Raw genomic sequence first — 144179 nt, forward strand, 5'->3', positions numbered from 1 at the left:
ATCCTGGCTAACTCGGTGAAACCCCGTGTCTACTAAAAAAACCACAAAAAACTAGCCGGGCAAGGTGGCGGGCGCCTGTAGTCCCAGCTATTCGGGAGCCTGAGGCAGGAGAATGGCGTAAACCCGGGAGGCGGAGCTTGCAGTGAGCTGAGATCCGGCCACTGCACTAAAGCCTGGGCAACAGAGCGGGACTCCGTCTCAAAAAAAAAAAAAAAAAAAAAGAAGTAAAATTCATTTTCCTCTGCCACCCTCATGTTCTCCATTTCAAGGGTCTAATTCTAGGAGCTATTTTATTTTTGTATTTTTTTCCTACCCATTTGACATCTTTGGTATTTAGGTTTCCTTCTTCTTCAACTTTTTTTTTAAAAAATAATTTTAAATTTATAGAAAAGTCACAAAAGAGTACAGACTGTTCTTATATACCTTTTTGTCCAGCATCCGCTAATCATCCTACCTAATGATAGTACCAGTATCAAAACAAGAACTTCATATGGTACAATTTTATTAATTAAACTAGAGACCTAATTTGAATTTTACTAATTGAGCCACTAATGTTCTTTTCCAAATTCAGGATCCAATCCAGAATTTCACACTGCATTTAGTCATCCTGTCTCCCTAGTTCTGTCTAGTCTTAGTCTTTCCTTGAAAATTATATTATAAAATGTCTCTCAAGTTGGGTTTGTCTGCTGTTATCTCCTAATTAAATTCAGTTTATACACTTTTTGGCAAAAACAAAACAAAACAAAAACTTACCCCAAATGCCATCCTTATCAATGCATTATATCAGGGGTTCTTGATGTTGATATGTCTCATTAGTGACGATGCCAACCTTAAAAAGTTTTTTTATTTCAATAGCTTTTGGGGTACAAGTAGATTTTGGTTACACGGATGAATTGCATAGTGCTAAAGTCTGAGATATTACTGTACCTACTGTACCCATTGTATTGATCCATTTTCACACTACTATAAAGAACTACCCAAGATTGAGTGATTAATGAAGAAAACAGGCTTAATTGACCGACAGTTCTGTAGACTTAACAGGAAGCATGACGGGGGCCTCAGGAAACTTACAATCATGGCATAAAGTGAAGGGGAAGCAAGGACCTTCTTCACATGGTGGCAGCAGAGAAAGAGAGAGTGAGGGGGGAAGTGCCACACAATTTTAAACCATCAGATCTCGTGAGAAATCACTCGCTATTATGAGAACAGCCAGGGGGGATATTTGCTCCTGTGATCCAATCACCTCCTACCAGGTCCCTCCCCAACATTGGGAATTACAATTTAACATGAGATTTGGGTGGGGACACAGAGCTAAAACTTATCATTCCACCCCTGGTTCCTCCCAAATCTCAATTCCCTCTCACATTTCAAAACACAATCATGCTTTCCCAATAGTCCTTCAAAGTCTTAACTCATTCCAGAATTAACCCAAAAGTCCAAGTCCATAGTCTCATCTGAGACAAGGCAAGTCTCTTTCACCTATGAGTCTGTAAAATAAAAAACTAGTTATTATTTCCAAGATACAATGAGGGTAAAGGCATTGGGTAAGTGATCCTATTCCCAATGGGAGAAATTGGCCAAAATAAAGGGGCTACAGGTCCCATGCTAGTCAAAAACCCAGCAGGACAGCCATTAAATCTTAAAGCTCCAAAATAATCTCCTTTGACTCCCTGTCTCACAACCAGAGCACGCCGATGCAAGGGGTAGGCTCCTAAGGCCTTGGGCAGCTGTGCCTTTATGGCTCTAGAGGGCACAGCCCCTGCAGCTGCTTTCACAGGCTGACATTGAGTGCCTATAGCCTTTCCATGCACACAGTGCAAGCTGTTGGTGGATCTACCATCCTGGGGTCTGAAGGACAGTGGCCCTTTTCTCACAGCTCCACCATGCAATGTCCCAGGGGGGACTCCGTGTGGGGGTTCCAAACCCACACTTCAACTCCACACTAGGCTAATAAGAAGTTTCTCCCTGAGGGCTCTGCCTGTGCAGTGGACTTCTGCCTGGACATCCAGGTATTTCCATATATCCTTTGAAATTTAGGCTGAGGTTCCCAAACCTGAACTCTTGTCTTCTGTGCACCCATAGGCACAATACCACCCTTCAGAAGGTAAAAGCCACCATGGCTTGGGGTTTGCACCCTCTGAAGACATAACCTGAACTGTACGTTGGCCTCTTTTAGCCATGGCTGGGGCTGGAGCAGCTGGGATGCAAGGCACCATGTTCCAAGGCTGCATAGAGCAGCGGAGTCCTGGGTCCAGCCCACAAAACCATTTTTCCTTGCTAGACACTCACCCCTGGAATGGGAGGGGCTGCTGTGAAGGTCTCTGAAATGCCCTGGAGACATTTTCCCCATTGTCTTGGCTATTAACATTCAGCTTCTTGTTAGTTATGCAAATTTCTGCAGCTGGCTTCAATTTCTCTCCAGAAAATGGGCTTATCTATTCCAACACACAGTTAGGCTGCAAATTTTCCAAACTTTTACTCTCTGCTTCCCTTTTAAATATAAGTTCAAATTTCAGCCCACCTCTTTGTTCATGAATGAATGTATGCTTTTAGAAACAGCAAAGTCACATCTTGAATGCTTTGCTGCTTATTCATTTCTTCTGCCAGATACTCCAAATCATCTCTCTCAAGTTCAAAATTTCACAAATCTCTAGAGTGTAGGAAAAATATTGCCAGCCTCTTTTCTAGAGCATAGCAAGGGTGACCTACTTCAGTTCCTAATAAGTTCCTCATCTCCATCTGAGACCACCTCAGCCTAGACTTCATTGTCCATATCCCTATCAGCATTTTGGTCAAAACAATTCAACAAGTATCTAGGAAGTTCCAAACTTTCCCACATCTTCCTGTCTTCTGAGCCCTCCAAACTGTTCCAACCTCTGCCCATTACCCAGTTCCAAAGTTGCTTCCACATTTTGGGGTATCTTTATAGCAATGCTCCATTTTCCTGATAACCAATTTTCTGTATTAGTCTGTTTTCACATTGCTAAAAGAACTACCTGAGACTAGGTAATTTATGAATAAAAGAGGTTTAATTGACTCACACAGGAAGCATTACTGGAAGGCCTCAGGGAACTTACAATCATGGCGGAAGGCAAAGGGGCAACTAGGACCTTCTTCACATGGTGGCAGGAAAGACAGAGAATGAGGAGGGAAGTGCCACACACTTTTAAACCATCAAATCTCATGAGAGCTCAATCACTATCATGAGAACAGCATGGGAGAAATCTGCCCCCATAATCCAATCACCTCCAACTAGCTCCCTCTCCCAACATTGGGAATTAGAATTCCACATGAGATTTGAGTGGGGACAGAGAGCCAAACCATATCACCCATCATCAAAACATCACGAAAGTATGATACATCATATGCAATATGTAATTTTTTATCCCTTACCCCCATTCCCATCCTCTCCCGAGTCTCCATAGTCCATTATATCATTCTGTATGCCTTTGCATACCCACAGCTTAGCTCCCACTTTATAAGCGGGAATATAGGGTATTAGGCTTTCTATTCCTGAGTTACTTCACTTAAAATAATGGTTTCCAGCTCCATCCAAGTTGCTGCAAAAGACATTATTTAATTCTTTTTTACGGCTATGTGGAATGCCATAGTGTATATATACCTCATGTCTTTATCCACTCATTAGTTGGTGGGCACATAGCTTGGTTCCATATCCTTGCAATTGTTAATTGTGCTCTAATAGATATACACATGCAGGTATCTTTTTTACATAATGACTTATTCTCCTTTGGGTCAATACCACTAGTGGAACTGCTAGATCAAATGGTAGATCTGTTTATAGTTCTTTCGGAAATCTCCATACTATTTTTCATAGAGGTTGTACTAATTTACATTACCACCAGAAGTGTACAAGCATTACCTTTTCACCATAACCACACCAACATCTGTTGTTTTTTGACTTTTTAATAATGGTTATGCTTGCAGGAGTAAGGTGGCATTTCACTGTGGTTTTAATTTGCATTTCCCTGATGATTAGTGACATTGAGTATTCTTTTCATAAGTTTTTTGGCCATTTGTCTATCTTTCTTTTTGAGAAATGTCTGTTCATCTCAACTGCCCACTTTTTGATGGGATTATTTATCTTTTTCCTGCTTATTTGAGTTCCTTGTAGATTTCAGATGTTAGTCCTTTGTCAGATACATAATTTGCATATATTTTCTCCTATTCTATGTGTTGTCTGCTTTCTCTGCTGATTATTTATTTGGCCATACAGAAGGTTGTTAATTCAATTAGGTACTATTTATTTATTTTTGTTTTTGTTGCATTTTCTTTTGGGGTCTTAGTCATGAATTCTTTGCCTGGGCCAACGTCCGGAACAGTTTTTCCTAAGTTATCTTCTTGAATTTTTAGGGTTTCAGGTTTTAGATTTAAGTTTTTGATCAACTTGAGTTGATTTTTATATAAGGTGAAAGATGGGTATCCAGTTTCATTCTACTACATGTGGCTATCCAACTTTCCTAGCACTGCTTATTAAATACGTTTTCCTTTTCAGTTTTTTTTTTTTTTTTTTTTTTTTTTTGTATGCTTTGTCAAAATCAGTTGGTTGTAAGTATTTGGCTTTATTTCTAAGTTCTCTGTTCTGTTCCATTGGTCTATATGTCTGCTTTTATACTAGTACCATGCTGTTTTGGTAACTATAGCCTTGTATTATAATTTGAAGTCAGGTAATGTGATACATCAAGAAATAATCAGGTAATGTGATGCCTCATTTGTTCTTTATGCTTAGGATTGCTTTGGCTATTTGGCCTCTTTTTTGGTTCCATATGAATTTTAGGATTTTTTTTCTAATTCTGTGAAAAATGATGTCAGTATTTTAATAGGAATTGCATTGAAATATCGATTCTTTCAGGCTATCAGCATGGGATGTGTTTCCATTTGTGTCATCCATGATTTGTTTCAGCAGTGTTTTGTAGTTCTCTTTGTAGAGATCTTTCACCTTTGTTAAGTATATTCCTAGGTATTTTATTTTTGCAGCTATTATAAAAGGAATTGAGTTCTTGATTTGATTCTTAGCTTGGTCATTGTTGATGTATAGCAGTGCTACTAACTTACAGTACATTGATTTTGTAAGCTGAGAGTTTACTGAATTTGTTTATCAAATCTAGGAGTCTTTTGTAGGAGTCATTAGGGATTTCTAGGTATATGAGTGATAGTGATAACTTTGGTGGCTTGGTTATGTTGGTGTCTGCTTAGTTTCTCTATTGTAAAGTTATAATTTTTTGCTGTATTTAACAAATGTCTTGGTGGAGATTTGAGAGCATGCGAAGGTCCTGTTCCTCTTGAAATTTTTGCCTACTGATGTTGCATCTACCAATGGATCTTGCCTATAACAGTTATTACTGCAGTGTTTTCCTAATAGTGATTTTGTATTTCCCTGATTCTACTTACATGTATTAATTGGAATTCTTCTGTAGGGAAGAACTGTGTCTTCTCTCCATTTATTTACACAATTACTTCAGTATATCAATGTAGATTCTTATATACTTGTTATATTCTATTTTTATAATCCAGTACCATCATTATTTATTTGTTCATTTATTTATTTAATATTTTGCTCATATTGTTCCAGGTTTGTCCATTGGGAGCTCCTTCAGGTTGGCCCCTTTGTTTCTCTGACATACTTTCATTCAATTGCGGGCACTTCTTTACTTTCTGTTACCAATGTCTATTCCAGGATTACGTTTTACTTTCTCAGTTTAGCCCAAGAATCATCCACTAGGTTCTCTTTATTGAAGAATAGTGTTTAGAAACCACGATGTGGGTGTTAGGTGTGCTCACTGGCAATGCAGAGTCACTGTTTCTAGGTTTATTCACGAACAGAATTAAGAAATACATGCAATATATGTACTTCTGTTTCTACGTCCTCTTAGGTGATAGAACTAGAAAGTATATGTATGCCAACCCATGCATGACACGCATATTTATTTCTATATCTAGCTGTGTATATATAGTAAAATCCCATGAGTTTATACTGATATCTTTGATTTAAATCTAATACCACAGGGTTTATTCTTTATTTCCCATATCCTTATTTGTAACTTCTTTCTTCACCTGTGAGAAACCTAGCCTTCTACAAAATATTTACTTATTTGTTTATTTCTAGCATATATGTGAGGTATTTTTAGAATTGCTAAGCCATATCTCTGTAAGAAACACATTTACTAATTCAAGTACAGTGTCTGTGTACAGCTCTTTTGGTCTTTAGCCTTAGAGCACCCAGAAAAGATACTGTTGCCTCAGTTACGTAGATTAGTTTTTTCCTTTTCTTTCCTGTTCTCAGTATGGTTATATTTTTCACTTGAAATACAATTATACAATTAGGTTTATTTGCTATATCTTGTATTCTTTTGGGGGTTATCTCTGCATCCTAATTGGTTTTAATTATTTATCATTTTGGAATGTGAAGTAATATTATGATTCTAAAAGTCAGAGCTGTACAAAATGGTATACTCACAGAAGTGTCACTCAGTCTCCATCCAGCTTATTCCATTCCCTCTTTTTTCCTACCACTTTCTCATTTACTCTTTGTAGAGAAAAAATCTCTTTAGCTTCCGGTTCATCCTTCCAGCATTTCTTTTGCAAAAATGAACAGGTATGTGTTCTTACATCCCCTTTTATCTTGCCATTTCTCATATTATTGATCTATCTTTGATATAGGTCCTTCTTCTATAAGGTTTGGAAATTCTCTAGAAGTTTTGTGTATTTAATTCCACATTATTATCATCAGAACTTCAAGTAGCCAATGACTCTGCCAGATATTCTTTCTCATTATTTTAGAATTACAAAATGTTATTTTTATTATTATTTCTTTTATGAGAGCTTTACATCTATTATTTGCATTAGACTTCATTTTCAGAGACCATTTATCACTCCTGAGACAAGTCACAAAAAGATTTTTCTTATTGAAAACAATTAGAAATACCAGGCTTCATTTAGCTTCAGAAATTATCTGTTTGGAAGTGGGTGGGGAGAACATGCGTTTTCTGACCTTCACCAGGTCTAATCTGGTCCTTGACTTCCATGGCATTCAGCCTCTCCAGTTTTACATGGCTATGGGAACAGAATCCCCACAAAGAAAACAGCAGGCACAACATCAAATGACATTTCATTCTTTCTTTAATGATCTGTTTCTTTGCTCTTGGAACAAGTCTGTAAAGATTACAAGTGTGTCTCAGGGGAAAAAAATAAAAGTATAGTAGAGCCAAAACTTCAGCAAGTTCACAAAGAATCATAAGGGGGTGGACGAGGTATTAGAATATAAATAGAAAGTACAGTATTAGTTCCAAACAAATGCTTTCAAAGTCTTTGTGTGCACTGACAGCTTCAGATATTTGATGTAAATGAATTTTTCTCTAGAAACAATGGAATCTGTAGCTTGTGGTGGCACTGTTTCTTTTCTAAACCTTGCTTTTCTTTTTTGTTTTGTTCCGGAGGTGAAAGCAAAGCTAACTTAGGTATGTATTTGCATCAGAAAGACTTCCCAGCAGCATCTATACCAGTCAGTGATCATTTTTCATTATTTTAGGTACCTACTTGTTTGCAATTTTCCTTTTTAAGCCTCCTCTCCACAAAGCACGAACACAGTCACGGTCACACACAGACACACTAAAATGATGATGGCAACCAGCATGCGATTTTCTTTGACTATTAGAAAGTGAAGCCTATATCCACACTGTGTGCATTTTATGCTTGTTGAAATCCCATCAGCTCATGAGAAAGTACTTATCTCCATTAATGTTACCTCCATTTGTCTAGGTGCTGTGTCAGAAATGTGATAGTGATGACTGACACCTCCTGTGTCCCACAGAATGCTTGGCCCAATCAACCCATCCTTAAGGTTTTCAGAATATCCTTATAAAATATATCTTGAATCTTCTTTACTTTTTCGTCACCACTGTGGTCCCAGCTCCCTCTCTTGCTTGTCTCTCTGAACTCCCTGCCCATGCTATAATTCCATCTCCACAAGAACCAGAATGAGTTTTTAAAGTCTAAATATCATGCCATTCCCCTCATTAAATGAGTCTGCCCATTCCCACTGCCCACAGCTGTCTCTTGTACTTTGAGAGACACCACAGTTCTTTACAGATCTACAGGAAGCTGTGTGATGTGCTCTCTGCTTACTCCTCTAGGTCTCCTCACTCTGCTTTTCCCCTGCTCTTGACTGGCTACAGCCACACTGTCCTTTATCAGTTCCTAGCCAAATAACTAGGCCTTTCTATATTTTAGCACCCAGAAAGTTCTTGCCTCCCGCTTTTCACCCAATTTCTGTTTGTCCCTCAGGACATAAGCTTAAAGAGTCCCTTCCTAACTTCCAGTTCAAATAGCATGTCCCTGTTATTATCTAACCAAATTATTTATTTGGATGCTTAGATTTGTGTCTTCTTGTTCACTGTAAGTTCCAGACCTGGCAGTGTGCCCAGCATATGGTAAATGCTTAATAAATAGGTGTCAAATAAATTAATATCATGGTAATTGTATGCACAATTTCCAATCATTAACTGCATTTATTTAGAAAAATCATAAAAACTGGTGAATAATATATCATTTTCTCCCAAAGTGTTTTGCATATACGTTGGTTTTCAAAGGAACCACTACTGCTCCCATTTTTATCACCATCATTACCAAGCACCCCCAACTGGAACTGACCCAGCTACACCCTGTGTAACGCTTTGTGTGTACAACGGAGGTGGTACACACCTTGACAGGATGATTTGAAGGATGCCTGGAAACATGGACAGAGTTTCACTTCCAATAGCTACACGATGAGATACTCACTCTTCTGACTGATGACATTAAAAATCTCCCATAGCAAAATTGTTATTTAGGAGAAATAACATTTCAGTCACTATTGACCACTATTGTCACACCCGAAGACAGAATGGTCAGCTAGTCAGAGACCAGATGTCCAAGGGAAGGAGACATGATATACATTTTAATTGGGTTGAGGAAGAATGTTAAGAGACATTAAGATATTCTCTTGAGGTGGGTGTCTTGAGAAAGTTCGGCAGCACGACTCCCCAGAGAACCCTGCGAGTGGGTTGCTTTGCCTCCCTCAGGAAGCTTTAATATCTGGGGAATGCTGACAACAGTGGAAGTGGACCTCTGTAGGGTTAGAGTTTAGAAGACATATTAGGAAAGTATACTGCTTTCTTTATTCCCTAGGGTTAGCTTTGCGGGGCAAATTTCATTCTCATGCTTGAAAGTTCAACTTTTTTCTTTCTTTTTAAAATTTTACCTAAGAAAAACAGACAGGCTAGACTATAAAGACATAAAGTAGGGAACAGGCAATTCAGGCTCCCCAGGCTGCCTGCCCTATATGGTAAGTCGAATCTTTTACAGCTCCCTGCTTCAATCCTCATTGTTGGATCTTGGTACTTCCACAGTGGCCCTCGTCTCCTGGGTTCCAGAACTGATATGACTTCAGTTGACCTGAGCAGAGGCCTAAGTTTCTGATCCCAACCCGCTTTCCTGCCTCTAATTTCTCCTGACTGAACACTTTTCTTTGAGGGCTTCCCTTTGGCATTCCTGTCGTAGGGCTCTATGTTGACTTGGAGTCTCTCAGTATAGTGAATTGAACTCTTCCTATTTCCTTGTCTTTGTAGATTTTATAAAGTGCTTTAAAAATATGTTCTCATATGATCATTATAGCAATGTTTTGAAATAGTAATAACTTTCATAGATGAGGAAATTGCGTCTCTTTTCAGAAGTAGGTTGACTTGCTCCTTTCTGTTTGCCTGGACTTAATTTTTGCTAGTAGATTACTAATTGATTCTGATAAGGCAGGTAATGGCCTCTTGGGCCAGCTGCCAATTTAAAAATGACTCAAATGGAAAATAATTAAAATAATAATGCAGTGTTCTAGAAGACCCCAAACCACAAACCTATAGTCTTCAAGGCCACATAAAGGTGGGCACTGTTGAGATGGGTTTAACAAGGCACCATGATTATAGAATAAAAGATGGTTGGTAGTAGGCACTCGACTGAGTCTTCAGAGCCCAAGGGTTCTTCTTTTGAGTGTTAAAAAATGAAGGATGTGGCTTGAACTGGGCTTCTGGTCAAAGAGAGTCTGGATTTAGTGAGCTGTCATCTAAAGCTGAAATTAGCTTCTGTTATTTGCCAGGGTTTTAAACTCAGCCCAGCAATTGTCTCTAGGCTGTTTTGGCAAATATTACAAATTTGCTACTCTTCTCCCATTGGGCTCAGGGCATGAAGCATGTGTGAAGACTGCCAACATCCTTCTATTTGCTGGTTTCATCATAAAAGGGTATTGATGCAATGACATGGAAAAAGGCCAGTAATATAAGCCCGGAGCAAAATCAGTACACTTGAAAAGCTTAATGGGTATTTCTTTGGTAATTTCATCATTGAGTCTAATTAAGTTCTCCATAGGCTTTTAGACAAACAGAACATTTTTGAAATCCCTGCCCTCCCCACCACCAAACTGACTTATCATTTTTCTCAAACTAAATTGCATGTATAGAAGAACATACACACACAATTATTTCATATAGTGAAAGAAAATCCATGTACAAACGTGTTTTCTGGTAAAGATTATCTATATGGGCATTTTCTTTCGAGAATCTTCATTTTTACATATGCAATGTCTTCTTTTTAATATTTGCTTACAATTATGGAAGCTTTTCATTTATTTTCAGAAAACATGATGACAGGGTTTCACTGTACTTATGCATTTTTTTGCATCTGAGGAACACAATATATTTCAGATTGTAATATATTTACATCATCCTTGGCATTGTCATCAACTTGCTGGTTTGAGATACAGAGGTCAAGCTTACCTGAGTTCCTTTGCTATAAAAAGGGACAATAGAGATTCAGAAAAAAATAAGTGCTCTGAAGTATTGTAAGTAAGCAGCAGAGGATAGAAGAAGAGAATTCTTTATTTGAGGCCTGCCAATGTGGTAGGTATGAGGGCTTTCCATACACTGTCTTACTTAGTCCTTAATTAAGGGTCACTTAGTCCTTAACCCTGTGAGGTAGGTGTTTTTACTCCTGCTTAACAGACAAGGGAACCGAGGCTCAAAGGGATTAAGTGACTTGCCTAAGATCACACAGTTGAATGGCGAAGCTGAATTTAAAACTTAATCGATCCATTTGAGAGTCCGTATTTGTTCCACTATGTACACAGCCCCTTAAATCTGAGCCAGGACTCTACCAAGATCAAGTAATTCTTTCCATCTATCCATTGAAATACTCAATCTTTTAAGGCAACTCTCAGAATTAATGTTCAATAGAAAACATGCTGTTGTCTATTCCCTGGTAGTGTGTATTGTCTAATTTGAAACTGTTTTTCTAAGTTGTATTCTAATTTCTCTAGATTTACTCCAGAAGTTGCATATAGTGAGAGGGCTATGGGGGCTGTGATTTGCTAAGTCATGACTATCAAATCAGCGAGAAGGACTTCAATTTGCAGCAGGTGTACTGAGTGGTCTCTCGGAAGTGCATGGCATTAGACTCCAGGACCAACAGTGGTCAGTCTAGTGGTGTTGGAGACCGAGGCTTCCTGTTTCCTAACGCTTTCCTTGTGATTCTATTTAAAGAGCCAACAAACCCAGAGAGAAACTTTGGATTTCTGAGTAATGCAATTTGGGTAGGAATATAAGGAAGACTAGCGAACCAGAAGTTTGTTTTCTTCACTTAGAACTGAACAGAACAGAATTATCCAAAAATGGTTGTATTAGACCATTCTCGTATTGCTATAAATAAATACCTGAGACTGGGTAATTTAAAAGGAAAAGAGGTTTAATTCGCTCAAGGTTCTGTGGCTTCCACTTTTGGGGAACCTTCCCATCATGGCAGAAGGCAAAGGGGTACAAACGTCTTATATGACAGGAGCAGGAACAAGAGATGGGGGAGGTGCCACACACTTTTAAACAATCAGATCTTGCAAGAACTCACATCACAAGGACAGCAGCATCAAGGGGATAGTGCTAAATGATTCGTGAGAAACTGACACCCTGATCCAATCACCTTCCACCAGGCTCCGCCTCCAATATTGTGGATTACAATTTAACATGAGATTTGGGTAGGGACACAGATCCAAATCATATCAATGGCCAGCACAGTATCTCACATCCCACATAATTCATATTATCATGTGACTCTGCCATTCCTCCCATTGAGAGGTGAGGTCTGTGATCCCTTCCTTGAATCTGGGCTGACTTGCGACTATGGCAAGAAGGAGGCTCTGTGACTTCCAAGCTTAGGCATAAAATGTGATACATCTTCTACCTGTTTTCTTGGAATCCTCACACTTGGAAATCAGATATTGTACTCTGGGAAAGCCCAAGCAACTCACGGAGAGGTCCACGCAGAGAGATCCATGAGAAGAAGAATTAAGCCTCTGGTCCTGACGTCTCAGCAGACAGCCACCATCACCTTGTCAATTGGGTGAGTGAGCTATCTTAGAAGTACTATAGGTTGTACAATCCTCAGTTGAGTCACATCAGCTGATAAGTGGAGCAAGGGCAAGTCTTCCCCATAATACCCTTCCCAAAATGCCTATATGTCAGCTACATAAATAATTGTTTTTATTCTAAGACACTAGATTTTGAGGTAGTTTACAACTGGAACAAAAGTAAGGCATAGTCATAAAAAAAGGTAGAAAAATCATTAAAAGTAGCTTATGCATGATAAATTTTTATAATTAAACACAGAAGTAATTTTCTGTTAGGAATGTTCAGTTAGTTCCTTGATTCTAAAGATAGAATTTATAAGATGTGTATTGGGTACAAAATGTCAAATGAGCATATCTAGTCACAGAACTTATTTTTGCTCATTTCTTTGGGAAAAAAAAAAAAAGTGACGCACACTGAATTAGGCCATAGATTTCAGACAGAATTCTGTGAAGACAGAAGAAAAGGAAATGGGTTGACAATATGGCATAAAATTTGCATTAAACATAAAAGTAATGGTAATGCCATTTAGGTATATAATTCTGTCTTTTTAAAAATTTGAAGAAATTAAAACAGCATTTTTAGTACAGTAACATTATAGAGTGGACCAAAACAGTTTCTCTTTCTCTCTCATTGTATCTCTCTGTCTCTTTTCCTCCCCCTCATCCTCAACAAAAAGCTGAACACACAAAATATCATGATTTGTTCACATGCCAGAAACAGACCAGTCTTACACTAATCTTCACTAGTTTTCCTATAAAAGAGTGATGAGTGTCATCATTGTTTTGGTTATTAAATCAGTACCTTGCAGTAATTTTTCACAACTAGGCAATTGTTTCTCCAAAGCATTGTTCCATTTTTCTCTATCCCTTTTTGCCCTGCCTCTACTAGGGCTTTACACTTCTATTTGTGTTACTGTCCTTGGTTTACCAGACTCTAGCCAATTTCTACCTTAAAACATTACAGCTAAAATAACTCCCAAGTCATTCCAACCATTATGTTGATGTTACATATTCATTGTTGTTATGTGAATATATACATATTCATTGTCTTTATGTCTTTACATATCCATTGCTCACATTAAAAAACAAACAACCCCATCAAAAAGTGGGCAAAGGATATGAACAGACACTTCTCAAAAGAAGACATTCATACAGCCAACAGACACATGAAAAAATGCTCATCATCACTCGCCATCAGAGAAACGCAAATCAAAACCACAATGAGATACCATCTCACAGCAGTTAGAATGGCAATCATTAAAAAATCAGGAAACAACAGGTGCTGGAGAGGATGTGGAGAAATAGGAACACTTTTACACTGTTGGTGGGACTGTAAATTAGTTTAACCATTGTGGAAAACAGTGTGGCAATTCCTCAAGGATCTAGAACTGGAGATACCATTTGACCCAGCCATTCCATTACTGGGGATATACCCAAAGGATTATAAGTCATGCTGCTATAAAGACACATGCACACGTATGTTTATTGCAGCACTGTTCACAATAGCAAAGACTTGGAATCAACCCAAATGTCCATCAGTGACAGACTGGATTAAGAAAATGCGGCACATATACACATGGAATACTATGCAGTCATAAAAAAGGATGAGTTCGTGTCCTTTGTAGGGACATGGATGCAGCTGGAAACCATCATTCTCAGTAAAGTATCGCAAGAACAGAAAACCAAATACCGCATGTTCTCACTCATAGGTGGGAACTGAACAATGAGATCACTTAGACACAGGAAGGGGAGCATCACACACCGGGTCCTACTGTGGGGAGGGGGGAGGGGAAAGGGATAGCATTAGGAGATATACCTAATTTAAATGACGAGTTAATGGGTGCAGCACACCAACATGGCACACGTATACATATGTAACAAACCTGCACGTTGTGCACATGTATCCTAGAACTTAAAGTATATATATATATAAAAAAAAACACTGCATGTTCTCGACTCATAAGTGGGAATTGAAAAAATAATAATAATAATAAACATTTATTTTTATTGCTTGCTATGTCCCAGGTTGTTTTCATGGTTCCCATTTCTCTATGTCTTTCTGGTTTTCATTTCTCTATGTCTTTCTGTCTTCAGCATCTAAAATTCAATGCCTTGTCTTGTAACCTACATTCAGTGCAATCCCCTCTTCATGTCACCCAGTGGTTTTCCTTTAACATTTTTTTTTATTAAACATTTTTTTGTTTTTTTATTGAGCCATACTTTGCTAGGCTTAAAACTCTCCAGGTGGCTATCTCAGATTTATTATCCCCCTTTCTTCAATCAATTAGCACGGTTTTTCTGTTTGCTTCTCTTCTACTTACTTTGGCAATTACTGGAGTCATGCAGTAATTTATCTTGTTTGTCTGGTCTCCCCAAGAAAGAATTTAAATCATGTATGTTTTCAAGGGAGGTACTGTGCCTATTGTTTTAAATTCTTCTCATTTGTTCTATAATATGGTCAGTGACAACAGCATGTGACAAAAAGTTAACAAAATGGAAAAACAAATGTCTTTATGATTAATATGTTAAATTTCAAATGACTGCTACTCTATGTAGAAGAAAATAGATTATGGATATTAGAAACGGGTGTGATGTAAATGTATTCATTTTAATACATTTTATTTCTTATTAACATATTTAAGTGTAGGTTGTACTGAACTCTTTAATATTATAGAAATATGTCAAAAGGAGCTTATAAAAACACAATATTTCAAAAAGGCAGATCAGGGGTGTGGCTGGCAAGATGGCCGAATAGGAACAGCTCCAGTCTGCTGCTCCCAGCGAGATCAACGCAGAAGGCAGGTGATTTCTGCATTTCCAGCTGAGGTACCCAGCTCATCTCATTGGGACTGGTTAGATAGTAGGTGCAGCCCAAGGAGGGTAAGCCAAAGCGGGGGGGGGAGGGGGGCCATCGCCTTACCAGGGCATCACAAGGGGTCAGGGAACTCCCTCCCCTAGCTAAGGGAAGCCATTAGGGACTGTGCCATGAGGAATGGTGCATTCTAGCCCAGATAGTATGCTTTTCCCATGGTCTTCACAACCTTTAGACCAGGAGATTCCCTCAAGTGCCTACACCACCAGGGCCCTGGGTTTCAAGCACAAAACTGGGCAGCCATTTGGGCAGACACTGAGCTAGCTGGAATTTTTTTTCACCACCAAGTGGCACCTGGAACACCAGTGAGACAGAACCATCCACTATTCACTCCCCTGGAAAGGGGGCTGAAGCCAGGGAGCCAAGTGGTCTAGCTCATCAGATCCCATCCCCATGGAGCCCAGGAAGCTAAGATCCAATTGGCTTGAAATTCTCAGAGCCAGCAAAGCAGTCTGAAGTTGACCTGGGACACTCGAGCTTGGTAGGGGGAGGGGCATGCACCATTACTGAGGCTTGAGTAGGTGGTTTTCCCCTCACAGTGTAAACAAAGCCGCTGGGAAGTTCAAACTGGGTGGAGCCCACTGCAGCTTGGCAAAGTGGCTGTAGCTAGACTGCCTCTCTAGATTCCTCCTCTCTGGGCAGGGTATCTCTGAAAGAAAGGCAGCAGCCAGCCACAGTCTGGGGCTTATAGACAAAACTCCCATATTCCTGGGACAGAGCACCTGGGGAAAGCGGCGGCTGTGGGCACAATTTCAGCAGATTTAAATGTTCCTGCCTGTCGGCTCTGAAGACAGCAGTGGATCTCCCAGCACAGCTGTGCTAAGGGACAGACTACCTCCTCAAGTGGGTTCCTGACCCCTGTGCCTCCTGACTGGGAGACACCTCCCAGCAGGCGTTGACAGAGACCTCATATAAGAGAGCACCGGTGGGAATCTGGCGGATGCCCCTGTGGGACAAAGCTTCCAGAGGAAGGAACAGGAAGCAATCTTTGCTGCTCTGCAGCCCCTGCTGGTGATACCCAGGCAAACAGGGTCTGGAGTGGACCTCCAGCAAACTCCAGCAGACCTGCAGCAGAGGGGCCTGAGTGTTATAAGGAAAACTAACAAACAGAAATGAATAGCATCAAGATCAGCAAAAAGGCTGTCCACACAAAAACCCCATCTGAAGGTCACCAACATCAAAAACCAAAGGTAGATAAATCCACGAAGATGAGGAAAAACCAGCACAAAAAGACTGAAAATTCCAAAAACCAGAACACTCTTCTCATCCAAAGGATCACAACTACTCGCCAGCAAGGGAACAAAACTAGATGGAGAATGAGTTTGATGAACTGACAGAAGTAGGCTTCAGAAGGTGGGTAATAACAAACTTACCTGAGCTAAAGGAGCATGTTCTAACTAACCCAAAGCAAGGAAGTTAAGAACTTTGATAAAAGGTTAGTGGAATTGCTAACTAGAATAATCAGTTTAGAGAAGAACGTAAATGACCTGATGGAGCTGAAAAACACAGCATCAGAACTTCCTGAAGCATACACAAGTATCCATAGCTGAATTGTTCAAGTGGAAGAAAAGACATCAAAGACTGAAGATCAACTTACTGAAATAAAGCAAGAAGACAAGATGAGAGAAAAAAGAATGAAAAGAAATGAACAAAGGCTCCAAGAAATATGGGACTGTGTGAAAAGACCAAATCTACGCTTGATTGGTGTACCTGAAAGTGACAGGGACAATGGAACCAAGTTGGAAAACAATCTTAAGAATATTATCCAGGAGAACTTTCCCAACCTAGCAAGACAGGCCAACATTCAAATTCTGGAAATACAGAGAATACCACAAAGATACTTCTTGAGATGAGCAACCCCAAAACACATAATTGTCAGATTCACCAAGGTTGAAATGAAGGAAACTACGTTAAGGGCAGCCAGAGAGAAAGGTCAAGTTACCCACAAAGGGAAGCCCATCAAACTAATAGCAGATCTCTCTGCAGAAACCCTACAAGCCAGAAGAGAGTGGGGGCCAATATTCAACATTCTTAAAGAAAAGAATTTTCAACCCAGAATCTCATATCCAGCCAAACTAAGCTTCATCAGTGAAGGAGAAATAAAATCCTTTACAGACAAGCAAATGCTGAGAGATTTTGTCACCACCAGGCCTGCCTTACAAGAGCTCCTGAAGGAAGCACTAAATATGGAAAGGAAAAACTGGTACCAGCCACTGCAAAAGCATACCAAATTGTAACGACCATCAATACTATGAAAAAAGTGCATCAACTAATGGGCAAAATAACCAGCCAATATCATAATGACAGGATCAAATTCACACATAACAATGTTAAATTAACCTTAAATGTAAATGGACTAAATGCCCGAATTAAAAGACACAGACTGGCAAACTGGATAAAGAGTCAAGACCCATTGGTGTGCTGTATTCAGGAGATCCATCTCACATGCAAGGACACACATAAGCTCAAAATAAAGAGATGGAGGAATATTTACCACATAAATGGAAAGCAAAAAAAAGCAGGGGTTGCAATCCTAGTCTCTGATAAAACAGACTTTAAACCAACAAAGATAAAAAAAGACAAAGAAGGACATTATATAATGTAAAGGGATCAATGCAACAAGAAGAGCTAACTATCTTAAATACATATGCACCCAATACAGGAGCACCCAGATTCATAAAGCAAGTTCTTAGAGACCTACAAAGAGACTTCGACTCCCACACAATAATAGTGGGAGACTTTAACACCCCACTGGCAATATTAGACAGGTCAACGAGACGTAAAATTAACTCAGCTCTGGACCAAGCAGATCTAATAGATATCTACAGAACTCTCTACCCCAAATCAACAGAATATATAGATTCTTCTTAGCACCACATCACACTTATTCTAAAATTGACCACATAATTGGAAGTAAAACGCTCCTCAGCAAATGCAAAAGAATGGAAATCATAATACAGAGTCTCTCAGACCACAGTGCAATCAAATTAGAACTCAGGATTAAGCAACTCACTCAAAACTGCACAACTACATGGAAACTAAACAACGTGCTCCTGAATGACTACTGGGTTAATAACAAAATGAAGGCAGCAGGAATAAGTAAGTTCTTTCAAAGCAATGAGAACAACGACATACGTTGTGTCTTTGTCCCAGAATCTCTAGGACACAGCTGAAAGTGTTTAGAGGGAAATCTGTCACCCTAAATAACCTCAGGAGAAAGTGGAAAGATCTGAAATAGACACCCTCACATCACAATTAAAGGAACTAGAGAAGCAAGAGCAAACAAATTCAAAAGCTACCAGAAGACAAGAAATAACTAAGATCAGGGCAGAACTGAAGGACAAAGAGACACAAAAAGCCCTTCAAAATACCAATGAATACAGGAGCTGGCTTTTTGATAAGATTTTTTTTTTTTGGAAAAAAAAAAAAAAAAAAAAAAGACTGCTAGCCAGAGTAATAAAAAAGAAAACAGAGAATAATGAAATAGACACAATAAAAAAAAAATGATAAGGGGGATATCACCACTGATCCCACAGAAATACAAACTACTGTCAGAGAATACTATAAACACGTCTATGCAAACAAACTACAAAATCTAGAAGAAATGGATACATTCCTGGACACATATACCTGCCTAAGACTAAACCAGGAAGAAGTCGAATCCCTGAATAGACCAATAACAAGTTCTGAAATTGGGGCAGTAATTAATAGTCTGCCAAGCAAAAAAAACCTGGGACAAGACAGATTCACAGCTGAATTCTACCAGAGGCACAAAGATGAGCTGCTACCATTCCTTCTGAAACTATTCCAAACAATAGAAAAAGAGGGACTCCTCTCCAACTCATGTTATGAGGCCAGCATCATCCTGATACCAAAACCCGGCAGAGACACAACAAGAAAAGAAAATTTCAGGCCAATATCCCTGATAAACATCGATGCAAAAATCCTCAGTAAAATACTGGCAAACAGAATCCAGCAGCACATCAAAAAGATTATTCACCACAATCAACTCTGCCTCATCCCAGAGATGCAAGGCTGGTTCAGCATATGCAAATCGATAAATGTAATCCATCACATAAACAAAACCAATCACAAAAACCACGATTATCTCAATAGATGCAGAAAAGGCCTTTGACAAAGTTCAACACCACTTCATGCTAAAAACTCTCAATAAACTAGGTATTAATGGAATGTATCTCAAAATAATAAGAGCTATTTATGACAAACCCACAGCCAATTATCATACTGAATGAGCAAAGGCTGGAAGCATTCCCTTTGAAAATCTGCACAAGACAAGGATGCCCTCTCTCACCTCTCCTATTCAACGTAGCATTGGAAGTTTTGGCCAGGGCAATTAGGCAGAAGAAAGAAATAAAGGTATTCAATTAGGAAGAGAGGAAGTCAAATTGTCTTTGTTTGCAGACGACATGATTGTATATTTAGAAAACCCCATCATCTCAGCCCAAAATCTCCATAAGCTGATACGTAACTTCCGTAAAGTCTCAGGATACAAAATCAATGTGCAAAAATCACAAGCATTCCTATACACCAATAATAGACAAAGAGAGAGCCAAATCGTGAGTGAACTCCCATTCACAATTGCTACAAAGAGAATAAAATACCTAGGAAACCAACTTACAAGGGATGTGAAAAATCTCTTCAAAGAGAACTACAAACCACTGCTCAACAAAATAAAAGAGTACACAAACAAATGGAAAAACATTCCATGCTCGTGTATAGGAAGAGTCAATATCATGAAAATGGCCATACTGCCAAAAGTAGTTTATAGATTTAATACTATCCCCATTAAGCTACCATTGACGTTCTTCACAGAATTAGAAAAAATCTACTATAAATTCCATGTGGAACCAAAAAAGAGCCCACATAGCCAAGACAATTCTAAGCAAAAAGAACAAAGCTGGAGGCATCACACTACCTGACTTCAAAGTATACTACAAGGCTACAGTAACCAAAACAGCATGGTACTGGTACCAAAACAGATACATAGACCAATGGAACAGAACAGAGGTCTCAGAAATAACGCCACACATCTAAAACAGTCTGATCTTTGACAAACCTGACAAAGTGGTCTTGCTGCCTCCCCCCTCTGCCTGCCTCAACATACCCGAGTCCCTGCGGCCCACCCAGGCCACCCTGCGGCCACATTTTTGCTTGTGGGGGTCTTCTGTTAGATACCCAGGCAACCTGCTAAAAAAGCCTGAGGCATCACAGTCCATCTGGGACAGCCCTGGGGGCTTCTGGTATGGGAGAGGCACTCTTGGGAGTCTCCCAGCATTCCCTGCACTCTCGTCGCTTTTCCCTTCTGCCTGTCTCAACATCTATTTAATAAATGGTGTTGGGAAAACTGGCTAGCCATATGCAGAAAACTGAAACTGGACCCCTTCTTTACACCTTATACAAAAATTAACTGAAGATGGATTAACGACTTAAACGTAAGACCTAAAACCATAAAAACCCTAGAAGAAAACCTAGGCAATACCATTCAGGAAATGGGCATGGGCAAAGACTTCATGACTAAAACACCAAAAGCAATGGCAATAAAGGCCAAAATTGACAAATGGGATCTAATTAAACTAAAAAGCTTCTTCTGCACAGCAAAAGAAACTACCATCAGAGTGAACAGGCAACCTACATAATGGGAGAAAATTTTTGCAATCTATCCATCTGATAAAGGGCTAATATCCAAAATCTACAAGAAACTTAAATTTACAAGAAAAAAAACCTCATCCAAAAGTAGGTGGAGGATATGAACAGAGACTTCTCAAAAGAAGACATTTATGTGGCCAACAAACAAGAAAAAAAGCTCATCATCACTGATCATTAGAGAAATGCAAATCAAAACCATAATGAGATAGCATCTCATTCCAGTTAGAAAGGTGATCATTCAAAAGCTGGGAAACAACAGATGCTGGAGAGGATGTTGAGAAATAGGAATGGTTTTACACTGTTGGTGAGAATGTAAATTAGTTCAACCATTGTGGAATACAGTGCGGCGATCCCATTACTGGGTATATACCCAAAGGATTATAAATCATTCTACTATAAAGACACATGCACACATATGTTTACTGCAGCACTATTCAGAATAGTAAAGACTTGGAACCCACCCAAATGCCCATCGATAGACTGGATACGGAAAATGTGGCACATAGACACCATGGGGTACTATGCAACCACAAAAAGATGAGTTCATGTCCTTTTCAGGGACATGGATGAAGCTGGAAACCATCATTTTCAGCAAACTAACACAGGAACAGGAAACCAAGCATCGCATATTCTCACTCATAAGTGGGAGTTGAACAATGAGAACACAAGGACACAGGGAGGGCAACATCACACACAGGGGACTGTCGGGGGGTGAGGGTCTAGGAGAGGAATAGCATTAGGAGAAATACCTAATGTAGGTGATGGGTGGATGGGTGCAGCAAACCACCATGGCACGTGTATACCTATGTAACAAACTTGCATGTTCTACACATGTATCCCAGAACTTAACGTATAATAATAACAAAAAAGGCAGATCAATGGCAGATACTGTACTTCATTCTTAAATGTGGGAATTTTAGAACAGTTCCTGGTCTCTTTAGCCTTTCTTGTCATTAAAACACAGTACTTAGATTTACATGAATAAATTACAGGTTTTGGAAAGTAATAGGAATTAGATAATGCAGAAATATGAGCTCATGGAGTTTATGAAATAGTTATTTTTCATTACTTACAGATTTGGCTCACAAAATTATCTTTCCTCACTTTGTACCTTATATATTCTCATTTATTAGTGGGCTTCCCAACAATCTTCCTGTTTCTTCTCATTATGTCTATGGCTTCCCAGTGTTGCAAATGGTGTTGAATGAGAACAAGCATTGTCAGCTGGTGATGTTAACTGTTGTCCAAAGTTTGAGAAATGAGGTAGAGATGGATGCTCAACATAAGCTTAATGCCGAGACCCTCCCCCTTCATCTAAATGGGTTGCAACATTCTTCCAAAGTTGGAAAACGATCCGAGTCAAAACACATCTACTGCTTGTTATCTGGTAAAAGGGGCACTTTGAGAGCAGAGCCAGCAGAATTAAGGTACGTAAAAACTACCTGTATTTTTGAATTTCTTGATACCGAACTGGTTCCTTTGATATGGCACTTACTTCATAGAGGCTTTTCTTGGGATGGGGTTCTCTGCTGTGAGGACAGAGAATGTCTGAGCCTTAGGTCAAGTTTTTGTTTTTGTTTTTTCCTGGTGGCCTTTCATTGTACATACAGTAACAATGAAAGTAGTTCATTGGGAGACGCAGGCAAGCGATCACAGATTAGTGTGATCTGCCTTGGACCAGGCAGTGCAATATTGAATGTGATATCCAGGCGAGAGCTAAATACAACAAAATAAAGTCTGATTGATAATTTGTCCTGAAGTTGCATCAACATTCATGTAGTTAAACTAGTGTTGATGGACAACCGAACATAAGCATCTGGAGTTACACTGTCCAATATGGTAGCTACTAACCAGATCTGCCTACTGAACACTTGAAATGTGGTTTGTTTAAATTGAGATGTAACATAAGCAAACGGTTCAAAGAAAAGAATGTGATATAATAATTTTTTATATTTATTGTATGCTGAAATAATATCTTAGACATTGGATTAAATGGAATGTATTATTAAAATGAAATTTTCACTTGTGTCTTTTTTTTACTTTTTAAAATATGCTTAAAACAAAATATTTTAAAAATCACATATGTAGCTCACATTTTATGTTATTTGGGCATGCTTGTGGAGAGCTTTCTATTAAGACAGACCTGGCTTTGAGTCCTGGCTCTGATCCATGGAAGTCATTTAATTTCAATAAGTCTCAGGTTCCTTCTTGAATAATAATAGTACTTACCATAGTGTTTTTATGAGGATTAATGGAGATAATGTTGGTAAGGTACTTGGTAAATTACCTGGCACAAAGGAAATAAACATTTAAATAAAAGCCTAAGACTAATATTCTGGAGATCTAGATTCTTTTGCCTTCTAATCACTCAGGCAGCATTGAAGGAGTCACTTATTCTCTCTGGCTTACCCATGTATAAAATTATGTCACTTTAACCATGTATAAAATTATGGGTTTGTGTGAAATATGTAAAGTATTTACAGTATGTACTTGGGTAATTTGCGTCACTTCTTTGTGAATCCGTCTCCTCGTTCGGGGAATGATGAGGGGGATTACATCGCCTCTGTGGTCCTTTTCAGTTTGAAAGTCTCTGCAATTTTATAACTTACACCAAATACGAAAACTTTCTCATTGCTGACAAAGCATTTCTAGTAGGTTTGACCATGGCAGTGATTTAATTTACATATGTTTCCCTTCCTGTCAAAACAGTGTGATATGATATATGCCACATCAAGGCGGCTTCTCCCAAAGACTTATTTCATAAAATAGGGAATTATAAAAGTGAATTTCAGTAACTAGTATCACCTCTGAGCCTGACCTAGTTACAGTCTTTCAATGTTTTATTGCCTACATCTGTGCAATGGGCCCAAAGAATTTGTCAGATATCCGATTATTGCAAAGACAATAAATGGTTGTGCTCTGTGGAGGAAAAAATAATTCTCATTTGAATATGAAAAACAAAGAGTATTTCTCATGAGAGTGTCTCTAAGAATGACTTCATAAAAAATGTAGCTATTTAAAAATATAGAGATGGTAACAGAAACAGATTTGTGAAATATCTCATGCTTCCAAGTACTTTGTATTTTTTTATGTACATCTTTTATATTTCCTACTGCCTGCCTCTGGATATCAGAAAGGAGAATTCTTATTTTTCACTACACACTTGATCTTTCGGTAACGGTTCATGGGATTTTTCTGTTTGTAAAAAATGTTGCATGGGAACAAGTGACGCAGAATGTTGTTTACTGAGCATATCTGTTACTAGGCATGGGTGAACACTGCGGAGTAGAATGGATTCTCAGCCTACAGAGTGGGGATTATACATATAGGTGAGGTTGAATGATGAAATTAAAAAAAATACAATCACACCAAGAGTAAGAGAATGAGTAGAAAAGAGGCAGCAAATTCTTTGGGTCTACAATATATCTAGCTTTATGTTCACTGTGTTCTTATGAGACGTCTTTCAAAAACATCAATGTTGAAACTTTGGTTTCACTACTGGGCACTTGCTATTTTTCTAAATTACTGTAACCAAGAAATTGACTAACACACTAAGAGTTATAGTAAAATTGTCTGGGAGACAAAATCCCACTTTTACGAGTAGTGTCCCTTTCTAAGGAAATTTATCCACATAAATTGGTTGGTCTTCAAATAATTGAAATTTAAATTATACTTCAATGTCCCTTCTCTACCATGCCAGTTAAGTTGTAGTGTGAAACTTTGTAATCTATTACACTTTAAAATTTTTCAATGTGTTTGTATGTCTTACTCTATTTTATTATTTTTATCAGGATTAGAACTCAAAATCTTGGTTATCGTTAGTAGCAGATTTGATCTTTAACAGTATGACTAGCTTTGACAGTATGGATAAATCCTTATAATAGAACTCGAAGGCACTTGATGATTTGACACTAAAGTAAAAGTATGAAATTCAGACCAAATAAATGTAAGTATGACAAATCAATAGATGGAAAACTTTATACATGTGGTTTCTAGCCACTATCAAAGTCTGGAAAGATGCAAACTTTTAAAAAAATGTTTACATAAACAGTGGGTAATGTTCATAGGAAGGGACAAAATCTAAGTGACAAGCCTGTGACTAGGAAAGAAGGAAATCGATCATGTGTCAAACACTACACTACACATTTTCATATATATTAGCTCATTATGCGCTGATAGTGTAAGTGGCCAAACTCTTCATCAGTAAGCGATGGGATAATAATTCTAAAATCAGCCCCAGCTGATGTTTCTTACATTTGAGAGCAGAAGGGAATTAACATGAAAGGGCCTCTGTGAATCTATTATCTCTAGTGACTATTATATCATGATGAACTTATTTGTAAAACATCTGCCTTTTAATGTTGGGGATTTATACGTTTAGGAATTCCTAAAACCCTGCTGCTGCATGACAATGGCATGCAGACAATACAAAGAGCAGACAGCAGAACTAGGACACTGAGTGAGCTCAGTGCAAGGAAAAACTTGAAAAAGCAAACAAGATCTTCACTTGAGATAATCTGCTGTTCTCATGGAAAAAGAAACTAAGTGATAAGTCCTCAGGAAAACTGTAAACGGGTGGCCAGCGGCATCTAAGATTGCTAACTCAGTGGATTAGGGAAGGAAATTAATAGCTATGAGGAAATACAGTAGCACATATAGCTCATAATTTTGAGCTTCTTTTTTCCATATTGCTCCCATCTGTCATGCTGTTGCCCACTCAATGTCCAAAGCTGGTGTAACCACTGGGCAGCTGTGCTCTTAAGACAGGAGAGGTCTGCAGATCACAGGTCACTGCTGATTTTTTCTTTGTATCAAAAACAATGTCTAACAAGTTACACAAACTTTAGTAAGAGTAACCGTGATGCCCCAAGCATTGAGACAAATGCTGGGTGAAATTTTAAAATGTGCCTCACAGGGTTCATGGTCATGTGAAGGAGACAGACATGAATAACCAATGGAAAAGTAACATGCTTCCATAGGGCTAAAACTTAGGAAGCACTAAAATATGAATTCCCATATTGTCTTTATAAAACTGCTTAACTCCTGGAATGTCAGTAGTGTTAGGCCTCATTGCTTTTCTCTATGAAATGGACATGATGGTAATGACTTCCTTTGCAGAATTTCTGTGTTGTGTAAATGTACTGATATAATTCAATATATATCCACTCTCTATTGTCTTTATCAAGAGGAAAAAAATTTGGTTGGGGGTAAAAAATGGAAGACAAAGAAATCTATCAAATATATTTTTATAAATAATCATTCAAACATTTCCTGAATAATTTTACATTACTTAATTTAAAATTTAAGGTCCTTATCAATAATTTTAGCACATAAGTATACTTTTAAATCACCTTTTTGCACAGATTATAACACGAAGAACCAGAAAAATCAAGAGAATTTCTAAAGATTACTCAGCTAATAAGTGGCGGGGTCAGGCTTGGGTTCAGACCTTCTGACTCCTGCCTTGGTGCTCACATGCCTAGTTTTATATCTCAGAGTACCGGACTTGGCTAGTGTCTTAGTCCATTCTCATGTTGCTATAAATAAATACCTGAGACTAAGTAATTTAAGAAAAACACAGATTTAACTGACTCACGGTTCCACAGGCTTAACAGGAAGCATGACTGAGAGGCCTCAGGAAACTTACAATCATGGTGGAAGGTGAAGAGGAAACAAGGACCTTCTTCACATGGTGGCAGGGGAGAGAGAGAAAGAGAGCAGGGGGAAGCTCCGCACAGTTTTAAACCATCAGTTGTCGTGAGAACTTACTCACATTCACGAGAACAGCAAGGAGGAAATTCACCCCCATGATCCAATCACCTCCCACCAGACTCCTTCTCCAATACATTCGACATGAGATTTGGGTGGGGACACTGAGCCAAACCATAGTGCTAGATTTGCCAGTTTCTAAGTAGAAAAAGGACTATAACAGCAAATGTTTACATCACTTTTTTTGTCTGCTTAGCTTCTTTATCAATTTATTTTTATTAACATAAAATACTGTCATCTGAGTGAAGTATGATATACCTAAAAATTGTCATTAAGTACTTCTGTATTTAAGCACATCTATAGAAAATTTTGTTACTGAAAATGTAATCATGTACTTCCTACGAGTTAGCAAAAAAAAAACAAAAACAAAAAACACCAAGATTAATATAATCTTATACAATATATTATTCCCTTTTATGTTATCCAGATTTATTCCCATCAATATAAATGTATTCCTATACATTACCGTGTATTCGTGAATTGGATTTCTTAGGAGCATGTGAGGTCAGACAGATAATTTTCTATTTATACCAGAAAAGTCTTAGTCTTTGCAGTCATGGTCAATAAAGCAGTAATTTGAAATGTGAATCATAACATTTCTAAACAATATAATGAATAAATATAAACATAATATAACCTACCTTTATTCAATTTAATTGGTTTGTTCTTGATTGTACCTGAATGAGTTTGCTGGTTCCCCAAGTCCAAGTAGAAAATGTCTTACTCCGGTTCGATTTTCCTTGAGTCACTGTGGTAAACCTTTTTTCTGATGCAGAAAACACATAAAATAAAACAAACGTTATTGATGGACTCTTGATAAGCAAATTCCCTAAAGGTTAGCTGAAACTCAACCCCTTTCTTCACATTAAAAAAGCATATCGACATGAAAGTTCTATTTTTAAGTAATAAACTAAACTATCTCTCTATATCTATCCTATCTATCTGTCTGTCTGTCTATCCATCCATCCGTCCATCCGTCCATCCATCCATCCGTCCGTCCGTCCATCCATCCATCCATCCATCCATCCATCCATCCATCCATCCATCCATCCAATCTGTCTATCTTTCTGGCTAGCTGTTTTCAAGCATCAGTATGTTAGGTATTATTGGTAACTCAATGTATAACTGATGGGCTCTATCAAGGTATCAAGATTCCACTGGGATCACTCCAGCCTTAGAAGGGAGTAACATGGATTTGCATGGAGCGCAGTGGATTAGTCACTGAGGCAAACACATCATCTTCTGATGGCCAGATCTACAGAATACCTGTATTATTTTGCAGTGCCTGGATTAGAAGTTATAGAACATGTGAAGACATTTAATGAAGTATCATTTTGGGGGTGTATGTCAAAATTTTCATGTGTAGATCGATGTTCAGAACTTTTGGGGTCCTGTTTCTATTGATTAATCTAAAGAGTGTATATGTGTGTGCGTAGAGAGGCCTAATGACAAATCTTCATCATCACTTAATTTTATTGTTTTGTTGATTCAGAGAGTCTTGAGTTCCTGGGATTGCTGCAGATTAAAATATGTCACGCTTGTGTAGAGTTAGTTAGGTCTCCAGCATCAGATAGACCAAGTGGGGGTTCTGGCGTGGCCAGTGGAACCCTGATCTGTGACATTTACTCTCTGTCTGCTTCCTCATCAGGAAGATGAGAAAGATGATTGTAAGGATCAAATGAGATAATGCATATGAAGTTTTGTTTTCCAAATTCTTGGTACGTAATGTGCACTTAACAATAATAAAAGTAATGATTCCATAATTTACACCAGGATTTAATCAGCAAGGCAGCAAACACTGATTTTATATTTGCCCTGTTTTGTTCTCCACAAAAGGTGAGATGTTCAAAGTGTATGATACTGCCAGCAGGTGCCTGTGCTTCCTGCCTCACTAAAGAGAGTTTCATGTGAATTTCAAAAGAAATTCCAAATGATATTCTTCTAAAAGAGAAATAGCTTCTGTGGGTCACAACTGAGGAAGCCACTGGTACACAAAATTCTACTTGCTATAATACTGCTTTGGTATATTGATCGGTTTAACCAGCTTAACCTTTTTGAGTCTGTTACTCTTTCATAAATGTTGTTAGTGTTTGGTGTACTAGATGTTAAATGGATAGTACAGCGTATTGATTCTGAATCTAATTTTGGTTTCCAGGGTATTGAGGATAACTACATCTGGCATTTAAAGCATTCCAATACTGCATGATAATTCTTTAAAATATTTTTTTCCGAAAAAAGACATTGTAAGCACATTTAAAGAGTTCCTAGTAAAAATTAAGTCTATGCAAATTTTTGTTATTGAAGATATCATTAGGCAGCATTGAAGAACTAAATTTATTCCAATAATCATTACAATAATGAAAAAATTCCTTGCTTCAATAATTGATTTATGCTTCATTTAAATGTACAGAGTAGTTCCAATATAATTTCTTATTAGCTCTAATGACGAATTTTAAAGTAGCATGACTCTGAAATAAAGATGAAAATTCTCCATACAACTTATTGCATTTAAATGGAATTAATATTTAATATTTTAAAAATCATTTGATGTAAATAGCCATCATGAATCACTGCAAATATACTAAGATGTAATTAAACGCTTTTTTCTTTTCAAATGCATCTACTTGTTTCATAATAAATTATTTTTGTACTCTTTCTTCTTTTAAGCTGTGCTATTACTTTTGAAATTATTTTTAATTGTGAAATAGCATCAACTCTAAAAAATTAGCAAATCAAAATATCTCCTCCTAGGCAAATTGAAAATAGCTGAATTATTGTTTAACATTTGCTTTTATCTTGCAATTGTTTAAACCATGATGGTAAACACTCATTTTTCTAAAACAGAATGAAAATGGGCAAAACTTGGGGCAAAGGCAAGATCCTGTGATTATAAAGCTTTCACTGCATAAGACTGTACACATAGAGAAACTACTCTGTTACCTAATTCTGTACTTGACATTTTTGGGGGTGACAATATGTGTCATAAACTTGGTGGGGCAGGATTAGTATAGTTCCTATTGCCTAGATCCAGGAATCAGGCACCTAGGGGTATAGTGTTCAGAACAGCTGCCAGTACATCTGGGAGTTCTTGGTTCTCTTTTGTGGCACTGTGAAATTCAGAAGGCTGGCAGTGTGGGCTGTTATCAGATTCTCTTTGGCCATAAGGATCTGACCAATCTCTCTCTCTCTCTCTCTCTCTCTCACACTCACTCACTCTCTCTCTCTCTCTCTCTCTCTCTCTCTCACACACACACACACACACACACACACACACACACACACCCCAAATAAGAATTCGGGGGCAATCTCTATAGTCTATGGAGAATAAACTTATTTTAAGTATACTACAAGACATCAGGACAGCAGCTCTTCTGCCTGAGTGGTAGTTCCTGAAGCACTCTCGACCCAGCTCTGTACACTTAGTATGTTGAGAGGAAAAAGTCATGAAAAATGAGCCAAAAGTCCTAGTTCAGGTTCAATAACTCTCTCAAGGCCTCAGTTTTCTCATCTGTTATATAAAATCCATGTCATTTTTCTGGTAGATCCTTGGGGTTCATAGATTGACCATGTGAATGAATGCTTGTTAAGTTAGTGTGACTAAATTTTATCATCTAAACCAGGACAAGTTTGAGACTACAGGAGGGAGATACTGTTAATTATACTGGTACAATATCCATAAACCAGGACTACCTGGGGCAAACAGGGTCATATGTTTACTCTAGGTATAGTGCTTTTAAAATTAGGAAGGTCTCTTTGACTATAAGATGTGATAGTGGCAGTGGTGATAGTATTTGACTATAAAGTGTGACAGTGGCAGAGGTGACAGTATCTAAAGCCTGGCTACCAAACCCGATTTGACAAGGTATAGTGAGTCTTTCTGTGACATCAGAGGAGGCAATATGAACAGCACAACCTGTGAAGCTGCCAATGTTCTGATAATGAGGAGAACATACAGATAGCGATTTTATACCTTCTTCCCATAGTAAACCATGGATGAAAAATTCTTGACTCCATCATCACATTCCAGCCATGACCATGTTGATATTTGTGTTATTCCCATCCGCCCTGAACTTCCCCTCTAATCCATTCAGGAAACTAGTCTTTTTGGATGTCGAATATTTTCATTTCAGAAAGCTGGCTGTGGTGGCTCATGCCTGTAATCTCAACACTTTGTGAGGCTGAACGGGGAGGATCGCTTGAAGCCAGGAGTTCGAGACTAGCTTGGACAACAAAGACCCCATCTCTAAAGAGAGAGAGAGAGAGAGAGAGAGGGAGAGAGAGGGAGAGAGAGAGAGAGAGAGAGAGAGAGACAGAGAGAGACAGAGAGAGAGAGAGAAAGCTGACTTCCCTGATAAAAGTTCACAGTGCCCTAGAGGTCAGTTGCTTGAAAAACACAGATTAGTCCATAGTCCAATTCCTTTTAGCATTATGGATTTGTGTAATGGCCTACACTCGATACCGTCAGGTATGGTTTGCAATAGGGTACAATATTAAAATGAAATGGGTATTTTGAGAAAAGAATTCTTAATAAAGTTTTTTGAAAATCTGAAATATCTTTATGCTTCAAAGCCTTATAGAATGACTTTTTAAAAGATTTATCTATACTGTTTGCAAAGCAATAATAAGCGAAGTTCTTTTCTACAATTTTCCCTTCTATAAACCAGGCTTTCAAATAATGTAATCGGAAATGATGGATGTGAATATATTTGTATTTTCCCAGTTTAATAGAGCTCATAGAGAAGAAAGGTTGTATGCTATTCTTCAAGGTTATTATCAGTTATCACTATTAATTTTGGCCAGGAAAATGAGTCTATTGAGTTAAATAATCTTGATGTTTACTTAGAGAAAATAATTTTTTATTGCTAAACTATCTTTCTTCTTTCTATCATGCTTGGAGATTAGAGAATAAGGAAAACTAAAATACTATATTTTTGCAGCTGCTTGATTTAATAATAGAGACAAAAATCTGTTGACATTTATATTATTTAATCAACATTGTACAATCTGAAAAAAAATCGTATCAGCTACATTAAGGTTCCTTTTTTTCAAACAACTCTTTTTAAAGAAAATTTATTCTTTTATATTTTATGTTAAGCTAATTGCTAGAATCAGTGAAATCAGGAAATTTTACTAAATAATGATCTGATTACAGAACCTTTATTTCTTTTTTTAAAAATTTTTATTTTTCATTTCAACAGGTTTTGGGGGAACAGGTGGTGTTTGATTACATGGATAAGTTTTTCAGCGATGATTTCTGAGATTATGGTGCACCCATCACCTGAGCAGTGTACACTGTACTCAATGTGTAGTCTTTTATCCCTCACCCCTCTACCACCCTTTCCCCTGAGTCTCCAAAGTCCAATGTATTATTCTTATGCCTTTGCATCCTCATAGCTTAGCTCCCACTTATGAGTGAGAATACATGTTTAGTTTTCCATTCCTGAGTTACCTCACTTAGAATAATGGTCTTCAATTCCATCCAGGTTGCTGCTAATGCCATTATTTCACTTCTTTTTATGGCTAAGTAGTATTCCATGGTGCGTGTGTGTGTGTGTGTGTGTGTATATATATATACATATATATATATCATATTTTCTTTATCCACTCGTTGATTAATCGGCATCGGCATTTGGGCTGGTTCCATATTTTTGCAATTGCAAATTGTGCCATTATAAACGTGTGTGTGCAAGTATCTTTTTCATTAATAATTTCTTTTCCTCTGGGTAGACATCCAGGAGTGGGATTGGTGGATCAAATGATAGATCTACTTTTAGTTCTTTAAGGAATCTCCACACTGTTTTTCATAGCGGTTGTACTAGTTCACATCCTTTATTCCTAAGAATATACAGGTGGTCTAAATTTAGGATTATCTGGTTCCACATAAGGAATATACGATTTTTCTATTGCATATAGCAGGTGGTATCAACAAGAATAATTGCCTTAGCATACACTGAGTAAAGACTAATAAGAAGAAATTACATTACCAAACAGACAGATGACGTTCATTTCCTTGATGCCAAACTGCACAGACTTAATAGCATTTTTTCACTAAAAAATTTAAAATCATTTTAAGTAATATATGGTAGAAACGGTAAGTTTAAAATACAAAAGACTCTTCCTGGTAATTTGTAGGACTCAATTTTTCCTTTGATGTATATGCATAAAAATTATTCTTCAGCCATAGCTAAAAACAAGGCTGGAAGTATTTAGAGTTGTTACCGAAGTCATGCAAACACTGTTGGCCAATCTGGAAAGAGGCAACATTTCACTGACATTTGAAATTGAATTGGAAATTCCATGATTGTTTTTAATAAAGAGTATTTGTTTAGAGACAGTGTCTCACTGAAACGGGGTGGCACAATCACAGCTCCCTGAAGCCTGGAACGCCTTGGCTCAAATATTCTTCCTGCCTCAGCCCCAAAGTGCTGGGACTACAAGCATGAGTCGCCATGCCTGGCCAACACTCTTTTTTTGCTTTTTTTTTTTTTTGTAAAGGGGGCGATTATAGTGAACCATACATTTTATAAATGAGTACCATTTCAAATATGCATACACTGGGTGCCTACAGTATTTCCTATCCTTTTTGAAATTTTTTTTTAAAAAGTCATAGTGTATAACTTAAGGGCTTATCATCTCTTACTGTTTCTGAAAGGAAAAAAAAAACGTGGACATAAATGGGTTTAAAATGTTTGTTTTAAGTAAAAAAGAATGATTTAACATACAAGCAGACAACAAACATGAAAAATGCTCAACATAATTAATGTTCAGAAAAATGCAAATCAAAACCACAATGAAATAACATCTCACATGGGTCAGAATGGCTATTATTAAAAAGTCAAAAAATAACAGATGTTAGTGAGGATGCAGAGAAAAGGGAATGCTTGTACATTGTTGGTGACAATGTAAATTAGTTCAACCTTTATAAAAAACCATATGGAGAGTTCTCAAAAAACTAAAAATAGTACCACCATTCAACCAAACAATCCCATTATTGTGTATCTATGCAAAGGAAAATAAATCATTTATTTTAAATTATTAAATCATCTATTTACATCATTATATCAAAAAGACACCCACACTTGTATGTTAATTGCAGCACTAGCCACATTAGCAAAGATATGGAATCAACCTCAGTGTCCATCAATGGATGACTGGATAAAGAAAATGTGGAATATATACACCACAGAATACTATGCATCCATGAAAATGAATACAATCATGCCTTTTTCAGCAGCATAGATCAAGCTGGAGGCCATTATGCTGAAGGAAATAACTCAGGAACAGAAAACCAAACACTGTATGTTCTCACTTATAAGTGGGAGCTAAACAATGGGTAAACATGAACACATAGAGAGAAATAATAGACACTGGAGACTCCAAAAGCAGGGAGAGAGAGATGAAAAATTACCTCTTGGGTACAATGTTCATCATTTGGGTGATGGGTACACTAAAAGTCCAGACTTTATCAATATGCAATGTAACCAAACTGTACATGTACCCGTTGAATCTATCATTTTTCAAAAAGAAAATGATTTAGTGAACAGTTTTGTGACTTCAGTAATCCTCAAAATTTTGTTTACATTAAAGAGAGTCATAATAAAACTGGATTTTACTTCCTAATTTCAGCTGTATTATGCCATTAATCTATACACATAATCAGAGGGCATACCTTAGAATTTTTTTCACATATTATGAATTATGAAAAGAAATGTGGCATACATTTAGAATGTGCTTCATAGAGAGTATTTTTATATTTTCTATTCTTAGTTTTTAAAGTGTGAAGGTTCAACATGTCATAGTCTCAATACTAATAATAAAATTATATTAAACTTAGTCACTTTTCATATGTAGTCCTTTATTTTTTAAAAAACAACTCGGATTTTTGATGGAAAAAAATGCAAATTGCTGGAGAGCAATGAATGCAGATTCACAGTGTTCTCCACATATCCTTACAGATAGGCTTACATTTATTGAGAACTTACTGGTTGCTGGGCACAGAGCTCTGTGAGGATCCAACTGATCCTCAAGAACATTTGTAAAAGAATATAAGTAAATTGTTATTCTAGGTTCTTACAAATCTTGGTTCTAATGTTCTATAGTTGTCTCATGCACACCTCAATGTACAGTGATTACTTCCTCTAGAAAGCAATTTGTCTTCATTTACACATTCATAATTTCAATTTTTTAGAAACTGAAACTTTCTTTACATACTTGTACTTATTTATTTTATATATTTATAGATTTAATTGTATATATTTATATATTTAAGTTATGGAATTGCAGTAACTATTACTGGCATAAATAGGATTGGAAATGACAATGCTGTCAGAAGTACGCAACTCAATTGGCATTCAACATTGCTGAGGACAGCAGTCTGTATGTTTTAAAGGGGAAATGAAGAATCTCCAATCTCTTCCCGGCTATAAGCTGTACAACTTTCTAGTTCTTTGTGTATTTATTCTTAGAATATGTCTGAATGAAAGAAGTTGTATAAATGCAAAGTAGACAAAAGGCAATGACAAGATTACAGGCTGCTGGGTGTGATGACAGATAATCTAAGTGTTGTGATCATGAATAACATGTGCTCATTAAAATTTTTATACATATGTGAATATCCTAATGTGTTAATCTTTAAATATTTTGAGCAATTGTTATGTGTTTTTATACTTTTCTAAGAGTTTTCTACTGAAGTATCAAAAACGTTGCAAATGTGTTAATGGCCACAATATATAACCAAATAAATTATGTTTCTTCATTCTAATATAATATTCTTAATGGTAAAAATGCTTAGCAGCTTACTCCAAAGCAATCTTTTATGTCATATACCACATTTAAATGACATGACAATTAAAATATATTTCAACCAAGGTATATATTTTTGATTTGATAAAATAATTTGAAAGATGTCAACTCAAAACATATAATGCCAATTATTTTAGTAAAATAAAATAGAGTCAGTTTTTTTCCAATAAGAATATGCCTGGCCTAAAGTCACACTTTCTTACGCATCTAACAGTATTCTCATTTTATCATATTTTTAAAATCCACACCACCTCATATTTTCTGTTACCTTATATGGATAGTGCTAATGATACATGTAGTAAACCTTCTATTTAGCTCTGTAGTTGAACGGATTTGTTTAATTTCAGTTGTCAAATAATGTGAAAAAAAATTCCAGTAACCCTGTGAGTTAAAATATGTTAGAACCATGAAAGCAAATGTTTCACAAACAGCAATAATTTATTGACCACATTCTCTGCCAGTATAAAATTAAAAGTTCAGAATATGTCTGTCCATTTGGGAAGGCTGATGACTTACTTTTCTGAGTGACTTAAAAGAAACTTTGAACAAGTTTCTTTTTAAAGCAGATAAAATGAATCAAAGGTTAGGAATGTTGTTTCTTCCTTATATGTCACAAAGAATAATTCACTATGGTTCACAAAGCAGTTTCTCAGTGACTTAAATTACAAAAGAAATAACCTCTAAGTTTAATAAACAATAAAGGGATAAATAAACAATAAAGGGATAAATAAAATATTCTCAGTTGCCCTTCTGCACCAGTCCTTCACCCTTATTTATCTACTATAAATGACTTCCTGTGTATCTTTTTTTGGTGCTTTCTCCTCTGCATTTATTAACCTGTGCAGACACATGGGTTGTTTTCAGTTGAGCCCTCAAAAAACAGACTCTGAGACAGGCTGTTGCATGTAGCAGGGTCTTTTCAGTGAGCACTTTGGAATACACTTCTAAGATATCCACTGAAGGAAGGCAGGAAGGCAGCATTGGACAGGAGAACAAGCTGATCTTGGATGAATTTGAACTGATGCCTTGGTCAAACTTACAGAGAAACTCGACAGGGAAGGGTGCTAGGATTTTGTATCCCCACATCAGTTATTGGCCAACCTTTGGAAGTAATTCCCAGAGAAGTATAAAACGCAGAGCCACCATTAGCTGATAATCTGAGCAACTGCAGAATGGCCTTGAACAGGGAATCTGAGTGGAGGACTCCACAATATCCTTTATGTCTACATACGCAGTTAAGATTTCCATTGATTTAATAAAAAATAAAATCACATATGCATGACTTTCAACTATTTGCATTTTTATTTAACTATGTAATGTACACATCCTTCTAAGTGAAAGTATATAGTTCTGTCTCATTCATTTTAGTGGTTACATAATAATCATACATTTAATTTGTTTTTGTTTTCTTTGTTGCTAATGCAAACAATGCTACAATATCTTTTTAGATATGTTTCTCTGAATTTATACTTTATTAAAAATTTCATTTTACCCAATATGGATTTAAAAACTTTAATGAATGTAAAATTAACAATTTTTTACTAAGTAAATTAATTAATTAAATTAATAATATTAATTGCTAGATAATAATTTTAAAATTCCAATAATTGTTTTATTATACAAATAATTTAATTAACTTATTAAATAAATTTCCAGAAGTTCAAGTATACATGTTTAAATAAACCATAGACTTTGCTAAATTGTTATAGTAACACAAACTACCACAAAGTTTATAGAAATATCTGTTTAAAAGTTTTCAACATATATATATTTATATATATTCAACATATATATATTCAACATAAAAATATATGTATATATTTTGCCAATAAGGACCAGAAAATGTTTTATTATTATTACATTTTAAGTTCTAGGGTACATGTGCACAATGTGCAGGTTTGTTACATATGTATTACATGTGCCATGTTGGTGTGCTGCACCCATTAACTCGTCATTTACATTAGGTATATCTCCTAATGCTATCCCTCCCCCCTCTCCCCTCCCCACAATAGGCCCAGGTGTGTGATGTTCTTCTTAAGGACCAGAAAAATATTATCTGTAATTTTAATTTGTATTTTCTTGACCTTTGGCACATTTGTATATTTTTTAATGTTTGTCATCTATTTGTTTTGCCGACTTTTCCTTTTCCTCTTTTTTGGCGGCAGATTTTGTTTATCTTCTTCTCATTAATATATCCTATGTGCTTTAATATTTCCACCTAATGAATTGCTTAAATGATTTTGCTTTTGCATCTTTTAGATACAGAAGATCTACGGTTGTGTCTTTTATCTTAGTTAAGAAATCCTCTCACTGCAAGGTCCACAAATATTCTGCTATAATTCTTCTAAACTCATCCTAATTTTATTCTTGTACATATATATATATATTTAGATGTCTAGATCATACTTAGGAAGTGAAAAAACAAATTTCAGAAAAAAAAGTATAGTATAATCATATTTTGGAAAATAAAATAAATATTTTTTAAAACCCTAACATAGTTACGTGTACAGAAGCAGAGAAATCTCTTCTAGTAAAAGTAAAGTCTGCAATAGCATGTGCATCACACTGCAGATGACAGCACCTCTGGGGCATGGAGTTGGACCAAGGAAAGGGGAAGAATTTCATTCTTTATGACTCTTGAAAAACAGAAAAAGTAATGATAAAATAGGGGAAAATTTTTATATTCTATTTTGGGCTTTACTTTTTTTGGTCAAGTTTCCAATTTTATATATATATCCTCTCTCTCTCTCTCTCTCTCTCTCTCTATATATATATATATAAAATATATATACTCATTAATTGTATTTTAATTGTGTTTCATTACCAGAATATAAAATTTAAGACTCTGAGGAATCCACCACTAAGTGGAATAGTTTTGAATATTTCTTTAAACTGAAGATGAATTATTTCTTACATTTGTAGATTGTTAAAGCCTTGCCTAGGCCTTATAAAACATTCCTCATAATTATTCATTGCCTTGGGGAAGTGAGACTGGAGCAAGTTGCAGAAGGATTGATTAAAGCTCAGCCCTATCTGAGACTTGGTTTGCAGAAAATGTAGGTCCTGGCAACAAATTTGTTTTCATTCCTGAGTCAGGTTCTCCCTTTAGGTCTTCCTGCCTACATTTTTAGTCTACCTAAAATTTTTTCAGTTTATGGTTTGAGGTAGGGATTCCTTTTTTTCAACTTAAGTTTATATATAATTTATATACAGTAAAATGTTGAGTTTAACAAATTTATGCAGTCATAACTTTCATCAAAATAAAAACATATAATATTTTCACCATTTCTAAAAGCTTCTTCATGATCCCTTGTGGTTAATACCTTCCCTATACTCCCAGTCCCTGGCAACAACTGATATGTCTCCTCTATAGTTTTGCCTTTCCCAGGAGGTCATACAAATGGAAAAATATAGTATGCTGCCTCTTGAGTCTGGCTTCTTTCACTTAGCATAATTCTTTTGAGACTGATCCATATTGTTGTGTGTATATCAGTAATTTGTTCATTTGAATTGCTGAATAGTAGTATTCCATTGTACGGATGTACTACAATCTGCTTAACCATTTTCAGTTGAAGGACACTTGAGCTGTTTCCAGTTTCTGGCAATTATGAAAATAATACATTGTTATAAACATTTACATACAAAGCTTTGTATGGATATGTTTTCATTCTCTTGGGTAAATATCTAGGACTAGATTTTTTTTTCATGGATAGTCAGGTATCCATTGATTGGATAATCTATTTTTTCACTACTGGTTAGAATATGGTTTTAATAAAATACTAACTACCCCTCTTATTATTCTTTCACAAGGTTTTCTTGGCAAATCTTACACATTTTTCTTCCATTTTAACTTTTGTGCAATTTGTGTTTCAAAAAGCAAAGTAACAAAAAATCCTGCCCTGCCTGGATTTTGATGTTAATAAACATATGCAACATATATAAATACATAAACATATGTTATATCTATTAATTCAAGAAGGATCTGTATTATTATGATACAACAGTCTTTCCATCTAAGAGCATATCATGTCTCTCCATTCATTCAGGTTTTATATGTATTTTTTTTTTTTTAAGATGGAGTCTTGCTCTGTCCCCCAGGGTGGAGTGCAGTGGTGCGATCTGGGTACACTGGAAGCTCCGCCTCCTGGGTTCACGCCATTCTCCTGCCTCAGCCTCCCGAGTAGCTGGGGCTACAGGCCCCCACCACCACGCCTGGCTAAATTTTTGTATTTTTTAGTAGAGACGGGGTTTCACCGTGTTAGCCAGGATGGTCTCCATCTCCTGACCTTGTGATCTGCCCACCTCAGCCTCCCAAAGTGCTGGGATTACAGGCGTGAGCCACCACGCCTAGCGCATCCCTGTCTTATTACTAAAGATATTAGAAGGCTTTTAACATTTCTTTGACTTGCTGCTTGTTTTGGCTTTTGGTAAATACTAACTAATGTACATAGAAATGTTTCTTCAAATTCTTTCTTAACTATAGACTTTAAAAATCAGTTATAGCAAATGGAATTATGTCAAACATTTTGTCTGCATCTATTAATATTTTTCTCCTTTTAAATGACTCATGTTGACAGACTTTCTACTATTAAACCATTCTTGCATTTCTAGACTAAATCTGATTGGTAGCAAATGATTAAAGTTATATTCTTGTATTTGTTTTGTTAATAATTTAAACATTGTGCTTTTAGATGCTGGATCTGGCTTACTTTGTAATCATATTAATATTTCTACAGAAAAGTGTTTGAATTAGACTTAGGAAGTCAGGTTTTTCTACCAAATCAATTTTTGAAAAGCACCTTTTGGTTTCGGATATAAGAACTGGGGGAGATACTGTGTAAGAATTTTATGCTTCTTAAAGTTCTATCTGTATCTGATCGTCTACCTTTTTCAATGGTAAAATGTTAACAACTTCTATAATTATTGGTATGCTCAAAATTTCTATTGTTGGATCAATATTTAACATTTATATTTTGTTGAGAATGTATCCATTTTCCTCTTTTTACATTTATTGCTTTGGTGTAGAGATGAGAAATCAATCAAGCATTGGAGTTTGGAACGTATCTAGGGTCTTGGATGACAAAGAACATCAGTAAAGAAATCAAAAAAGAAACAGACAAAAAGCTGCAAGAAAAGGTTTGTTAGAGTAGGATTACATGAGTTAAAGGAAAGAAACTTGCAGATGAATTAACCTTGCTCTAGGTCCCAATTTACATAAATATTTGTACCCATTTTATCTGGACTTTAAGTTTGAATTGGGCTGTCCGTATTACTGGTGTCTTCTAGGTAGTATCTCCTATAAAGGGAGAGGCTTCTAATACCAAATTAATCTTACCAGTGTCCTTGAATCTGCAGTCACTTAAAATCAGTATATACTCCTAAAAAGATACTGTGAAAAAGAACCTAGGGAGAGTTCAAGAGTGGCTTGGGATAACCTCTGATTTAGGAGAAATCAAACAAACCTTACAGCGCTTCTTCTATTCCCACCCCCCACCCGCCGCCCCCCACCCCAGGGACAGGTTCTCATTCTGTCACCCAGGCGGGAGTATAGTCGTGAAATCATGGTTCACTGCAGCCTCACCTCCTGGGTTCAGTTGATCCTCCCACCTTCCTGTGTTGTTGGGACTACAGGCACGTGGACCACGCTTGGCTCATTTATTTTTATTTTTATTTTTGTAGAGAGGCGGGGGTCTCAATATGTTTCCCAGGCTGGTCATGAACTTCTGGGCTCAAGCAGTCCTCTGGCCTTGGCCTCCTAAACTGCTGGGTTTACAGGTGTGAACCACTATGCCTAGCCTATTTCAGTTTTTTTTATGCCTCCATTGATCCTCTTGAGGCAACACTCTTCACGGCACTGAATCCAGAATCTGTATTCAGATGCAATCTGTCCACTACATTATTGATATTTCACTTTCAAGATTAAGATGGGAAAATTTTGAGTTTTTAAGTCTTTCTTAAGAATAACAATCTTGAGAAATTCAGTCAATAATGTTCAGAGATCCTTTTGAACTATAAAGCAGAATTAACTACAGTTGAAATTTGTAATAGTTTCCTTCACATTAATATTAAATTCATATTCTTATTTTTTTGAGACCAAAGTTACTTACTGAGAGAAATCAATTACAGGATGAAAAACATCTAATAACTTAAATCCCTCAGTGATCAACTAGTTTATGTATTGTTTTGGTTAATAATTCTGAGGCTTTTAGATTTAGAATTTATCAGGAAGGATTAAAAGATGTTGCATGTTGTAATCTTCATTATGAGGGTTGTATTTGGATTTACATGTTTCTACCAGTTCTTGTAAGTCACCGTACAGTATTTCAGACAAAATACATTTCTACAACCCTTGGTTTAATGTTCCTACAGTCATTTAAAAATCTATTTTTAAAAAACTTTAAGTTCTGGGATACATGTGCTGACCATGCAGGTTTGTTACATAGTTATACGTGTGCCCTCATGGTTTGCTGCACCTATCAACCTGTCATCTAAGTTTTAAGCCCCACATGCACTGGGGAAAGGGGAGGGAGATCATTAGGACAAATACCTAATTTGTTTTAATTTACTCTTGATTTGAATAGCTTCTACTTCCCAAAACTCCCATTTTAGAGTTTGAATTGTTTTAGCTGTTAATTTTTCTTTTCTTGCTGACCATGGACTAGACAAATAAATATTGACTTTCAGTAGCTGACAGTAGTTGACATAAAATTCTGGTTCCAGAAGAACAAAGGGGTCTTCGTAACTGAAATAAAGACATGTTTACATTTCATCCTGTTAATCTGTCTATCGAAATAGATTAACAATACAGATGTTTCTAGGTAAAAAGCATCAGTTAGTGGTATTTACCACTTTATTCAAAGGCTTCACAAAAGGAGCATTTTTCAATCAAAAATTGCTCTTTTCCTTGGCAATCACATCCAGCCAAGGTTTAAAGAGTGTGTTAGAAGATCACACAGTGATTTTTAATTTGTAATTAATTATTAATATATAGTTCTTTCTTGGTTTCTGTTTCTTTTTTTTTAATTATACTTTAAGTTCTAGGGTACATGTGCACAATGTGCAGGTTACATATGTATACATGTGCCATGTTGGTACGCTGCACCCATTAACTCATCATTTACATTAGGTATATCTCCTAATGCTATCCCTCCCCCCTCCCTCCACCCCAGGACAGGCCCCGGTGTGTGATGTTCCCTGCCTTGTGTCCAAGTGTTCTCATTGTTCAATTCCCACCTATGAGTGAGAACATGCAGCATCTGTTTTTCTGTCCTTGCAATAGTTGGCTCAGAATGATGGTTTCCAGCTGCATCCATGTCCCTACAAAGGACATGAACTCATCCTTTTTAATGGCTGCATAATATTCCACGGTGTATATGTGCCACATTTTCTTAATCTAATCCATCATTGATGGACATTTGGGTTGGTTCCAAGTCTTTGCTATTGTGAATAGTGCCACAATAAACATATGTATACATGTGTCTTTATAGCAGCATGATTTACACTCCTGAGTATATACCCAGTAATGGGATGACTGGGACAAATGTATTTCTAGTTCTAGATCCTTGAGGAATTGCCACACTGTCTTCCACAATGGGTGAACTAGTTTACAGTCCCACCAACAGTGTAAAAGTGTTCCTATTTCTCCACATCCTCTCCAGCACCTGTTGTTTCCTGACTTTTTAATGATCACCATTCTAACTGGTGTGAGATGGTATCTCATTGTGGTTTTGATTTGCATTTCTCTGATGGCCACTGATGATGAGAATTTTTTCAAGTGTCTGTTGGCTGCACAAATGTCTTCTTTTGAGAAGTGTCTGTTCATATCCTTTGCCCGCTTTTTGATGGGTTTTTTTTTCTTGTAAATGTGTTTAAGTTCTTTGTAGGTTCTGGATATTAGTCCTTTGTCAGATGAGTACATTGCAAAAAAAATTTTTTTAAATTATACTTTATGTTTTAGGGTACATGTGCACAACGTGCAAGTTACATATGTATACATGGGCAATTTTGGTGTGCTGCACTCATTAACTCATCATTTACATTAGGTATATCTCCTAATGCTATCCCTCCCCCCACCCCACAACACGCCCCGGTGTGTGATGTTCCCTGCCTTGTGTCCAAGTGTTCTCATTGTTCAATTCCCACCTATGAGTGAGAACATGCAGCATCTGCTTTTCTGTCCTTGCAATAGTTGGCTCAGAATGATGGTTTCCAGCTGCATCCATGTCCCTACAAAGGACATGAACTCATCCTTTTTTATGGCTGCATAGTGTTCCATGGTGTATATGTGCCACATTTTCTTAATCCAGTCTGTCATTGATGGACATTTGGGTTGGTTCCAAGTCTTTGCTATTGTGAATAGTGCCACAATAAACATACGTGTGCATGTGTCTTTATAGCAGCATGATTTATAATCCTTTGGGTATATACCCAGTAATGGGATGGCTGGGACAAATGGTATTTCTAGTTCTAGATCCTTGAGGAATGGCCACACTGTCTTCCACAATGGTTGAACTAGTTTACAGTCCCACCAACAGTGTAAAAGTGTTCCTATTTCTCCACATCCTCTCCAGCACCTGTTGTTTCCCGACTTTTTAATGATCACCATTCTAACTGGTATGAGATAGTACCTCATTGTGGTTTTTATTTGCATTTCTCTGATGGCCAGTGATGATGAGCATTTTTTCATGTGTGTGTTGGCTGTATAAATGTCTTCTTTTGAGAAGTGTCTGTTCATATCCTTTACCCACTTTTTGATGGAGTTGTTTTTCTCTTGTAAATTTGTTTGAGTTCTTTGTAGGTTCTGGATATTAGCCCTTTGTCAGATGAGTAGATTGCAAAATTTTCTCCCCTTCTGTAGGTTGCCTGTTCACTCTGATGGTAGTTTCTTTTGCTGTGCAGAAGCTCTTTAGTTTAATGAGATCCCATTTGTCAATTTTGGCTTTTGTTGCCATTGCTTTTGGTGTTTTATACATGAAGTCCTTGCCCATACCTATGTCCTGAATGGTATCGCCTAGGTTTTCTTCTAGAGTTTTTATGGTTTTAGGTCTAATATTTAAGTTTCTAATCCATCTTGAATTAATTTTTGTATAAGGTGTAAGGAAGTGATCCAGTTTCAGCTTTCGACTTTTGGCTAGCCAGTTTTCCCAGCACCATTTATTAAATAGGGAATCCTTTCCCTGTTTCTTGTTTTTGTCAGGTGTGTCAAAGACCAGATGGTTGTAGATGTGTAGTATTATTTCTGAGGGCTCTGTTCTCTTCCATTGGTCTCTCTCTCTCTTTTGGTACCAGTACCATGCTGTTTTGGTTACTGTAGCCTTGTAGTATAGTTTGAAGTCAGGTAGCATGATGCCTCCAGCTTTGTTCTTTTGGCTTAGGATTGTCTTAGCAATGTGGGCTCTTTTTTGGTTCCTTATGAACTTTAAAGTAGTTTTTTTCCAATTCTGTGATGAAAGTCATTGGTAGGTTGATGGGGATGGCATTGAATCTATAAATAACCTTGGGCAGTATGGCCATTTTCACGATATTGATTCTTCCTATCCATGAGCATGGAATGTTCTTCCACTTGTTTGTGTCCTCTTTTATTTCACTGAGCAGTGGTTCTTAGTTCTCTTTGAAGAGGTCCTTCATATCCCTTGTAAGTTGGATTCCTAGGTATTTTATTCTCTTTGAAGCAATTGTGAATGGGAGTTCATTCATGATTTGGCTCTCTGTTTGTCTGTTATTGGTGTATAAGAATGCTTGTGATTTTTGCACATTGATTTTGTATCCTGAGACTTTGCTGAAGTTGCTTATCAGCTTAAGGAGATTTTGGGCTGAGATGATGGGGTTTTCTAAACATACAATCATGTCATCTGCAAAAAGGGACAATTTGACTTCCTGTTTTCCTAACTGAATACCCTTTATTTCTTTCTCCTGTCCGATTGTTCTGGCCAGAACTTCCAACACTATGTTGAATAGGAGTGATGAGAGAGGGCATCCCTGTCTTCTGCTAATTTTCAAAGGGAATGCTTCCAGTTTTTGCCCATTCAGCATGATATTGGCTATGGGTTTGTCATAAATAGTTCTTATTATTTTGAGATACGTTCCATCAATAGCAAATTTATTGAGCGTTTTTAGCATGAAGGGCTGTTGAATTTTGTCAAAGGCCTTTTCTGTATCTATTGAGATAATCATGTGGTTTTTGTCTTTGGTTCTAGTTTTATGATGGATTACGTTTATTGATTAGTGTGTTGAACTACCCTTGCATCCCAGGGATGAAGCCCACTTGATCTTGGTGGATAAGCTTTTTGATGTTCTGCTGGATTCGGTTTGCCAGTATTTTATTGAGGATTTTTGAATCAATGTTCATCAGGGATATTGGTCTAAAATTCTCTTTTTTTGTTGTTGTGTCTCTGCCAGTCTTTGGTATCAGGATGATGCTGGCCTCATAAAATGAGTTAGGGAGTATTCCCTCTTCTTCTGTTGATTGGAACAGTTTCAGAAGGAATGGTACCAGCTGCTCTTTGTACCTTTGGTACAAAGAATTCGGCTGATACCGAAAATTAGGCTGTGAATTCGTCTGCTCCCGGACTGTTTTTGGTTGGTAGGCTATTAATTATTGCCTCAATTTCAGAGCCTGTTATTGGGCTATTAGGGATTCAACTTCTTCCTGGTTTAGTCTTGGGAGGGTGTATGTGTCCAGAAAATTATCCATTTCTTCTAGATTTTCTAGTTTATTTACATAGAGGTGTTTATAGTATTCTCTGATGTAGTCTGTATTTCTGTGGGGTTGGTGGCGATATCCCGTTTATCATTTTTTATAGCATCTATTTGATTTTTATCTCTTTTCTTCTTCATTAGTCTTGCTAGCGGTCTATCTATTTTGTTGATGTTTTCAAAAAACCAGCTTCTGGATTCACTGATTTTTTGAAGGTTTTTTGTGTCTCTATCTCCTTCAGTTCTGCTCTGATCTTAGTTATTTCTTGCCTTCTGCTAGCTTTTTAATGTGTTTGCTCTTGCTTCTCTAGTTCTTTTAATTGTAATGTTAGAGTGATTTTAGATCTTCCCTGCTTTCTCTTGTGGCATTTAGTGCTATAAATTTCCTTCTACACACTGCTTTAAATGTGTCCCAGAGATTCTGGTATGTGATGTCTTTGTTCTCATTGGTTTCAAAGAACATCTTTATTTCTGCCTTCATTTTGTTATGTACCCAGTGGTTATTCAGGAGCAGGTTGTTTAGTTTCCATGTAATTGTGCAGTTTTGAGCGAGTTTCTTAATCCTGAGTTCCAGTTGGATTGCATTGTGGTCTGAGAGACAGTTTGTTATGATTTCTGTTCTTTTACATTTGCTGAGGAGTGCTTTACTTCCAACTATATGGTCAATTTTAGAATAAGTGCGATGTGGTGCTGAGAAGAATGTATATTCTATTGATTTGAGGTGGAGAGTTCTGTAGTTGTCTATTAGGTCTGCATGGTGCAGAGCTGAGTTCAATTCCTGTATATCCTTGTTAACTTTCTGTCTCGTTGATCTGTCTAATGTTGACAGTGGGGTGTTAAATTCTCCCATTATTATTGTGTGGGAGTCTAAGTCTCTCTGTAGGTCTCTAAGTACTTGCTTTATGAATCTGGGTGCTTCTGTATTGGCTGCATATATATTTAGGATAGTTAGCTCTTCTTGTTGATCCCTTTACCATTATGTAATGGCCTTCTTTGTCTCTTTTGATCTTTGATGGTTTAAAGTCTGTTTTCTCAGAGACTAGGATTGCAACCCCTGCCTTTTTTTGTTCTCCATTTGCTTGGTAGATCTTCCTCCATCCCTTTATTTTGAGCTTGTGTGTGTCTCTGCATGTGAGATGGGTCTCCTGAATACAGCACACTGATGGGTCTTGACTCTTTATTCAATTTGCCAGTCTGTGTCTTTTAATTGGAACATTTAGCCCATTTACATTTAAGGTTAATATTGTTATATGTGAATTTGATGGTGTCATTATGATGTTAGCTGGTTATTTTGCTCATTAGTTGATGCAGTTTCTTCCTAGCATCGATGGTCTTTACAATTTGTCATGTTTTCGCAGTGGCTGGTACCGGTTGTTCCATGTTATTCGTTCCTTCAGGTGTGCTTGTAAGACAGGCCTGGTGGTGATAAAGCATTTGTTTGTCTGTAAAGGATTTTATTTCTCCTTCACTTACGAAGCTTATTGTGGCTGGATGTGAAATTATAGGTTGAAAATTCTTTTCTTTAAGAATGTTGAATATTGGCCCCCACTCTCTTCTGTCTTGTAGAGTTTCTGCTGAGAGATCCACTGTTAGTCTAATGGGCTTCCCTTTGTGGGTAACTTGACCTTTCTCTCTGGCTGCCCTTAACATGTTTTCCTTTAATTCAACTTTGGTGAATCTGACAATTTCATGTCTTTGAATTGCTGTTCTCGAGGAGTATCTTTGTGGTGTGCACTGTATTTCCTGTATTTGAATGTGGGCCTGCCTTGCTAGGTTCGGAAAGTTCTCCTAGATAACATCCTTAAGATCTTTTTCCAACTTGGTTCCATTCTCCCCATCACTTTCAGGTACACCAATCAGACGTAGATTTGGTCTTTTCACATAGTCCCATATTTCTTGGAGGCTTTGTTTGTTTCTTTTTACTCCTTTTTCTCTAAACTTCTTGCTTCATTTCATTCATTTGATCTTCAATCACTGATACCCTTTCTCCCACTTGATCGAATCAGCTATTGAAGCTGGGGCATGCATAATGTAGTTCTCATGCCATGGTTTTCAGCTCCATCAGGTCATTTAAGATCTTCTCTACACTGTTTATTCTAGTTAGCCATTCATCTAATTTTTTTTCAAGGTTTTTAGCTTCTTTGCAATGGGTTCGAATATCCTCCTTTATCTCAGAGAAGTCTGTTATTACCAATCATCTGAAGCCGCCTTCTCTCAACGTGTCCAAGTCATTCTCCATCCAGCTTTGTTCTATTGCTGGCGAGGAGCTGTGTTCCTTTGGAGAAGAGGCGCTCTGATTTTTAGAATTTTCAGCTTTTCTGCTCTGGTTTCTCCCCATCTTTGTGGTTTTATCTACCTTTGGTCTTTGATGACGGTGATGTACAGATGGGGTTTTGGTGTGGATGTCCTTTCTGTTTGTTAGTTTTCCTTCTAACAGTCAGGACTCTCAGCTTCAGGTCTGTTGGAGTTTGCTGGAGGTCCACTTCAGACCCTGTTTGCCTGGGTATCACCAGCAGAGGCTGCAGAACAGCAAATATTACAGAACGGTAAATGTTGCTGCTTGATCCTTCCTCTGGAAGCTTCATCTCAGAGCGGCATCCAGCTGTATGAGGTGTCTCCCAGTTAGGCTACTCAGGGACCCATTTGAGGAGGCAGTCTGTCTGTTCTCAGATCTCAATCTCCATGCCCAGAGAACCACTACTCTCTTCAAAGCTGTCAGACAGGGACATTTAATTCTGCAGAACTTTGCTGCCTTTTGTTCAGCTATGCCCTGTCCCCAGAGGTGGAGTCTACAGAGGCAGGCAGGCCTCCATGAGTTGTGGTGGGCTCCACCCAGTTCAAGCTTCCTGGACACTTCGTTTACCTACTCAAGCCTCAGCAACGGCTGAAGCCCCTCCTCCAGGCTCACTGTGGCCTTGCAGTTCAGTCTCAGACTGCTGTGCTGGCAGTGAGCAAGGCTCTGTGGGCGTGGGACCTTCCAAGCCAGGCGCAGGATATAATCTCCTGGTGTGCTGCTTGCTAAGACTGTTGGAAAAGTGCAGTATTAGGGTGGGAGTGTCCCAATTTTTCAGGTACTGTCTGTCACGGCTTCCCTTGGCTAGGAAAGAGAATTCCCTAACCTATAGTTTTTAAACAAGTCTCTGAATTAGACAAAATGCAAGGTTAGTAGAAGAAAAAATAATTTGATAAGGTTTAGTGCTTGTTCATATTTTGTTTTAAGGCTGTCTCACTTATCATTCTCCCATATAGCATAATTATTTTTGGTACTGCTCGACTGAGATTCCTGACTTTATGAAACATGGAAACACTCCATTTTGTGATAAATTTTTGTTTTTTGTTAGTAGATCATTGAAATGACATTTTGGATAACAGACCATCAGAAAGAGGCAAGGAAGAAAATCCAGAATAAATGAAAGAAGTGCTGGGAAGCAGCACTGTGAAACATGATTTGGCGGGGAAACAGAGAATTTTCAGTGTGAAAAGTGAAATGTCCTTTTTGGAGGCATCTGTAAATCCTGTACCTCATTATAGAATAATCCCCTTAGCATACTTCACAATATTTTTTTTTTCTTTTTTCAATTCAGTTTTAATAGTTTATTTTTTCAATGTACTGGGTAAGTTTAATTTAGAAGGAACTTAAGATGCTTGGACAGCCTCAAAATCATGACTATAAAGTTCTTTTTTTCAAGAAGAGCTCTCTTTTTTGGCTTAAGCTCTCTTGGTGCATTTCCTAATCATCTCAATTGGAACTGATCCTGTCGATACTCTCTTAGGAAAAATTTTTAAACTCACCTGCCTTTGGTATGGGTTTCTATATAATCTAGGGACTTATATACATATGTAACCTCTCTTCCCCCCACTGACTAGGTACCAACCAACTTGGGGGTCAGTCCTGTTTCATATCCATTTTGAAAAAAGGCAGCAGGTAATAATTAAATTAGTAAACAAATAAATATGCCTGTGGTTACTGACTAGATCTTGCTCATCTTTGTATGACTTGCAGCACCTATGGAAGCCACAAATAATGCTTAACAGAAATAATCTTATTGTGCTTTAATCCCATTCCCAACCATCCTTCATATTAATTGATACCTAAGTGACTGTTCTGATATACAAATCCTTTATTATTATTCCCTCACTTAAAATTCTCTTGATATAGATCTGCCTCGGTCTCTGTCTCCTATCCTCAGCTACCAATGCATTGCATGCTTTTTATACCATATAGATATATAAAACTTAGTCTGAGTTCCTCACATGCTCTCTCAGGCTCTTTCACTACTCTGAACCATCTTGCATGCTGTTCCCTTAGTACAGAATATCATTTTTCTTCTAAATCCTTTGTGTCCTTTAAAACTCATTTAATTTATCAGAATTTTTTTCTAGATGCCCCACTTTACCTATTGACTTTAGTTCCCAGGTATAGTCTTCCCCTAGAATATCCTTTGTATGTATCTTTAGCCAAGCTTTAAAAATGTATTATAATTGTTGGTTGACTTGACTAATTTCTCCTAGAATACAGAACTTCTGAAGATAGTATGTAGTCTAGTGCTTAGCAGAGTACAGCCACATAATTGATTCTTGATAAATAACACTGACTGAATAAATACTGCCTTTTGCACAAATCCAAGTCATTCTAAAGCAAAGGATTGGAAAGAAAGTATTGAACCACTCTCAGAACACAAAAACATATGTGAAATGAGTATAAACAGATAATTATAGTAATCAAATTGTTTTAGTGTGATAGGAGCTTTGGGAAAGTAATGTTATATTTTTTAAAGAAAGTGTCAATAGTACTATCAAAATCTTATGACTGCCAGTCATCTGTTTTAAGCCAATGGCTCTTAACAAGGGCTGTGCATCACTTTTAGTAGCCCAAGATTAGGTATGGGCTGGCTCCTGGGCATATGTAATATCACAAAAGTTTCCTACAATATTCCTATGTGTTCTCAGTGAAAAAAATGTATGGAAGTCTATCAAATTTTTGAATAAATCTCTTTAGTCAAAAGCAATCAGCATGCCAATGCCAGTGTCTTCTTTTTTCCACTCCTAAAATTATTCATCTGTCCCTAAAAATATTTGTATTGCTGTTGACACATAAATATTAAAATATTCTTGATACCAATGTTCAAACCAGTACCTGCCTTAATATCCAGAGAGTTTGCATTATTTTTAAAATTTGTATAAATTTAAGGAGTTCAAGGACAGTTATTTTACATTACATAGTCTGGGCTTTTAGTGTAACCATCACCTGAGTAGTGTAACCATCACCTGAGTAATGTACATTGTACCCATTAAGTAATTTATCCTTTGTCCTCGTCCCATTCTCCCACCCTTCTGAGCCTCCAATGTCTATTATTCCACACTCTATGGTAGTGTGTACACATTATTTAGTTCCCACTTATAAGTGAGAACATGCAGTATTTTACTCTCTGTTTCTGAGTTATTTCACTTAAGTTAATGGCCTACAGTTCCATCCATGTTACTGCAAAAAAAAAAAAATCATTGTATTCATTTTTACGGCTGTATAATATTTCTCTCTCCATATATATATATATATATATATATATATATATATATTCTCATATTTTCTTTATCCAGTCATCTATTGATGGGCACTCAGAGAGATTCCATATCTTTTCTTTGCTATTGTGAATAGTGCTGTGATAAACGTATCAGTGTGCATATCTTTTTGATATAATGATATAACCTATAGTGGGATTGCTGGATCTAATGGTAGTTCTATTTTTAGTTTTTTAAAAATATCCATACTTTTTTCCATAGAAGTTGTACTAATTTACATTCCCAGTGACAGTATATAAGCATATAACTTTCTCTGCATCCTTGCCAACATCTGTTAATTTTTGTCTTTTTAATAATAGCCATGACGACTGGTATAATATCCCATTGTGGTTTTGACTTGCATTTCTCTGATGATTAATGATGTTGAGCATTTTTTTATATGCTTCTTGGCCATTTAGTATGTCTTCATTTGAAAAATGTCTGCTTATATCCTTTACCCACTTTTTAGTTGGGCTATTTGTTTTTTGTTATTGTTGTTGAGCTGTTTGAATATCTTGTAAATTTTGGATATTTGTCCTCTGACAGGTGCATAGTTTGTAAATATCTTCTCCCATTCTGCAGGCTGTCTGTTCATACTGTTGATTATTTCTTTTGCTGTGCAGAAGCTTTTTAGTTTAAATAAATCCCAGTTTTCAATGTTCTATTTTGTTGCTTGTGCTTTTGAGGTCGTAGTTATGAATTCTTTGCCTAGACCAATGTCAAGGAAGAGTTTTCCATAGGTTTTCTTCAAGTATTTTTATAGTTTCAGATCATACACTTAAGTCTGCAACTCATCTTGAGTTGATTCTTGTGTATAAGAGACAGGATTCCAGTTTTATTCTGCTGTATATGGCAATCAAATTTCCCAGCACCATTTATTAAATAGGGTATATGTTTCCCTGGTGTATGTTTTTGTTGACTGTGTCAAAGATCAGTTTGCTGCAGATATGTAGCTTTATTTCTGGCTTCTCTATTCTGCTCCATTGATCTATGTGTCTATTTTTATGTCAGTACCATGCAGTATTGGCTACTCTAGCCTTGTAGCATAATTTGAGGCTAGGTAATGTGATACCTCTACCTTTGTTCTTTTTGCTTAGGATAGATTTGGCTATTCAGGCTTTTCTTTTCATTATATATGAATTCTGGGATTATGTTTTTCTAATTTTGTGAAAAAAATGACATATATTAACTTTATTACTTCTTCCTTCATTAAGAGAGAACCCCAGCAGAGTACACTAAGTACTCGGGCAGGCATAATAGCTCAGATTGAAAAAAGTGATGGACATTTAGTGCCTGCTATTCCTAAGAAAAGTATGAAAATAGTCAGTGTTATATAGCATAATTTGCTGGAAGGAAACAATGCCTTCTTGGTTCATAGCAATAAAGACCCTTTAAAAATATAACCTAAATTTTGTATTTGACACAAATTGCCAGTCAAGTCCTTGATACAATGATTTTATAGGTATTTACTCTAGCAAGAATGCTCCTACTTCATCTCTTTCTCCAGCCAACTTTTGCTCACATTTCATGTCTTGGTTTCAAATAGATTTCTTTTAGAAAATCTGGCCAGGTGCAGGTGACTCACACCTGTAATCTTAGTACTTTGGGAAGCTGAGGCTGGTGGACTGCTTGAGCCCAGGAGTTCGAGACAAGCCCGGGCAACATGGCTAAACCCTGACTCTAAAAAATTACAAAAAATTACCCAGTATGGTGGTGTGCATCTGTAGTCCCAGCCACTCAGAAGGCTGAGATGGGAGAATCACCTGAGCCTGGGAGACCGAGGCTGCAGTGTGCTGAGATCACACCAGTGCACTCCAGCCTGGACACCCAGAGTGAGACCCTGTCTCAAATAACGAAAAGAAAAAAAAAAAAAGAAAAGGAAAAAGAAAAGAAAATCTTTTCTGATTCCCCAAGGCATTTAAATGGCCTCAGTTCATATGAATTCTCATGCTAACCCTGTACATGGCTTAATGCAGCACAGATCCAAAGGAACGTAGACCTAGTAGGGAACAAGATTCTTACCAGCAGGGATTGGAACTTGTAGCCTCAGTTCATAGGACAGAATCTGAGCATTTGCTCAACACATACGTGTTTAAATAAATACATAAAATAATGAATAAATACATATGATCACACCATTACAGAGACAATCATTGTGTTATAGACCAGCAGTGAGATAAATTAGAAGTTTACATCTGGACATGATTATGTATTATTTGGAGATTATATTATGTATGGCCATTTAAGGTATTATTTTACATAGTAAAGAGTGGATTTCTCACTCCAAAGTATGGTTGTAGTCATTTGCAACCAATCCTACAGTCATCTCCCAAAAAGTATGAGGTTTAGATATACCTTCTGGTATTTTTATAGAAGGATGTCTGAACTTAGTGTAACCTCCCTCACATCCACCCCTCCTCAATGATTCTAGCTCAGATTCCAAAATTCACAGGATTCAAACTCAGAGAAGCAGCACCATTTACAGAATGTGCTTATAGTCAGGTTTATAGCTAATTGTTGCACAGGGTGTTACATGTTACAACAGCCTCAATCTAGTAAAATATCTGACCTAATAAAACAACAGAAAAACCCAGCTTCCCTCATTGGAAGTTATAAGAAACCAAAAAGATTGTAAACTTTTCAGGAAGAGCCTTGAATATTCCCAGGAAAAGCTAACTTGCACTAGTACACTCAAATGGCAGAGAATGAAGGGTAACCCAAAATATTTCAAAAAATAACGGCAAAGTAGACCTTGTTTGAAAGAAAGTTTTCTGTCACTGGAGAATGAAAATCAGTCTGAATCATAGGGTGCTACCAGAAGCACATTCTGAAGGCTTTTTGCCTTAAGGTAGTGGCTGTGAGCACAAGCCATGGCCTTGAAAAACTAGAACCCAACTTCAACTTGACTTTTTCCTAGCTTTTATTAGGAAAAGCTATGTCCAAAGGCAGTCCCATTTCTTTGGCTTAGCAATAATGGGGCTCTTTATAGGTTTTTTTAATTCATAAGAATCTCTCCCCACAACCTCCCTGTTTCTTTCTCTCATCACCAGCTGCTGGTAGAGCTGATTTCTTCATTTGACCCTCCTTCATCAGTCTTTCTCTACCTGCCACAGGACATGGGACTAAAAGTAATACCCTACTTAGTCCGATTCTATGCATAACCCCAGCATGCTAGGACTCATGTCTTCAGATTGTTCTCCCTGACTGGTAAGATCTGCTATCCCCTGACTGCCTCTATCTCTTTGAACCTCTCCTGAAAACAACCCATTTTGTCAAGCTGGTTTGCCCATGAATAAAGTACTTAGGAATTGTTTAGCTGTGGGTTGCTCATGTGAAAATTAGAAATAAGTATTATTTAGACTGTCAAATTGTTAATATTAAAATTGAAAAATAAGATGTCACTAGCAAGAGCAGATGTTTGGGCACATTTTTTTTAGTGCATCTGTTTACTAATGAGGGGTAAGCAGGAGCTTTGTGAACATGTGGCTCTATGTATTTAAAAAAAAATTTCCACTGCCTTTCAATTTACATCATAACAAAAGTGTGTATAATGCGGCAGAACTGTTTCATGTGATTAAAAACTGTTTATTCTGGATTTGTAATTAATTTAATTGTAACATCCAGAGGACTGCAATTTTGAAAAACTTTCACTCCTGATTGCCTATTATTCACATGACAACACTGAAACAAACTGACATTATGATAGACGGAAACATAACAAGCAGTCATCCTGATTTAATAACATTTGGAAAGAAAAATAGAAAAAATTTTTATATAAATCATATATGTACACGATATATACAAATAAAATTCTGCTTTCTCTTTAACTTTGGATCAGAGCTAGAAAGTGCATAATTTAATAAACATCTTACAAATACACTTTCATTATCTTAAATTAGCCCGAGATATTTCATATCTTGATAAAAACAGAGAGAGGAAAAGAACTAATTCAATTGCTCCATCAAAGAATTTCCTTAAATTCAGGTCCCATTTGAGGACAGCAATACACCTTCATTTGTTTGAACTACGGTTTCACTAAATTCAATCAAACTTTAAAAGGAAGTACTTAATTAGTTATGCTGTACTAACAAAGAAAAATTATCATACCATACTATTATATGTTATGGTAAAACCCTGACCCCATAAAAATGATTGGTGCCATTAAGAAAATTCACATATAAATTTGTCTCCAAAATTGAATTGCATTGTGGAAAGTGTTAATAAGATGAACACAGAATAAGTTTGTGGTTTCCACCTCCATTTAACTGATTTCATTTCAAATAAATTATAGCCAGTAAGTAGTTTTAAATTCAAAATATTGTAAATATAACATCTTTACCACCTGAAATACTTAAAAATTTCTAAGGTGATGATCTATTTGTAGATTAGACATGAAGAGACTTTGCGTATTTTTACCAAATGCCCAAATTCAAATTTGAGTGTAACTGCTCTCAAATTATTAAAAATTTTGAAAATAGGAAAAAGTGGGAAAGAAGGAAAAACCACTTGCAAATAACTACTGTTCACTTTTAATGTTTTCTTTCTATAATTTTATATAAAATGATTTTTATTTTTCTTGTTCTCTAAAAGATACTTTTATTAGGCTTTGTCTGAACATTTGAAATGGCTTCATCTTTCTCATATAAAAACACCTTTGAGTTCTTGATATTTGTATATTAGATCATAATTATAGAAGTTGGAAGTTTCCTTCAAAACAAATGATGTACATACCATGTGTCTATTTTTTCTTTAATGATCATTTAAAACTTTCTTTCCAATTTTCTTTTTCCTTTTTCCTGAGATGGAGTTTTGCTCTGTCACCAGGCTGGAGTACAATGGCACGATCTCAGCTTACTGCAACCTCTGCCTCCTGGGTTCAAGCAATTCTCCTGCCTCAGCATCCTGAGTACCTAGGACTACAGGTGCCCGCCACCACACCCAGCTAATTTTTGTATTTTTAGTAAAGATAGGGTTTCACCATATTGGTCAGGCTGGTCTTGAACTCCTGACCTTGTGATCTGCCCACCACAGCCTCCCAAAGTGCCAGGATTACAAGCATGAGCCACCACACCCAGCCTCTTCCCAAACTTAAAATTGGTAACAGCTTTACAAATAAATTCCAATGACCAAGTAGCCATACCTTAGCTTATAAGACCTTCTACTATGCTTAAAGAATTCACAGGTCAAAAAAGTAGACTGAAAATGTTTTTTTTATTTTTATTTATGTTTTTATTTTTTTACCTAGCATATATGATAGAAATATTTCTATGGCTTAGGTAGACTTTATATATGTAGGAATAAATATAGTATTATATAGAAAGTTCATGAATTTAATATATAACATGTTCTGAAAATCAGAACAAGAAAACCTAATGGGTGAGGTAAACAATAAACCAATGTATTGTGAACTGCAGGGATAGGGAGAGATTTTCAGAAAGCTTATATGATAAATATAAGCTGATTTATATTGCTTTTTTAGGCATAATCTTTGATGAGACATTCCCCAACATTTCATACACGATCATGAATATTGATCTTTTCTCTTATAATTGAAATCAATTGGCTCAAGTCCAATAAAGATATGAATGAAGCTAAAGTCTTGTAGCTTTTAGTCCAATAGTGGATTCTAAATGTGTCTCATCAATTTTAATTTTGTGAAGTTTTTCTTGTATCTAGGATTTAGTATTAGCATTTGCACGGCAGAGTTTCAAAGATTAAATAATACATTAAAATAATCGAATAATCATGTACATTCTACTGCTCAAAAGTTGCAACAGACCAGGCACAGTGGCATATGAGTGTAATCCCAAATCTTTGGGAGGCCAAGGTGGGAGGACCACTTGAGGTCAGGAGTTCTAGACCAGCCTGGACCACATAACAAGACCCCCGTCTCTAAAAAAATAATAGTCTGGTCAACTTATATGGCAGCACTTTCACTTGAGTATATCAAACTACCTAAATGAAATTTTTGCTAACTTTTGGTATGTTACAATCTTTACAAATAAGTAGGATGGGGCTAGGCACGATGGCTCGTGCCCATAATTCCAGGACTTTGGGAGGCTGAAGTGGGAAGATCAATTGAGGCCAGGAGTTTGAGACCAGCCTGGACAACATAGAGAGACCATGTGTCTGGGAAAAAAGAAAAAGGAAGAAAATTTAGCTGGGCGTAAAATAGGTGTACATTTACTTGGGCACTTAATAGATGCCTAATAAATAAAAATTATTCTAAAGTCCTCATGGGTTACAACTTTTCTAAAAGTAAAAAGTGTTGCAAATAATTTACTTTTTTATTTACCCTGGAAATAAAGGTCATGGATTAGTCTCTCAGAGTATTTTCTAAAATTCCTAGAGTGCTCTTTGGAATTGAGAGAATTAAGCTTTTGAAAGGACTGTAAGGTCAATGTCACTGCTCACTTTTCTGTTAAAATATGTAAACTGATATCTGCAGCATCTAACCTTTACCAAAGTGTTCATCTTGCAGTAATTTGGACATGTAGCGCTCCATACAGAGTCATTCATTGTCCAGTACGTTAGTGGATGATGTATATTTTGCAGTTAATGGAGTTGAATAGATTTTCACATTTCACAGCTCAGTGAATGTGTACTGCATTTTCTTCCTGGACTCTGCTGCTAGATATAGAATAGTTTTATACATTGAAAATACATTTTTGAGAAGCTAGTAAAATCTGCTTAGACATTAGAGCAGACTGAAAAGGTATGATCAGAATAATATAATTATTTGTTAACATAACCATTGGACCAAATTTCTTGGTATTTTTGAATCATTGAATTATTTTCTATTAGAAATTATTTTCTAATTAGAAATAGTGTGTGAAATAGAGCCCATTGTTTCCAATCATGCTCACTGTAAACAATTATTGAGTCACTAAGAATAAATTATTAAAACACTAGTATAACTAAGAGGTCAAAGATACCAATAGGAAGCTATTTAATACAAATTAAGTGATTTGGTTTGGCTGTGTCCCCACCCAAATCTCATCTGGAATTGTAGTTTCCATAATCCCTACGTTTCATGGGTGGGACCTGGTGGGAAGTCATTTGAATCCTGAGGGTGGTTACCCCCATGCTGTTCCTGTGATAGTGAATTCTCACAAGGTCTGATGGTTTTATAAGACACCATTCCCCCTTTGCTTGGCACTTCTCTCTCCTGCTACCATGTGAAGAAGGACATGTTTGCTTCCCCTTCTGCCATGATTGTAAGTTTCCTGAGGCCTCCCCAGCCATACTGAACCATGAGTCACTTAAACCTCTTTCCCTTTTTGTCCCGTCTTGGGCAGTTCTTTACAGCAGTGTGAGAATGGACTGATACAGTAAATTGGTACCAGGAGTGAGTGCTGCTATTAAGATAACTGCAAATGTGGAAGCAACTTTGGAACTGGGTAACAGGCAGAGGTTGGAACAGTTTAGAGGGCTCAGAAAAAAAGACAGGAAGATGTGGGAAAGTGTGGAACTTCCTAGAGACTTTTTTAGTGGCTTTGACCAAAATGCTGATAGTGATATGGACAATGAAGTTCAGGCTGAGGTGGTCTCAGATGAAGATAAGGAACGTGTTAGGAACTGGAACAAAGGTAACTCTTACCATGCTTTAGCAAAGAGAATGGCAGCATTTTGACCCTGCTCTAGAAATTGGTGGAACTTTGAACTTGAGAGAGATGATTTAGAGTATCTGGTGGAACAAATTTTTAAGCAGCAAAGCATTCAAGAGAGGACAGAGCTTAACAGTTTGGAAAATTTGTAGCCTGATGATACAACAGAAAAGAAAAACCCATTTTCTGAGTAGAGATTCAAGCCAGCAGCAGAAATTTACATAAATAATGAGGAACCAAATGTTAACTGCCAAAATATTGGGGAAAATGTCTCCAGGGCATGTCAGAGACCTTCATGGCAGCCTCTCCCATCACAGGCACAGACACCTAGGAGGATAAAATGGTTTATTGGGCCCCGTCCAGAGCCTCACTGCTGTGTGAAGCCTCAGGACTTGGTGCCCTGCATCTTAGCCATGCCAGCTCCAGCCATGGCTAAAAGAGGCCAAGGTACAGCTTGGGTCATTGCTTCAGAGGGTGCAAGCTCCAACTGTTGGCAGCTCCCGCATGGTGTTGAGCCTACAAGTGCACACAAGTCAAGAACTGAGGTTTGAAAATCTCCACCTAGATTTCACAGGATGTATGCAAACTCCTGGATGTCCAGGTAGAAGTTTGCTGCAGGGGTGAAACCCTCATGGAGAACCTCCGCTAGGGCAGTGCAGAAGGGAAATGTGGAGTCAGAGCCCCACACAGAGTCCCCACTGGGGCACTGGCTAGTGTAGCTGTGAAAAGAGGGCCATCGTCCTCCAGACCCCAGAATGGTAGATGCACCAACACCTTGCACCATATACCTGGAAAAGCCGCAGATACTCAATCACAGCTGTGGAAGCAGCCAGGGAAGGGGATTATACCCTGTAAAGCCACAGGGGTGGAACTGCCTGAGGCTGTGGTGGGAGCTCACCCCTTGCATCAGCATGCCCTGGATGTGACACATGGAGTCAAAGGAGATCATTCTGGAACTTTTAGGTTTAATGACTGCCCTATTGGATTTTGGACTTGCATGAAGCCTGTAGCCCCTCTGTTTTAGCCAATTTATCCCATTTGGAATGACTGTATTTACTCAATGCCTGCACCCCCATTGTATCTAGGAAGTAATTAACTTGTTTATAGGTGGAAGACACTTGCCTTCTCTCAGGAGAGATTTTGGACTTGGAATTTTGGGCTAAAAATGCTAGAATGAGGTAAGTCTTAGGGGACTGCTGGAAAGGCATTATTGTGTTTTGAAATGTGAGGACATGAAATTTGGGAGGGACCAGGGGCAGAATGATAAGGTTTGGCTGTCTCCCCACCCAAATCACATCTTGAATTGTGGTGGTTAACTTCACGCTGTTCTCATGATAGTGAGTTCTCATGAGACCCAATGGTTTTATAAGGAGATTGTTCCCCTTTGCTCTGCACTTCTCTGTCCTGCTGCCATGTGAAGAAGGATGTATTTGCCTCCCCTTCTGCCACGAATGTAAGTTTCCTGAGGCTTCCCCAGCCATATGGAACTGTGAGTCAATTAAACCTCTTTCCTTTATAAATTACCTAGTCTTGGGCAGTTCTTTATAGCAGTGTGAGAATGGACTAATATATTAAGCATGTGTTTTGTCCACCTTGATATGGTCACATTTTAAAAACTTCATAAAAATGTCATTTTTTATATTTAATCATTACATTTCTTAGACCAATTGTTTAAGAACTTTTGATCTCAATAATTTCACAGATTCAAAGGCCTCCAAAATAACCCTCCACTTCACAAGTTATTACATAGCACTTCACAAGTTATTAAAAAAAAGAAAACTTTGACATACAATAGTTTCAGCTACACAAAAGAGGTAGAAAGGATATATTGCTATTACTCCACAGGTTTGACCTCTAAAGCTGAGTATTTACATGACTTATAATAGAAGATTACGGTACTTTAAGTGCTTGGAATTGGAATCACAATTGTATATTTGTTCTGGATTTGAAAGACTAGTACAACATTGTTGGAAATGACATTGGAAAATAAGTTGCAGGGACTGACAACTCCATACTCAGCCTCCCACGTTTTTGTAAATAAAATTGTATTGAAAAACAGCCATGTCCATTTCTTTACGTATTGTCTATGACAGCTTTCATGCTACAGTAGCAGAGTGGAGTACCTGTGACAGGGACCACATGGCCCAAAAGCTGAAAATATTTATTCTCTGCCCCTTTACAGAAAGAGCTTGCCAACCCTTTTTATAAACCAAAGAGACTGTGTATACTATGAAAGGTAGAAGAGATAGAATCTGGAAACCATTAGAAAGCTCTGAGCACCAAAGGAACAAATAAAATTATGTCAAAGTAGATGCATGATTGTTCACAATATCTTTTGCTGAAAGTAATTAACAGTACTACTGATCAGAGTAATAGAGGAAATATAGAATTGGAAAACAAACCCATAATCATGTTATCTCTTTCAGATATTTAATATTTTTTGAGTTTCTTATGAATGTAATACATTCTGCTAGGCATTAATTTATGAATGACCCTCTTAACTAGGTATTTTAATGGTCTTCCAAGTGCAAGCATTTGGTGGTGATAATGATATGAGCAACCAAGTATTTATCAGGGCAGTGGAGGAAGGCTACAGCATGGATAATCAAAAACCTTAATCAATGGACATTAGTGTCGTTGCTTCCTTAGATAACCCCATTTCCTTTCTTTCTTATCAATCCAGAAATTCTCTCAGGGAAAGAAAAGAATTAGATGTAGCTGCTTGGCAAAATGGCTGCTGTACCTGTATATCAGTATTTTAAGAAGGAGCTATGTCCCAACCCTGAAAGTCTCGGGAGAAAGTAAGAAAACGTGACTTAATGTATTAGATACCTTTATAATTTTCTTGACCAGATCTTACCTTTAAGACAGAACTCAGAGGAAGGTATATACCTGGGTGATTGGAAGAGCAACTGATAATCCTAAAAATGCATCCACATTTATTCTTTTTTTTTTTTTTTTTTTTTTCTGAGCACCTACCCAGATCATGGCACTTATTTGGCATTATGAATAAAATAGAAAAATGGATGCCTTTAAGAATCACACAATCTAAGGGAAAGATGGACATCTACACAAATAACTGTAATATAATAATCTTTCTTGCTGCTGGAATTTTATGAATGGACCAAGCATGAAGGCAGAAGAAACAAATCACCAAAACGCATATGTGTAACTAACACTGTCTGGATTCAAGACACCATGTCCAAATGGCAGGATATAGAAATTATTGGTGTAGTGTAGTCGGTGTGAGACAGAGCATTTTAGAAATACACTTAGTATAGTTCAATGAAAAATGTTCAGTCAAGAGATTCAATTTTAATTAGTGAAACGGTAATATTAGAACCATTGAAATCAAAGACGGACTCATGCATAATTGTTTTGGAACCCCAAATTAGAGTCTCTGGTTTCCTTCTCTGTTCTTCAATCCCAGAGTTTTGCATTAAATTATATTCCCTTCATTGAGCTATATCAGATAAAAATTCTGTCCCCTTCTTGATGGCAGCAGCTGAATCAGCAACTCAAGGAGCTCAGCTTTTGTGCCATCCCTCTATTACTGTAAAGCCACAGTGGTTAGTGCTATAGTCTTGAACTCAGACGTGAATCTATTAATATGTAAATAGTCACCTTTGTGTTCTTCATTAATACACATAATAAAATGTGCGTAATATACAAAAGACTTTCAAAAATACTTATTGTCTTAACTTTTCCCCTTTTAGATTTGTATTATATTATCCTGTCTTCAGATTTTCTGTAAAATAATTAAGTTAGGTGAGGTAGCATTTAAAGTGCTTCTTACTTCCACAAATATATGCTTTTATATAATGTTCCTAAACAAACAAGTCTCTGTTGAATTTTACTGTGACCTAACTGGCTGCTTCACTGGTCACTGTTTCCCATCCCAGAGAGAAAGTGACCCTGTTCATTAAAATGGGTACTTTGCTTTTATTATTTAATTTATGTGAATTTTATGTCCAATAATATTTGATGATAACTGTGACAGTTGATCAATGAAGAGCTAATTTTTAAAACAACTTGGAAATTCTTCCACTCAAATTTCCTGAAGTGGAGATATTTTCCTAGCCTTTCTCAATAGAGTATGTTAAAGTATTAAGGAAATAGTCTCATATGAAATGCGATTTAAGAGAAATATGATTTGACTGTCCCCTAATGATCATTAATTAATTTAGATCGATATCTTTTGATAGTGATATTGGAGTTAACTGTTGGATACGAAATATATGGTTAATCAATGGGACTAAAAAATTATCTGAAATTTCATTTTATAGCAACAGAAAATCTCACAGTGTCTACCTTATGTACCCCTCAGTAAATCACTGACATCAGTGTTATAGCAAGTTTAATCAGGAACTAAACATGTAGAAAGTGCTGTGCAACTATCAATCAGTTTGCATGGAAACAATGCAGCAGCGTTTACTTACATGTGGGTAAATGGAGGCAAAGGTGACCTGAGGAGAGGACTCTGGCTAGCCTTTAAACCAGCAGGGCTCAAATTATTATTTTATTTATTGAATATAAATGAGCCTACATTAAAAAGTATAATGTATTGAAACATTTCACAAATTTAATTTTCCCCTCATCAACAAACAGAGCATTTACAAGCTGAATAACTTGCATTTTTAAAAAGATGAAATCAGTGTAAAAAAAAGAAACAGCCAAGCTGCTAAAATGCAACGGTATATGTTCATTTTCACAATCTCTTAACAAAATGAATATTTTCAGTGTACCTTTTGTCTTTGACTGGGAAAAAGAGAAAGACAACGAAATTAATATTTTTGTAATATAGATATCATCTTATATTTCATGCCTGACTCATTTGAAAATGTAGATTAATTTGCAAACAATTTAGAAAGCTGAACTATTGAATTGGGTCCTCTAAGATTTAGGATTTGTCATCTTTTAAAGTTGACACCTAGCGAGAGCTTGTCAATTACAAAGAAGTGAAATGAAGTGAAAATAAGTCTCATCTTCATCTTCTTGTTATATGCTTGGTTGGTTTTAGAGAGACACCATTTACAAGCTGAAAATAATTATTCAGAAAGTTACGCTTCACTTTAAAACCAAATTTAAGCAAGAGAAAAGTGCTATTCTGCAATGGTTATTTTATTCAGAGGGTGGGGAGGTTTGGTGGAGAGTGCGAAATGCTACTTAGTCCCTTAAGGCTCACGGTTAGAACAGTGCTGGTGTTTTTCCACTTCTTAGATTAGTGATAACAGAGATGACTTCAGGTTATTACTTTAAAAACAAACAACCCTATTCACCATACTACCCTATCACTGTTCAATAAAAGCGAGGATTTAGGAGAACTAATTATAATGTTATTTACACATTTTATCAACATGTGAATTGAAATACCCATGAAAATTCCCCTCCTTCTTTGACCTCACCTTTTAATTGCTTTTTATTCCATCGATAAATATAAGCACAATGTTATAATACCTTGTTAGATTCAAACAAAAATGAAGTATTTGTTGTAGTAAAATTAATAAATAAATTCAGAAAAGCATACTGTAGTGAAACTTACACCAACTATCTTCTAGCATTGATCTTAATATTTAATGCTAATGGACAAGGTTACTTGCCCTGGGAAATGGGACAGTATTTGGTAGATGTAGCAACCCAATAAATTCATTCCCAGTTTGTGTTCAGCCCAGAAATGTTAAGTAGACTTTAAAGTTCTGTCTCTGAGAATGACTGGTAGAGATTAATAGAACCAAAGCTTGAAGTTGAGCATGTTCGAATAGCATTTTCCTCCTTCCTGTACTCTCTTAGGACCACTTAGTACCACACACTTTTTCCTCCCTGAGGAGAGGAGAGAAGAAAGAAAAGCTAGAGGGAAAGCCAAAGGAGGTGTGTGATAAAATTTAAATCTTTCAGAATAAAGAATTGAGACATCATTCCTTCTCCACTGCCTCATCAAAAACCCCCAGGCCAACACTATTTCCATCATAGTGAGAGGGCAAAGGTCCCAAGTGAATTATTTCATACTTAAACACCTGCTCCTTCTTTTTTAAAAAAATTATGTATAATGTTTGAAATCACTTTATAGATATGATTGGGCAAAGCAAGCATTCTGTCTCTCTAAATTCTATTCATTTTTCAAGGCCTTGCTGAAGTCTCCTCTATGAAAATGTCCCTTGTGACCATGACCACAATGATAACTCGTTGCCTTGTCTCAAAGCCTATGACCCTTGTTTATGGTACTTTGAGGCTTTTTGTCCACTGCTCTGTAATAATGCTTAGCCTAAAAAACAATTATAAAAATGTAATAATATTAAAGAATTTGAATAACAGAGAAAGACATCATCCATAATTCAATGCCCTAAAGTAATAACCATAATTATACATTCTCCTCCTAATTTTCATAATGCTATATTATATATTTGCAAAAATATTGTTCATATAGTTTTGTACACTGAACTATTATTGAATACTAACTCATATAAACTTTTCCACATCACAACAGTCTATGAAAAATGTTGGCTAGTATTCCACTAAGTAGATATATCAAGATTACTTAACAATACACTATTGCAATGGCAATTAATTATTTACGGTATTGTTATAGCCTATGCTATTTCAAATATCTATGTGATTATGGGTTTTTTTAATATTTACATTATTTGGCAAATTCTCAGAAGGAAAGTTACTGGCTTAAAAATATGAACATTAATAATACAATTGAAAGAATACAAGCTTGAGGGCCATACACCTGGATACAAATTTTAACTCACCCATTGATATAGTCTAAAGCATATCATTTAATCTTTTGTAGACTCAGTTTCTAGTTGGATAATAATATCACGTACTATGTGGTCTTTATGTAAGGATTAGGAATAACATGTTAAAACGTGGCCGGGCACGGTGGCTCACGCCTGTAATCCCAGCACTTTGGGAGGTTAAGGCGGGTGGATCATGAGGTGAGAAGTTTGAGACCAGCCTGGCCAATTTGGTGAAACCCTCTCTCTACTAAAAATACAAAAATTAGCCAGGTGTGGTGGTGCACACCTGTAGTCCCAGCTACTTGGGAGACTGAGGCAGAATAATCACTTGAACTCGGGAGGCAGAGGTGGCAGTGAGCCAAGATTGCACCACTGCACTCCAGCCTGGGTAACATAATGAGACTCCGTCTCCACACACACACATCCGCCGCCCACCAAAAAAAAAAAAAAACCCTTGGGCAAGGTAAAAATAAATGGTGGTCATTATTATTTGTCTTTTCAAAAGTATTAAACCAATTTAGAATAACTTTAGCTGTGTATAATATCAGGTTTTTCATAGCCTTGTTATATACAGATATAAAAGTGACAGAGATTTAAAAAATGCTATTATATTGTTTTGTGCACATGCCTTTGATTGCTAGAATGATTCTATACTTGGTGAGTTCTCTTTTTAAATCACATGTTGATGACCTTTGCTTGTTTTGGAGTCCAAGTTTCTTTATTTAATCTTTGCAACTTACCTATACAATATTGTTGTGATAATTATCTAGATATCTATCTTTTTAGTATAACAGTGTGTTTGGTATATAATATGTGTACATACACAAATACACTGTTTTGAGATCTAGGGCATTGTCATTTGCTTTTTTTAATCATGTAAAATAACTTTCACAGCAACCTGCATATAATAGTTGCATAAAAATGTATTAAATAAATATTACATGATATCACTCTTTTCCTTGAAGATTAAATGAAATCGGCTAGGTATAGCCAATAATTTTCTCCAAGGTTACAGAAATTTTCAAGAATCTAAGTTGTCATGCCAATTTCAGGTCATATGTTCCCACTCCTGCTAAATTCTAGATCTCATTGGTATATCCCCTACACGTTCATTCAATTCCTTCTTCTTCACATAAACCATTTTGGTATTTTGCCAAAGGTACTTCCTTTTCCATTTAAGACACTCATGTTTGAAAGGGAGTTTGGTGAATTTTTGAAAATTTTTGAAAATTTTATATTGCAGTAACAATTTGCCATTATCAGAAGTTCTCTGATGTAGCAAGACATCAAGTTGCCATTATATCATTCTTTTGCGTGAGAGAGACATTTCTCCTTGAAGACTTTTCATTTCTCAATTCCTGTATTTTATTATTCAGAAAAGTAAGCTCAGGCTTACTTTTGCATATAAAATCTAGAGATGACCCATTACTACATACAGTAAGTACTTATTATATTTCATTAAATTTGAAATTCAATTGACTGTAAATTATACCATTATGTACTACTCAAAAGAAAATAAAAATGCCACTATATGAACTATGGTAACTCATTGACTGTAAGACATTTTCTAATTATAGAGGAATTAAAATGTAAAATAATGTGAAATTTAGAACTGGTGAAAGATGGCATGCACAGCATTCTGGTTCTTACCCTTCTACATCAGGAGAAAACTGATTGTTTTTAAAGATCCAGTCTTCTATTTTTCCCAGCTCTACCAATTGTTTGTATAAGAAAGATAATGATACAGAAATTTATTTCATGTTGATTATAAAAAAAGAAAATGACCTAATCTTTCCACTCCTCTGTTGCCTTCTGACATATTTTATAACCATTCTTTTAGTGGTGAACCTTGAAATTACAATTGCGCTTTTGATATCAGAGTTAAAAAGAAGTAGAAATTTCCAGTGTCAAGACCTTAGAACACTTTAACATTTACTTCTACATGTTGTTATAGTTTCAATGAATTTCAACATTAGATGTTTGAAATTCACTTTATTTTGTATACATTGTTTTGTACCAAATTAACTCATTCAATTGTTTGTACTTTCTTTCTGAATTTTTGTGAATCCTTCTGGGATCATTTTCTTTCTGCCTACAGATTTTATTCACTCTTTCTTTTAATGTATGATTGCTTCTGACAAATTCTTTCAGATTTGTTTATCTGGTAAAGTACTTATTTTGCACTCTGATTTTAGTTTTATTTTTGACAATTGTATCAGTTCCTTCTCACACTGCTAATAAAGACATACCCAAGACTGGGCAACTTATAAAGGAAAGAGGTTTAATTGATTCACAGTTCCACAGGGCTGGGGAAACCTCATAATCATGGCAGAAGGCAAAGGAGAAGCAAGGGCATATCTTACATGACATCAGGCTAGAGAGTATGTGCAGTGGAATGCCTCTTTATAAAAGCATCAGATCTCATGAGACTTATTCACTATCAGGAGAATGGCATGGGAAAAACCCACTTCCATGATTCAATTACCTCCCACTGGGTCCCTTCCATGACATGTGGGGATCATTACACTTCAAGGTGAGATTTGGGTAGGGACAGAGAGCCACATCATTTTGCCCTGGCCCCTCCCAAATCTCATGTCCTCACATTTCAAAACCAATCCTGCCTTCCAACAGTCCCCCAAAGTCTTAACTGAATGGTGGTAGGCAAGAGAGCATCTTCAGGTGAATGCCCCTTTATAAAACTATCAGGTCTCATGAGACTTATTCACTATTAGGAGAACGGCATGGGAAAAACCCACCCCCATGATTCAATTACCTCCCATCGGGTCCCTGCCATGCCATGTGGGGGTTATTACACTTCAAGGTGAGATTTGGGTGGAGACCCAAAGCCAAACCATAACAACAAAAATTACTTATATGGTTTGGCTCTGTGCCCCTACCGAAATCTCATCTCTAATTACAATTCCCACATGTCAGAGGAAGGGCCTGGTGGGAGGTGAGTGAATCATAGGGGCAGACTTCCCCCTTGCTGTTCTTGTGACAGTGAGTTCTCATAAGATCTGATGGTTTAAAAGTGTGCAGCACCTCCCCACCCCACCTCCTGTTCTGCCATGACAAGATGTGCCTTCTGCTTCAGCCATTATTGTAAGTTTCCTGAGGCCTCCCACTCATGCTTCCTGTTAAACCTGTGGAACTGTGAGTCAATTACAACTCTTTTTTTTCATAAATTACCCAGTCTCAGTTAGTTCCATATAGCAGTATGAGAAAGGACTAATACAATTACATATATTTGTTAAAGGGTATTTTTGCTAGACAAAGTTTTCCTCTAGGGGTTATTTTTGTTCAGCATTTAAAAAAATGTCATTTTATGGACTTCCCAATTGAACCGAAATGGACTACCTGGGAGTAAATAGTAAACAAATGAGAGGAGAACTAACTGCTATAGGAGAGTTCTAGGCAACAAGGGGGACCCCAAGCAAAGAACAGCAGAACTGAATTGTAGAAATGGAGCTGAGAGACCAGTGCAACCAAGTAAGGGAGAGTGCTCAAAACAAATTACCAGAGTGGACAAATTTGCACAAAGAGAGAACTCTGTAGATATGAGGAGGGCCCCCTTCAAGTATTCAGCCAAATAATTGTTATCATATATGTGTGAGGAAACTATCTGAGCCCAGAGAAAGAGCCATCTGACAGAATTAGCAATAACGGTGCCTGGTACTCACATAGGCACAGGAATAGTGCCTGTTGTCACCAGCCAGATGGAAAAATATCATAATTTATATGGCATTAAATAAAATATAGAGAAAAGCCTTGACTAAGTATGGGGGATAATTAGCTCTAGACTAAATGCTATTTTGGTCCCACCTAACAAATCTTAAAAGCAAGACTTAAAAGGATCAAACCGTTTCCAAGTAATTTAACTATGTACTAGAACAAAGCTCATAAATATTTATAAGAATACAAAAATACCCTGATGTAACAAGGTACAATTCACAATGCCTGGCATCCAATTGAAGACTGCTAGGCATCCAAAAAAGCAAGATAATATAACTCATAATAAGGAGAAAAATCAACTAATCAAAACAGAGCTAGATTTCATACAGATGTCAGAATTTGCAGACAAGGGGATTAAAACAGTTATAATTATGTTCCAGATGTTCCAAAGGTTAAGTAAACAAAAACAAAAAAAAGTCAAAAACTCAAATTACAGACATAAAAGTGCTAAAACCATAAAACTCTTAGAAGAAAATAAGACATAAATCTTTATGACCTTACTAAGACAAAGATTTCCAATACAGGACACCAAAAGCAGAATTGATTAAAAAAAATTAATAAGGCATTCTCATACAAGTGAAAAAGTAAGTCAAAGATTTGTAGAAAATATTTCAATTTGTATATCTAATACTTGTATCCATAAGATCTCTTACAACTTAAAATAATAAAAGGATTCTTAGGGAACCACAAAAGGCCTTAAGAACAAAGCTGAGGGCATCACATTACCTGGCTTTAAAATATACTACAAAGCCATAGTAACCAAAATAGTATGGTATTGGCATAAAAAATACATAAGCTAATGGAACAGAATAGAGAACCCAGAAATAAATCTATGCATCTACAACCAACTCATGTTTGACAAAGATGCCAACAACATACACTGGGGAAAGGAGACGTTCAATAAATGTGCTGAGAAAACTGGATATTCATATGCAGAAGAATGAAATGAAATCCCTACCTCTCGCCATATACAAAAAGCAAATAAAAATGGATTGACGACTTGGATGTTACACCTGATACTAAAATAATTAGAAGAAAACAAGGGAAAACGCTTTAGGACATTGTCCTGGGCAAAGATTTCTTGAGTAAGACCTTAAAAGTACAGGTAACCCAAGCAAACATAGACACATGGGATTAAATCAAGCTAAAAGGCTTTTGTATGACAAAGGAAGCAATCAATGAAGACACAACCTACAGAATGGGATAACATATTTGAAAACTATTCATCTGACAAGGGATTAATAATTAGAATATATAAGAAACTCAATAGCAAAAACAAAATAATTTTATTTAAAATGGGCAATAGATCTGAATAACCATTTCTCAAAAGACACAAATGGCCAAGAGATATTTGAAAAATTTTCAACACTACTAATCATAAGTGAAATGAAATCAAAATCATAATAATATACCATCTCACCCCAGTTAAAATGGCTGTACAAAATACATAGAAAATAATAAATGCTAGAGAGGATGTAGCAAAAGGGGAATGCTTGTACACTGCTGGTGGGAATATAAATAGCACATCCACTATGGAAAACATTATAGAAATTCCTCAAAAAACTAAAAACAGAACTATCATATGATGCAGCAAACCCACTGCTGGGTATATATCCAAAGGAAAGGAAATCAGTATATCAAAGTGACAGCTGTTTATTGCAGCATTATTCACAATACCCAAGATATGGAATCAACCTGAGTGTCCATCAAAGAATGAATGGATAAAGAAAATGTGGTACACAATGTAGTATACAAAATGAAATATTAGTCAACCATAAAATGTAAACTTCTGTCTTCACAGCAACATGGATGGAATTGGAGGACGTTAAGTTAAATAAACCAAGCAGAGAAATACAAATATTGCATGTTCTCACATACATGTCGGAGCTAAAAAAAAAAAAAACTGATCTCATAGAAGTAGTGAATGTATTAGTGGTTAACAGAGGCTGAGAATAAAAGGAATAATATCTAGCATTGATGGCACAGTAGAGTGACAATATTTAACAATAATATATTGTATATTTCAAAATAACTAGAAGAAAATATTTGAAATATTCACTGCACAAAGAAACGGTGAGTCTTTGAGGTAATGGATATCACAATTATCCAGATTTGATCACTACACATTGTATGTCTGTATTACGATATTATATGTACCCCCTAAATATGTACAATAACTATGCATCCATAAAATTTAAAATAAACACCCACAATAATGACAAAAATTTACATGAGACAATTAAAAGTGAGTAAAAGATCTGAATAGACATTTCACCAAAGAAGATATACATAAGGTTAATAAGCACATAAAAATGTTCAACATCATTAGTCATTAAGGAAAGGCAAGTTAAAATCATAATGAGATACAACTTCACACTCACAAGAATGGCTATAATAACTTAAAAAAGCAATAGCAAGTATTGATGAGTGTGCAGAGAACCTGGAAGCCATGTACATTGCTCATGGGAAGATAGAACAGTTCAAACACTTTGAAAAATAATTTAAGAGTTTCTTAAAATGTTAAGCATAGGATTACCTTATAAGCCCCCAACTCCACTCCTAGATATCTAACGAAGAGAAACAAAAGCATGCCTGCATAAACATTTGTACTAAAAATCATTGACTTACACACTTAAAACAGATAAATTTTACTGTGTATAAATTATACCTCAAAAAGTTGGTTTATAAAAATAAGCAGAGACATGGAAAATATAAAAAAAACACTAAATTTAATTAAGGGCTGATTAGATATCACAGACAAAATGATTGGTAGACTGGAAGACACAGTAATAGATACAATATAAAACGAATTAAAGAGAATGAATTTTAAAAATTAAGATAATATCAATGAGCTAAAAGACAACTTAAAACACCTTTCTATGTGTAATTGGAGTTCCCAGAGGAGAAGTGAAAATTATAAACCTACAGTTTCAAAAATGAACCTCAAACACAAGAAACATGAAGAAAACCACACCAAGACACATCATAATAAAATTGTTCAAAACTAGTGATAAAGAGAAAATCTTAAAGCAGCCAGAGGGAAAAAAGGCACCTTACATAGAGAACAAGATAAGAATGACAACATCCATTTTTCATCAAGAAACAATGTAAAAGAAGTCCTTAAAATTCCAGAACTAGCAAAAATATTTTTCAAAACAAACAAAGACTTTCAGATATGCATGAATCAAAGAAATCACCACCAACAGACCCACCTTACAAATGAAGTTCTCCAGAAAGAGGAAAATGAAATAAGGTGAATATATGGATCCATACAAGGAATAAAGAACATCTGAAATGACAACTATAAGGGTAAATATATATTTTTATATTTAAATATTTTTAAAAATCGACAACTTAAAAATTCACAATGTGTTTGATGGTTTATAGTGTAAATAAGTAGAATATATGACAATAACATAAAGGCTAAAAAAATACAAGTATAGTATTGTAAAGTTCTTATTCTACATGTGAGTGATATAATAACACTTGAAGATAGACTGAGATTTAAATAAGTACACTATTACCTGCAAAATACTAAAAGAGTTATAATTAATGAAGAAAGGAAATAGAATTGAGAAATTAAAACATGTTCAATTAACTAATAACAGAGTAAAAGGACAAATAGAAAAATGCAAAAAAGATACTTAAATATAACAATAATCACATTAAATGTAAATTGTCTAAAAATCCAGTTATAAGGCAGAGATTGTCAGAGTGGATAACTAAAAAAGACCCAATTACAGGCTACTTACAAGAAACCCAGTTTACATAGAGACAGAAATAAGGTAAAATTAGGGGATGGAAAAGGATGAGCCTTGCTAACATTAATTAATTCAAGAAAAGTTGAAGTGGCTATATTAATATTAGATAAAGTAGATTTCAGAGCAAAGGATACTACTTTAATGGCAATTTTGTGCCATTAAATTTAATAATTTACATGAAATGAACCAATTTCTTGAAAGACTAAATTTCTTGAAAATACTAAAGTCAATTCAAGAACTGAGTAGCTTTACATCTATTAAAGCAAGGTTCCTCAAACTTGGCATTATTGATATTTGCACCAAATATTTATTTATTATAGGGCTATCTTATACATTGTAGACTGTTTAGCAACATTCCTGGTCTCTATTTACTAGACGCTTACAGCAATTCCTTCTTTGTTGTGACAACCAAAAAATGTCCACAGACATTGCAAAATGTTCTCCAAGGAGTCAAAATGGCCCTGGATTAGAAACATTATATTTAAAAAACCAAAATTGTAGCTTCAACCCTTCCCACAAAAGTTGCAGGTCCAGATGTCTTCATGGTTGATGTTTATCAAATGTTCAAGAATGAAATTAGACTAATTCTATCTGAAAAACCTTTTTTAGAAAATTAAAAGAGAGGGAATATTTCTCAACTAATTATATGAAGCCACAATTATCTTGATAACCATAACTGTAAATACATGACTAGAAAAAGACTACATATCAATATCTCTCATTTTGCATAAATGCAAAAGTTCTGAATAACATTTTAGAAAATTGAATCCAGTGATACGTAAAAGAAATAACATATAGGGATCAAATGGGGTTAATTTAGTAACTTAAGGTTGGTTGAACAAATTAAAATCAATGTAATTCACCACATTAAGAAATCTTTAAAAATCATATGATAACCTCAATCTCAGAAAAGCATTTCACGAAATCCAATATGCACAATAAAAACCTTCAGAAAGCCAGAATTGGAACATATCAACCTAATCAAAAGCATCCCTGATAAACCTAACGTTTAGCATTAGACTTAATGCTTTCAGAAACCAGACAGAGATGTCTGTTGTCACTACATCTATTCATGATTATACTGCAATTTCTAGCTAATGTAATAAAGCAAGAAAAAACATCACAGTATACAGACTGAAAAGAAACAGTATTATTTTTATTCACAGATGTCATCACATCTATACAGAAAATCTGATAAAATCTACAAAAAGATGCTAGAACTAATAAATGTACTTCACAAGGTGACAGATAAAAAAATAATTGTACAAATATTAGTTGTATTTTTATTAGCAATAAATAATTGAAAAAATGAAAAATTTAAAATAATGTTGCCAAGAGCATAAAAAATATAAAATACCTAAGAATAAATCTGACAAAAGATTGTGTAAGGCTGTACACTGTAAAATACAAATCAATGCTCAGAGAAACTTTAAAAAAAAAACATATAGAACAATATATCTTGTTATGGGTTGGAAGATTCATTAGTGTTAAAATGTTGATTCTCTTCATATACCAAATGATCCAGTCATTTATTCCTAGGCATTTACCCAAAAGAAAAGATACATAAAGCTATATAGAAACTTATACATGAATGCTCATAGCAGCTTTATTTGTAATAGCCTTAACTGGAAACAACTCAAATGTCCATCAAAAAGTGAATGCATAAATGAATTGTGATATATCCATACAATGGAATCCTACTCAGCAATGAAAACGTAACAAACTACTGTTACACATAATGACACAGATGAGTGAAAGAAGCCAGACAAAAAGAATGTATACCCTTTATTTCTTAACACTAGTTATTGTATTTTCTATTTTCTAAAAATATATTTTTAATAGAGTCCAGTTATCTAAAACATCTCCAATCTTATTTATTTTCTTGAGCATATTAACACAGTTAAAGTAATTGATAGCTACAAGACAGAATCATCTATTGTTCTGTTTCTATTTTCTGATTTTTCTCTTCAGCCTGTTCCCCTGTGGGCCCCATAATTTTTATTTGAAAGTCAAATATTTGGTTTGAAAAACTGTGGAGGATCTGTGTGATGTACTCAACCTCAAGAGAAGATTTAACCTATCCTCTGACATGTCAAAACAGTAGGAGCGGATCACCTCAATCCAATGAGGTTTTGACTCTGCTAAATTTAAGACTTTGTAAAGGCTCTGCCTACCTCTGGGTCTCCTTCAATACTAAGATGTAGCTTTTCAGGAGTCCCCTTAAGAACCCTGGATATTTAGCAGAGTACCTCCTTCCTAATGCATAAATTCAATATCAAATTTTGTGTCATTATGAGACTACCAAAAGTTCTGAACTTTTCAGGTTGTTTTTCTATGGGGTTTAACAATTGGCAAGTGCCTGAAAGAAAAAACTAGTCCTAGTGTCAGAATCATTTCCCCATGTTTCCTTTCCCTCTGGAATCTTGCTCTCTCAAATACTGATTACTTTGGGAGGTCCAGACTTCAGTGTTTGCCTCTCAGAGCCCTATGAGATTTCTAAAAGCTCCGCTGTCTTCTCTGCCTCTTAGTGGCTGTACTCTGTTCAGCTTCTAAGCATTTTGCCGCATCAGGCTGAAGACTCAGCAAATACCTTCAGTAGAAATAGAAACTCAGAATGTTGGGTTCACCTCTATGAGTCCCTTTGATTGTATAATATATACAGAGACATGTTTTAGAGGGGCTCAGAGTGAAACCAAGTAGCAGATATCACTTGCCAAATTACATGCCAAAAGAGTAATAAATGCTATAACATGAGTATAACAGGAGTTAAAAGAAATTAAAGGTTTCTATCTCAGGTGGAGTAGGTTTTTATTCCTTATAACTAAAATCACTTTTATTAGAATTTGACATTATTGAGGGATATGAAGTAACACTAGTACCTAACTGCTTGTGGGGAAAGAAGAATGAGAAATGGTTGGAAAAAAAGGCCCACATTTCAAGCGTTTGTAATGAGTAAAGTGGAAAGTATACAGAATGGGAAAGAAAAAGCCAGGTGTGATTTCTCACTCTACTAACTTTCAATATATGGCTGTGGCTCTCCAGGGGAGATTGTATTAGTCTGTTCAGGCTGCCATAACAAAATGCCACAGACTGGGGGATTAAATTACTGGTATTTATTTACTTGCACTTCTGGAGGCTAGACATCCATGATCAAGGTGCCTAGTGATTTGGTCCATGGTGACAGCTCTCTTTATGGTTTGTAGAGAGACATCCTCTTGTTGTGAGCTCACATATCCTTTCTTCTAAGAATATGGTGGAGGGAGAGGACAGAGGAGAGAGTCGAAGAGGGAGGGAGGGAAGCAGGGAAAGAAAGAGAGAAGGGAGAGAGAGAAGGGAGACAGAGAAGAGGGAGAGAGAAGAGGGAGAGAGAGTCAGATAACTTTTCCTCTTATAAGAAGATAAGCCTTGTTGGATTAGAGCTGGACCTTTATGACCTCACTTAACATTCATTACCTCCTTCCTTTTAGGCTCTATCTCCAAATGAAGTCACATTGGAGGATAGAGCTTTAACATAGTAATTTTAGGAGAACACAATCTAGTCCATGGCAGAAATGCACTAGCTCTCTTGCACTTAAAGTTATACTACTTTCTCTCCTCCTGTTCTAGACATAATATTTCTTCTACTAAACAACCCATATCTAAGACCATTTTTGATAATTCCAGGAAAAACTATATTTCCCTTTATTCATGTTGAATATTTTCTCGTCTAGAAAACAAGAAAGAAAAAGTCACTTTAAAGAAATTATATTAGTATGGCAGTCTAGTATAAAGCTATACCCTAGCATTACTTGGCAAAAACTTTTTCCAAATTCTAAAATTTTCCTTTTTGATAACATCTTTTCATTTGCCACTTCCACTAGCAATACCATAATTTTTGCTCTTTATAACAAGCAATTCATGTAGACAGAACTAAATCATATGAACATTACATTCTGCAAGGGTGCACTCCATAGTGTTGACAATGCTGAGAACTGGTCATTTGATCTCCATATTAATCTAGGAGCACTAGGTCTTTCCCCAACTCCAGAAGGTGCTTCTTCTTGGCACTACTGTTTTTCTCATCTAAGGCTTCTTAAGAGTCTGGGTCTTCCACAGCTAATGGGTTTACTATGGCAGTCCTGCCTCCATTTCTCTTAATCACCATCAGAAAATTCAAGTCATAATCCACCAGATAATGAGATCTCCCTTCTGTGTTAGAGTGTAGGAGGGAAAAAGACAGGTGTATTGGTCCATTTTCACACTGCTGATAAAGACATACCTGAGACTGGGCAATTTACAAAAGAAAGAGGTTTAATTGGACTTACAGTTACATGTGACTGGAGAAGCCTCACAATCATGGCAGAAGGCAAGAAGTAGCAACTCCCATCTTACATGGATGGCAGCAGGCAAAGAGAGAACTTGTGCAGGGAGACTCCCGTTTTTCTTTTTCTTTTTTTTTTTTTTTTTTTGAGACGGAGTCTTGCTCTGCCGCCCAGGCTGGAGTGCAGTGGCCGGATCTCAGCTCACTGCAAGCTCCGCCTCCCGGGTTCACACCATTCTCCTGCCTCAGCCTCCCGAGTAGCTGGGACTACAGGCGCCCGCCACCTCGCCCGGCTAAGTTTTTTGTATATTTTAGTAGAGACGGGGTTTCACCGTGTTAGCCAGGATGGTCTCGATCTCCTGACCTCGTGATCCGCCCGTCTCGGCCTCCCAAAGTGCTGGGATTACAGGCTTGAGCCACCGCGCCCGGCCCGACTCCCGTTTTTCAAAACCATCAGATCTCACGAGACTTATTCACTGTTATGAGAACAGTATTGGAAAGACCTGCCCCCATGATTCAATTAATTCCCACTGGGTCCCTCCCACAACATGTGGGAATTCAAGACGAAATTTGGGTAGGGACATAGCCAGTCCATATCATTAGGGATGAATCCATCATTTCCTTGCTACTGTGCCCTTCTCCAAGATACTAAAAACAAAACAAAAAGCACAAAGGACAAGGCTGTAATAAATTTTATAACTAGAAATTGGACCCAACTCACCCATGGATGATGGAAGTCACCCAGAAACATAATCTTTCACAAAGCAAAGGGCACCCCAGATGCTTTTCCCCATCTAAACCTCCCTCAGATTCTCAGGCAGAGCTCTAGACACTCCCTTTTTCACACCTGTCATTGTGAATGATGAGTCTCCCACCACACAGCAATTACCACCCTTTGTCTCAGGAAAGTGTTTTATTTCTTAAATCTTTTAAACCTGTGTGGGAGGGTTCTTGGTTTTTTTTTTTTTTTTTTTTTTTTTTTTTTTCCTATGCTTGACAATTGGAGGTAGGTTACCTTTCAAATCTTAAAAAAAAAAATTTTCAGGATCATAGTTTAAACTCATGTTGAAGGAAAAAAATAAAACAAAATAATTTTGCCTGTTAATGGCAGGTTACCAAAAACTCTTGCCCTTGGAGTTAATGGGTACTGATCATCTTTTGAAAAGCATTTGGTTTCTTCAGTTTTCCACCAGGGCACTTACAATGCGAAACACAAAAACTGCTCTGGCTTATGAAGGCTGCTTTGTCATCCTTGGGATTGTGTCAAATTAAAGTCTTTCTACTCACTGTCTTCCCCATCCCCACTCCGTGGAGTGGAGGGCAGTGATTGTAATCATCTGCTACATTTTTATAGTTATACCTTACCTATTAAATTACATATCTAATTACATCACATTTACCAACACAAGATTTTATAAAAATTTAACCTAAGGCCAGAAAAGAGAACTTACATACTTTATCCTGCACAGACTCAAGCATATCTGCATCAGCAACTCCACAGGCAACCTGGTCCCTCCTCACCAAGTGTTATTTGGGTCTCCCTTCTCCAGGAACAATTTCCTGAAACTTCTCTACACGTTGCACTAGACTGCGTTCTACCGGTGTGCTGGAATGCTGTTTTTGCATCGCGCCCCACTTATTACTAGGATTACAGATTTCACATCTACCATTAGTCTTTCACTCTAAGCAGGGTCTTTGCCCTCCTCCAGTATGTCTTTGGAAGGCCATCGTGTTCTTTACTATGAACCTCAGGAAAGCTTCTCTGTACCTGAGCTCCCTGTCTGTGTTCATTCTGTTGGCCCATGCTGTTTGCTCTTGGTATCTTTCTATGGTTTCTTTATGCATGTGAAAGTAAGTATCGATATACTCTTAATCTTCATCCTTTAATAGACTAGGTAGTACATAATACGAAAGATTTCCACCCTGCTTTTCCCACCTAATAATACATCTTGGAGACATAAGTGTCCATTTTTGCTTGGAAACTAAATTAAAAAAAATATATATCAGAATCTCTACTTGTGCAGTGCCATGGCTCCTGGTAAACACCATAAAACGCTGTTTCCATTTGCTTTACTTTCAATCACTGTGTGTCTCCTAGAATTTGAGTTATAATTATTTTAAATTAAATGTGTGAAATTTTAAATGACTTAAATATAATATAACAAAATTTAAGAACAGAAATATAACCTCATCTAGACATAAGTAGTGATAAAGGAGAAAGAGGCTCAAGGAAATTTCAAGTTAAATCTCCCTCGTTTATTGCTACTGAAAATTAAAATCTAAAATTCAAAAATCTAAGTTTGTTACTTTTTCCCCAGAAATAAACACTTCGCCAGAATATAAATGTTCTAATTCACTTGTTGAGAATCTTTGTATGAAAAAGAAATGTGGTTGGGATATGAAATACTTGGCTTTATTAGATATGCATGGCAGTTATACATTGGAAATACTAGTTCATTCTTTTCCTTAGAAAAATAAAACAGAAGCCTGTTTTTCTGATCAGGAGAGTATGGTTTCTCACTAGCCTTTTGATAACAAAATTATTGATTGAACTAGAAAACTAGGGTCAGAAAACTCAGTTTAATCTGGCAAAGTACTTAAAGCCAATATCAATGATGTTTTATATATCTTTACTTAGCTATAATAGTTAACTGCAACAGTTCATTTTCATTTAGAATCTCATGTTTAATATAAACATTTCAAAAACTGCCTTTCTTGTAATTTTAACAAACTACCTGAAAGTGCTCTGTTGGAAATAAAATATGTAAGAGGTTTGCTTTATTTTGTTTCTCATGCATTTCTGATTTTATGACATAACACTGTTATCTCCTGCCTCAGGATACTACCTGGCCTCAGACATAGACTCCTTTTAATTGTTTGAGAGACTTTGAGTAACATTTTACCCTGTAAGATATAGTCGAGTAGACATTTTTCAACCTCTCTTCATACATTCGGTGATTATGTGGTCTTACACAATGCATGGAACCTTCTTATTAAAGCACTATGAAACTGCCTGCTGACACACATGTCCTGATACCTTTTCTCCTAACAGAATTTGACTCTAAAGTCTCTTGGCTTCTGTTTTGCTGTCCTAGGCTTCTTTGAAAATAGACAATAACAACAAAACTTACACTTCCACCTGCCATCTGCTTGCTTTCTTATTAGTAACAAGCTGGAAACAAAATCAAATCTAAATTAGCTAGCATTTGGGGTAAGAAAAACTCTCAGTGAGAAAGTCATTCATGTATATATTCTATGTACAAAATAGGTTTCTCCATTTTACTTTGCTTAAAGTAGTGAAGTTCATTGTCTTCAAGCAATTCAAAAGAATAGCATTACAAACTCAGTCTTCTGCGTTTACATTTAGCATAACAGAGAATTATGAATCATTTCCACTCAGTTGGTATATTTAATTTTCAAAAAATATTATAAAATGAAGTAACTATTAGTATAAAGATACTTTGAGATGACATTTGATTGCAGTACAAGGTAATTTATTTTACTAGAGTACCTTGAACTAATTGCATTTATTTTTTTATACACGCGCCATTATAACAATTCATCCTATTATAGTAATTTCACTTTTTCCCCCAAACTTGGGAGATATTCTGCATTTTCCTCTAAATTTTGGTAATGTTTCTTAATTATAAGGGAAATATTTCTTTGCCCTTACACCTCCCTTTTGGGAGAACGCTTTGATCTCTCTAGAAGTTTAATTGCATTTCATGGAATGGCTCCTCTTTGCAATTAGGTCTATACTTGTATGCTTCATGTGTTTTCTTTCATGTTTTTATTCAATCATTTCTGTGGCAAATTTTCTGTCTCACCCATGTTTCCTTTCATCTTAGTTTCTGGTAACAGTAACTTCTGAGTAGCCACATTCTTTCATCTGATAAAGATAGGCTCTCTGATCATCCTTGAAGTATTTTGGCAAGTTTGTTTTCGATTACTTTAATTGTTCTTCCCTTATACAGATAGTTAATGAATAGTTCAAGTTAAGATATTGTCATATCTCTTGTTGGGTCCATTCTACTAGGGAAGTGATCATTACTGATAGGGTAAATATAGTCTTATGTTTCCCTGCTCATTAAATAAAATGGGCTAGTTAAACGGTAGTGGAATTATTTGGCTTACTTTTCTGAAAACAAGAAATAAATTTTTGATCATGGTAAGTGGCAGACATCTGTCCAGATTTATGTCCAAAGAGAGAATATTAAAGTTCTAGCCAAATCATAACCTGCTTCTTGGTTTTCTTTCTAAAATGTTCATTCTGCAGTCTCCCCAAAAACTCAGTATTAGCATTATAGGTCTCTGATACTAAGATAGCAAAGGGCCAGGTATCTTGAGCAAAAAAGAAAGCAGCCAAGTAAATGGAGTCCTGTACACACTGTTTTGTCTGTTATACAAGCAAATCAATTATATTTACAAAGTAAAGTCTAACATTTGGAAATGGGCCAAAAGTTTCATTAGCAACTCTGAATAAAGTTTTAATGGTCCCAAAGATTACCATTAATGTTGGAGAGTCAATTTGCATCTCAGTTTCTCCATCTATAAAGATAAAAACAAACAAAGAAACCCAGCCATAATATCCAATTACCTTAGAGATATATACATTGGCCAAGGTTTCGGAGATGTGCATAAAAAGGGCTTTCCAAGTGTCTGAAATTATCTTATTTAGTAATGTTTTACACCAAATAAATGCTCAACCACTAAAGTACTCAACTCTAGCTAATTTATTCAGTTATTCTTTTATTTATTCACTTATCTCTTCAAAAATATTTGTTAAGCCAGAAATTATACTAAGAAATTATACTTAGCACTGTAGATATATAATTGAACAAGAAATACAAAGTCCAAGCTCTTGGTGTAGATTATATTCTACTTGAGGATTGAGGGAAACAAATGTAAAAGGGTATTTTGATAGTAACTGAGTGGCGGTGCTCTTTAGAGTAAATGGTCCGAGAAGTCCTCTTTAAGAGGGTAAAATTTGGGTCCATTTGAAGCAACAGAGAGTTGTCCAGGCAGAGGAGCATCAAGCAATAAACCCTGAAGGGGGAAAGAGCTTATTCAGTTTAAAAAAAAAAAAGACGACGACGACCAAGACGGTTTAAGCGTAGTGAATGAGATAAGACAGTGGTATGAGATGAGGTTTTAGAGGTGCAAAGGGATGTATCATGTCCATCTTAGAAAATACAATAAAGACTTCAGGATTATTCTAACTACAATAGGACACTTCTGTAGAGTTAAGCACGGGTGTCATCATCTAATTTGATTGTCTGCTGTGTAGTAAATGAATTCTAGGAACACAGAACAGGAACAAAGGCAATGGGTAGACCTTCCGCAAGTTCACTTACCGCGTTGTGGACCTGGACCAGCTGCTGGACTTGTCCTACAAGCAACTTATGCAACTGTACAGTGCGCTCCAGCAACAGCGGCCGAACCGGGGCCTCGGGCGGAAGCAGCACTCGCCGCTGAGGCGCCTGCGCAAGGCCAAGAAGGCGGTACCGCCCATGGAGAAGCCGGAAGTGGTGAAGACGCACCTGCAGTACATGATCATCCTGCCCGAGATGGTGGGCAGCATGGTGGGCGTCTACAACGGTAAGACCTTCAACCAGGTGGAGATCAAGCCAGAGATGATGGGCCACTACCTGGGCGAGTTCTCCATCCCCTACAACCCTGTGAAGCACGGCCGGCCCTGCATCGGTGCAACTCCTGCTTCATCCCCCTCAAATAGTGGCTCAGCTAATAAAGGCACATATATCTCAAAAAAACAAAACAAAACAAAACAAAACTTCTGAAAGATCAAGGAGATAAGAATTTTCCAAGGTAGAAGTTATTGTTGGTTTTGATCAAGCTGGTTTATAGGTGTGAATTGGGATGGAAACCTAAGGTGATAAGGAGTAGTTAGGAGAAGCAGGGGCACATTTTTATGCAGCTGCATCTCCACAGTTACTATTAAAGCTCATTAGCATTTTAAGAATTAATTCTTAACCTCGAGATTTTTAATTTGTTTGTTTTGGGTGCATTTATTTGTCAACTCTTCCGTTTATTTTATGTGCAAAGCACTGTCCTAGACTCTTGGAATTTTTATTAATGAATAAGGCAAGCAAAGATCCTTGCCTTCAGGTACCTTGCCTTCTAGTGGAAGAGACAAACACAAAACAATAAAAACTGTAAATAAGTATGTCACATTGGTGAGAAAAAAATGTGAAATACAGCAGAGTTAAGAAAAAGCCTAAGTCCTGGGGCTGCAATTTAAATAGGGTGGTCATCATAGGCCTCATTAAGATGACGATGTTTGTGCAAAACATTGAAGAAAGTGAGAGTTCAGGTAAGTGGTTACCTGGAGGCAGAGCATTCCAGATAGAAGACATTGCTAGTGCAAAAGTCCTGGGGCAGAGGAATAACAGGGAGGTCACAATGACCCCAACGTGAAGTGAACAAGAGGATCAGTGTGCGAAAGAAGGTTATGAGGTCAGCAGGGGCGACCCTAGGGACTCTTAAAATTTTTGAATGAGATGGAGAACAACGAATTTCCGAATTCTGAGAAGGGAGTGACATGATTTGTCTTACCTGACAATAAATCAGCCAAGAGATAATGGTGCCTTGGATCAAGGTAGAAGTGACTAGACATAATGGAGTCTGCAACCATTTCAACAGTGAAACTGATAGGATTCTTTCATACATCAGCTGTTAGGTATAAGGATGTTGAACTAAAGTCTTGGAGGATACAGCTGCCGACAGTTGAGAGATAAAGTGGCAGGTGAAGTAGGTTTAGGGATTCATGCTACTTGAGATGAGACAGTCCAGTGGAGATGCAGTTTGTTACCTTGCACAGTGACTGTTAAGCATTTCCAGAACCATGATAAATCTATTAATGCTACTTGCTCAGCTTTACTTAAAGCCTTTTAGGTAAGTCCCTCAAACATACCAGATCAAGTCTTATGGGGAACATCAGAACAAACAAAACTGTAAATACCCACAAATCTATAGACCAAGAACACATCATGGGTGATGGTAATAGAGGGGGCTAACCAGGCATATTACTAGTTTGACTTACCCAGACTAAATGTTATAGAACTTTAAGCCTCATATTTTAGATCCCTAGGGTAGAGCAAAACTCAATTCAGTCTTTTCTTGATAATTTATGCATGAAGTCTACATATTGAATATTAAAAATAGGATCAAGAGAGATGGTTGTCACCAAATAATAACACAACAACAATGTTATCAACAAATGGTGTAACTGGACACAGTATCATATGTTGACAATCAAAAGAAAGATCCCCTTGACTCAATTTATCTTTGGCAAATATCTGTATATGTGTCTCTCATAAACTATGACAAGGGCAAAGAGATAATGACAGGCACAGTCAATCCTTCAGAAAACGACTAGTTTTAAAAACAAACAGGAAAATGGGCAATAACTATACCTCTGATATGAAATATCCAATGCAATTAATGATTGCCATTACATGTTCCCTATTAGCCTGACTTGCATCAGCACAAGGAAAAGTTCAGGGTCTAAGAGCTAACCAGGAAAAATATCACTAAGCTTTGAGGCCAGTTAATTAACAGTAAAGTCGTATTTTTCACGGATTAAGTCAGGCTCTTCCTTTTGACCTCATTTAATTGCTGCTTTTAAAGACCACTGGAATAGTACTCTCGCATACAAAAAACATATTGAGATTCATCTGTTCTCTTGAGGTGTGATGAGACCAGAACTTTAAAACACTGGGGTGGAAGTGTAAATTGGCATAATCTTTGTGGAAAGCAATACATATGGTGTGTTATGTGGCAATACATATTACCGTGTAATAATACATATGTGGCAATACATATGTAGTGGCATAGAAATGTTGGTACTTTTACCAAACTTATAACGTTCGTCCTATGGAAATGTGGATAATGATTAACATATAAGTGTGTTTATCACAGCATTATTTATAACAGTAAAAACTTGGAACCCTAAAGGCCGAAAATTAAAGAAGTCTTCAAATAAATTATAATACATTGGCATATTACGTAACACTAAAAAAGGAAAATACAGAAAATGAATGACTTAAGAAGATCTTCATGATTTAAAGTTGAAGTTCATTGAAGCTGCACGTGAAAGTTTAAATATGGATTATATAAAAATATTTATCCATACTTCTTAGACATACAGAAATGAAATACAGAAATAGTAATTATTTCTGCACTGTAAATAATGGGTTCTGATTAATTTTGCCAATTTTCTTGATTTTCCATGTTTCTTTTAATAATCTCCATGTAATTATTTTATACACAGAAACATAATACCACCTGTTCTTTAGCAAACAAAGTTGTAAGCCTTTCAGTTTAGTTTTTCTACATCTTCAGTTTTTGGTCACTTTAGAAAAAAAAATAAATCTGGTTGTACTTTCTGTTTTCTTATTAACTTAGTACTCATGAGGAAAAATAAGTTTAATTCTTATGAATACATTTCATAGTAATTCTTGGGCTAGACATTGTTATAGCTTATGGTCCATTCCAGGGAGCAAATTTAGATGCTAAAACTTATGGATGTTTTGTTTTAAATTTATTTGACCTGGAAATTAAAGAAGGTTTTTCTATTTTCATCATATAAAATAAATAACCTTAATTGCTCATAGCAAATACAAATATTTAATTTTGGATATATTTCATGTATTTTGTATGTAATATATTTTGAACAAAAATATACTTATTTTATGAGAATAATAACAATTATAATTTTCTGAAACATAGAAAGAAAACATTTATCTTTTTGGTATCAATAGTGAATCACTGTGATTCTTGTCTCCACTATGAAATATATGACATAATTTCTCAGCAAACATGATAACTAAAAGGCTAATAAAACTTTAATTTTGAAATAAGTGAAGGTGCAGCCAGGTTCAGCCATGAGGCTCTGAAATACTTTTTGCTTATTAGGATAATATCAAATTGTCGGAATCTGTCATCAATTCTACTGAGAAGCAAATACAACTACCTGTTGACAGATGGAGCTGTGCTGATAAAATCTATCACATAGATATTTCTGCATGTTTCTGAAGAAAAAAGATGTTGTCATTTTTAATAAGCATTTAAATAAGGGTAATTTTTCATTTCAAACAATAAAAGCATTTCTTTAATAATGTAAATAAAGGGATATCTTAGCAAATACAAAATAGCCTCCATCTGAGAGAACTAATTTATATTTAGAATAGTACCTATATTTATTTCCACTTTTCATAATTAGCACTTAAATAGAGCCAAATATTTTAATGACCAATGACTATGATGTCCTTATATTGAACATTTCCATTCCTCTTCCTAAAATGCAAATTACGTATTGATTTTTAAGGGGCTGAATGCCTTAAAAATCTGTACTTAGTCCAGTATTTTAAAATGTTGAAAGCACAACTTAATCAAAAATTGCCCACACAAAGAACTAACATTTATTAACTGATTTGACCTTAAGCTTATTGGCATTGCTGGCAATAATTAATCCATCTGCTAAGACAGCAATTCGTACACCTATACACATGATTCTGATCCATATCAATCCTGACAGAGTCATGTCTCTTTCAATGTGCTCTTCAAAATCATCTGAGAGAGCTTGAATGCATTCACATTTCTGGGCCCCACGTTGTACCTACTGAATTAGAATCTCTGAAAGTGAAGCTCTGGGAATCAATTTTCTCATGCCCCTCAGGTGATAACACAATATATAGACATTAAACTGAACAAAATACAGTAGGCCAGTATTTGCATATGCTTTGTAAGAAATGAATAAACTGTAATTCTCAAATGATGGTAAATTATTTTAAGCCTACCTACCTTTCTATGGTGACTTTTTAAAGAAGACTTTATTTTCTCAGAGCAGTTTTAGCTTCACCACAAAACTGAGAGAAAGACACAGAGATTTCCCATACGTCCCTTGCCCTGAAACATGTATAGCCTCCTCTATTATCAACATCCCCCATCCAAAGTGGTACATGTATTAACAATTGATGAACCTACGTTGAAATGTCATTATCACCCAAAGTCCATAGTTGATATGGAGCTTTAATCTAGGTGTTATACATGCGTGTGGCAAATGAATAGTGACATGTATCTACCATTACAGTATCTCACAGAGTATTTTCACTACCCTAAGAATCCTCTGTGCTTTACCTATTCATTCCTCCTTCCCCCCTCACCACTGGCAACCAATGATCTTTTTCCTGTCTCCATGGTTTTGCATTTTTCAGAATGTCATGTAGTTCAAATCATACAGTAAGTAGCCTTTTCATATTGGCTTCTTTTACTCACTAATATACATTTAAGGTTCCTCCATGTATTTACATGACTCAATAGCTCAAGCTTGTTAGCTTCTTTTTAGCGCTAAATAGTAGTCCATTGTCCCCACCAGTTGACAATATACCCATGTAACCAAAAAGCACACGTGACCCCTGAATCTGAAATAAAATTTTTAAAAATAATAATTAAAAAAATCCATTGTCTAGAGGTACCACAGTTAATCCATTCATCCATTGAGGAACATCTTGGTTGCTTCCAAATTTTGCAACTATAAAGCTGCTATAAACATTCATGTGCAAGTTTTATGTAGATATATATTTACTTTCATTTTGACTATTTATAACATCTATGGATAAAATGTGTTTTCAATAATAATTTTACTACTACTGCTACTAGTTCTAATTACCTAATAATAAGTTTTCAAATATCTTGAGATCTTGAGATACAGAAACACAATCTGTCCCCCTTCCATGGGCAGATGCATTTTCAGAAGATACCATATGGGTTGGTAATGAATAAGATGCCTTTGGTGATTCTGAGTCCACTCTTCCTCAAAAGAATTCCACAGACTCTGGCTGGCCTCAGACATTCAACATCACTGAGGACACTTTTTTCTGGCATAATATCTTTGTGATTGTACCCAGGTGCCATATTCATTAAGGCTATAAGATATTAGAACAAGGAAGGGCTAGGAAAATATTAAGGATACATGTTCTCTTGCATGGATGTGAATGGTTTTCTGGGCATGTAATCTCTCTATTCATTTTCCCATTTCCTCAAGATTATGCTAAATTGAGTAAACAAAAGTGAAAGGAAAGAAACACTCTCTCAGACACTCCAAAACTGAGAAAACATTATTTTGAAGGTGATAGTGAAGAGGGTATTTTAGAAAACCAGTACATCTCTGTACGTTTGCATTCCTATGACCAATTTTAACTTAGAAGTTCCAATATGCCAGGGCCAATCTTTATTGGTATGGTATTTAATCCTAACCACCTAAGGCAAGCATTTAATAGGTATGTTTCAAACCAGAATACCACTAAGCACTATTTTGTACTATGACTTAACATTCCTTGTAGTTCAAAATCACTATTTTTCTATAGAAACTTGGGATATAGCACATCTCTACATTCATAAAGTATATAAATGGTTTCTTCTCGCACACCATTCTTCAATTTTCCTTTGGAAAATCTGATGCTCATATTTTCATGCAAGCATTATTTACTTTTTGATTGAAAACACAAAGTCATTTCTATTTATGAACACTTTCTTGTAATAAAACCTGGCATTTCTCATCGCTACCATTTGCAGTCTACTTTTATAAAATTTAATGCATGTCAAGAATGTGCATGGTCTGGAAAATAAAAAGACAAAGAAGGAAACTTCTATATATCAGTAAATGTCATAAATGGGCTTATCAAGGAAAGAATTCTCATAATCTAGACCTAGCTTGTAGAATATGGTAGCTCTTAACAACATGTGGCTATTGAGCACTTGAAATGTTCAAATTATAATGAGCTGTAAGTGTAAAATACACACAAGACTTTGAAGACATGTAAAAATTGATAAAATACCACGTTAACAACATTTTGTATTGATAACAAGATGAAAAGATAATATTTTGGATACGATGATTTAAATAAAATATGCTGTTAAATTGATTTCACTTGATTTTTGTGTTTTTAAAATGTTCTTTTTTCATGACATGGTTACTAGAAAATTTAAAATTAGATATGTGACTCACAATCTATTTCTATTGGAAAGCACTGATTCAGATTAATAAATGTACTGCCATTGTTCCATGTAGTAATTAGTATTGGGAATATTGGAGATTTTGATATTGTTTGGTAGAGTGGGAGGGTTTCTATAGAAACTCTTCTATCCACTGGTTTTAGGTGGATTAGCCGGCCTAATTAAATCTAAGCTGTTAAAAGAGCCCCAGAAGAAGGAGGGGGAAGGAAATGTGGAGTCCAACAAGCTTTCCAAGTCCTCAAGTCACACACTCCTGGTTGACTGGTCTGCTTAGCCAAGCTAAAACTGGTCTGTTTGTCATGTTGGGCACATTAATTGGAGAGCAGATTAATTTCCAAGAATGAGTTACTGCCCTTTAAAAGGTGATTTAAAATTCAAAATGATGGAAATGGAATAAAAACATGCTTGTCTGATCATTCCTCAGAGTTCATCTTGAAATCCCTACCATTTTTCTGTTTTCATTGTTAGAATTCAAGTACAGGATAAACTGTGTAAGGGATTCCCAAACATTACACCCTACACCTTAGTACCAATAATTACCCTTCTGTGAAAGACAGAAGGGGAATTTTTGTCATCAGACACATGGGGATTATAAGTGAAAATAAAATCTGCACGTTTAGTCAGTTTTCCACTTATGCAAATGAAACATAAGTATCACTGCAATACCATCAAATATATTTGTGACTGAATGGAAGAATTTTTGCCTGTAGTGAACTAGATGCTTACAAGGAATTTGAGAAAGCACCATCACATCTAATATAGCTCTACTACAGTCTAATATAACACTAATAAGAACTTACATTTATGCCCACTTTATAGTTATGGATAACTTTATGTCCATTATAAACATTTAATCCTTACAAATAAGAATGACATTATAATTTCCGTTTTGAAAACAAAAAAAAATAAATGCTCAGAAAAGTGAACTTAATCATCCAGCCACTTGCAGTTGAATTTTCCGACTGTACCTCTTTCTATATCACAGCTAGGACGCAAACACTGTATTGCCAGCCCAAAGACCAAACTTGGAGCTTTTAGGCAAGGCCTGGTAAACATGAATGATATAAAGGAAAAAGTGGGTGTGACTCTGCTATGGAAAACAGTATATTTATTTTTTATTTTTATTTATTTATTTATTTTGAGACAGAGTCTCGCTCTGTCGCCCAGGCTGGTGCAGTGGCACCATCTCGGCTCACGGCAAGCTCTGCCTCCCGGGTTCACGCCATTCTTCTGCCTCAGCCTCCCAAGTAGCTGGGACTACAGGCGCCCGCCACCACGCCCGGCTAATTTTTTGTATTTTTAGTAGAGATGGGGTTTCACTGTGTTAGCCAGGATGGTCTCAATCTGCTGACCTCATGATCCACCCGCCTCGGCCTCCCAAAGTGCTGGGATTACAGGCGTGAGCCACTGCGCCCGGCCAAAACAGTGTATTTAAATAATGTATCCTTAATTTTGGAATTTACAGAATATGAACTTGGAGAGTTTTTCATTTTTTTAGGTGTCATGCATATACTTCTCATTATATGGTGCAACAAAACCACATCTTACTATCATTTGATAAAGCAATCTGTGTCAATTTTAATTCCCTAACCTGAGATCTTTGGCCCAAAGGAGGTAATAACACAAGAGCAAGAACTGCAAGTAATCATTTTTCATTACTAATTTATCAGAAGTCCTCACACAAAATATATAAAATGGCACAATCTTAGAAGGGCTTAATAATACTGAATGAAAGAAACTTTTACAACTAAACCAAATAATTAATTATGGAGTTCATTTGTGGAGAGATTTAGGTTTCCTACAGACATACTAGATTCCATACAGATGCAAAAAAGAAAAAGCCTTAAGTAATAAGTGGGAGTTTTGTAAAAAGGGAAGTAAACTACAAGTTTACCAAAGCTAATTGATACCTTTCTGTAAATCCATTTTTATCATAGCTTTAAGTGGCTAACAAGGTGAAACCCTATCTCTACTAAAAATGCAAAAAATTAGCCAGGCGTGGTGGCGGGCACCTGTAGTCCCAGCTACTCAGGAGGCTGAGGCAGGAGAATGGCGTGAACCCAGAGGTGGAGCTTGCAGTGAGCCGAGATTGCGGCACTGCACTCCAGCCTGGGCAACAGACTAAGACTCCATCTCTAAAATAAAATAAAATAAAATAAAATAAAATAGAATAGAATAGAATAGAATAGAATAGAATAGAATAGAATAGAATAGAATAAAATGAAATGAAATGAAATGAAATGAAATGAAATAAAATAATCAAATTCAGCACCCCTTCTTAAATATTGTCTTTAATAAAGAAAATTAAAAACTAATCAAAGTCAAGTTATAAACAACCTAGATAAAGTCCACACACTCAAAGTATGTACTGGCCTTAACATACCTGGATTCAAATCCAACAGGATGACTTTGTCTTTGGTCACTCAGCTGTTAATATATTCTGTATCCTGTGGTTATTCAGCTATAGCTTATTGAATGAAATAACGAATGGCTGAAAGAAGAAATGAATGGCTGAAAAGTATACTCGTGTGTACATGTACTTACATTTGTTTTTCTACACAACATTGATAGTTGCAGGGCTCCATCCACATGTTTACACTGAACCTTCTCTACAATAGGCTGCTGGCATTCAGCAAGCAGTACAAGAAGGGACTAAGCATAAGAGCCTTCCTCTGTGCCAAACTGAGTTGCCATTTCAAAAATTAAACTCACAATTCTGTCTTTATCAGCACTGTCAGTCTAAACAAACAGAAAGACCCATTTCCCAAAGTTGGAAACTATCAGTATCAGAGAGAAAATGGACCCTTCATAATCCAAAGAGATAACATTGGGTTTAATAATGCTTCATCCCCGTACCCCTATGTTTAGTTAACACGCCTTCTTGCCAGTTTGTCAGACATCATACCATAATACAGTGGCCTTGGACTCATAAATACCTGGCAATATAGCTCAGAATATGAGCCATACAGATGGCTTGATTTTATATATATTTAATAATTTTATTAAATATTGAATGTATACCAAAGAATATTTATAAGATATATTTAAAAATTTATAAAACTCACACTTGGGCATTCCAGATGATGAAGACAGAGTAAAATGCTCTTCCTCTTTTAGATCCATGAAGTACAGGAATTTGAGATTGAGCCAGAATGAAAGAATGCATCTGTTAAAGCAATAGTTGACCAACATGTCTGGGGACTTCTGGTTCAATTTCTGGCTTAGTTCCACTCAACACATGAAACAGAATGAGTTGGAACACAAAGTGGGCCCAATTTCACTATGAGTAAGCTATAGCCACAGGGCACACAATTTAGAATGTTGAATGCCACCAGCCTCCCTTACTTGTGTCATTTAACACATGGATGTTATGCTTAGTAGCTGCAGGCGGGCTTTGCACTGCACTTCATGCCCAGAAGCCTCAGTCTCATCCTAATCCATTCCTCTCTGATTTCCGGCATGAAGAGGTAGGGAATAAGGAGAGGTAGACCACTCTCCAATGAACAATTTGCATTTTTTTGTACAGTATCAGAATTATTCTACTATTATTTCCTACTTCAAAGCATTTCAGATTGATAGCATGTTTTACCAATTTTTATTTACAGTGAAGTTTGTAATTTTGGAAAATAAACAAAAAAAGGCAAAATTTGTGGCTTTATCCTTTTATTTATCATGCATATTAAATATACTCAATGCTTACTAGCCTTTGGGCACATTAACACATATGCCAGAGAGAAAGACAGACTCTGCCACTACAGTTTACACTTTGGTAGACAATAAAAAACCAAATCATAGTCATAGACCTCTCCTAGGAACTTTTTCTTACTTCTTTCTGTCCATCAGTATGTGAATTTCCATAATATTAGCTCCATAATATTAGTAGCAAGTTGTAGCTCCCTGAGAAGAAGGGCCTCTATTGTTCCTCCAGGTGGAGATGATGAAACAGGATCCTTCTGAGGAATATAATTCTGGAAGAGGAGTCAGTGGCCCCAGGATACCTGACACAGATAGCCTAGCTGTAAGTGGTGTATGTCAGATGCAAGGACACTTGCAAGTTTAGCCAGTTTGCTGTTGAGGGGTAGGTTTGGGGAAAATGTACCTCCTCAGAAAAGACTCTCCTGACTCTCTAATAATTTATCGAATCAAATATGCCATCAATTGTAAAATGCACTACCAAATTAAAAGCAGATAAATAGCAATTTTCTAAAACAAATATTAAAAAGAAAAACTATAAATCGGACCAACTCTTGAGTTTTAGAGTAGAATATCTAGTCCTTTATATTATATTCCATAATAATTCAATTAATTTTACATATTGTAACCATTTCTGTATTTCTTTATTTCTTTTTCTGTATGCCAAGATAAACAAGTATATATTTGGGAACTACAAAATATTTGAAAATGGGTTCTATATGTACAATATTTTCCAAATATCATATTTTAAAACTTTTTAAGCAATCCGTAACCAGGTAAGTAGGTTAGTTTTCTTGATAATAGTTCCAATTTGGCAAATATTATTGAATTTAAAAATAATATGAGGAAGAAGTAACAACATATTTTTCAGTATCCAGTTGGTGTCAAGCACCAACAAGTAAAAACTCTGTCTACAATGTTCTGAGTTTAAAGTAGTTCTTGAAATACATTGGCAAACGAGACAGAAATTATCTCTCCTTTAAAGGTCATGATCTTTTCTTAAAAAAAAAATATTCAGTGGACAAGATGGCCAACTAGAAGCAGTGGCGATTGGAGGCTCCCATCAATAAGATCCAAAACAGCATGTGAATCCTGCACCAGCAACTGAGGTATCCAGATTTTGTCATTAGAACTGACTCGGTGGCTGGCATGACTCATGGAGAGAAAGGAAGAGCAATGTGGTGTGGCGGCCCACCTGAGAGCCACACGGGACACGGAGCCCCCGACCCAGCCAAGGGAGAAATCTGAGCAGCCCAGATGAGCAGGTTCCCCCACCAGCATAGCCCATGCCCTCCAGCAAGGGACAGCCAAAATGCCTCATTAAATGAGTCCTACTTCCTGTGCCATCCAACTGGATGAGATCCCACCAACAGGGGTTGTCAAACATCCTATGCAGTATCATTCCTAGTGGCATCAGTTTGGTGCTCTTCAAGACCAGAGATGCCAAGGGAAGGAGCAGGCAGCCATCTTTGCTGTTCTCCAGCCTCCTCGAGTGACAACTCCAGATGAGTAAGGCCTGAGGTGAACCTCCAGCAAACCACAGCAGCCCTACAGAAGAGAGATCTGACTATTGAAAGAAAAACAAACAAACAGAAAGCAACAACAACAGCATCAACAACAACAAAAAAGTCCCCATGAAAGCCTCGTCAAAGGGTCAGCAGCCTGAAAGAGCAAAAGTAGACAAACCCATGAAGATGAGAAAGAATCAACAACAGCAATGAGAAAAAACATTGAAAATCCAAAAGGCCAGAGTGCCTCTTCTCCTCTAGATGTTCACAATACCACTCCAGCAAGCGCACAGAACTGGACAGAGATGAGATGGACAAATTGACAGAAGGTCAATTCAGAAGTGGGTAATAACAAACTGTGCTGAGGTAAAGGAGCATGTTTTAACCCAATGCAAAGAAGCTAATAACCTTGATAAAAGGTTATAGGAGCTGTGAACTAAAATAACTAGATTAGAGAGGAACATAAATGACCTGATGGAGCTGAAAAATGCAGCATGAGAACTTTGTGAAGCATACACAAATATCAGTAGCTGAATTGATCAAGCCGAAGAAAGAATATCAGAGATGAAAGACTATATTGCTGAAATAAGGCAGGAAGACAAGATTAGAGAAAAAAGAATGAAAAGGTATGAACAAAACCTCCAAGAAATATGGGACTATGTAAAAAGACTGAACCTACAACTGATTGGAGTACCTGAAAGAGATGGAGAGAATGGAAACAATTTGGAAAATACACTTCAGGGTATTATCCAGGAGACCTCCCCAGCCTAGCAAGACAGGCCAACATTCAAATTCAGGAAATAGAGAACCCCAGTAAGATACTCCATGAGAAGACCAACCTGAAGAAACATAATCATCAGGTTCTTCAAGGTTAAAATGAAGAAAAAATGTTAAGGGCAGCCAGAGAGAAAAGCCATATCACCTACAAAGGGAAGCCCATCAGACTAACAGCAGATTTCTCAGGAGGAACCCTACAAGCCAGAAGGGAATGGGGGACAATATTCAACATTCTTAAAAAAAAAAAAAAAAAAAAAGAATTTTCAACCCAGAATTTCATATCCAGCCAAACTAAGCCCTTTTCAGACAAGCAAATCCTGAGGGAATTCGTCACCAGCAATCCTGCCTTACAAGAACTCCTGAAGGAAGCACTAAATATGGAAAGAAAAAACCAGTTCTAGCCACTGCAAAACACATCAAAATATGTAGACCAATGACACTATGAAGAAATGGGATCAACTAGTACGCAAAATAACCAGCTAGCATCATGATGTCAGGGTCAAATTCACACATAACAATATTAACTATATATGTAAATGGGCTAAATGCCCCCAATAACAGACACAGACTGGCCAATTGGATAAAGAGTCAAGAACCATTGGTGTGCTGCATTCAAGAGACACATCTCATGTGTAAAAACATACATAAGCTCAAGACAAAGGGATGAAGGAAAATTTACCAAGCAAATGGAAAGCAGAAAAAATCAGGGGTTGCAATCCTAGTCTCTGGCAAAACAGACTTGAAACCAACAAAGATCAAAACATACTACAAAGAAGGGTATTACATAATGGTAAAGGGATCAATGCAACAAGAAGAGCTAACTATCCTAAATATATATGCACCCAATACAGGAGCACCCAGGTTCATCAAACAAGTCCATAGAGACTTACAAAAAGACTTGGACTTCCACACAATAATAGTAGGAGACTTTAACACCCTACTGTTAATATTAAACAGATGAATGAGACCGAAAATTAACAAGAATATTCAGGACTTGAACTCAGCTCTGGATCAAGTTTACCTTATAGATATCCACATCACTTTCTACCCCAAAACAACAGAATATACATTCTTCTCAGTGCCCCATGGCACTTACTGTAAAATAGACCACATATTTAGAAGTAAAACACTCATCAGCAAATGCAAAAGAACTGAAATCAAACAAAGAGTCTCTCAGACCACAGTGCAATCAAATTAGAACTCAGGATTAAGAAACACTCAAAACCACACAACTACATGGAAATTTAACAAGCTGCTCCTGAATGACTCCTGGGTAAACAATGAAGACAGAAATCAAGAAGTTCTCTGAAACCAATGAGAACAAAGAGACAACATACCAGAATCTCTGGGATGCAGCCAAAGCAGTATTAAGAGGGAAATTTATAGTACTAAATGCCCACATCAGAAAGCTAGAAATATCGCAAATCAATACCCTAACATCACAATTAAAAAAAAAAAAAAAAAAAAAACCCAGAGAAGCAAGAGCAAACAATTCCAAAAGCAGGCAGAAGACAAGAAATAACTAAAATCAGAGTGGAGCTGATGGAGATAGAGACACGAAAAAATCCTTCAAAAATCAATAAATCCAGGAGCTGTTTTTTTTTTTTAATTAATAAAAAAGATGGACTACTGGCTAGAATAATAAAGAAGAAAAGAGAGAAGAATCAAATAGATAGGATAAAAAATGATAAAGAGGATATCACCACTGACCCCACAGAAAAAGAAACTACCACCAGAGAATACTATAAACACTTCTATGTAAATAAACTAGAAAATCTAGAAGAAATGGATAAATTCCTGGACACATACACCCTCCCAAGACTAAATCAGGAAGAAGTCAAATCGTTGAATAGACCAATAACAAGTTCTGAAATTGAGGCAGTAATGAGAAGGCTATCAACCAATAAAGCCCAGGACCAGGCAGATTCACAGCCAAATTCTACCAGAGGCACAAAAAGGAGCTGGCACCATTCTTTCAGAAGCTATTCCAAACCACCGAAAAGGAGGGACTCCTCCCTAATTCATTTTATGAGGCCAGCATCATCCTAATACCAAAACCTGGCATAGACACTACAAAAAAGAAAGAAAACTTCAGGCCAATATACTTGATGAACATTGATGCAGAAATCCTCAATAAAATACTGGCAAACCAAATCCAGCAGCACATCAAAAAGCTTATCCACCACGATCAAGTCGGCTTCATCTTTGGGATGCAAGACTGGTTCAACATATGCAAATCAATAAACATAATCTCACACCAATCTGAATGGCTACTATTAAAATAATATTAGTTATAGGCAAGGCTATGGAGAATAGGGAATACTTATACCCTGTTGGTGGGAATGTAAATGAGTTTGGCCACTGTGGAAAGCAGTTCAGAGATTTCTCAAAGAAATTAACCCAGCAATCCCATTATTGCAATGTATACCCAAAAGAAAACAAATTATTCTACCAAAAGACTTCTGCACTCACATGTTCATCACAGCACTCTTCACAATAGCAAAGGCATGGAATCAACCCAGGTGCCCCTCAATGGTGGATCGAATAAAGAAAATGGGGTACATATACACTGTGGAATCCTAAGCAGCCATAAAAAGTATGAAATTATGTCTTTTACAATAACATGGATGGATCTGGAGGCCATGATCCCTAGCAAATTAATGCAGGAACCGAAAACCAAATACCACATATTCTCACTTATAAGTGGGAACTAAAGTTGGGTACTTATGGACACACACATGGCAACAGGAGACACTGAGGACAACTAGAGCAGGGAAAATAAAGGCGTTGTGGATTGAAAAACTGCCTACTGGATACCATGCTAACTACCTGGGTGATGAGACTCATACCCTAAACCTAAGCATCACAGAGTATATCCATGTAAAAAAACCTGCACATGTACTCCCTGTATCTAAAATAAAACTTGAATATTTTTATATGTTTTAATTATTAAGTTCCAGGATACATGTGCAAAATGTGCAGGTTTGTTACATGGGTATATGTGTGCTATGGTGGTTTGCTGCACCTATCAACCTATCACCTAGGTTTTAAGCCCCACATGCATTAGTTATTTGTCTCGATGCTCTCCCTCCCCTTACCAACTCCCACCTGATAGTCCCCAGTGTGTGTGTTCCCCTCCTTGCATTCATGTGTTCTCATTGTTAAACTCCCATTTATGAGTGAAAACATGCAGAGTTTGGTTTTCTTGGTTTTCTGCCTCTGTGCTAGTTTGCTGAAGGTGATGATTTCCAGCTTCATCCATGTCCCTGCAAAGGACATGATCTCATTCCTTTTTGTGGCTGCTTAGTATTTCATGGTGTATATGTGCCACATTTTCTTTATCCAGTCTGTCATTGATAGGCATTTGGGTTTGTTCCATGTCTTTACTATTGTGAATAGTGCTGCAATAAACACACATGTGCATGAATCTTTATAACATAAGGATTTATATTCCTTTGAGTATATACCCAAAAATGGGACGGCTGGGTCAAATAAATGGTATCTCTGGTTCTAAATCCTTGAGGAATCATCACAGTGTCTTCCACAATGGTTGAACTAACTTACATTCCCACCAACAATTTAAGAGTTCCTATTTCTCCAAAGCCTCTCCAGGAGGTGTTGGCATGAGATGGTATCTCATTGTGGTTCTGACTTGCATTTCTCTAATGATCAGTGATGGTGAGCTTTTTTTCATATGTTTTTTGGCCACATAAATCTCTGATAATAGCTTCTTTTGCTGTGCAGAAGCTGTTTAGCTTAATTAGATCCCATGTGTCAATTTAAGCTTTTGTTGCAATTGTTTTTGGTGATTTCATCATAAATTGTTTGCCCATGCCTATGTCCTGAATCATATTGCCTAGGTTTTCTTCTAGGATTTTTATGGTTTTAGGTTTTACATTTAAGTCTTTAATCCATCTTGAGTTAATATTTGTGTAAGGTGTAAGGAAGGGGTCCAGTTTCAGTTTTCTGCATATGGCTAGCCAGTTTTCCCAGCACCATTTATTAAATAGGGAATCCTTTCACCATTTCTTGTTTTTGTCTGGTTTGTTGAAGATCAGATGGTTGTAGATGTGTGGTGTTATTTCTGCGGTCTCTCTTCTGTTCCATTGGTCTATATGTCTGTTTTGGTATCAGTACCATGCTGTTTTGGTTACTGTAGGCTTGTAGTATAGTTTGAAGTCAGTGAGCTCTGAGGAAGAGTGGGACATACTTCGGTGCTATAACTGGGTAGCTCGTCCTCTGGGTGTGTATGCTATTTCTTCCAGCCTTTGCTAGCCATCTGGATGTGGCAATTTCTTCTGACCCAAGCTCACACACCCCTGCCACTACTTGGAGACAAAAATCTCTGTCATAGCAGCTTGGTTCAGGTTGTGACAGTGCTGATTCACTTGGCTGCTTTTGCTTTCTAGCCTTCCGATGATGCCTCCTAGGCCACATCCTGATTTCAGTATCCAACAACTCTAATCCTATTGCTTCAATCTTATTGCTTGCCATCCTCCAGAATTTTTAAGAGTTTTCTTATTTATTTATTTATTTATTTTTGGAGACAGGGTTTCACTTTGTTGCCCAGGCTGGAGTGCAGTGGTGCCACCATGGCTCACTGCAGCCTCAACTTCCTGAGCTCAAGTGATCCTTGCACCTCAGCCTTCCACATAATTGGGACCACAGGTGCGTGCCATCACACCTGTCTAAATGTTGTATTTTTCGTAGAGACAGAGTTTTACCATGTTACCCAGATTGGTCTCCAGCTCCTGTGCTGAAGCCATCTGCCCACCTTGGCCTCCCGAAGTCCTGAGAGTATAGGTTTGAACCACCATACTCGGACTTCTAAGAATTTTCTACTTGTGAATTCCCTTTTCTAACTTTTAGTTTCTATGCATGATTTATTTATTTGTTTAATTACTAATATATGTCATTCCTACAGACTTTATGTAGAGAGGGCCAACCTAGCTCATGCTCAGCCCACTATATTGAAGAAGAGATTTATCTGTTAGACATGCAAATCAAGATATTTGTAGGCACATGTAGGTACAAATCTGGGGATGGGAGAATGGAATACTGGGCTGGAGTTTTTGACACTTACATGAGAGAGCCAGCATCATAGAAAGGGTATTAAAAGCTGTGTGTTCAATAATGTGGTAGGTATCGATACATTTTGACAAGTGAAATCATAATATAAACATAAGAGTTCTTGAATTAGGGATACTTAGAAGTGACAATGTCCTATTAAATAATTTTAATAAGCTTATGTGTTAGAATTTTGAAACTTTTACCCTGCCTTTTGGCTACTGTTTGAAGACTAAGTATGTGAAATACTGTTCTATACTTGGCACAATGACAACGATGTACATTGAAGAGAAGAGAGGTTCATTATTTTTTTAGAATCAACAAACAATTAACCCAATCTCAATAGTAATAGTACTATCATTCAGCCATTTCTCCTACAAACCATGAGTGATTTCTATGCTAAACATTTTAGAAAGAAACTGCCTGAGAAAGAAAATAGACATTTGCCTGCACTACATTTGGGGAAAGGGTGTTGGGTTCTTCCGTGACTTGAAATACTGAAGTTATTCTTGCTCCAGACAACCTGAACTTCTCTTTCCCACGAGCTTTACACATGCTCTGTCTCACTTTTATTTGGTTTACCTATTCAAAAAACCACTTACCATGGCAACCCTTGTCTACATGATAGGCAGTTATAATTTGCTTGGAAAAACTGCAACAAAGTTTCATTTTTCATAAACCCCTTTGCACCAAAATGTTTTCTTTCTCAGGGATTTCCAGTGACTTGGTTGTGGTCTCATGGCTCTGGCCAAAAGATCATTTGCAAAGAAAAACATTATTAAGGAGACCCATAAACTTGGTCAATATTAGTGAGGGGTGGTGTTAGAATTGTTATGGACTCTCAAAATAGGAAAATAATTGACTCTCTGACTATCTCTTTGGTACCATGGAAGCAGCATTCAAATAACACTTACCTGAACCAAGTAATTCTACATTTTATAAAAATGTATTTTGGATTGAAGTGCTGTGAGGTATGAGCAAACAGACAGATAGAGAGCCAAAAATAAATGCAACCCAGTTAAAATCCCACTGTGGGCCCCTGGGTATGTATTCCATTCAGAAAAATTCAAAAATAGTTCCAAAAACCCTGCTATGGCATTGTGTGGTTTGAGCTAACAATAGCAGTCAAGAGATTTAGTGTGATCATGAACAATTATTCGCATGAATACATTCACAGATTCACTGAATTGCCTGCCAAAAGGCAGTGAATGTCGGGCAAGACTGCTGTATTTTAAATTCAAATATTTATATTTCTATGATATTTATTTCTATGACATAAGCATGTTTGCATCAATATGCTACTTGTCACTAGATTTGTAATTCAAGCACCCCAAAAGCAGTAACCATTGAACTTTCCCAAACAATTGTTCACTGTTCCCCAAATCAGATTATTAATCTACACTTGGCATCCAGTGAGTGCAAAATGTATTATGCAAATGAGTGCAGTGCTCCAGGCCCAAAGCATGAATGGAATTAGTTTTAAGCTCAAGAGGAATCTGGCCATGAGCAAATGATGGGGGGATATATGACCCAGAGGATTAATCATTCTTATGGTTTATGATAGATGCTTCTTCCAGATGCCCACCTTCAGCTTCAAACGTGAGTATAAAAGTCTGGAGAAAAGATCTCTTACAGAGATCTTGAAAAAGCAAGCTTTTGATACTTTTAAACTTTTATATTTTCATAATATTTGAGATTTTCTTTGTTCTTATTTGTTTTTAAGCTCAAGTCATCATTTTGGTCTTTTAAAAAGATGACGTATAGATGAGTAATTATTAGCATATTAACACATAATGTAATAGTTTTGTTACTTGTATAGTACTTTGGCAAAACTTTAAAATGAATCAGCTGCAAATAATGGGCGACTTTCCTAAACATAGACTATCTAGGCAAAAATATCCCGTAAACTTACTTTATGAAAACTTTGCATCACTCTGTGTTCCAGAGCAAAACCTGACTGAGAATGGGTTTGAGAACCAGAAAGTTCTTATCACTCTGTTGTATATAGGGGGATATATTCTGAGAATGCCAAAATGTCTTTGTCTTGACTACTGTGTATATATAGTACAATATACTATATACGATTTAGTATATAGTATCCAAAAGCTTTTAAGTCTAAAGGCCAAGAATAACATTTTCACTGCTTACAAGTTAGATCTGATTCACAACCTGTATCAGCCTGCTTTTACACTGCTATAAAGAATTTCCCTGAGACTGGGTAATTTATTTAAAAAAGAGATTTAGTTGACTCAGTTGTGCATGGCTGGGAGGCCTCGGGACACTTGCAATCATGGCAGAAGGGGAAGCAGGCACATCTTACATGGCAGGAGGCCAGAGAGAGAACTTGTGAAGGAGGAACCGTCAAACACTTACAAAACCCTCAGATCTCCTGAGAACTCACTGTCACAAGAACAGCATGGGGTAACCACCTCCAGGATGCAATCACCTGTCACTGGTCCCTCCTGCAACACGTGGGAATTATGGGGATTACAATTTGAGATGAGATTAGGGTGGGAACACGGAGTCAAATTATATCACAACCCCAGAGCAAAAATGAATCTCAGTGGATTAAAAAAATGGGCAAATAGCAATGAAGTGAGTAAATACTGCAAATAAATAAGATATATATTTCTAGCCATTGTAACTACAAATACAAAAAAAGAAAGCATATAAATGTCCAGATGATATATTTTTATATAAAAAGGGGCTAGGCACAGTGGCTTATGTCTGTAATCCCAGCACTTTGGGAGGCTCAGGCAAGAGGATCACCTGAGGCCAGGAGTTTGAGACCAGCCTGGGCAACATGGCAATACCCTGTTTTAACAAAAAATAAAAAAGATAACCATGCATGATATCATGCACCTGTAGTCCTAGCTACTTGAGAGGCTGAAGTGGGAGGACTGCTTGAGCCCAGGAGTTTGAGGCTGCAGGGAGCTAGTATCGTGTCACTGCACTCTAGCCTCCAGCCTGGGTGACAGAGTGAGATATTGTCTCTTAAAAAAAAAGCAAGAGACAAATAGAAAAAGTATTGTGGAAAACCAAACAGAATAACACTAGTTGCCACAGCTGGACACAAGCCAAAAGGAAAAAGTATGGGCTGGTAAGAACACATGGCAGACTTTGACTATTAGACTCAGGATAAACTGAATCAAAAAAAAAAAAAACATATATTTAAAGAATCGCTATGGGAATTGAAACTTGTTTGAGGCAGGTCGGAACCCAAGAATGTTGTTAAAATTAATAAAAGAAATAAGGTAGTGAATAAAGTTACAATGGATAAAGTAAAACATTGCAGAACTGGATTCCATTGTGTGGAGGACATTGATCAACATTGTTAATTGGGCTAAGTGTCTTCAGGTGCTAGGATGTTAGAGCAGGTAATAAAAGTGAAAGTTGTTACTTTACCAACTTGTCTGAAACTTGATTATTCTTGTGTGGAGTGTTGAAAGGTGGAGTCAAAACATAACAGCATTCTAACTCATGAGGTGCCTTTCTTCTAGAATTCTCAACGTACACTGTGCTGCCAATGTCCTTACCCTATAGCATGTGTATCCATCCACTCCTTCATTTAGCTAGGACCTTCTCTAAGAATTTTTCATTGAGTGCCAACTATTCTTGGTTTTAACCAGATGATCATGTGATACTGCCTTTTCATAGTAAGAAAGCAGTATACACTGGTCATTTCATATGGTTTGATCTGCGTACGGCAAACAGTTTGCTAGGCCATTCTATGAAGATAAAACCAGACCTTGCCTTTTGAGACTTTATAGCACAGCACAAAAAGAGGCAGAAACAAATATTACAACTTGTGGCACATATCATGAAGGCAATGAAAAGATTTCGCAAAAGATAATGAACAAGGATCTAACAATGGACAGGTGGTGAGGAAACAATTTTCTGGAAGACGAGCTTTATGATAAGACTTGAATGAAGAGAAAGCTTGGCCACATTAGAAGCAGGAGGAAATATTCCAGGTATAAAGAAATGTACATATGAGGTAACTGAGGTGGGAAAGAGCCTGGGATCTTTGCATGACCGAGAGGAGGTCAGTGTGATTGGCATGTAAAAAGAGAACAGGGGAGGAATGCTGGAAGGCTGGAGCAGTGGGCAGGAAAGGGCCAGGTTTTGTATAAACTCCCTTGGCCTTAGCAAGGAGTTTAGATTTTGTTGAAAAATAGTAAGAAATGAGTGAGGAGTTTTGATTTGAGAGGAAAAATAATCTTACTCTCTTCATAAAGAATATTACATTGGCTGCAGTGTGAAGCCTAAATTGCCAGGAGAAACCAGAAAATATACCAGGGAAGAGATTGTAGGAGACTGGGTAGAGATAATGAAGATATAGATGAATGGGTGGTGCAGATGGAGAGAAGGGGTGCTTAGGAAACAAAAATTACAAGAAAATGACTCAGTAATGTTGGCACTAAATATATAATACGCAAACTTATGCACCTATACAATAGTAGACATGCATAATAATGATTATAGCAGCATTAATTACAAAAGGAACATATGGAAACAACGGAGGTGCCCATCATCAAAACAGTGATGAATAAACCGTGGCACAGTCACTCACACAGTGGAAAGTTAGACAACAGCAAAAACAAAAAATCTATATCAACACAAATATGCTTACATTTTAGCAATATAATATTAATTTTTTTAAAAAGTAAGTCCAACTCTTAGCTACATGAAACCATTTTTAAAATAAAACTGAAATAACTAAAATAATGAGATATACTATTTTGGAATACTGTACATGCAGAGGCCAAAAAAACTGTTTTTAAAAAGGAAAGCAAGAAAATGATAGACATGGCATTCAAGATGATATTTTAGCTCAGGTTGAATGAGGCAGGCTTATGGAATGAGAGAGAAAAGGATTAGATGGAGGTTATTTTCTGGTCCTACATTTTATTTTGAGTTCACAGATGTTTGTTTTGGGTTCACAGGTGCTTATTAGATAATCACAAACTTGAAAACCAACTCCAGCTGTATCTCAGGTATATTGTGTGTTCAGTTCCAGACCACAGCAATAAAGTGAATATCACAATAAAACAAGTCACACAAATGTTCTGATTTCTCAGTGCATATGAAAGTTATCTTTACACTATACTGTAGTCTATTTTAATAGAAATTTAATTTTTAAGTAATAATTTTAAGACATATTAGCATGATGTCTAAAAAACAATGTACATATCTTAATTTAAAAATACTTTATTGCTAAAACTTGCTAACCAGCATCTGAGCCTTCAGCAAGACATTATCTTTTTTCTTGTGGAGGGTCTTAACTCAGTGTTTATGGCTGCTGATTGGTGAGGGTGGTGGTTGCTGAAGGTTAGGGTGGCTGTGGCAATTTCTCAGAATAAGATAACAATGAAGTTTGCCACAGAGATTGACTTTTTCTTTCACAAAAGATTTCTCTGTGGCATGTAATACTGTTTGATAGCATTTTATCCATAGTACAACTTTTTTCAAAATTGGTATTAATCCTCCCTAACCCTGCCATGACTTTATCAACTAAGTTTATGCAGTATTTTAAAACCTTCGTTGCAATTTTAACAGTGTTCACAGCATTTTCACCAACCATAGATTTTATCTCTTTGTTTGTTTCTTTGTTTTTTGAGATAGAGTTTTGCTCTTGTCACTCAGGCTGGAGTATAGTGGTGCAATCTTAGTTCACTGCAGCCTTCACCTCCCAGGTTCAAGTGATTCTCCTGCCTCAGCCTCCCAAGTAGCTGGAATTACAGGTGCATGCCACCATGCCTGGCTAATTTTGTATTTTTAGTAGAAATGGGGTTTCACCATATTGGCCAGGCTGGTTTCGAACTCCTGACCTCAAGTAAGCCCCTCGGCCTCCCATAGTGCTGGGATTACAGGTGTGAGCCACCACACCCAGCCTAGATTCCATCTCAAGAAACCACTTTCTTCACCATTCATAAAAATCAACTTATCTGATAAAATTTTATCATTTGACAGATTAGAGCAATTCAGTCACATCTTCAGGCTCCACGTTTAATTCTGGCTTTCTTGATATTTATACCACATTTGAAATTACCTCCTCTACTGCAGTCTTGAACCCCTCAAAGTCATCCACAAGGGTTGGAATCAACTTCTTCCAAATTCTTGTTTGATATTGATATTTTAACCTCATCCCATGAATCACAAATGTTCTTAACAGCATCTGAAATGGTAAAAAAATTTTTAGAGGATTTTCAATTTACTGTGCCAAGATCTATCAGAGGAATTCCTATTTACAGCAGCTACAGACTTATAAAACATATTTTTAAAATAATAAGACTTGAAAGTCAAAATTACTCCTTGATCCCTCGGCTGCAGAAGGGATATTTTGATAGCAGGCATAAAATTGTTCATCTCCTTGTACATCTCCACCAGAGCTCCTGGGTGACTATGCATATTGTAAATAAGCAATAATATTTTGAAAGTATTTTTTTTTCTGAGCAGTAGGCCTCAACAGTGGGCTTAAAATATTCAGTAAACCATGCTCTAAACAGATGTGCTCTCATCTAGGCTTTGTTGTTCTCTAAGAGAAGGAGCAGAGTAGATTTAGCACAATTCTTAAGGGCCCTAGCATTTTCAGAATGAGGAATAAGCATTGACTTCAACTTAAAATCACCAGCTGCATTAGTCCCTACCAAGAAAGTCAGCCTGTGCTTTGAAGCTTTGATGCCAAGCATTGACTTTCTACTCTCTAGCTATGAAAATCTTAGCTAGCATCTTCTTTCAATAGAAGGCTGTTTCTTCTACAGTGAAAAATCTGCTGTTTTAATGACACCACCTTAATCAGTTATTTTAAGCAGATTTTCTGGATAACTTGTTGCAGCTTCTACATCAGCACTTGCCCTTTTATGTTGTAGAGATGGCATCTTTTCTTAAACTTCATGGCCTAACCTTTGCTAGCTTTGGACTTTTCTGCAGCTTCCTCTCCTCTCTCAGGCTTCACAGAACTGAACAGATTGAAGGTCTTGCTCTGGATTAGGCTTTGATATAAGGGAAAGTTTTGATTGGTTTGATCTTCTTCCATCCAGACCACTGAAACGTTCTCCATATCAGCAATAAGGCTGTTTGGCTTTTTTATCATTCATGTGTACACTGAAGTAGTGCTATTAATTTCTTTCAAAAACTTCCTTTGTATTTGCAACTTGGCTAACTGGCACAAGAGGCTTAGCTTTCAGCATATCTTGGCTTTTGACATGTCTTCCTCACTAAGCTTAATCATTTATAGCTTTTGATTTAAAGTGAGAGATGTGTGACTCTTCCTTTCACTTGAACACTTAAAAGCCACCAAAGGGTTATATGTTGGCCTAATTTCAATATTGTTGTGTCTTAGGGTATAGGGACGCCCAAGGAGAGGAAGAAAGGGGGAAACAGTCAGGTGGTGGAACATTTAGAATGCACACATTTATGAATTAAGTTCACTCTCTTAGATGAGTGTGGTTCATGGCATCCCTAAACAATGCCAGCAGCAACATCAAAGATCACAGATAACAGATCACCAAAAACAAATAAAATGATCATGAAAAAGTATGGAATATTGTGAGACTTACCAACATATGACCATGGGACATGAAGAAAGCACACTCTGTTTGAAAAATGGAACCAATAGACTTACTGTATGCAGGATGCTGTGAGGGTGCTGGATTCTAGTCCTACCCACCAGATTCCTCACTAAGGGGTTGCCACAACCCCTCAATTTGTAAAAAAAAAATCTGTGAAGCATAATAAAGTGAAGTACAATAAAATGAGGTGTACTTATAAATAAAAATAAATCATGCATGGACAAATGATAAGAGTGTCATGATTAAACCAATTCAATGTACCTGAGACTCCAAAAAACTGCCACGGTGTGTTGACAGATTAGATGTGGGGATCCCTCCATGCATTTCTAAGGCAAGAAAATGACAAGCATCCAGGGAGGGATGCAATTTCTAGCCTGAGATGTTGGGTGGATGACAATACCACTGATTGACACAGGCAGATTGGGAGAGGAGCAAGCATGGAGAAGGGATACGGAAACAAGAATTCCATGGTGGACATGTTACAGATGAAATAACTCTAAGCTATTCATATGGCAAAGGCCAGAAGATACTTCTTTATTATTCTAAAGCTCAGAGAAGAAATTCGGATTGTATATTGAAGTTACTAACCTTTAGCTTTGCAATAGTTTCCTGTGGCTGCTGTAACAAATTACCATAGATTTGGTAGTTTAGAACCACAGTACAGACATTATTCTCTGTACTGGAGACCAGAAGCCTGAAATCAAGGAAGAATTAAGATGTCAATAAGGCCATGCTCCTTCTGGAGCCTCTGCTAGAGAATCGATTCCTTGCCTCTTCCAGTTTCCTGGGGCCACAAGTATTCCTTAGCTTGTGGCTACATGACTCCAATCTGTGCCTCTGTGCTCATATCACACTCTCTCCTTCTGTATGCCCTAAATCTTCCTCTGCTTTCCTTTTATAAGGACAAGTGGGATTGCATTTAGGCCCCACATGGAGAATCCAGTATAATCTCACCATCTCAAGTTTCTTAATTAAATCGTAGCAGAAACTTCCCTTTTTGCTATATAAGGTATCATTCACAGATTCCACGGATTAGGAGAGATATCTTTTGGAGAGGCCATTATTCAGTCCACCATGAACATGTAAAGACAGTTTAAAATGTTGAAGATCTTAAGAAGAGGGTAAGGAGAGAATAGAGGAAAAAGATTCAGAACAAAATGGTGGGAAACGCCAATGTTTAGATAATAAGTTGGGTTGAGACAGCAGAACCTGTAAAGGAGATTAAGAAAATGCTTTAAAGAGGCAGGAGGAAAACTAGACAAAGGTGGCATTATGGAATGCTGGACAGATGAGTTTTCAAAAGAGTAAGTAACCATGCTGGATATTGCTGACAGGTGGAATATAACAGGGACAGAAAGGTGTCCAGTGGATTTAGCAATGTGGCCAGAAGCCATTTTTGTTGGGTGATAGTAACAGAGCCACAACAAATTAGGATGATAAGAGAATAAATATGAAGAAGTAATGAAATCAAGAGGAGTAATTTGCTGTGAAGAGGAGCAGAGAAATGGTATAAAAGATGGACGAGACAAGGGGTTCTGTGGAAGTTTCTATTATTTTTAGTATGAAAAGGCCAGAGTAGGTTGCAAGGTACCAACGGTGGTCTATTAGAGAGGAAGATATTGCCAATTCAGCTGAGAGGGGGCTGGGCAAAGCTGGTGGGTAAGACTCGAATCCAGCACCCTCACAGAGAGACTTTTCTTGCAATAAAGAGAAACTTTTGCTTAATTGTATTAGGAGGAGAAAGGTATAAATGTTCACAGAGTTGGTGGGAGATGAGAAAGTGCTACTCTACTATTTCCCTTTCTTTTTTTTACTAGAAAAAAAGGCAGGAATAAAACGAATTGGGAGAGAAAAGCTGATGTAGAACATTTAAAGAGAGGAAAAACTATGAAATCATCATCTCAGAAAGCAGGAGATGAAGTTTACTATACAAGAACTGCAGAATTCCTGGACCATGTTGAGAACCCATCTGAAATTTGAGATAAAGTTTTAAAGTAGAACTGATCCACTGTGTTGAGTCATTTTTTTGTTTTTGTTTTTGTTTTTCACATAGCAGTCTCAAGAAATGGGTTTGAACTTATTCAAGGCTGGAAATTCAGGGCACAACTGCACATCTTGTAAGCTTTGGCTTTGTCTCTACCCTGGATTCAAATTTTGATTCCTTTACTTATTAGCTATGAGCCTTTAAAGTTACCTAACAAGTTAGTGTCTCAGTGTCCTCAACTGTTAAGTGGAAATTACACTACTGTCTATCTTATCAGGTTCATAGGAGGATTAAATTATTTATAATATAAAGCACTTGAAACACTACCAAATATAACAATTGCTCAATTAACATTAGCTAATAATTCTATAATATGAAGTATACAATGTACACACACTTTGCAATCTGTGGTGTTTTCTATGCATCAAGAGCAAAACCCTACTTAGGTTTAGAAAATTGTAAACCATAATTATATGTAATACCTTTCTTGGATTAAAAAATATAGTTTTAGGAATCAATATTTTTGAGCAGCATATATATATATATATATATATATATATAACTATATATGGCTATATATGACTCTATATATGGCTATATATGGCTATTATATATAGGACTATATATGGAGAGAAAAAGGGAGGAAAGAAAAAAGGGCAAAAACAAATATATGTATATATATGATGTATATGTATATATACTTCTGTTTTTAAAATAAGAAAATTTCAAAGTCAATCACCTTGTGGCATATTCCTCACCATGAAATGTTGCCTGAGATGCTACAAACCAAACAGGTCTAAAGATTTGGGTTCTTTGAGGATTTAGCCTTCTTTTATATGAAAGATAAGAACAGGATCTATTTGATAGAAAACATAGCTATCCTCTGGATTTTTTTGCCTCAGATGAGGAAAAGAAGTTAATAAGCATTTCTTGGCAAGAAAAAAAGGGGGGGCTGTATTAAATTTCTGTCTCAGTTTAAAAGCTAAGGAATTTAGGCTAGAAATAATGAATCTAGTTTAACTGAGAAAAAACAGAAAATTCAATAGATTCATCTACTGACAATGAAAGGTGGCATCAATAGTGCTTGCTTGGTTGGCCTAAGAATACAAACTTCATTGCAAACAGGTTTGCTGGGGGTGGGGAAAGGTCACATTCTAGGATTCCATTGAATAAAAGTAAAAGAATTGTAGCTAAATTTTAGTTACTCATAATTTTGTATTCTGTATCACAGAGAGAGAAATGTTAATTCTGTAATTTGTTTGCTTTCATAGCTTATTAATCATCATAGCTGTAGTTTACAAAGTCTTTGAATTTTCTACCTTGTAAAAAGAACACATTTCAGGACTTTTTATTGATTTGTATGAGAATCTCTAATTCCAAAAATGCTATATCTATTTTTAGCCTGTTTCATCTACAGAAGATTCCTCAGCATTATTTTGTAAACTGATATTTGGTAAAACAAATGATTAATGAAATAAGTGGCTCCATTTTTAGCCATTCCATTCAGCACTGCTACCTACACCAAAAGCAAGTTGCAAGCTGATTCGTGAGATGTCAAAGCAATGAATGGGCTATGGAATCCCATTAGGACTTTAGAGAATTATTCTGTTTCAATAAATATATTTGGTAATGTAATCAAGAGAATTTAAAGGAAATTAACCAATTTCCTATAATAGTTACAAGTGGCATGAAAAATTCAACCATCATCAGTGTCTAATACATGAGTTACATGTAGCTATAGTTTAAAAGTCAGAGGCAAGATTTGAGGCAGTTAAAGATTTTTGTTTTGTTTGGTCTATTTTCCTATTAATATTTGGGTAGCACACAAGGAGACTCAGGAGCTACCATTTAGATAGAGACTACTTCCAAAATAATAAAGAGAAGAATATTTAACACATACTCAGGGAAACTGCTAACTACTACTGTACTATTTATGCCATCGAGTGGCTCATTGACACTTGATGTCTAACACCTGTTTGAATGATAATGATGACCTTTTAAAGCATAATCATACATTCTTTATGAACAGTTATTGAATGATTCCAAGATGTAGTCACATCTTTTAATAACTTTTTATAATGCATGTTATAAAATGCATTGGCAACATGTTCTTAACACATGATGTCACAAAAAGCTCCTACAACGTTGCTATCATGCAGGTGTTGTTCATTAAAACAATGTAAGCACCTGCTTAATTCAGTAATCTAGATTATTAGTATATGGAGCATTTTAAAATGACCAACATCATTTAAAAATAATCACAAGTTTGGTGAACATGTGGCAACAACAACTTTTCTTCATGCTCATAAATACCTGTAGCCTTCACTTCTTGAAAACAAAATAAAATAAAACTTACGTTCCCCAAAATTTGGAGGTGTCACTAAGTTATTTAACAATGTAAGCACTTAGTCTGAGTTTTTGTTTTGCATGTGATAGACCTGTTTCCTGAAAATAACACAGAGGATCATGGGAATTATTTGTGGTCACAATTTTGGTGTTAACCTGCTTTCCTAAGGTCCAAAGAATGGTGAAACACTGCACCATCCATTTTCTTGATCTAACAGAATATTAGTGCCAATTAAAGACAAAGCTCCTCCATGAAGTCTATCCCCTTGACCAATCTAAAATTGAAGCAGTGATCATATAATGGCAACCAATATGCCGTCCCTTGTACATTCAATGCCAACTCTTTTTGGAACATAGCACATAATAAATGATGAAGCATGTAGAGGAAAAAACTTTACATCGTAGCAATTTCAGCTCTGATCTCACAGAACTGTGTTTTCCCTTCTCCATTCATCCCCATCACCACAGCAAACGCTATCGATAGCATAAGCATAAAAAGGCCTGAATAATGGAGCATGAGAAATAGAGAAATTTCTAATGTGGTCATTTTAAAAATTGTATGTTTATTAGTATGTGTATTAGCTCAGGCTGCCAGAAGAAAATACCATAAACTGGGCGGATTAAACAACATAAATTCATTTTCTCACGGTTCTGAAGAGTTGGAAGTGTAAAATCAAGGTGCAGGCAGATTCAGTTTCTGGTGAGAGCTTCCTGGCTTGAGATGGCCACCTTCTTCCTGTGTCCTCACATGGCAAGGGGTAGGAAGGGGAGCTTTTAGGTGTTTCTTATTATAAGGACAAACAGCACTAATCCCATCACACTAGGGTCTCACCCCATGGCTTTATTTAAACTTAATTACCTTCTGCTATGGTTTCAATGTCCCCTGCAAAACATGTTGAAATTTCATCCCCAATGTGACACTACTGAGCAGTGGAACTTTTAAGAGGTGATTAGATCATGAGGGCCCTTCCCTCACAAATGGATTAATCCATTCATGGATTAATTGATTAATGGGTTATCATGGGAGGGAAACTGGGGGATTTATAGAAGAGGAAGAGAGACCTCATCTAGTATATTAACATTTTGGCACTCTTAGCCCCCTTGCCATGTTATACTCTGCACTGCCAGAGAACACCATAGAGAGTCCCCACCAGCAAGAATGCTCTCGGTAGATGCACCCCCTTGACCTTAGATTTCCCAGCCTCCATGATTGTAAGAAATAAATTTCTTTTCATTATAAATTATTCAGTTTCAGGCATTCTGTTATAGGCAACAGAAAGTGGACTATGATAAAACCTTCTAAAAGATCCTTTCTTCAAATATTACCATATTACAGTTACAGTTACCATATTACCAAGTTACAGCTTCAACATATAAGTTTTTTTTTGGGGGGGGGACACAATTCAGTCTATAACAGTATGGTTACAATATAGATGCAAACAGGACACACAGATGTTTTCTCACTCTTAACATTTTAACATGAACATACTTACCTCTACGGGATTTTAAAAGTTTGTATCTGAAAGACAGACCTCCATTAAATAAAACAAACGTTCTCTAAGTTCTAGAAGCAATATGTCCCAGTGCATCAAAATCATACCTTGATGTTAATTGAGCTTCCAGCTAATTCTAGACAGATGTACTTACTGGGAATACAGTGGTGAACAAGACAGAAATGCTCCTACTTTCATGGAGCTTACATTCTAGAGTGGAGAGAGACAGTAAACGAATATATAAATACATAAACAAGAAAACATATGATAGTGATAACTGCTATGAAAAAAAGATGATAGTGCAATAGCAACAGCATCACGGGGCTCCTCAAGATTGTGTTGTTTAGGGCACCTGTCTCAGCAGGTCACAATGTGATGACAAGGAGAAGGTGGCTGTATGAAGAGCAATCCCAATCACCAGTAATAACAGAAATCAGTACAATTTGGAGGTTGCTTTCCTTTGTTATATTAAAATCATTATTCTTAAATAAGAAAACCTATATCAACTATCAACACATTCTTAGATGTGGAATCAGCAACTGAGAAATTTCTCACGGTTCTCTGTGACAAATGATCCTAAGAATAAATTATTACTTGCAAGAATTTTAATTAAGCTGTTCTTTTCTGCCTACCACTGCTATCATTTAGCTGGATAAGGGGAAAATTAGTTTTATTCTGAAAAAGCATCTTGGATTCACATATCTGTAATCAATGTACTCGCATAAGTGTCTACAACTGTAGAAATTTGTGGTTGTTTGGAAGAGCGTTTAATGCAGAAAATTCTTTAAAACAGGGAATATCTACGTATAATATGCCTCTTTCTAAACAAACAGTGAAACTGAGTTCTTGATTCAGTCCAACATTACTCTCTCATTAGAAGTCTTCATTAGTGTTGATCATTTTTATTTAAACATTTAGCTTAAAATATCTATTAGATAAATTCCAGGCTGGATTTGACAGAATGTAGGAAATAGAAACCCTGAACAATTAAATCTGGACCAGATTCATAGGGTTAAAATGGCCGAGTCTTGTATTCCCTTTTGGTGAGTGCCTACAAGAGTAAATATCTTGAAAAGGCTCTCTGGTTGCCCTGGGCTAAGAACAACCAGGTGATTATGACTTACATATGTTTCATATTTGTTAATGAAAACTGAGAATCAACCTGTTGGCATTATAGTCTCATTTGAGACACTAAAAGCACCAAGGAAGGATTAAAATTAATCAACCCATGAGCAAATAGAAGAGACAAGGATTGGAAACACATCCTACGATAAGGTGGGTACACTTCCACGTCATAGTGGACAGAGAAAATTCGGCACATTCACAGAAAATTTGCATTAGGAAATACATGTAATTAAAATTAAGAGGTCATTATTGGGGTAAAGGAATGAGATGATCAACTTGTTTTTCTCATCCATAATAACAGAGATGAATTGATTTTTTTTCTCACCGGTTTCTGTTCATGTTCTCTAATATCTTCTTGTTATGTACCTATGAGTCTTTAGAATCTTGAAGTTTATAAAATAAGGGAAGCAAAAGGCTAGGGTGTCATTCTCTTCTAATAGCACTGGTAATTCACAAAGTCATGAAAGTTTCTGAATTGTACCTGGATGCTTACTGTTTTTAGAATTACACTTCCCAAACCAAATCATTTCATGCTAAGAGACCATAATTTCCAAACAGCATGGCTGAGATGCTTATTCTGCCATCTTTATTAGCGTGAGAGAAACTGTGCCTTCATTGTATTATTCTACCTAGCAAGTATTCAGATAATAACCTTCTTAGACATTTGCTACATAACAGAAGCCTGTACTTCAAAAAAACTTCAGCATGGAGTATATTTCAAATGGTGAGTTGGAGTATTGACATCCAAGGTTGAAACTGACTCGCTGTCATATGAATCTAGGTGAAATTTATTTACAGCCTTCTTAAGTATTGTTTTGAGGTGGACAGAATTGCTTTCTGTTTCCTAACTGATTCACAGTCATTTCTCACCTTGAAATTGCTATATGTCCTAAGCAATATTCATTCCTCTGCTCTACTTATAAATTCATAAAGGTTTCCCATTTCCTACCAAATGAAATTACAACTTCTTGGTATTGCTCAGCAATCTTGCTTGCTTTACAAGAATTTCTAGATCGATCTACCCCTTGAATCTCAACCATCTCTTCCCTGTTCATCTCTCATTGTGGTGCTACTTGTATTATTCTGCTGATATGTATTCATACCAATGTGCCTTTGTTTGTGCTGTCTCCCCTGTGTGTAACGTTCTTGCATTTCTCCTCCCTGTCATCCAAGGCCCTTCTCTGACTGTTAAAATACTCTTTGTCTTCCAGGCCGGGATCCAGTGTTTCCTCTTCTTTGATATATTGCTGTTTCTCCTAGTAAGAGGTAGCCAACTCTATCATGCAACTCTATTTTCAAGCACAGCATGATTTACATTAGAGTTATTTGTGCACATGTTTTTCTCCTTTGATGGACTATGCATTCGTTTATGTAACCTCCTTAGGCTCTTGGACTATGCCTGCCATGCTACAGGTAGTTGATATTCATTGTATTTAACTGGCTTTGAGAATTTTAATGATTTCTTTTGGCATCTATCCAGATCTAGAAAGCAATAGTTATCACGGAACAGAGAATCAATAGCACTGTTTAGAGAAGGGAAAGCTAGACAAGAGCTATTCTACGTTTTTGTAAGTAATTATAGCTTAGAACAATTTTGCACTGAAGAATTAAGACAGAGCAGGTTGAGCTTAGTAGTCTTGACTATAAGTTCTGAAGACTCTCAGACTATGACCACAACGGAAAGGCCCCATTTATAGAGTAAGCAAGACTGCTTTGCTCAGTTCTCAATCAACTATCATGGCTCTTTGTTAATCAATGAAGCCAAGTTTCTTCCTGGATGGCAACAACCCTTGGTTGTAGTTATGAAGTCAGATTTGATTTTGATTGACTCAGACCTCTGATTGCTGTGTCACAAATATGTAGTAGGATGATTCATTGAATGACTAGGCTGTCATTGGAAAGCTCAGGACCTTTCACCTCAGATACTTTATTAGTAAAGTGCCCATGTTCAGAAGACAATCTCTCCCTTAGTTGATAAATCTGTGGCCATGTCATGATGCAGCATAGTCTAGTGTAAGGAAAGTAGGTCATGAAGATTGGAGCTTGGTTCTAGTCTCAGACAAGCCCCGAATTGATTTGGGATCTCCAAGAACATACTGTAATGAGCTGTGCCTTCACACACACTTCCCCATGGATTCTGACTCAGCTGCTTACTACCTCACAGCCATCTTTCAGGGATTTGCTTCTCTGAGTCTGATTGTCCTTATTGTAAGACAGGAATAAGGAAAATTCTTAGGGAAATCAGTAAAGGTTTAATTGAGATGCTATCAGGAAAACACCTGGCATAGTGCTCAGGACAGAGGCACTAAATATTGATCTAAGTAAGTATTTTAAAATGTTTATTTTCATTTTTTTACCTGCCTGAATCATCTTGGTTTTTCATCCAGGCATTTAGGAATAATATCCTGCCTTGATCAGAGTGGACAGGATTGAGCAAGTAGGACTAACACTAAAGAGCTTCATTTTCTTTAGAGGACTCCATTAAATATAATTGTGGAAAAGATTCACAGGCACTGGGAAAACAAGACCAGGATTGACCTGGTCATTTAGGCAGAGGAGCAAACTGTTGGAGCATAAAGTTTCCCCTGTAGTGGTTCTCAGCAGGCTTATGTGATGAGAGAACGATTAGGAATAGCTCACATACCCCAGAGGGATTTTTTATCACCATTCTCCTTACATATCTATATCCTCAAGAATACACATTCATTAAGACCAACATCAGGCTCAGTGAGCTAAGGTATTTCATGTAAGGCAGTGAGTCACAAACAGAGCTTTCCTCTTACTGAGGAAATCTGCTGAAAAAATCATTGATCACCTCATCCACAAAATGGGAATAACCACTTAGCAGATGCTTTCCCCAGTGGCTGTTAACAGGGTTACTGGACATTTTGCCAATATATTAAAAACTGATTACAAATAAACTCTTCAGACTTAAAAAGGCCGCACTTTGAGTCTTCCAGGTGTCTTCCAAATTCCTACAGGTGGCTAACATTTGATAAATATACTTTATTACAGATAAGAAGAAATTGCTGTACTAAATTCAAAACCAAAAGTGCACCTGCAGCTCTATTTTGCCAATTAATATCTATGTTAAGCTTCCTTGATTTAAAAAGCAATTAACTTTAAATGAAAAGATAACTTTGATTCATAAATTCATGTTCCAAGGCTGACTACATTTAGTTATTGATGAATTTCATTTTTGCAAAGACATAGGATACAAAAATTAGCCCTGTGAAAAGTCTGTAGTTTTCAAAGATGTTGAGCAGTCATTCAATTTGCGATATATTTTTTTCACAAAATGTGCAATTTAGCTAACATATGCTGATTATTAATCAGCAGTAGTTGTATACATACTGTGGAAGAATATTCCTTTTTATATAGTGTATCAAATTTCTTCATCACTGTATTCAGCTAGTTTCTGTGTTTAAATAGTTACCAAAAAAAAATCTTTGGAGGGGAATTTAACAACCTTTAGTTCCATCATCAACTGATGGCTTAACCACAAATAGCATAGTCACTTAAATTAGCCTCCTGTGGATGGTTAGACAATGTAGCCAATGAACCAGTGTGAGGCACCTGTGTAAAATGGGCAGTAAAAGCCATGGAATGGCTCACTCCCAATTAATAAATGAACCAACAAAGCAATGACATCTCTTTAATATCTTGGATGACTGATTTCTCCTTACTGTCTGAGGTTAGTTTCCCTTTGGAACAGCTAGTTCTACTTCTCATTGTGGAGAGTGATTGGACGAGGAGGGACAACTAGATTAGTGCACTTTCCCTATATCCCCCATGTTTTTGCTTATGGGAAAAAATTCATTTCAGGGAGCCAGTATGTTCTTGAACTGTCTTTTTCAAACTAAATTCTGTCACCTGTTAGCAATTTGGGAAATCCATTTAATGGGTCACGTCAAGCTCGTAACCTATATTTATTTTTGTGGGTTGCATTAAAAAATGTTTGAAAGCCACTGCTTATTTACATATTGGATTAAAAATTAGCATTAAGGAGATACTTTTTGACCAGACAAATTTCCACCATGCCAGATTATTAAGAGAGAATTCAGAAACAATAGGTCATCTGCTATCTCCTACTTTTTTTTGGAGACAGAGTCTTCCTCTGCACTCCAGGCTGGAGTGCAGTGGTGCTATCTCGGCTCATTGCAACCTCCGCCTCCTGGGTTCAAGTGATTCTCCTGCCTCAGCCTCCCAAGTAGCTGGGACTACAGGTGCATGCCACCATGCCCAGCTAATTTCTGTATTTTTAGTAGAGATGGGGTTTCACCATGTTGGCCAGGATGGTGGTCTCGATCTCTTGACCTCGTGATCTATCCATCTCAGCCTCCCAAAGTGCTGGGATTACAGGCATGAGGCACTGCGCCTGGCCTCTCCTACGATCTTAAAAAATATAGACCTGCAATAGCCCCTGAAATTATTAGTTGCCTGTTAAGGCAGTCTGATTCTGTCCATACAATCAGCCCTTCCCACTGGTACCTAGCATTCAGCATGTTTCTAACTATGAAATAGATGCTGTAATTTTCTATTTGCAAAAATTCCAAAAGGTAAATAAAGAGAGGAGCCAGGATTTATGGGACCAAAATTTACACAGTTATGGGTGCCCTTTTTAAGGAAAAGAATATCAAGCTATAATACAAAATTAAATATTAAAATAAATACTTATATGGAATAAATTAAAAAATCACAACAATTTCCTGGAGACTTTGAGATTTAGGTTTCTTTCTTCTTAGATCTCTTCAGGCAATGTACCAGAAATGCTTAAACAGACGTTCTTCCTGACTACAAACAGGCTTTCTCTCCCCTTCTGAAACCTGCAGCAACTCCCAACAACCAATGGGACCCTGAAGCTTAAAGCTTCACGTACATAATATTAAATACTTCTCTGGCATGAAAAATCTGAACAATGAACATATGAGAGCACATCAATGATGCAAAGACTGGGCTGTATTAAGTTTAGTGCTTAGAGTAAGGCATTGAATATTCATATACCAGGATGGGTCCAGCTCTGCCACTTATTAAGCTGAGACTTTGAGCAAGTTACTTAACCTGTCCTCTCCACACCTTCATTTACTAATGGAGTTACTGATTTTACCTGTCTTAAAGAACAATAAATAAGACTATGCATGTGAAACCTCTAGGACAATGCTAAGCATATAGTGTGTGCTCAATGAACGCTTGTCATTGTTTTATAGAAATCTGCAGTCAGCATCAGACACAGATAATTTGGATTCTAGGCCCCACTCTTAATTTTGCTTTTATTTTTCTGTGCAATGTGATAATGTCCATTCCTTGGCGGGGGGGTGGGAGGATGGGGGGCAAGTGATAAAATGAATGAAACACATAGAGCTCCTTGGAAGAAAGGTGATCTATCTATCTATCTATCTATCTCTCTATATCTGTCTATCTACCTGTAATACAGTGGATAAGTATAGGGAAATTTAGAGCACATTAATAAGATGAGCAACTCTTACATTGTGAATAAATGACCAGTTATGTAATTTCTATACATATAAAAACTCAACTCATTGGGGGAGAAATAAGTTGGAAAAGGAGAGAAGGGCACTATAAATAGTAAATAGTCTATAGGAAATAGTCCTTGCAATAAAAAAAGTATTTTTTAAATCCAGTTTTTCTCAAATTACAGACCTAGAATCTGGATGGCGAGGAAGCATATTGAGATTCAAGAGAAAGATGAAACCCAATCAAATAAATTCAAGGGATCTAGAAAAACGATCCAAGAACTGAAAGATGAAATATCCATTATAAGAAAGAATCACACTGAAATTCTGGAACTGAAAAATTTAGTACAATAATTTTATAATACAATTGGAAGTATTAACAGGAGAATAGACCAAGCTGAGGGAAGAATCTCATAGTTTTAAGACCAGTTCTCCAAATTAATTTTGTAAGATAAAGATAAATGAAAAAGACTTTTAAAAATGATCAAAACCTCTGAGACATATGAAATTATGTAAAGAGACTAAATTTACAAGTCACTGACATTCTTGAGAGAAGGAGAGAGAATAAACAACTTGGAAAATATATTTGATGATATAGTCCATAAAAATGTCCCTAATCTTGCTAGAGGTTGATATGCATATTTAAGAAATACAGAGAACCCTTATTAGATACTACATAAGATGACCATCACCAAGGTACAAAGAAAAAAAAATCTTAAAGACACCTAGAGAGAATGGGTCAAGTCACATACAGAGGGAACCCCATTAGGCTAGCAGAAGATCTCACAGGAGAAATCTCACCAGCCAGAAAAAATTGAGGCCCTATTTTCAGTGTTCTTAAAGAAAAGAAATTCCAACCAAGAATTTCATATCCTGCCAAACGAAGCTTCATAAGTGAAGGAGAAATAAAATTTTTCTCATGCAAGCAAATGCTAAGGGAATTTATATTAACTAGACAAGCATTCAAGAGGTAATTGACGGAGTGCTAAACATGGATTCGAAAGACCACCACCAGCTACCACAAAAACACACTTAAGCACATAGCCCACAAACACTATAAAGCAACTACACAATCAAGTGTACATAATAACAAGCTAACAACATGATGACAGGATCGAAATCTCACATATCAATATTAACCCTGAATGTAAATGGGCTAAATGTTCCACTTAAAAGACACAGAGTGGAAAGCTGGATCAAAAGACAAGACCCAACCTTTTGCTGTCTTCAGGAGACCCATCTCACCTGTAGTGATACCCACAGACTCAAAGTAAAGAGATAGAGAAAAATATACCATGCAAATGGAAATCAAAAAGAGGGGAAGTAAATATACTTATATAGCATAAAATTGATTTTAAATCAATAAAAATTAAGAAAGACAATGAAGGGCATTACATAATGATGAGGGTACAATCTTAAAAGAAGACCTAATTACCCTAAATACATATGTACACAATATTCATAACACTCAGATTCATAAAACAAGTTTTCCTTGGCCTATGAAAAGATATAGGCAACCATATAATAATAATGGGAGACTTTAACATCCCACTGATAGTGTTAGACAGATCATGGAGGCAGAAAACTAACAAAGAAATTCTGGATTTAAATTCAACACTTGACCAACAAACAGAATATACATTCTTCTCATTTGCACATGGAACATATTATAAGGTTGACCACATGCTTGGTCATAAAGCAAGTCTCAATAAATTCAAAAATATTAAAATCATACAAAGCTCATGCTTGGACCACAATGCAATAAAAATGGAAATCAATATCAAGAAGATTTCTCAAAACTACATAAATACATGGAAATGGAACAACCTTGTTCCCAAATAACTCTTTGAAATTCAAGAAAATAGTGACATGAATAACCAAAATCTCTGGTATTTAGCTAAAGCAGTGCTAAAAGGAAAGTTAATAGCCCTAAATGCCTTCATCAAGAAGTTGGAAAGATCTCAAATAAACAGTCTAACATACCTAAGGAATTAGAAACAAAACAAAACAAAACAACCAACCCCAAAGCTAGCATAATGAAGAACTAAAATTAGTGAATAACTTAATGAAATTAAGAAGCAAAAGATCAATGAAACTTTCAAAGCATTTGTCCTTCAAGAAAGAAAAAAAGGATGATAGATTGCTAGCTAGAGCAACAAAGGAAAAAAAAAAAAACCCAGAAGATCCAAATTAGTACAATAAGAAATGGCAAAAAGGACATGACAACTGATCCCACAGAAATATAAAAGATCATTAGAGATACTATGAAAAAATCTATGCACATGGAAATACCTCAGAAAACAGCTAACCAAGGAGGTGAAAGATCTCTACAAGGAGAACTACAAAACACTGCTGATAGAAATCAGAAATGACACAAATAAATGGAAAAACATTCCATGCTCATGAAGTGAAAGAATCAACATCGTTAAAATGGTCATACTTCTCAAAGCCATTTACAGATTCCACACTACTCCTGTCAAACTACCAACATTGTTCCTCACAGAATTAGAAAAAAAAAATTCTAAAATTTATATAGAATGAAAAAAGAACCTGAATAGCCAAAGCAATCCTAAGCAAAAGGAACAAAGCCAGAAGCATTACATTACCCAATTTCAAACTATACTATAAGGCTATAGTAACCAAATAGCAAGATACTGGTACAAAACCAGACATGTATACCAACAGAATAGAATAGAGAACTGAGAAATAAAGCTGCATACCTATGAACATCTGATCATTGACAAGGCCAGCAAAAACAAGCAATGAGGAAAAAACTTCCTATTCAATAAATGGTGTTGAGATAACTGGCTAATTGCATGCAGAGGAATGAAACTAAACCCTTACCTTTCACTATATACAAAAATTAACTCAAGGTGGATTAAAAATGTAAATGTAAGACCCCAAAGTATAAAAATCCTAGAAGAAAATCTAAGTACCCTTCTCAACATTGACTTTGAGAAAGATTTTTTTGCTAAGTCCACAAAAGCAATTGCAACAAAGACAAAAAATGACAAGTGGGACATATTTAAACTAATGTGTTTCTGTACAGCAAAAGAAACTATCACAAGAGAAAATAGACAACCTACATGGGAGAAAATATTTGCAAACCATGCCTCCACCAAAATCTAATACCCAGAATCTCTATGGAACTTAAATAAATCAATGAGAAAAAAAACAAATAATTCCATTTAAAATGATCAAATAACATCAGGAGATACTTCTCAAAAGAAGGGATACAAGCAGCTGAGAAACATATGAAAAAATGCTTATTATCACTAAACATCAAAGAAATGTAAATCAAAACCACAATGGGATATCATCTCACACAAGTTGGAATGACTATTTTTTAAATAGTCATAAAACAATAGATAACTGGCAAGGCTGCAGAGAAAAGAGAATGCTTATACACTGCTGGTGGGAATGCAAATTAGATCTGCTGCTGTGGAATACAGTTTGGAGATTTCCCAAAGAATTTAAAACAGAGCTACCATTTAACCCAGCAATCCCATTTCTGGGTATATACCTCAAAAGAAAATAGATGGTTATACGAAAAAGACACATGCACTTCTATATTAATTGCTGTGCTAATTACAGTAGCAAAGACATGGAATCAACCTAGGTACACATCAATGGTGGTTTGGATAAAGAAAACGTGGTACATATACACCATGGAATATTACACAGCCATAAAAATAATGAAATAATGTACTTTGCAGCAACACAGATGCAGCTGGAGGCCATAATCTTAAGCAAATGAACACAGGAACAGAAAATCAAATACTGTATGTTTTCATTTATAAGTGGAAGCTAAAACTGAGCATAATTAGACATAAACATGGAAACAACAAACACTGTAGACTACTAGAGTGGTGGAGGGGAGATGTGGGTTGAAATACTACTTCTTAGATATTATGCTCACTACCTGGGTGCAGTATACCCATGTAATAATCTTGCACACATACCCCCGTATCTAACATTTTAAAAAGTTGAAATTTTCAAAAGAAAATGAAAACAAACAAAAGTTATATTTATTACATGCAAGTAAGTAAATGATAGAACTACTTGTAATTACCATATTGATTATGTGTAAATAATTTAACACTGGGTGATTTTTAAATTACTTGATCAAATTTCCTAAATGGGATAAATGCCTTCCTGCTGAAATATATTTTCAATAATGACTTTGCTTAGAAAATATTTTTTTCATAGGTAGAGCAAAGGTAAATCTCTACCTCAACCCATTTCAGGATTTTGAGACATTGGGAATGGCAGAATTTATATTATTTACTGCATTTAATAAAAGATAAAATATATAAACATTTAACACATCAAATCCAACTACTATACTGGCACTCTTAGTCAATCTGTTTGGATATACGGTTATATAGGATCTTCATGCATTTATGTATTTTCTAATGTCTTTGGTACCAACATAATTATTTCTAGTGTTTTGGAACTCTGTGAAAATGAGAGACAGAGAGAGAGAGAGAGACAGAGACAGAGACAGAGAGACAGAGGAGAGGAAGAATTTTAGATTCTAGATAGAAGGAAAAAGTCCAGTTCTATTTTCTCTAGATTTTCAATCATGTGCTGCTTCTGTTCTATTAATAAACAATAACTCCACGATCCTTCTTTTGAGTTAAAAAGCATTTAAATTAGAATGTAGAAGTATTTGTACTTCACTATTTACTTACAGGGAAAATAGATACTCACATAAAAATTGAAAAGCACATTTTTCCTTAATATCAGCCAACACTATAATTAATAGTTAATTATTCAAAGGATTTCTCTAAGATATTACTTTCTTAAAGTATGCAATAATTAAATTTGCTACAAGTAAATATAATCAACTATATTCAAATATATTTCATTAGAGACACTTAGAAAAACATGAAGCAAGTGGAACCTGCATAATTACAAAGCCTGATGTACTCCTTTTGGACCCAGAAAGTCCCAGAGACATCATCTGCATTGATGAAGGCCAAAACTCAATTGAAAGACATTCTAGAAGACTCTCCTGCCAGGATTCTGCTCCTCTAACTGAACCTGATGCAAAAATTTCTACTTACGAGAGAGCAAACTACATTTTAATTGCAATTTCTGCAGTTGTAAATGATGCTTGAAATGATTATTCTTACAGAGAGTTTCTGAGCTAAGAAATATCTCTTGTGCTGCAAGATGAGAGACAGAGACCCAGGAAACTATGGACTCACTCTCACTTTATGGCAAAGCTGAGTTCATAAAATATGTCTGCTGACTTTGAACTGAGGGCATTTTTCATCATTTTACCTGGTTTTCCACCTACTAGCCTCAGGTTTACTCCTATAAAAAAATATTTCCATCAAAATTTCCCTGCACTGGTAAAGTCTTAATAATACAAAATCAACATACAAAATCAGTAGTATTTCTTTACACCTAGTATCAGTAGTATTACACTAGCATCAGTATATTTCTATACACCTGAGAACCAAATCAAGCTGAAAATCAAATCAAGAACACAATCCCATTTAGAATAGCCACACACAAAAATATGCCTAGGAATACATCTAACTGAGGTAACAGATCTCTACAAGAACCATACAATACTGCTGAAAGAAATCAGAGATGACACAAACAAATAGAAAAGCATTCCATGCTTTTGAGTTGGAAGAATAAATATTTCCAAAATGATCATACTGCTCAAAGCGATCTACAGAGTCAATGATATTCCTATCAAATTACCCACATTATTTTTCACAAAATTAGAAAAAAGTTCTAAAATTCGTATGAAATAAAAAAGAACCGGAACAGTCAAGGCAATCTTACAAAAAAGAACAAAATTGGAGGTATCACATTATCCAACTTTAAACTACACCATAAGGTTACAGTAATCAAAACGGCATCATACTGGTATAAAAATAGACACACAGACCAATGGAATGGAATAGAGACCCCTGAAATAAAGCTGCACACCCACAACCAACTTATCTTTGACAAAGTAAACAAAAAGCATAGGGAAAGTATACCATATTCAACAAATGGTGCTGGGAAAACTGACTAACCTTATGCAGAAGAATGAAACTGGACACCTAACTCTCACCATATACAAAAATTAACTCAAGATGGTTTAAAGACTTAAATGTAAGACCTCAAACTATAAAAAAATTTAGTTTATAATTTTGAACAGAAAACCTACAGAATGAGAGAAAATATTCACAAAATATTTCCTGTGTATCTGACAAAGGACTAATATCCAGAACCTATAAGAAACTTAAACAAATCAACAAGCAAAAAACAAACAACCCATTAAAAAGTGGGCAAAGGACACGAACAGAAACTTCTCAAAAGAAGACATATACATGGCCAAGAAACATACGAAAAAATGCTCAACATCACTAATCAACAGAGATGCAAATCAAAACCACGATGAGACACCATCTCACACCAGTCAGAATGGCTATTATTAAAAAGTCAAAAAATTACAGATGTTGGTGAGGTTGGGAAGAAAAGAGAACCCTTCTATACTGTTGGTGGAAATGCTAGTTCAGTCCCTGTGGAATGCAGTTTGGAGATTTCTCTAAGAAGTAATAGAATTACCATTTGACCCAGCAATCCTATTACTTGGTATATACCCAAAAGGAAATAAATTGCTCTACCATAAAGACATATGCACTTGTATGTTCATTACAGCACTATTCACAGTAGCAAGACATGGAATCAACCTAGCTGCCCATCGGCGGTGGACTGGGTAAAGAGAATGTGGTACCTAGACACCATAGAATACCATAAGGCCATTAAAAAGAATGAAATCATGTCCTTTGTGGCAACATGGATGCAGCTGTAGACCATTATGCTAAGTGAATTAAGGCAGAAACAAAAAATGAAATAACCTCAAGTTCTCACTTACAAGTGGGATCTAAACACTGAGTACACATGGACACACAGATAGGAACAATAAACACTAGGAATTCCAAAGGTGCAGGCTAGGAAGAAGGTAAAGGGTTGAAAACTATCTATTGAGTACTATGTTCACTACTTGGGTGATGGAACCATTAGAGCCTAAACCTCAGCATCACACAATATATCAACGTAACAAACTTCCACATGTACTCCAGAATCTAAAAGTAAAACTAAACTAAACTAAACTAAAATAAAAACCTCTATAATTTATTATTTTAAACCTTTCTGCTGAAAAGAAAAAAAAGAAATTTTTCTTTGCTGGTCTATTAACTAACTAGAGGCAGTACTTATACTTAGGGCTTTGACTGAGGATAAAAGAGAATTAAAGAGAAGGTACAGTATATGTGTGCATGTCGTTTTGGTAAAATACGTGATCTCTGGGTATGAAACAGTTCAATCAGAAAATCTCCTATTGCTGTTTTTGGGCAGGGGAGACTAACTTGGAGTCACACAGAAAAGAAACAGCATCTTTGAAGTGGCACTGAAACTGGAATTTACCTTCTCTGCAGCCAACATTCACAGAAATGTATTGCAAACTATCAACATCTATAATGTAAATTCCTTGAGCATAGGCCATGTGCCTCATGTAGCCATATGCCTTTATCCTCACACAACTGCTAGAAAAGATTGGGATTTTCATAAGTACCCACTGATTTGTGTGAATTTGGGGCATGAGGAACAGGTGGAAAATGTGGTATTTATGTATGTATTACTGAAAGAAGTCCATCATTTAACTGTAGCTAGCCACCTATCTGTGGAGACAGAAAATCATCACTGTGCAGATCTCCTTTAGTTTGAGGAATGATTATATAGTAACGTAATCACATAAATATAAAACAGCAGATAACTATTACCCTAGGAGGAAGAGTAAGGAATCTTTCATGACTTGACAAAGCTTCTCAAGCAGTCACTTGAGAAGGAAAGAGTAGATGCACATTGCATAGGACCCAAAGAAACTTCTGGGAGGGTACTTTATCCGGCCTATTCTCTTTTGTGGTTTAAATTCTAGGATGGGTTAAAATATTCCTAAGTATTTCCAAATAGCAGAAAAGGTCACAAAGAAGATAATTTGAGAGACAGGAAATTAATAATCATAGTGGAAGCATTTAGGAATTTTGCCCCAAAAATTAAGAATGGAGGCAGAAACACAACTTAAAAGAAATTTAGGAAACCAATAATGTGTATTTATGAGTATTTAATTTACCTTTATTATTATCATTACTACTATTATTTCTCTTACTATTATTTTAGCAAGCCTAAAAGGTGACCCAAACCAGATGTGGCTGAGGGGAACTGTAACCAGTGTTAAAGGTTTATTCTGTCTCAAAGAAAATTAGAGAAAATTTGCTTTAACCAGATTAAAATGGGACAATTTAAAAGGCCCAAATGTTATAATAAATGGAATACGTGCCCATTTTCTACAGCTTTTATTTTAGATTCAGGGATACATTCACAGGTTTGTCATATAGGTATTAATAAACTCATGTCATGAGGGGTTGTTATACAGATTATGTCATCACCTAGCTACTAAGCCTAGTACCCAAGAATTATTATTTCTAATCCTCTCCCTCCTCCTATCCACCACTCTCAAGTAGGCTGCCTTAGAGTTTGTTGTTCCCTCTTTGATGGAATACAAATTAAATTGACAGTAAACTTCAATATTCTTAAGATTTAGTAAAATTCAGTAAACATTTAATGGGCATTTTTTATTTTCAAATTAATAAGCTATCCAGAACAGCAATGATTAGAAAAGATTTATTTACAAGCAGTTTTCAGTTATTGCTTAAATGGAAGTAATATTTATATAAACAAATATAATATTCATCAATTTGTCATTCACACCTCTTCTGTATAACGAACTGAATCACCTTTAGATTTCTGTTTGTACTTTCTCAACAAGAGACTTGTCTTGGATTACTTCATACCAATAGCAGTATCCCTTTCTTTTCCATCATCCTTTACACCTTTTGAATTCTTTACCAAGTGAGATCCCATTTAAATTAAGGGAAGTCTCAGCCTCTTTCCCCAAACCGTAATAATAAAACCTGCTTTCAATTTAGCAATAGAGGAAAATATTGTTATAGGATCTCTGGGATGGCAATTTTTCTGGCCAGAAACCTCCGTGGCTGCGGTGCCTTTGTCCAAGTTCTTGTCCTGCGTCCAGGAAGAATAAGGTATGCAGACAAGAGAAGGGTGAAGAAGATGAGAGTTTTATTTAGTGTTAGAACAGCTCAGAGGAGACATACAATGGGTGTTCCTCTCTGTAGGCAGGTCTTCCCATTGAGTGTTCAGCTCTCAGCATAGTGGAGGCCCTGGAGAGGGTGGCTCCCCTCTGCAGGCAGGTCATTCAGATGTCTCTGCAGGTCTCTGAAGCTCTCAGTAGAGACAGCAGCTCCTCTCTCCCAGTTTCTGAAGCTCTCAGTAGAGAGGGTAGCTTTTCTCTGCCAGCAGGTTGTCTCTGTAGCTCTCTGTGGAGAGCCAGTCCTCTCTGCAGCTAGTCCTCTTATCCCCTCATCTCTCTGCCTTCTCCTCTGGCTGAGCCCAGAGCTTTTATGTATCTCAGAGGGGAGGAAGTGCGTGCCTGCTGTTTATGGGTTGCCATGGGCTGACCAGAAAAGGCACCACGAGTCCCCACTCCAGTCGGCGGGACTGGCCTCAAGCCTTCAGGCCCTCCTCTGCCTGAAGATGGGGCCTTACTAGCCACCTGCCTCCTTCCGCCCAGGACTCTGTCTGCCTCCCACTGCCATTCAAGGCCTCAGGACTCAGCCGCAACCCCACTCGGATTGGAGCAGACATTAGGAGCTGAGAGAGGTCAGGCCGTAGGAGCAGACACTCCTGAGCCTGCAGAGATGGGGACGGGGGCTGGGGGAGTCTTTCCTGGGGCCCCTGAGGATGCAGGCTGCAGAGACGCTGGGTCTTGCCCTGAAGCTGCACCAGGAAGGCAGGTCCTGCCTGCTTCTGACCCTCCTCCAAGAGCGCAGGGAGGCTTGGATCCACAGCTGCGGTTTGGGAGGCTGCCTGCTCCATAGAGCTCCGTAGAGCAGGAGGCCTGGATCTGCAGCCTTGGTATGGGCAACTACAGCCGCACCTGAGCAGCTCCCGCTCCAACTCAGAAAAGGCGGGGCTCCCACCAGCCCCATGGAGTGCTCAACGCAAGCTGTGCCTCCCTGTTGCAGCCAGGGTGATGGCAGCAGCCACTGCCATCAATATTAGCATTAGTCTGACTTTGTTTGTCCTTGTCTTAGAATATGAAATATTTGACAGCCCTGCTATTGAAAGGTTTCAGTTAAATAAGAAACCTTAATACAAGAATATTTACATGTTACTTAGATTTTAATTAATATAGAGAATAAATATGGCAAGAAAAACTTTCAGAAGTATGAGACCTGGAAATTTATTTTCAGGAGATTTTGTTCTTTTTAAAAATTTCAATTTGTTATTACATTCTTTGGCAGTTTTCATAGAATTATACACATAATTATAAAGTCACATAAAAATTGAAACATTATAAAATGATAAAAATTATTCACAATTAAATGAATTATGAATAGTTGTGCCTGCTGAGGAAAAGATAAAATAATAGAGAAATGCTATTCTAAACAGAAATAGAGGCAGAAATTTTATTCTGTATTATTTTGTTTTAATAATAAATGAAGGACATTCTTTGTAGGAACAATAAACTAGAAATCACCCACCTGGATGAATAAAATCAGCAAATAATCAAGCTACATAGCAACTGAAATTAATATGTAGTTAATAGCACTTATCTGCTTTCTTTGCTTGGAAACTGTCAGTCTTTCATGCTTAATAAATATCAATGATTTACTGAAAGAAAACTTACAAGTACTTAAAGTCTCATTTCATTATGTTTACTAATCTGTGTGAACTTGGATTCCCTTATTAGCAGAATTTGTGATAATGCAGTAGCAGGATCAAACCTGGATCCGTCTACTCCAATCTAATTTGAACTCATAATCTCCCCTTACATCTGTGGGGTGTCTAGATGATCATAGAGACACTCATTTTAATAAAGCAGTTCAATTAAAATATTTATTAGCAAGGACCCCATGGGAGAAGCCACAATGTGGAAAGACTTGGCTGAGAGGGGTAAAGAAATTAAGTCCAATTCATTAGCCCTAAAAAACTAACACAATATTCCACAAAACCATCAGGAATCAGCATGAGCAGAGACTTAGTAGACAATGCCACATGTTGGGTCCATTTTCTAAATACTGCATTTTTATTAGTATTTGCTACACATACACTTAGATTGTACATGTTATTGACATGTCATGTCAATATATTTTCAAGTGCCTGAAATAAGGATGGCATTATTAGTTTAGTATTAAACTTAGTACTAATAGTTTAGATCTTTATCCTATTTGGGGGAAGATAATCAAATGCATATAAAAGACCCAGAAAATGATATAAACCAACTATAATGTCCTGTATTATAGAAGGATGTCGTGGAAGTAGTAGAGTTTAGTAGTCTGAACTAAAATCCCAACTCCACCAATTATTATTAATTGTTTGACCCTAGGATAGTTAGCCTAAAAGCTTCAATTTTTCTTATCTGTAAAGTGACTTTAACAGTGAAATTTTCCTGTAGGCTTTTTATAAGAATTAAATGAAGTAGACTATATTAAGCATTTAGTAAAGCATCTAGCTTAAACTTTCAACAAAAGTATTTGGAGATAATGCTAGTAATGATTATAATGATATACCTGAACAGGACCTCCTCTTGCTGCAAACAAATACAAATAATATAGATGAAACATATTGAAGCAAATCTGACTTCTGATTCCAGGCAAGATATAAATAATCTACTCATAACAATTAGAAATGCTCATAGCATCACAGAAAAAGAAATTATAATCTAAAAAGTATCAGTGGCCAGAAGCGGTGGCTCATGCCTATAATCCCAACACTTTGAGAGGCTGAGGCAGGCGATCACGAGGTCAGGAGTTTGAAATCAGCCTGCCAACGTGGTGAAACCCCATCTCTACTAAAGATACAAAAAAAAATCAGTGAACTGTAGAAGCAATGAGAACAAGAAAAACTGAATTTCAAGAGAGGGCTAAAGTGTCCAGAAGTGAGGCGAGATGATAGCTGATCTTTCCCTGTAACATCTGCTAATTATAGGTACAGGCTAGAGGTTGAGAACCACAGGTTGCTTTTGCTAGAAACATAAAAATCTGTTAGTAATCACAGAGATGGGAGTGACAAAATTGGAAAACTCAAGAGATCTTAAACAAGAGTTGATTAACCTTCACACGAGACATTTGTTGAGTTGCGAGGCTGCATTGGGGAAGCAAATAAGCTTCTGAAATCTGTGGAAAAAGTAGACTACCCTACAGTTTCATGGGCCTTAGAGAGACCTGTCACAAGCAGGAGATATGATTTAAAAAAAAAAGCAAACAAGAAACAAAATTCTTAGAAAGAGTTTTAAATAGAGTTGAGAATTGACACTAAGTATCCACAGGCACTTTTTCCCTAGAAACACTTTTTATTGTTGAGCATAGCTGGAGGCTAATAATCCAGGCTTAGCGCTAGCAGCAGAAGGCTGCTGCTGAGATACCAAGAAACCAACCAACACTTTGGTGTTGTGTTGAGCCAGGCTGTTAAAATTGGAGACAGGAGGGCATCAAACACAACGTCAGTCTTTTCCTTAAGACCAGATTTTGAAGTTTTATTGAGTGAGGCCAAAGACCTAAGTTTAAAACCTCTCATAGGCAGAAGTAATGTCTGCAGTGTTTCTGCTACAGATATTTGATGGAAGCAAAGATCCATCAATCTCTCACTTAAAATCTGTGGTGGCAATGCCCTAGGAATTGGGAAGGCCCAGGTATAGATTGAGTCTTACCAAAATTACAACCCAGCCTCAACACAACCTAATTCCTGATTATATTGATATGATAAACCCTCCAACCTACCCTATCTTGAACTTTATGTTCTAAACAGAGGAAGTGCTTAATTCTTTCTGATGGAAGAGAACATCATCTGGAGGGTATATGGGTTTTCATATATACAATTTCTGACATATAGCAGCAGTGATAAGAATATGAAAGCAAACTTGTAAATGATTCATATAATCCAAATTTTAAAGTAGCAGAGACATACTTAAAAATAATTACCACTAATATATTTAGGAAAATACATTTTAAAATTGGGGGAAAATAATAAAAAGATGAGGAAAAATAATACCAAACTGAAATCTATATGAAATAATCAAATGAGTATTCTAGAATTAAAAATACAATATCTGAATTAAGAAAACAATCAAGGGTTTAACAATAGACTAGAAACAAATGAAGACAAAATTAATAAACAAGAAGACAAATCAATAGAAAATACTGAAATTAAAGTATAGAGAGAAGTATGTGACTTAAAAAAGAAAGAAAAGAACAAGAGGAAAATATAGAACATGCTCAAAATTTGTATTTATGGGAAAGTGGAATTGTAGAAAAGCAGAATGGAGAAAATGGGGCAAAAGCAATATTCGAAGAGATAAAGCAGAAGAATTTTTCAAAATTGATGGAAGACATAAATTTACAGAGACATAAAGCCTAACTAACCAGGACAAATACAAAAGACACACATCTAGGCTCATCAATATATAATTGCTAAACACTCAAGACAAATTAATAATTAAAAGGCAACAAGAGGAAAGAAGACATTACCATCAGAGGTATAGCAATGAGAATGACATCTGACTTCTGAAAAGAAGTAATATATGCCAAAAGACAACGGAAAGAAATATTAAAGGGCTTAAAGAAAATAATTAACAACCTAAAATTCTACATCAAACACAATTATCTTTCAATAGTGCAGGTAAAATAAGAATTTTATCTGATAAAGAATATCTAATGGAATTGGTTTTTAATAGGCCTATAATAATATAAACTAAAAAGAGCTATTTAGGCTGAAGGAAAATGGTACCATATGTAAAGATGGGCATGCAGGAAGAAATGAAGAACACTGGAAAGTATACATATGCGAGTAAATAAAAATCATGTACTTACTATACAAAACAATAACAGTAATGGCTTTTGGAGTTTAAAATATAGGGAGAACTTAAATGCATGGCAACAATAATGCAAAAGATCAGAGGATAGAAAATGGAGATCATTTTATTCTCTTTGAAGCAACTGTGAATGGGAGTTCACATATGATTTGGCTCTTTGTTTGTCTGTTATTGGTGTATAGGAATGTTTGTGATTTCCGCACATTACTTTTGTATCCTGAGACTTTGCCGAAGTTGCTTATCAGCTTAAGGAGATTTGGGGCTGAGATGATGGGGTTTTCTAAATATACAATCATGTCATCTGCAAACAGGGACAATTTGACTTCTTCTTTTCCTAATTGAATACCCTTTATTTCTTTCTCCTGCCTGATTGCCCTGGTCAGAACTTCCAACATTATGTTGAATAGGAGTGGTGAGAGAGGGCATCCCTGTCTTGTGCCAGTTTTCAAAGGGAATGCTTCCAGTTTTTGCCCATTCAGTATGATATTGGCTGTGGGTCTGTCATAATAGCTCTTATTATTTTGAGATACGTTCCATCAATACCTAGTTTATTGAGAGTTTTTAGCATGAAGTGCTGTTGGATTTTGTCAAAGGCCTTTTCTGCATCTATTGAGATAATAATGTGGTTTTTGTCTTTGGTTTTGTTCATATGATGGATTGTGTTTATTGATTTGCATATGTTGAACCAGCCTTGCATCCCAGGGATGAAGCCAACTTGATTGTGGTGGATAAGCTTTTTGATGTGCCACTAGATTACCTCTTTGAGGAGAACTACAAACCACTGCTCAATGAAATAAAAGAGGACACAAACAAATGGAAGAACATTCCATGCTCATGGATAGGAAGAATCAAGATCGTAAAAATAGCCATACTGCCCCAGGTAATTTATAGATTTAATGCCATCCCCATCAAGCTACCAATGACTTTCTTCACAGAACTGGAAAAAACTACTTTAAAGTTCATATGGAACCAAAAAAAGAACCCGCGTTGCCAAGACAATCCTAAGCAAAAAGAACAAAGCTGGAGACATCACACTACCTGACTTCAAACTATACTATAAGGCTACAGTAACCAAAACAGTATGGTACTGGTACCAAAACAGAGATATAGACCAATGGAACAGAACAGAGCCCTCAGAAATAATACCACACATCTACAACCATCTGATCTTTGACAAACCTGACAAAATCAAGAAATGGGGAAAGGATTCCCTATTTAATAAATGGTGCTGGGAAAACTGGCTAGCCATATGTAGGAAGCTGAAACCGGATCCCTTCCTTATACCTTATACAAAAATTAATTCAAGATGGATTAAAAACTTACATATTAGATGTAAAACCATCAAAACCCTAGAAGAAAACCTAGGCAATACCATTCAGGATTTGCCTAGGCATGGGCAAGGACTTCATGACTGAAACACCAAAAGCGATGGCAACAAAAGCCAAAATTGACAAATGGGATCTAATTAAACTAAAGAGTGTCTGCATAGCAAAAGAAACCACCATCAGAGTGAACAGGCAACCTACAGAAGGGGAGAACATTTTTGCAATCTACCCATCTCACAAAGGGCTAATATCCAGAATCTACAAAGAACTCAAACAAATTTACAAGAAAAAAAATCAAACAACCCCATCAAAAAGTGGGTGAAGGATATGAACAGACACTTCTCAAAAGAAGATATTTATGCAGCCAACAGACACATGAAAAAATGCTCATCAGCACTGGCCATCAGAGAAACACAAATCAAAACCACAATGAGATACCATTTCACATCAGGTAGAATGGCAATCATTAAGAAGTCAGGAAACAACAGGTGCTGCAGAGGATGTGGAGAAATAGGAATGCTTTTACACTGTTGGTGGAACTGTAAACTAGTTCAACCATTGTGGAAGACAGTGTGGCAATTTCTCAAGGATCTAGAACTAGAAATACCATTTGACCCAGTGATCCCATTACTGGGTGTATATCCAAAGGATTATAAATCATGCTACTATAAAGACACATGCACACGTATGTTTATTGTGGCACTATTCACAATAGCAAAGACTTGGAACAAACCCAAATGTCCATCAATGATAGACTGCATTAAGAAAATGTGGTGCATATACACCATGGAATACTACACAGCCATAAAAAAGGATGAGTCCATGTCCTTTGTAGGAACATGGATGAAACTGGAAACCATTATTCTGGGCATACTATTACAAGGACAGAAAACCAAACACCGCATGTTCTCACTCATAGATGGGAATTGAACAATGAGAACACTTGGACACAGGGTGGGGAACATCACACACCAGGGCCTGTCATGGGGTCGGGGGAGTGGGGAGGGATAGCGTTACGAGGAATACCTAATGAAAATGATGAGTTAATAGGTGCAGCAAACCAACATGGCACATGTATACATATGTAGCAAACCTGGACATTGTGCACATATACCCTAGAACTTAAAGTCTAATAAAAACATTAAAATAGGCCGGGCGCGGTGGCTCAAGCCTGTAATCACAGCACTTTGGGAGGCCGAGACGGGCGGATCACGAGGTCAGGAGATCGAGACCATCCTGGCTAACACGGTGAAACCCCGTCTCTGCTAAAAAAAAAAAAATACAAAAAACTAGCCGGGCGCGGTGGCGGGCGCCTGTAGTCCCAACTACTCGGGAGGCTGAGGCAGGAGAATGGCGTGAACCCGGGAGGCGGAGCTTGCAGTGAGCTGAGATCCGGCCACTGCACTCCAGCCTGGGCGGCAGAGCCAGACTCTGTCTCAAAAAAAAAAAAAAAAAAAAAAAAAAAAAAAAAAAATTAAAATAAAAAGAAAATGGAGATTATATGCTCTAAGCATCCACATTATTAAGAAAGTATTAAAAGTAATGGCTTGTATTAGACTTCAAAAAGTCAGAGATATATTTTGTAATCTCTAAGATGCCCACAAAAAGAAGAATCAAAGATGTATAATTAACAAATCAATTCAAAGAAAACATGGAACAATAAAATATAATGAAAAAACTAAAAATACATACCTGAAAAGGAAATCACTAGGGGTAGAAAAAAAGAAGCAAATCTAGAATGGAAAATGTGACTCTCTAGATAATTCTATAGCCCCAGAAGAATGTCAGGCCAGTATTAACCCTGACGGCTAGGCTCTTGAGTTTTTTCTTGAGTTTTGAACATCCATACAGATTGAGGAACATACTTTTTGGGCCCAGGTGAGGCTGCACATTGGAAGAGAAATTTCTGCATCGAGCTGAGACTCTATATGTGCTGAGTTCTCATGGAAAGAACGATTAGAAATATCCTATTCTTCTGCTCAGGAAAGTAGTACCAAAACTTGCCTTTCCCTCAGGATTACGATGAGGCAAGGCAAAGCAGGGCATGACAGGACAAGACAAAAAAAGGTTTATTTATGAACGTTAATTCCAGGCCTACATCATGTGAAAATTGGAAATTACATTTACACAAACATAAAACCTTATCTTGAACTGCTTAAAGCTGGAATTCATCAAGGAAAAGTTGTTATTGTCTAACTTAAATGACTCTGAGAGCATTGGACTCCCAGGAAATAATATTTCTTTTTCAAAATGGGCTAAACTTCCAAAATTAAAAAAAAAAAAAGCACAAGAGGAAATGATCCACCAAGAAACATGATCAACAGTCCTAATAAATTCGATAATTTGCATCCTAAGGACTTGAGATAATATTAGGCCACAAAATAAGTATACTTAAAATGACAAAAGATATATAAGAAGAAATAGAAAGCATAGTGAAAGAAAAAAAAAAACTAAGAAAGAAGAAGTTGTTTTAAAGGAACCAAATAGAACCTATATAAATATGAGGGAAAATAATTGTCAATAGAATTGAATATTCATCTACATTAGCATTTAAAGCAACACTTCTATATAAGATATTTTCAGATAAAGACAGATAATTGCGGACTCCAAGATAACATTGAGGTCTTGGAGAGAGAGAGATAGATGTGTGTTTGTGTGTGCGTGTGCGTGTGTGTGTGTGTGTGTGTATACACATATAGTTGGAAATTCTCACCTTTTGTTCTCTATATTATGACCATGGAAAATATTCCAAACAATTGTTTAGGTGAATTTACACTTTAAAGATGTCTTTAATTTCTTTATTGTCTTTTGATTTTAAAAAGTGTTTTTTTCTTACTTCCCCAAGAAGACATCTTAAGAGACTAAATCCTTTTCTCTCATCTGAATGCAAGGTTATTTTTATCTTCATTTTTGGCTAAAAATAATATTAAATTTACCCCAACTAACAAATTATATTTTCAATAGAAAAACAAGACATAGGTAGATAGAAATATAGATATCCACGTATACATACACGACACATATGCTTGATATAAGTTTAATCTTAAAAAGAACTATTTTTCTACACATATATACATTTTGTTTAGTAATTCAAAGATTTTAATGGAAGGCCAGTTTTCTGTTGCACAGAATGTAAACCTTATATTTCTAAAAGAAATATTTTTTAACTCCTATCAGAACTTAATAAACCTAAGTTCTAGTTAATGCCATCCTCAATCCTTCATTTTACTGATGCTGTTAAGTGTATTACAGGAAATAATTACAAGAACATATGCATGCATATTCGTTTAGTTCACTTATGCTGGTTCCGGGCCACCTAAAATGTAATTTAAAATTCACAAGTATTAAAAATTGGTAATTTGGCACATAGATGGTACTATCTCCACTTCTAAATTTACCAGGATGGTTGGAAAATTATGTAATGAGCTAATTTATATATTCTACTTTATTTTTGCTTCTTCTGCAATTGGATGTGCTAATGAGCAAGGTCATGAATAAAAGGTCAGCAGTAATAAAAAATAGTAACAGCAAGAGATGTGCATAATCCTCAAACTGAATAGTTGGCATTAATTAAAAACGGATGCTTTTTAGAACAGGCTGTAAAGCATGCCGAAATGGAGCAGTTCCTAAGTTGTAAAATGTTTTGAGAAAGATACATCCTTCAAGTTGGCCTTTGCATGTCAAATTTGCTAGTATTACATGTTGAAGAAAACATCACGACTTTTCAAATCTCCAACACCCATACGACTCACCAATACGCGAATTTATATGGAAGCACTGGCTTAACATCTTACTGAATTCCAATGTGAAATCAACTACCTTCAAAAATGTTAAGTCAAGCTTTTAAAAAGTTCGCCTAAATTTTCTCTATACATAGTTATTTCAAATATTCCAAGACATCACTGAAGTTGAGAATGGCAAAATATTCTTTCAATTTCTTCAGAAAAAGTAAAGCCTAATCACATCCAGACTTTCTTGACTAGGAAAATATTAGAACTGAATACTAAAATAAGAAGTACCTATTCAAAAGTTATCAGAGATGTATACATCTTTTAAAAATTTAGGAGATGGGAGCCAAGATGGTTGACCGGATGCAGCCAGGAGCAACATGTGCCACTGAGAGACCAAAACATTGGGAAGACCGGCACACTCCAAGCAGATCTTCAGAATAAAGGCATTGAGAGTGGATGGAAGGAGGACACAGTTGCTGGGCTGAACCGGAAGGAAGCTGAGAACTGTGTACAGTGCTGCTAAGCACCAGGACCAATGCCTGGCCCATGACTCCTGAGGAAGGAGTAAGCTGAACAGGTGAAGAGTAGCCTGCTCTTCCAACTGACCTCCAGAATCCTCCACGACCCACATGGACAACTGAACTGGCAGGTAGAGCTGCTTAGAGAGGTGGAAGGGGCAGGACTCCAGCCTGTGCAAAGCCCAGAGGATTTGGCATGGGAATAGCCGCAGTAGATCATGGCCAGGGATGCCTGTCCCCTGGTGTTTGCTATGCTCCCCTAGGAAGTTTTAGCCTTTGGGTGACAGACAGGTCTTAACAGAACAGAGCGGTTTTGCCCATGGGACAAAGCCAGTCTAATCTCAGTGTCCCCTGTCTGCTGGCTTCTCCTTGGGCCACAGCCTGATTCACCTGCTTCAGCACAGCCTTGGATGCCCAACCAGAGTGCTTTGGGGCCCTTATCATAGTTCTTTCACAGGCAGAACATGCTTCAGCAGACCAGCCCCTGTCAACATGCACCAGCCCATCTGCAGCCTGCCCCCACTGCAGCCTCCCCTCTCTGCTTTGCCAGCATTCACTCACTCCCTGTCCCCCACTGCTTTGCCAGTGATTGCACATAGGTAGACCCCCACTCCCCTCCCCCATCAGACATGTGTGCATGCATATTCCCCTGACCCACCACTGTCGGTGCCCTCCCTAGGCTGACATGTGTGCACACCGCCCTGCTATCATGGCAGCTGGCACGTGCAAGTGAGCATGCATCCTTCTGCCAATGCCCCAGTGAAGCACTTTGGCTGGCAGCCCCATTACAGTGTTGTGGCCAACAGACTGGGAAAGCCTCAGTCCCTTCAGTGCAACAGGTTCCTAACCTCAAGGGACCAGAGAACAAAGCCAAAGGTCCAGTACCAGCCCCCCAGAGTTAAAGAACGCAGCTCAGGAGCGCAGAGCTCATCCTTGGCCTCCTAAAATCTTCCAGAAATGAAGCCAGTCAACTGAAACCACTTTATACCACAAGGAAATACTCAAGGGCATCAAAGAAGATAAGAGCAAAAAACTCCCTCCAAAAGAAGAGCAACTTCAATGATTAAAGGAACATCAGCCCACGTAGATGAGAAAGAACCAGTACAAGAATTCTGGCAGCTCAAAAAGCCTGAGTGTCTTCTCACCTCTGAATGAGTACTTCCTCAGCAATGGTTTTTAAACAGGCTGAAATGGCTGAAATGACAGACATAGCAATGACAGACATAGAATTTATAATATGGATAGAAGTGAAGATGATTAAGATTCAGAAGAAAGTTGAAACCCAATTTAAGGAATCTAAGGACCACAATAAAGCCATACCAGAGCTGAAAGATGAATAGGCCATCTCTGTTTAAGAAAAAAACAAACTGAGCTTAAAGAGTTTAAAAACTTGCTACAAGAATTTTATAATACAATCACAAGCATTAACAGCAGAATAGATCAAAGTGAGGAAAGAATCTCAGAGCCTGAAACCAGAAGACAAAAATAAAGAAAAATTAAAAAGTGAACAAAACTTCTGAAAAATATGAGATTATATAAAGAGACCAAATTTATGACTCATTGGAGTCCCTGAAAGAGAGGCAGAGGAAACAAGTAACTTGGAAAACATATTTGAGGACATCATCGACGAAAATCCAACTTTCAAATTCAGGAAATACAGAGAACCCCAGTAAATACTTTACAAGAAGATCATCCCCAAGATGCATAGTCATCAGATTATCCAAGGTCAAAATGAAAGAAAAAATGTCAAAGGCAGCTAGAGAGAAGGTGCAGATCACCTACAAAGAGAACCCCAACAGGCTAACAGTGGACCTTTCAGCAGAAACCCTACAAGTCATAAGAGATCGGGGGCGTATATTTGACATTATTTTTTCTTTTTTTACAGTCTTGCTCTGTCGGCTAGGCTGGAGTGCAGTGTCATGATCTCGGCTTACTGCAATCTCTGCCTCCCTGGCTCAAGCAATTCTCCTGCCTCAGCCTCCTGAGTAGCTGGGATTACAGGTGTGTGCCACCATGCCTGGCTAATTTTTGTAATTTTAGTAGAGGCGGGGTTTCACCATGTTGGCCAGGCTGGTCTCGAACTCCTGACCTCAGGTAATCTGCCCACCTCAGCCTCCCAAAGTATTTGGCATTCTTAAAGGAAATAAATTCCAACCAAGAATTTCATATGCAGCCAAACTAAGTTTCATAAGCAAATGAGAAATAAGATTATTTTCGGACACGCAAATGTAAACAGATTTCATTACTACCAGACGTGCTTCACAAGAAGTCCTTAAGGGAGTGCTAAATATGAAAATAAAAGACTGTTAATGGCCATCTAAATAATACACTTAAGCACATAGCCCACAGGCACTAGAAAGCAACTACGCAGTCAAGTCTACATAACAACCATCTAACACAATGACAGGCTCAAATCTGCACATATCAATATTAACCTTGAGTGTAAACAGGGTAAGTGCTCCAATTAAAAGGCACAGAGTGACAACTTGGATAAAGAAGCAAGACCTAACTGTATACTGTCTTCAAGATACTCTCACATGCAATGACACCCACAGATTCAAAGTAAATTGATGGAGAAAAATCCACCAAGCAAAAGGAAAACAGAAAAAATCAGGGGTTGTTATTCTAATTTCAGAGAAAACAGACTGTAAACCAACAGCAATCAAAAAAGACAAAGAAAGGTTCGATTCAACAAGAATACCTAACTATCCTAAATATATATGCATCAATAAAGAAGCACACAGATTCATAAAACAAGTTCTTAATGACCTATGAAGAGACTGAGATTACCACACAGTAACAGAGGGAGACTTCAACACCCCATTGACAGTATTAGATCAAGGCAAAAAGCTAATAGAGATATTTGGGACTTAAACTCAACACTTGACTAAATTAACTTAACTGACATCTACAGAACTCTCTACACCAAAATAACAGAATACACATTCTTCTCATTGCCACATGGCTCATATCTAAAATCAACCACATAATTAGCCATAAAACAATTCTCAGCAAATTAAAAAAAATCATATCAATCACACTCTTGGACCACAACACAATAAAAATAGAAATCGATACTATGAAGATTGCTCAAAACTATACAATTACATGAAAATTAAACAACCTCCTCCTGAATGACTTTTGGGTAAACAGTGAAATTAAGGCAGAAATGAAGAAATTCTTTGAAACTAATGAGAACAAGTATATAACATGCTAGAATCTCTGGGACACAGCTAAATCAATGTGAATAGGAACACTTACAGCACTGAACACCCATACCAAAAAATTAGGAAGATCTCAAACTAACAACCACCTAACATTACAACTAGAGGAGCTAGAAAAACAAGGGCGAAGCAACCCAAAGCTAGCAGGAGATAAGAAATAACCATAATCAGAGCTGAACTGAATGAAATTGGGACCAAAAAAAGTTCAAAAGATTAATGAATCCAGGAGTTTGTTTTTTGAAAGAAAAAATGAGATTGATAGACTGCCAGCTCAACTAATAAAAAAGAAGATGCAAATAAACACAATCAGAAATGACAAAGTGGGCACTACCAACACAGAAATACAACCCTACAGAAATACAAAAACCTTCAGAGACTATTAAGAACACCTCTGCGTACAC

At 36.6% G+C, this 144179-nt stretch overlaps 1 protein-coding gene across 1 annotated transcript; it reads left to right on the plus strand.

The window, feature by feature from the left end:
* Positions 1-31185: 31185 nt before the first annotated feature.
* Positions 31186-83738, plus strand: LOC102140415 (small ribosomal subunit protein uS19-like). Its single transcript, XM_045395140.2, has 3 exons — positions 31186-31209; positions 82248-82277; positions 83274-83738. The coding sequence occupies exons 1-3, from the start codon at positions 31186-31188 to the stop codon at positions 83736-83738; spliced, it is 519 nt and encodes a 172-aa protein (XP_045251075.2).
* Positions 83739-144179: the final 60441 nt, after the last annotated feature.

The sequence above is a fragment of the Macaca fascicularis genome, chromosome 7 (genome assembly GCF_037993035.2).
Source record: "Macaca fascicularis isolate 582-1 chromosome 7, T2T-MFA8v1.1".
NCBI classification, from domain to species: domain Eukaryota; kingdom Metazoa; phylum Chordata; class Mammalia; order Primates; family Cercopithecidae; genus Macaca; species Macaca fascicularis.

Bases quoted from the DNA above. Each gene is read 5' to 3' on its own strand.
- LOC102140415 (XM_045395140.2), top strand. From the start codon at position 31,186: ATGGCCTACACTCGATACCGTCAG. The intron at 31,210-82,247 runs GTATGGTTTGCA...TTAGCATTATAG, and splicing joins CCTACACTCGATACCGTCAG to GTCTCTGATACTAAGATAGC. The intron at 82,278-83,273 runs GTATCTTGAGCA...GGCAATGGGTAG, and splicing joins CTAAGATAGCAAAGGGCCAG to ACCTTCCGCAAGTTCACTTA.